The following is a 144,179-nucleotide window of genomic DNA, read 5'->3' as shown; positions in this document are numbered from 1 at the left end:
TAGGCAACACAGGAGTGGACAGTAGCCTGCCTTCTGTTTCCACCAAAGTGAAGAGCCTGCACTTCTCTGTTCAGTTTGCAGCCAAAGTTTTCTGCAAGATCAACATGTAGGACCATTTCATCCTCTCTCAGGCTTTCCTTTAATGCCCTGCACTCTTTGGCCTGGGGAAGCAAATTGAAGTGGTGTTTCGCAAGGCCATCAAGCTTGCGATTAAAATGTTCCAACAAATCAGTGAAAGTGCCATTCTGTGTCTCTTTGACAAAGTTCATAAAAGGTCCTTTGCTCTTCTGTGACAGGTTTTCTTACACACTGAGACCACATCACCATCTCTTCTGTCTGGGGATGTGAAACTTCCACTTCATCATAGTAGCATTTTGCACAGACTCGGTACATGCAGGCCTTGTTGTCTGGATTGCACACAATTGCGGACAACAGCTGAGAGACACTGGTTGCTTTCAGAAGACCTTTCTACTGCAGTTTTTCAGACAACAGTTTGACATTCTCATGTTCCATGCAGGCACATGTGTTCCTGTCAGACGTATTTTGGCTGAGTCACATAGAAAGGACAATATCTGACAAATCTGTAAGAGAGCCTGTGGGACCTTACAATTTCAGAATTAAATGAAAAATGGAGTTCAGCTAGAGGTTTAACGAGAATACGCCTCTGCTGTTTGTTTTTGTTCATTGCCACTGTGTCTTTTTTCCCTGACAGCAAGCGACTGTTCTCATCACGACAGAGGAACTCCACAACTTTCTCTTTCCTTTCTACAGCCAGTTTCTTTGCACCCCTGTTTCCTTCTGTTGTTACCCGGGTCATGGCGACACCGAGTTGGGCTTCCCTTCGGTCCCACCTCATTTCCAGTACAACCGGCTGCCATTCAGTTAGTCTTTAGCCCCTTGCACGTTCTCCAAATGCATGGAGACGACACTTCAACCGTAAACGCAAAAAAGGCATCAGAGTCCTTTTTTATCTGGACAATTTAATCATTTTGGCCCCCTCCCAGGAGAAGGCTGCGCTCCACGCTATGGAAGTAACTGTTAAGAGGAGACTGCGCAAATCAGGCCTTCATGGTCAAATAGCTGCTAGGAAACCACTGCTTAGGAGAGGCAACAAGCAGAAGAGATTTGTTTGGGCCAAGAAACACAAGGAATGGACAGACCAGTGGAAATCTGTGCTTTGGTCTGATGAATCCAAATTTGAGATCTTTGGTTCCAACCGCCGTGTCTTTGTGCGACGCGGAAAAGGTGAATGGATGGATTCTACATGCCTGGTTCCCACCGTGAAGCATGGAGGAGGTGTGATGGTGCTATGCTGGTGACACTATTGGGGATTTATTCAAAATTGAAGGCATACTGAACCAGCATGGCTACCACAGCATCCTGCAGCGACATGCCATCCCATCCGGTTTGCGTTTAGTTGGACCATCATTTATTTTTCAACAGGACAATGACCCCAAACACACCTCCAGGCTGTGTAAGGGCTATTTGACCAAGGAGGAGAGTGATGGAGTGCTGCGCCAGATGACCTGGCTTCCACAGTCACTGGACCTGAACCCAATCGAGATGGTTTGGGGTGAGCTGGATCGCAGAGTGAAGGCTGCCTCCGCACTCATTTTTGTTAGTCATTCGCGGCCGTTATTTTACTATGTATCAAACGTTTGTAGATCTTCGGCTGACAGGTTCATCCCCCCCTCTCGCCGAGGTAACGCAGTAATGCAAAGAGTAGCACTGATAGCTGTCTGCGCACATTGCATTCTCGGAGTGTCTTCCCTCCGGAGCGACTCAAACTCTGCTTGAACGGTATGTGGGCTAAATGTGGTGGGAGTTACTTTTTTAGGTTTATTTGGTAGAGATGCAACGATTGACCGGCCGGTGACCGGAATCGCCCGATTTTCACGTGACCGGCGACCTGCCGGTCAGTCTGACATATGCCGATTTTATGCCGGTCAAATTGACTCGGGCACCGCATGATTAACATCTCGCAACATCAGCGCACCTCTGCTCCATCAGCTGTTTATGAAATGTCATAAAGTCCGTGTTGGGCACCCTGACTTTGATGAATTTACTGTTTATCAGACCCCAGATGAGACAAGAAGCTAACGTTAGCGAATGCTGCGGTCCCTCTGTCGCCCTCGCTGCAAAAAAATTAAAAAATAAATAAAAAAGACGCTGTATTCCTCCGACACGTTGTATTAACGTTACTGTTTAAAACGCTTTCCAGGTTAATGGGGATGCATACCGCTCCAAACCAACATCAAAAACGTAGTAATCTTCCTTCAGCGTTTAGTTTTGTTGCTAAACTGTGTGTAAAATGAGTGGTGACGTTTATGTTTTCAGGTAACGTTACTGTTGATGTTCAAACAGACCTGCTTGTGTGTTTTGAGAAATATCTTTATACTGCAAGGCTATATTTATTTTATTTGTTTATATATATAAATTTTAGTTGATATTGGATGTGAAAAGAAGGAAATGGTTCTAACATTGCACTTTAGATGTGTGTGAATTTCCCACACCAGGAGTAATTTATATTGATCTATTTTATAGTGGATTATCTGTTCAAAAAATTTTCTATGAAAATGTAAAATGTTCTATTAAAGGGATGATAGAATGCAAAACCGATTTTACCCTGTCATAGTTGAATAATGACAGTTTGGTGGGTAAATAGGACATACATAGAAGCTCAAAATCCCATTGACAACCCTTTACTATGAAAATCTCGTATTTTGAAACTGCCGCTGAAAACGGGCGAATCTCAACAAAGCTGGAAGTTGACGTCAACATCCCAAGACCTGTACCTTTGTCACGTCCATGTGTGTATTAAGAGAACGGTCACGCCCCAACATTTACATAGGCTACACAACTGACCTGAGATCAGGTAGTCTTCTGAATCTAGGTCACGCAGATCTCTGCTATTCCATTACAAAATTCACTTCTAAAACTTTTTTATGGCAGCACCGGCCGCTGAACTCCGACACACAGTCTTACCAAATTTGCAATTAGCCATCAATTTTCATAAAACGGCCCATATTTTAGCTTTATATAGTTGATTTCTCACTTAAAAAAAGTCTCAGAAGTGAATTTAATAACAAAATAGCCGGACAAACAATGTATAAATTTGCAGTGTCTGTAATATGAGACCTGCTGTCGAGTCTCCCATGTGTTTCTATGTAGTTTGCTCAAACCAATCAGTTGAAGTGGATTTATTTGATCAAAACACAAAAACAAACCAAGGGAGTCCTGAGAGCTGCAGCAGGTAAAAAAACAATATATATATAGTCAATATAAGAATATAGTCAAAAGGAATCCAAAAGCTGTCACTGGGAGACACAACAGGAACCAACACAAACACACACAAAATGATCAGACACAAGACAAAGGGAGCACAGAGGCTAAATACAAGAGGTAATGAGCAAACAAGAAACAGGCGATACAACAGGTGAAACACATTAGGAGTAGCAGAGTAATCAACAAAGGCGGGAAAACACAGGAAGTAAAACTAGACAAGACAAGACAGAAAACCAGACTATCAAAATAAAACAGGAAACAGAAATAATCATCATAAAACAGGAATACACAACACAAACAGGAAAACCAAACATCCACACTCATCGGAAGAATCATCAACAGGAAAACAGAAACAAACAATCATCACAGAAATCTAACAATAAACAATCCATGGGAGATACAGGAAACAGAAACAGAAATATAAACAACCATAATAATCATCAAAAACAGGGAAACAGAAACATACAATCGTCATCCACAATCAAAACAGGAAAACAAAACACTCAACACCACAACAGCAAGGTCATCATTGGAGGAGATATGGGAGCAGATTCTCCAGGTCAGTAGTAGAAACACCTTCATTTTGAGTTGAAAACTATTTCCTGATAGCACTTTCACTTTTTCACTGTAGGTTGAATATGGGATCGGAGCGCCACTGTGTACTGCTACAGCTGAAATAGTTATTATGTGTACTGTGCTACATTGTTTTACTGCAATAAAATTGTGCACCGTTGTTTTGCATGCCATGAGTCTTGAAACCAGCACAGTCAGCGATATCCAACTTGTGCAGGTGTGTATATTACCAGAGATATTTAAACCACCACTACTTAGTAGTGCAAAGGCAATTGCACAGCATCCCTAACATAGTAATCTGACATGACATTGTATGACAGCACATTGGACTTAGGTTTTGCTCCAGCTATTTCATATTGTGTCCTCTTCCCTCAATCTACCCTGTTTTCTATCAACAGAGCAATGAGGTTGGAGGGAGTTACTACATAGAGAAGGAAGGTCTGAAGCGAAGTCTTGCTCTTCTGGAGCCAAGTGGTGTCACATTGGACTGCATAGTCACAGACCGCCAACTCCAGATTCAAAAATACCTGAGAGAAAAGGGCATCACACAGTACTATGACGTCTGGCATATTGATAAGGGTACGACCTGTTGCCTGAATTTGTAATTTACAGTTAGCTCCGACATGGAATTTAAATGTTACTCAGTAGTTTTTACTATTTTTTGTAATCCAAGGATTGTCGAACATCGACAAACTTGCCAAGGAAATGGACTGAGAGGTGGTAAAAAGGTGGCAACAGAGTATGAGGAACCATCACTACTGGACTGCATCATCATTTAAGACAGGCCCAGAGAAGGTGGCAAAGACTCGGTCATCAATCACATCCACAACATTCACACACAAGAAGACCCCCTTTTTACAAAGTGTGAGCACAGTGATGTCATCAGCAGAGATAAGAGGAGGTGGTTGAAGAAAGGTATACATTTATTATTATTTTGTACTGTCTGCATACTGTGTCCTTATTCAAATGACGACGCATGAAGGGATAACAAACCTGATCCTTCGACCAAGAAACCCCCAGCACCAGCTAACAAAACTTCTGTAGGCCAAATACCTGTAACGACTAAAACAGAAGAAATAGAAATTACATACTTAAACAGGTTACATGTTTTGATTTATGTATATAATTCAAACTGATGTATGTAAACATTTCGTTTAAACTTTGCTGTCTTCAGTGAGGGGAGCCAGAGCTCAGGTGGACCGACAACCTCAAAGACGGTAGTGCAAGAAGGAGCAACGGAAGAGGTACAGACTCCTTGTTAACAGAAAAGCCGGTCCTTGACAATAAATAAATTTTTTTATTGATCCAACTACAGGACCCCCAATCATATCACAAATATGACTAATAAAAATAATAGCAATGGGCATCACTCTAAGTAAAACTTTTAGCAGGTAACGTTAGCCTAAATATATATATATATATATATATATATATATATATATATATATATATATATATATACACACACACACACACACACACACACACACACACACACATTACATACAAACAACAAATTCTCATCTACAGTTCATCTCGATAAAGAGCTTTTTTCCTCTTTTCCCAAGCTTTCTCAAGATAATTAGCTAATTTATATGTTGGCTAATTTATATGTTTCATATGTGAACAGCCATTTCAGTCTTTGAGCATCATCCATATTTACCAAATCAATCTCTGATTTTAAAGTAAGTTAACAACATTTATGTTCTCCCTACTTTAAAAACAAGTAAAATTATCAGCAAATGCATATTCAGTTGAGTTAACTAGCACTCAGACTACTTATTTATGTGTCTTCCTATAATACATATATCCTGCCAGGTCCATCAATTTGTGTATCATCTTCGTGAAAGGATTATGGAAATATAATATATAAATGTTGTTCACCTTATCCAAATACCGCCAGGACCCCAAATGTTAGTGTCCTCAGGCTCAGTCCACATATCTGGCATCTATAGAAAGTAAAAACATTAATGTTCTCCCTCTATCCAAGGTTTAAGTTCAGCGCGGGCCGATCGCTTATCCTTTCTTTCAAGCGACTGTAGCTGTAAATCTTTTTCTTTGTCTTTACAGCCAGCAAGACATTTTTTTTCTTCTTTTTATTTATTTAAGCTAATGCTAGCAAGCTGAATAACTATCTTAAACTAATTAGCTTTACATTTGATAATGTGTTATTATATATTCATGGTGTGATCACATAACGGATAAGGATCACATTCTCTTAATATATCCAGGATCACATATATGTGTAACATTGATAAACAATTTAGAAAAATACTCTCAAGTGATTTCTACACTTTTTTATTAAATTAATGTTAACTCCATTTTTTTATTTACTTTAACTATTGTGACTAATTTAAGTAAGGTATATATAATACTTTACAGTTTCTAAAAGGATTTTCTGCATTGAGTGCTTTTACTTCAACTGATTACACTAAATATTTTACAGTTTTCCTGTCCATAATAAAAAAAAAGGAGGCGTCAGTGGGTCAGAAACCATGCATGGTCCATGCAGTACTTGATGTGTGCCACATGCTGAAACTGATCAGAAATACATTGGCTGATGGAAGTAATTTTCTAACTCCAACAGGAAAAATCAGTTGGAAATATCTCCAGGAGTTTAACAAACTTCAGGAGTCACAGGGACTGCAACTTGGAAACAAGTTGAAAATGGCCCACATACGGTGGGATTAACAGAAGATGAAGGTGAAGCTTGCAGCCCAGGTGTTCAGCAGCAGTGTGGCAGATGCTCTAGAGTATTGCAACACACAGCTCCATCTGCCGCAGTTCAGAGGATGTGAAGAGACGGTGGACTTCCTGAGAACTATTGATGCTGCCTTCGATGTCCTCGACAGCAGGAATCCTTTAGGGAAAGGATACAAAGCACTGCTGAGGACATCTAACGCGCTAAAGAAATCCTTCTGAAGGCACAAAAGTCTCTCCTGGAACTGAAAGATCAGACAACTGCAATGCTGGGAAACGAAAAACTTGTGTAATTGGTTTTGTTGCCAGTTGCAAAAGTGTATGGAATGTTTTCCAGGAAGCTGTGTGTAGGCCAAATTCCCAATGCCGTTACCTCCTTACTTACAAGCTGAGTCAAGATCATCTTGAACTGTTCTTTTCCTCTGTCAGAGCACGTGGTGGATTTAACAACAACTCAAAAATCAAGACAATCATTTGGGGTTATTTGTTGATATAAAAGCATAAACAGTGTCACAACACCCAGGATTTGTAAGTATAGCCATTCCTCTTGATATCATATAATCTAAAGAAAACAGAATGACATATGGTGATACCTCATAATAGCAGGGGAGACACTTTGTTTCTCTCACTATGACTCTAGAGTCGTACTCACTCGCCGTCACTCTCACTTCTCCCTCTCTCTATCACCCACTCCCCACACACACACACACATGCTGGCTCGACGCACACACCAGCGCACAAGTATAAACATCAGGCCACCTACATAGGCTACGGCAAAGGCTCTGTGTGGAGCCTGCGCACAACCATAAAACAAGACTAATGCAGCTTCACAGTTGAACAGCAAAAAAAATCTCCAACGTACTGTCCCGGTCGGGACCGGACAAGTGGGAGGCAGAGTGCACCGTGTGCAAAGCTGGCACATATGTTTCAGTGTCTTTATTATTTATCTTATTACATTGAAAAGGTATTAAGAGATATTTTGTTGAAGCTGGATTTTCTAACACAGAAAAGAGAGCTATTATTTTGTTACAGGTTGTTTGTTACAGATTTTATTTTATTTTATTACAGAAGTTATTTTTGCACCATTGAAGCATAATAAAGCATGTTCATTAACCTCTGACTAGCCTGTCTGGATTTGTCTCGAGGCTGGGCTGAGTGTCCTCTTTTTTGGAAATAAAAATATGGTCACCCTAATAAACATATACCATTCCGACACCCTGTTGGTTTGTACGCGATCCATCACACCTACACAGACCTAGTGCTAATACGGCACCGGTGCCTTAACGACCGTTATCTACCGGACCGAATAGCAACGCGGATTTCGGTGCCTTATTTAGGTGCCACTTATTATGCCTGCGCGTCTCTCTGATGCTCCGAAAACGGACGTTTGAGGGAACTGAAACATCGTCGCACGGGACGCTAGTTAACATTAGACTCGACAACAGGTAACGTTAGCCTACCATTAGCTAGCAGCTGGAGTAAACACGGTTAAAATGCTGACAGCTAAACGGTGTAAAAGTGTGTATTTCACTGGAGAGGATTGTAACAACAGATTGTAGCTGCCGTTGTCTGAAAAACACAGACTCAGCTTGAAATGAGTTATTGTTATAAGTTATTGTTATTACATTTTTAATAAATCATTTAATTTTGACCCTGTGGCCTTAGCAATTGTAGAATTATTTTGTTATTTATTATAAATAACCAAACTATTTATAGTTTATATACAATTATATTATAAATAACAAAACTATTGTATACTATATACAAATTATTTTGTTTTGTCACCTGTATTAGCTTTCACCTGTATTAGCTTCTCTGCATTGGCTTCCTGTAAAATCCAGGATTGAATTTAAAATCCTTCTCCTGACCTACAAAGCTCTAAATGGTCAAGCACTATCATATATAGAAGAGCTCCTAGTACCTTATTGTCCCACTAGAGCACTGCGCTCCCAGAATGCAGAGTTACTTGTGGTACCTAGAGTCTCTAAAAGTAGAATGGGGGGGGGCGCGCGGCCGGGGGGGGGGGGGGGGCCGGGGGGGAACCGACCCCCACTGGGGGGGGGGGGGGAGGGGAACGGCCACAAAAATAAAAAAATAAAAAAAAAAATTAAAAAAAAATAATATTTTTTTTTGGGTTGGGGGGGGCGGGCCCCCCCCCCCCCCCGCCCCCCTGCTTCTCTTCATAGTCGTTAGATTAATAATATAACAAAAGTAGAGGGAGGCAGGCCAGCACAGCCCGATCCGGCAGGGGAGAGTTTCAAGCCAGAACAGGCCACCTCTCCTTATGACCTGTCTCTCTTAGTTACACTGTTATAGTTCTAGACTGCCGGGGGACTTCCTTCCTTTGACACACTGAGCTGCTCTCTCCTCTCCCTTTCTATTACCATTTGTGTGCATCCCGTCCCAGAAATGCTTGTTATTAATCCTAGCTTCTGGGGAGTTTACTGCCCGGAGTCCTTATGTTTTTTCACCCAGTGTATTTCCTTGGAGAATGTTGGAGCCAAGATCTTGGTTGCAGCTGTCGCCGTGGTCCTGCTGCACTCCCTGCTAAGCTCTGCGGTGCCCTGCAATGTCATGGTGCGTCCTGCTGAACCCTCCTGCTTCCTGCTACATCCATCCATGCTCTGCTGGGCCACGCTACATCCTGTAACGCACTGCAGCGCACTGATATGACATGAACCACTACGACTACCATTTGAAGTCAGTGTTCCATTATTAATGTGACTATTACTGCCACTGTTCATCGCATCCCCAACCGGCACCGTCAGACAACGCCTACCAAGAGTCTGGGTCTGTCCGAGGTTTCTTCCCAAGAGGGAGTTTTTCCTCGCCACTGTCACTCGGCTTGCTCTTGAGGGAATTACTGTAATTGTTGGGGCTTTGTAAATTATAGAGTGTGGTCTAGACCTACTCTATCTGTAAAGTGTCTCGAGATAACTCGTGTTATGATTTGATACTATAAATAAAATTGAACTGAATTGAAAAAGTAAGAGTATTTTAAATTAAAAAGGTCGAAGAGGACTGGAAAGGAGAGCAGCAGGTCTGGATTCCATCCAACTGATAACAGCACCACGGATGAAGCAGAGGGAGTGGATAAAAACTGAGGGTTCTGGGTTAGCCGGCATTAGATGCTGGGAGACACTGTCTGTTTGCTAGGTTTTAGCAATAGGCTGTTTTGTCTTGAAGTAATCTGATCCTTGTGCACAAGTTTTTGTATTTTGCTATTATCATTCACTAAAACGTATTATACTTTTAACTGAACGAATCCTGAGTTTTATTGATCTACCAGACAACGAACACTTAAAGGCGTGGGTTATTGTGACCTGAAATTTGAAGTCAGTTTTTCTGGCCATTTGGGCCAGACCAGAATTTTGGTCTTCGGTCACATTTATTCCTTCACAATACACAAGCTGTTCTTTAATGTCGCCTTGTGCTCCTTTTTTTATTTTTTATTTAGATCAGCTTTTAATTGTTTTATATTTTTGAACATACAGAACCTTAATAGCATTTTTTCCCCCTTGCATTACTTTTACTTTTATACTTTAAGTAGTTTTGAAACCAGTACTTTTACACTTTTACTTGAGTAAAATGCTTGAGTTGATACTTCAACTTCTACAGAAGTCTTTTTAAACCCTAGAATCTATACTTCTACTTGAGTAATGAATTTGAATACTTTTGACAACTCTGCCTCTTCCTTACCACAACCATCCCGCTGTTGTTGGTGTGTCCCGCGTGTGACGGTTCCTTTCCCCGTTCTTTTCCTAACCACAACCGTCCCGTTGTAGCGTTTCATTTCCCCGTTGTTGCCCCTGCGCCTGGGGATGCGCCCGTGATCGCGTCCCACATGTGGCGGTCCATCCTGTTGTTGTGGCTGGCGTGTGGCGCCTCATTTCCCCGTTGTTGCGTCCCCCAGAGCAGGTTCGTGACCTGTACACGTTCAAATTTCGTGACGTGTACACGAAATAAACGTCAAAATCGTGACCTGTAAACGTATCAATAAATCAAAATAATGTGACTATTTCACGACCTGGCATGAGACCGGGTTGTGTATGCACAATACAATGAAATAATAAATGTTTGCAATTAATAACAAGTAGTTTTTAATGAATAACAAGTGTTTATCACATAAATCACCAGAGAATCCCAAGAAAGAGAGTCAGCCCTGGTGGTACTTAGTTTTGAGGTGATGAAGGGAGCCAGCATTTGCGAGGCAGCAGAGAGCCATGTGACTCTGTCTAGTTATGTAAAGAGAACAGCAGAGGCAGAGCCAGGGAGAATGATGGTTACCCCTCCAGGGTACTGGACCCCTAATAATCGGGTATTCACACCCGATCAGGAGGAAAAGCTGCAGGCCTATCTGAAAATGGCGGCTGCAATTTACTTAGGCCTGAGCCCCAGAGAGGTTAGTGGCAACATGGGTCTTCACACAGGCTACAGGCATTTAAAATGAATGAATAAATAGATAAATAGATTGGCTACAGGACAAGTTCATAAAGTTAATGAAAACATTTTCTGAACCCTTCAGGTACAAAAGTTAGCTTTTGAAATTAGGTACAGCTGCAAGTTCCCCCCCATCCTGGGGGGAGAAAAAGATGGCAGGGAAGGATTGGTTCGCCTCCTTCATGGAGCGGAGTGGGAACCTCTCCATCCAATAGGACCAATGTGGCAGCCTTTTTTACAAATCTAAAGATTGTCCTTGACCGCCACAGCTTCCAGGCCAAGGACATCTGGAACATGGATGAGACCGGTAAATTCATTTTAAAAAATTGAATAAATAAGTAATAATACATATATACATACACAAATTAAACTATACATATTTAGAAGTTCATCCATTAAAAAATTTCATTTCATTTTTGCAGGAGTTAAACTGTCCAGGTGCCGGACAGGACTGTGGCCGCCAAGGGGCAGCGGCAAGTCAGGGAATGCGCAGGGTGGAATTATCCCTACCTTTTTCATTGTCCCCAGGAAGCAATTCCAGCCACATTTCCTCAGGGAGGGTCCAGTCGGCATGCAATGGATCTGCGAGTGGCAGTGGATGGATGCAGGAGGAGGACTTCTTGTTGTACCTGGCCCAATTTGCCACTTTGGAGCCATTGACTACTGCAGGGAAAATGGAATTGTGTTATTGTCTTTCCCTCCCCACTGCACCCACTGTCTGCAGCCGATGGACCGTAACGTCTTTGGTCCATTGAAGACCTACATCAAATCGGCCGGAGACCAGTGGATGAGAGGCCACCCAGGGATAAACCTCTCCATTAATGACGTGCCATCCATTGTCGCAGTGGACTTACCTCTGGCGGCGCAGGTGTCAAATGTCACCTCAGGGTTTTCTGGAACCGGGATCTGGCCCTTTAACCCCGAGAAATTCAATGATGATGACTTTGCGCCTTCATATGTAACTGACCGTCCTCCTCCCCAGGCTCTTTCCCCACCAGGTGACCAGGTCCAAGAGGCTGAAAACACCAGTGCTACTCCAGGTAGGCATTGAAGTCTCTGACGATGCTGCCCAAGAATTCAGCCCGGAGATTGTCCGTCCTTTCCCCAAGGCTGGCCCTAGAAAGAATACGACGAGAAAAGAGAGAAAGAAGCAATTACAAGTAGAGTTCAGTTTTTGCCTTTCTTGCATTTTGAGTTTTAATAATTATAACCAAACTTAATGTCCAATTTAATTTTGCAGGGCAACTGCAATACTTAATAGACTCTCCGGTGAGGGCAGCTTTGGAGGAGGCAAAACAGCAGCGTCGACCTAAGCCTTCCTCCAAGGCAAAGGCACTGAAAAAAAGGCTCTTCTCGCCCCCCACCGCCACAGTTGCCCCTTGCACTGCCACTTGGCCCTCTGGCTGCAGTTGCCCCTGCCATCCTCTGCACCACTGCCGCTGACACCTGCCCATCTGTTAAGGTCACCCTTGCTGGGATGAGGAGTGCCTTGTGTGCTGTGAGCCCTTCAGTGCCTCCATGCCTGGATAAGTGTTGGTGCAGTGCCTTTTCTGCTACGGCTGAGCACACGAGGCCTGTACAGATGGAATGGGGAACTATGTTTGCCACAACTGTGATGAGGAGTAAAAGAGGAGGAATAATAATAAAATAATAGTAAATATAATTATGGTAAAATAGTAATAATAAAAAAGTAATTTAGTCATATTTTGCTTGTTCTTGTGGCTTTTCTATTTACATTTTCATGCATGACACACCTGGTCTTTTTTATCCTTAACAATCATCCAATATTTATCATACACTGTTCAACACTAGGGTATAAATTGGGCTACACAACTGTTTGTTGTCATGTAGCCAGCAGAAACTCAGTCACAATATATCGCTAACCTAAGCCATTCACAATCCATCATCATCCATCACCTTCCAGTGTTCAATCTTAAATTAATATTCTCTTTTGTCCACTATTGTAATGTGCTATTCATGTACAGTGGGGCAAAAAAGTATTTAGTCAGCCACCAATTGTGCAAGTTCTCCCACTTAAAAAGATGAGAGAGGCCTGTAATTTCCATCATAGGTACACTTCAACTATGAGAGACAAAATGAGAAAAGAAAATCCAGAAAATCACATTGTAGGATTTTTAATGAATTAATTGGTAAATTCCTCTGTAAAATAAGTATTTGGTCACCTACAAACAAGCAAGATTTCTGGCTCTCACAGACCTGTAACTTCTTCTTTAAGAGGCTCCTCTGTCCTACACTCGTTACCTGTATTAATGGCACCTGTTTGAACTTGTTATCAGTATAAAAGACACCTGTCCACAACCTCAAACAGTCACACTCCAAACTCTACTACGGCCAAGACCAAAGAGCTGTCAAAGGACACCAGAAAGAAAATTGTAGACCTGCACCAGGCTGGGAAGATTGAATCTACAATAGGTAAGCAGCTTGGTGTGAAGAAATCAACTGTGGGAGCAATTATTAGGAAATGGAAGACATACAAGATCACTGATAATCTCCCTCGATCTGGGGCTCCATGCAAGATCTCACCCTGTGGGGTCAAAATGATCACAAGAACGGTGAGCAAAAATCCCAGAACCACACTGGGGGACCTAGTGAATGACCTGCAGAAAGCTGGGACCAAAGTAACAAAGGCTACCATCAGTAACACACTTGCCCCAGGCAAGTAGCACAATGCCAGATGTGTCCCCCTGCTTAAGCCAGTACATGTCCAGGCCCGTCTGAAGAAGAGAGCATTTGGGTGATCCAGAAGAGGATTGGGAGAATGTCATATGGTCAGATGAAACCAAAATAGAACTTTTTGGTAAAAACTCATCTCGTCGTGTTTGGAGGAGAAAGAATGCTGAGTTGCATCCAAAGAACACCATACCTACTGTGAAGCATGGGGGTGGAAACATCATGCTTTGTGGCTGTTTTTCTGCAAAGGGACCAGGACGACTGATCTGTGTAAAGGAAAGAATGAATGGGGCCATGTATCATGAGATTTGGAGTGAAAACCTTCCATCAGCAAGGGCATTGAAGATGAAACGTGGCTGGGTCTTTCAGCATGACAATGATCCCAAACACACCGCACGGGCAACGAAGGAGTGGCTTCGTAAGAAGCATTTCAAGGTCCTGGAGTGGCCTAGCCAGTCTCCAGATCTCAACCCCATAGAAAATCTTTGGAGGGAGTTGAAAGTCTGTGTTGCCCAGCGACAGCCCCAAAACATCACTGCTCTAGAGGAGATCTGCATGGAGGAATGGGCCAAAATACCAGCAACAGTGTGCGAAAACCTTGTGAAGACTTACAGAAAATGTTTGACCTCTGTCATTGCCAACAAAGGGTGTATAACAAAGTATTGAGATGAACTTTTGTTATTGACCAAATACTTATTTTCCACCATAATTTGCAAATAAATTCATAAAAAATCCTACAATGTGATTTTCTGGATTTCTTTTCCTCATTTTGTCTCTCATAGTCGAAGTGTACCTATGAAAATTACAGGCCTCTCTCATCTTTTTAAGTGGGAGAACGTGCACAATTGGTGGCTGACTAAATACTTTTTTGCCCCACTGTATATGTGTAGGTTAATACAATATTAATATAATCCAAAGCTTTCAACTTTGGAGCCCTGGTGGAATTTGGCCTTCAGTTGCACCAGCATACGATGACTCCAAGTTTTGACAAAGTACTTTGCAAAAAAGGTTTTGACCATTTTTCCTATTTTATTATTTTTTTTATTTTTTTTTTTGCGCTTCGGCTTTTGTTCTGCAGTATCTGTCTTGTCCAAACTCTTGGCAATTCACTGAGCAATGTCTTTTGCAACAGTTGAAATCTCCAGAGAGCATTTAGATTTTAGTTGCTCATACTCTGCGTTTGGCAGTTCGTCCAGAAGAGGTTCAGTGATCCTATCTCTACTCTTATATTATCGAATTATCTGATCTAATCTTTTAAAATTTTTTTTTTTTTAATACACAAAGATTTTCATCTTGGCTGTGAACGACTTCAACATTCTGCAGGCATGACGAACCATAGCATTTAGTCTTTTCGAGGGAGTGACACGCAATGTGTGTGACCCTGCAGTGTGCTCAATAGTGGAAGAATTGCAAATATCTGCAACCTCTTTAGCAAGCAAGTTGGTCAATGATATTGAGCTGACACAGGGGACTTGGCTGTCAACGTTGAAAACCTTGCCAAAACTCTGGACAGAACATTCTCCTCAGAAAAGACTACATTTTGGCTCCTAGCTTTTAACAATGTTTGTGACAGTGGCCCTCATTTATCAACCAAACGTAGAAACCAGCGCAGATATGAGCGCAGAAATCATCTTACGACAGGCTTCATGTGGGATTCATGAAAAGTTCGTATCAGACCAATCAGAGCGTAGGAATGGTCGTACATTGATAAAAGCAGCGGCTGGAAACAACCGTAATTTAAATATCACACCCCAATATATTCTCGGTTTTGAGGCCTCGCCCCTACAATTTACGACATGGCGAGACGTAATCCGGCTGAGAAGTGGCACTTTTCAGAGTTGGAGACTGAAACCCTGATATCTCAGGTTCATTTGCACTAACGTGTTTACTTTTTGGCAGCCTGAAAACTTAAAGGCTGTAGAAAGAATGCAGAATGGAAAGAGATCACTGATGCGGTCAACAGTGTTGCTGTAGTAAATCAGACTCCAGCTGAAATTTATTTAATTTATACATGCTTGACATATGTATTCTATAGCCCTAATAGTAATATACAGGCTTCTATTGCAATCTCTTAGGCCTACATGTAGGTGTACCTAGATTTAAATAAACACACGGTAGCGGAGTTTATGCAGTGTCTTTTATTTTACTAGTGTTTTTTTTCATGAGTCAGAACGAGGCAACAGCTGTGAGGAAGAGTGCGTGTCCTCCGCCCCCCCGTGCTGGACCACCACCTCGACCCTGTCTCCTGACAGCAGAGGGGCTGGAAAAACAAGCCGAAATAACTCGGTCAATGGCAGAAATAAATCGTTCACTTGAAAGAGAAACAAAAACCTGAAGAATAAATAAAAATGTTGTGCATCGTCAGGTTTCCTGTATTGAATATCATTGCCAAACATAACACTATAGGCTACCTTTTTAAAAGTGAGGAATAATATCATGTCTCGTTCGTATAGCCCCCAGTTGGGGCTGTGCTGGACACTGCTCTCTGGGCATCGGGTTCCATCAGTACATTTATGGCACCGTGTTTTCCTGTGCGATGTTGTGCAGAACCCCACAGGCTAAAACAATGTTGCAGACCGGCGCATAGAGGTCTTCTAAAAGAGCCAGATCTGCCATTGCTGATAAGTGATCAACTGATGACTTCTCCTTCTCCTGTTAAACTGATTATATGCTGCATATATATATATATATATATATATATATATATATATATATATATATATATATATATATATTTTTTTTTTTTTCAGCTTCCATGGTCGATTTCGATGGTTGATTTCGATGGTTGATTATATATATAAAAAATATATAGTTGGCTTAGACTGTTTTCCTCGGGATGTAATGATGAAATCAATGCACAAATATAAAAAGGTTAACCTAAGCCAGGGGTCATCAACTATATTTTTCCAAGGGCCAGAATTTTTCTAAGCAGACACTCCGGGAGCCGGACTTTCAAATAAAGGAAATAAAATGAATTTATACCTAATACGCATATTCTTGTTTGATATTTAAACTTTCTTACTAAATTAATTCTATATTTTCACATGTAATAGTGTGAGCAAATTCCTAAAAAATATGGAAAATCCATAATGATAACTGTCTCTTGAACTAGAAAATCATCTCAGACTAGGAGACAATTCACTGAGCAGTGATGTTTAAATGGTCCGTTCATGCCACCAGCGAATATCAGGGACCGCCCCTGTGATTACGTTGTTTTTCCGACTGCCAGCGTTCATGTGCTTCAGTGATTGGGATGCGTGTTCTTCTTTTGTTATATTGGCATTTGGCTTAAAAACTTGTTGCATGACTGCCACCAACTGTTGGGTGTAGCCTAGAGTATCAGGTGTGTGAAAACACAGAGGCCACAATAACAAAGATTTGCTGCTGTTTTCTTAAGCGAGCATACAAACAGCACATCGACAGGTGTTTGTGTTATCTGCAGGACAACAAACGGGAAAGGACATGGATAAGTTGTTATTTTATACATAGGCCTATTTATGAATAATTTGAAACATGTTATGTCTGTGTATGTGTCTTGGCAGAGGCGTTTTCCACAATAAACAGTTTATTGTCATTGAAATAGTTTCAGTGAATGTTTCTGTACGTCAGTTGTCAACAACGCGTCACCAACTGGGAAACTCTGTTAGCAAAATCTAGCCCCAGTTACCCACCTCTGATTCCCACTTGAAGTGACGTGAACGATTTAATGATGAATCGACTGATAAGCAGGCTACGCATTCGTCCAGTATGCCTCATTTGCAATAAGACAGTGCTGTTGCAAATGAATTCAACTGGCATCATCATGAATAATGAAGAACGCGTCATTTTTGCGCATATTAAGTATCCACATTTATCTATTTTGGTCTTATAATACATCCATAGATTTACCCCTCCAGCAGAGAGGATGGTTAGTTTAGACAGCAGCTAAGTTTAAAAGAATTTGTCCAAAATTCAAGATTTGTGGCAAACTAAAATAAACAGTTAGACTACAAAATGACATCTTTCATCTTTTTTTTAGCTTGCGGTGTCCCGGCCAGCACATGACCAACCTTCAACGTTGAAATGTGGTAGAAATAACGTCAGTTGTTGTTTCAACCGTGAAACACCGTTAAAACAACGTCTAATGCTAAATGGTTGTAAAAAGGTCAAGAAAATACACATAAATCAACGTTGAAATTATGTAAGGTGAATCAACATAATGTATTCAACCACATTATAAATTCATTTTCATCCTTTTTTTATGATCAATTTTTTATTTGTTTTATATTTTTTGAACAAACAACATACAGAACAAACAAATACAATGGAACAGGAACTAAAAACCCTAGCCCACCCTCTGCGGTCTCGAGGAAAACAAACCAAAATACAAGATAACAAAACAAAAATCACACCTTGCCTAGTCACTTTCTTCTAATTCTTGTGGTGTTGAGGTCACCAGGACCGATACCTGTGCTGCTGCATTTCTCCATAGGTCGATAGTCGATGACTTGGCTTTGTTAATCCTTGCTGTAGAGAGCTTGAGCATAACTATGTCCAGGAAGTACACCAACCACTGTTTAATACAAAGCGAGTGGGGGGGAGCCAGCGCTGAACTATAATATTTTTGGTTGCGGTTGAGCCGGCTACCGAAATCTTCCTCTGTCTCCCAAGCAGGTGTAATTTAGAGTCATCATTAAGTAACAAAACAATCGGGTCAGTAGGGATTCGATATCCTATCATATCAGATATTATTGATGTTGTTCTATTCCAAAACTCCTGCACCTGTTCACACTCCCAGACCATGTGCAGAAAAGTTCCAGTTTGTTCAGGTTGACAGAACGTGCAATAGGGAGTGTCTCTTCTGGGGAGTCCAATATGTCCTATGGCATATGTTGAAGTGGATCTGCTGGTGATTTGGGTTCTTGGAACAGTGGGAAATGTTGTCCCAAACTGTCTCCCAATTAATTACGTTACACTCAGTGTTCCGCTCTGGCTCCCATTTCTTTACTATTGGGAGTTCTCCTACGGATACTTGCATCAGTTTAACATAAATCCTGGACACCAATCCTCTCACAGGCGAATCCACAAGCCATTTAATGATTGGGTGCGCCTTAAGACTGTTTCCCCATGGTACTCCATAACATTTTAAGGCTGATCTTAAAGAGGTGATAGAATGATTATATAGGGTATTTCACACTATTCCTTAAGGTCTCCTAATAGGGTATGTAACATTGGTTGGGCTGAAAATTGCCTGGTTGATATTTTATTGGCCCTTATGCATCCCTGTGTTTTGGCCCTATTTCTAACAAGAGCTTTTCTTCCAAATATGGTATGCTCATGAATATTTAGATGAGCTGCGCGCTGATTGGTTGAGCGAAACCCCATACACACACATTGGAGACGAGACAGTAGGTCTCATATTTCAGACACTGCAATGTTGCAAATTCACTTCTGAGACTTTTTTATGCGATAAATCAACTATATAAAGCTGAAAAATGGGCCATTTTACGAAAAATGTATGGCTAACTGCAAATTTGGTAAGACGTGTCGGACTTTAGGAGCTCCACACAGTCTGATGAGAAAGCGGCAGCCTGCTGGGCTCCATACCCAGGGCAAAGTCACCGTTTGTGGATTACTGCTCTGCGGAGCTGGGCGGCTGCCAGCATATGTATAATATATTTACAGTTTGAATTTCGTCACAGCACTTATATCACAACTACCCCAAGGTCTTACAAAGCCAGGGTCTTGTTAGAGATTGAGCCAAATTCGTTAAAGATCTTAAGAATTTTTGGAACAGAGTCCTCAAGAGAATGCAGGCCATTGGTTGAGACTATGGCTGTGGGATTTGCATTTAAAGTATGTACCATGTCAATGAATTTGACTCCCAAACCAAGCCTCTCCATTACTTGCCACAAGTAGATCCACTCTAGGCGGTCAAAAGCCTTTCCAGTGATAAAACTGCTGCCGTTGTTGGAAGGTTTCTGGCTTCTTCTATTACATGGAGTAATCTGCGTATATTGTCTGCAGCTTGACGCTTTGGTATAAAAGACAATTGGTCGGGGTGAACTAGTTTCTCAATAAAATGTTCTAAGCGGAGTTCCAACATTTTTTGAATAGAGCTTAATATCAGTCCCAATGAGGCTGATGGGCCTGTAATTTCAGCACTCCGTGGGATCATTGCCCTTTTTGTGTATAACCAAAATTAGTGCAGTGTTGGTTTGTTGATGAAAGGTGCCCCTCTCTATGGCCGAGGTTAAAGTTTGTAAAATTATAGGTCCTAGTATGTCAAAGTATTGTAGTAAAAGTTCTGATGGAATTCCATCCAAGTCCAGTGTTTTCCCTTTCTTAGCTGTTTGTAACGCTAACGTAATAGGTTGACCCAGTTCTTCTGCCTCCTCTGGGTCAAAAAGAGGTAGGTTTAGCTCTTTCAGGAACTTTTGGCACTGTGCCGGGTCCGGATTGCAGGATGATTCATACAACTTTCAGGGGTGTGATTCTTAAGAAAATGAGACTCTAGTAATGGCACTGATCAGGTATTGGTAAACATAATGACCGGGTCGCAAAATTACGAATCCCACTATGGCCACGCCAGGACCCACTTGGCCTGAACAAATCAGGTTTAGTTACCTTGGCCATTAGTAGTGATTGAAGGGCGGGTCTTGGCGTAGGAATCGTAATTTCACAGCCGGGAAAAAGAGCTCTACACAGCGAACAGATGTGCTGGGTGAGCCATCGGTGGGAAGCTAACAGAAGCTAGCTGGCGTAAACTGACAGCTGACCAGGTGTCTCAAAGCTACCAAGTGATCGGCGGAGACAGGGAGTACATGTACTTGAAAGAGTCCGGCAGTCGTGGCAGATGAAGGTCCAGTTGGGAGTTTGGATGGAGAGTCCACTTAAGTCCACTGTGGTCTGAAGGGATAATCCTCACTAGATCACTAGTTTGCGCTAATAGTTAGTCGGGAGGTTGACAGCTAACGTTGGCCAGCTGAAGCTAACAGTTGATCGACGGTGAGTAACGTAGCTACGCTACACAGGCTGGCAGCAGCACAGAGTCCAGAATTGATAAGTCACAGCAGAGGATAGAAAGGTGTTGAGAATGACCAACACCTAATCTAAAACAGGGTACTTAATTTACTAGAAAACACCAGCGTCCTCACATTCCAACATAAATTTTGTAGTGGTAAATAGCTACATGTTTCTGAGTATCCTCACGGTATATGGACTTTTAACCCTTGTGTTGTCCTCGGGTCAAATCTGACCCTTTTGAAAAAGTTTTTCATAACAGAAATATGGGTTTCAACCAAATTGCAGAAAATTAACATGGATGCATGGATATGTTTTATGGGTTCCATACAACGTGCAGGTAAAATTAATGATAACTTTCATTGAATTTTGGTTTGTTATATTCAATTTTATAGCATTTGAAAAAAAAAGTTTAAATGGTTTTAAACAGTATCCTGACTAAACTTTAACATACACCAGTCTGTGATCCACTCACCATCCTCTGATCTTAACTGTTAGTGAAAATAATTAATAATTTCTGCTTTTTTACCTAAAAAATTAGGTATAATGTCATATAAATTCGGTTTATTGACCATGAATAAAGAAAGCTTTATAACTGTTTTTGACAAAAACCTTAAAAAAAAAAAAAAAAAAAACAGTAAAACATATGATTTCATAAAAACATGTGAAATTGTATATATACAATACCTTGGCCACAATTTCTGTAGCTTCCTTTTCAACTAAAACAGTTGTCGCCGCGTCATGGGTGCGCCGTATATTTTCTTGCTTTTTTGTTCTATGCTAATCACACCTATGAACTTTGAATAAAAGGATTGGAAAGTGGAGGTGATATCTTTAGGATTTGTTGAGATACCTTGGTCTGTGCGGATGCTGTTGACAGCAGCTCTGGACTCACTTTGTTTAATTTCAGAGCTTGCAATTTGCTTTGTTTACAACCATTAAAATAGTAATTTTGCCTCACTCTGTGCATTATGAATTCAGCTCTCCTTCTTAGTGTAGTGAACCAGTGTGAGGTGTTGTGAACGCAACTCCAGTAGTCCAGCAAAACTCCTCCCTTAGCTCCTCCCCCTGCCCAGGTGCAGTATAAAAGCCCTCAACTGGCTCAGTTCAGCCTTTTGCTGGTCCTTGGTGGTGGTTGCCTGCTGAAGGTGCTGAGTAGGGTCCCCATTTTTGTTATGATTTAATGTTGTCCCCCCAACTAACGTGCCTTTTTGTGTTTTAGGTTCACCTGTTGCTGTTCTGCTTCACTTTGTTTTTGTTAGGTTTTTCTTTATTTATTAAGTTAGTTTACTTTGAATATATTTGTTATTTTGCTAGAGTATATGTTCTGAGATTGTTTAGTTATCAATGGGGTTGTTGGTTTTTGTTAATTTTTGATTCTTTGTTTCAGGAGTGTCTTTCTTTTGTTCTCTTGCTCTTTTGGTGTGGCCTGGGTGTCTTCAGGTGGGCGGCTAGGCACCGTGTCTAACTTCGATCCCGTTGCATGCAAGTAGGAGCTGGGACTCTGTTAGTGCATGTTTTGTTGTAGTGTTTGTAGTGTTGCCCCCCAGACTAGGGAGACTGGGTATCCTTTCAGTAGTCTGCCCCCACCGAAGCCCCAGCCCACTGATTGGAGTTTATTATATGTATTTCATTGCAGTTTTTAGTATTGTTAGTTTTTCTTTTAGATCATTTTTGTTAATAAAAATATTTGTTCTGTTTTACCTACTGTCTCTGCCTCATCTGTTTCAAACCTGTGTCTTTATTAGAATTTGGTTTTCATATCCTGGGGTGCAAGTCCCCAGGTGGCGTTGTCGGTCCCTAAGTTTCCTCCCCTTGTCATTAGTTTCCCCTCTCAGTATTTAAATATTCCACTCTCCACACTAGCAAATCATTTAGCTCTACTTGGTTTGTGTTCAAAAGAGTGTGTAAATTCAGAAAAACACGTCTTTAGAGACTGCTCTAATGATTTACAATGTTCTTCCAGCTCCACAATCCTTGCCTCTCTCTTTCTTCAAATTTACCGCAAAAGAAGCTGTGAAGTCTAATAAATCCTTTAGTGGCTTGCCAGATGTACTCTGGATCTGGAACTGAGCCAGTGTTGATTGGTATAAATTCTGCCAGTTTGGCTTTAAACTCTGTATCAAACACTGTTTTGGAGAAGGGAATTATTAAATTGCTATCTTCTAGAGCTTTCTCCTAACCTATCACAACAGAATGTGGTTATCGGTGCATTGTGATCAGACGGGACAATAGAGGTTCTATTGCTATTGTGTGGAACATTGTCTTAAAGGTCCAATATGTAATTCTGACAGTTAGTGTTTAAAAAAGTTACTGCAGTAAAAATTCAAAATACTGGAGAGAGTCGTCTCCCCCGCCCCCTCCTCCCTAGACTCAAAGTTCACGGAGGTTGCCAGGCTGAGACTGCAGCATCACAACAACGTTGCTAGACGATTGTCTCACATAGTCAGACATTACTTCACAGCACAGCGGAGTAGCTAACGTTAGATGCTGGCTATATTGACAGTCATAACAGCCTGTGCTCACGCAGAGCTCTGTACCCAACTGACACACAGTTTTTCGGCTTAGAATTACAGTAGGTACCAAAAACCCCACAACCTCGCCGTCCTCTCCACACACCAGACAGGCACACTTCCTCGGCTTAGAATTACAATAGGAACCGCTAAAAATACCACTACCTTGCCGACTGAACACACTTCATTGGCTTAGAATTACGGCAACAATCGCTAAACACGCTGCAAACTCACAGTCCTCTCTTCCCGATTTAGCCCTCTCGTGGCTTAAAAAATAACTCTCCATTGTCTGCTCTGGCCAGTGAGCTACACCTTGTAAACAGCCATGGGCTGCTTGCCTGGTCCCCTGTTAACATTAGCAGTTAGCAAGTGCCACGTTTATGTTTTTCCTTCATAAATAATCCAGCAATTTAGCTCGTTTGATCGGCCCGTTTAGCCCTCTGATGTTTATGAAAGGATTGAAAGCTCAGCCATCTTCAAAATTGAAACGCATACGTGTCTCGAGTACCCTACCAGATTTTGCTGACAAATCTGTAGCAAAGGTTGAACTGCCAGCTCTGATCAAGGTGTGACAAAAATCTAAAAAGTAAAATAAATCCCCTAACCCTCTGAGACCGCAGACCCCCTCCCCTATTTGTAAGATGCGTGACCACATCAAACACAGTCTTTTAAAATAATCTTTAAAAGAAAGAAAACACAGTTTGCACAAAACTACACCTCCTGTGTCCTTAAGTCACAAGTTAATTAAAACAGGTCTGGTGAATTTTTATGTTAAACATGAACAATATTATAAACCCCTTCAAACTATTTCTGGACTAAGCTTGGTGAAAAACCGACCAATCTAGTTGGAGCAATAAGCAGACTGAGTTGAACAGACCGTATCCCTCATGTTCCTTCAGTCTAGCTTAGCTGTTAACAAACAAACTGTAAACTGACCAGCCAGCATTTATCATGTATTTTCAGTCTGGTTAAGTGTCCCTTTAATGCTCGGCTTCAAAACTTACATACAGTATCCTTAGGATTACCATCCAGCATTTGTCACGTATTTTCAGCCTGGTTAAGTGTCCCTTTAAAGCTTAGTTACAAAACTTACATAGCGCATCCTCAGGATTCATCATGTTCCTTTTTTTTTTCAGCCCGATTAAGGGTCCTCAAAAATATAGACTGTAGACTGAGTAGCCAGCATTCATCATGACCTACAGTCCAGTTAGCTGTCTCTCCAACGGTTGGTTTCAAAACTAACACACAGCGTCCTCTAGCGTCACTGTGTCCACGTTCGGACACTTTTTGGCTAACGTTCTATCACAATATCTGTTCTAATACGAATATAAATTATATATTAATGTTTTCAGTTAATTTAATGGTGTTAAACTAAAGTGTAAGTTCTTACCTTTCTAACGGTATATTGTTTTAACAATTTACTTCGATCCTTTAATTTTGCCAACATAAGAGTTGGCTAAATTACGCTAACACCGCTGAATTAGCCGTACACTACCCTTGACATAACCGGACACCCATATCTCCTCGCTGTAAACAATGGGCGCTGCTGTTTTTTCGGAGGTATTAAGTCGCATCAATGCTGTCAAAACTTCCGGGATCATACTTCCGTCCTTCACAATAAAATTACACGCTTCAACAACTCTGAATTATGCAATAAAAGCTCCTTAATTTCCGTTTTGAGCCTATAGCACCAGCTGCTGGATGTTTTGTTAAACTACCAATTCTCATTCTCGATCACTTACAACTATTGCATGAAAATAAGCAATTATGAACATACATACACTATATATATATAAAATATATGCAATAAAATACTATTCTTACAAAAAGTGTGTAAGATTGATAGTAAAAAAACAAGTGTTTATGATTGTTCAAAAATGATATTTAATAACAATAAAAATAGACAAAACATTTAAAAAATAAATACAAATAAATTAAATGTCCGAGCACCAAAAACACCAAAATTCATTATTGTTCAGCTCATCCTCCTCCCAGCTGACACAAGTGGTGTGAAACCACTTGTGGCAGTTGTCAGACTGGACCCACGATACCAATCCCTCTGGAGGCTCTGGAGGTTTGGGTTCCCTGCACTTAGGGTTAGGGAAAAACCAGGGTTAGGGTTAAGGTGTTTTAAAGGGGCGAAGACCCACCAAGGTGACCCGTGGATGTAGACAGGGATAAATAAAGAATATATATTGGGAGGGAAGGGGTTAGGTTTGGGTTAAAATGCAGCGCCCAAGATGGGTGCTACGAGGGGCACAGGCACAAGGGCTATCTATTTCTTAAGACCTCTCGGTACTAGAGTACCCAATTTCTTGATCCAAATACGTTCAATTCTCTATCTGAGTTTGACTGTCCAATTGGAATTAGCCTCCAGAATTGTTGCTCTCAAATTGGTCCGATTGTGTTCCACAAAATGCTTAACCAGTGGGTTGTTTAGATTTTTCCGGTTGGTGACATTGTATCTGTGTCGAGTAAATCGAGTTAATAGGCTATTTCCCATCTCCCCTACATATTGCAGTGAGCACTTATGACATCTCATTAGGTAAATACAATTTTTGGTTTGAACATCCAAGTCTCCTTGTGTTTTGGACTGTCCTGTAGTTTCTGAAAAAACTGTCCAGTTTTCTAGTCTTGGGTGGGTTTAATGGTCTCAATTTAGACCTGACCAAGAGGTCCTGAAGGTTCTGGTTCCTCCTATATGCTGCAATGAGTCTATAGTCCTTAAGAAAAGTTTTACCTCCTGAGCAGACAAACTTGACATTCGCTTCTAAATACTGGACTACGATGGGGAGAATGGAATCCAGGCAAATGGGTTTGACTTCCTCAAATGTTTTGAAGGCCCCCCATAACATGGTGAATGTGTAGCCTCTATTCAGAAGGGAGGAGAAGAGGGTTTTAACAGCCACTTTGAAATCCTCTTGTCTGGTTCAGATTCTCTTAAACCGTAACAATTGAGACTTGACTAGGCCAGCAAATGTATGCTTTGGATGATAACTGGTCCTATACAGTAGCGAATGGCTATCTGTCTCCTTGAAAAATACTTTGATATCCAGCTTAAGTGTTTCTCCAAAATGTGGACCTTTAAAGGTGGTTGTGTCGAGAAAATCAATTGAGTCAGAATTAAGTGTGGCTGTAAGTTTAATAGAATCACTGTGTTGGTTTAGTTTATCTAGAAACTGGTAGAATTCCTCTTCTGTGTGTTCCCAAACACCCCAAATGTCATCAAGATATCAGTAGTAGTAAAGGGGTCGTTTTGGGCAGGAAGTCAATGCGGCCGTTTTCCACATACATTTGCATAGCTAGGAGCAAAAGTTCGACCAATGGCTGTTCCACGAACCTGCAAGTCAAATTGATCATCAAATTCAAAATCGTTCTTTGTGAGATTGATTTCCAGTAATTGCAGGATTTCTTTGTCTGGCCTCTTACTATTTGGGTATTTCTGGAAAATGTTTTTAATTGCTGTCAGTCCCTCTGGCGTACTAATATTAGTGTAAAGACTCGAAACATCCAATGAGAAAAGAAAAGCTGTGGCAGGAATTTCCAGGCTTTAAATTTTTTCCACAAAGTCATAAGTATCTTTTATGTAACTCTTGTGTAATGTGTCTGCAACCCTCTAACAAATAATCTGTCCTATCCACGATGACTACGGCACTGCTTTTGTCTGCTGGTTTCAATACAATGTCATTGTTATTGCTGACTTGCTCAAGTGCTTCGGATTCAAATTTTGACAGATTGGGTTTGGTCCAGCCTACCCTATAATGGTCTTGAAAGGTGTTCAAGTCTAGTTGAATCAGTTGTGAGACCTCAGGTGGCAACAGAGCCAGTGCAGGCGACCAAGTAGATTTGGGCATAAATGGTAATTTTGTAGTCTCAGGTTTATTCTGATAATATACTGCCAACTTCAAGTGTCTGTGATAATCCTGTATATCTGCTCTTAAAGTATCTCTGGTTTCCTTATGTGTCTGCTTCTGAATGGATGGAATGAATGTTAGTCACTTAACTTTGTTAAGTAGGTCAGTCTGTGCTGCAGTCAATGTAAATGATTTAGAAAGGTTAACCACTGTTTTTAACCCCGTAACCTCTGAGGTTTTTATGGGGACTGGTTGTTTAAATGGGCTAACCAGTGATCAAACATGTGTTCTGCAGTTAGTTTAGTCCAATGAACGTGATCCTCTTCTGTAGAGAAAATGGTCCTAGACAGTTGTGGAATGTGGCTGTCGTAGCACACAATGTAGTCGTTGATAGACCTCAACTTTTCCTGCTTTTGGTGTGTGAGCGAACGCGTATTAGTACCCGGGCTTTTGGGTAGGCAACCTTGGCCATGCGGACAGTTTTTTTTATCTGTGGGATTGTTATTCTTTCCACATCGTGAGCTTTGTTGTTAATGCCAAACGATATAATTACTTTTTCAACTTCAGACGATACGGGAGTGCGTGGCAGTAAGGCCTCGGCGTGTTTAAACGTAGCTCCCGGGTAACTTTCAATCTGAATGTGTGTCTATTTGTAGTTTGGAAATCTAGAAAGATTAGAGTCACATATGCACAACCACTTCTTGCGTGCTAATAAGGACCAATCATCCATCTTGTCACTAACAGATGGATGTCTAAAAGGCTAACACTCTATTGTTTGTATTGTGGGTGTGGCAAAAGTCAGTTTGCTCTGGACACGTGGTGCATTGAGAGGGCCCAGACTACCAATTGGTGTTGTACCCTCTGTGATGATTACTTCCTTGGGTGGTGTGAGGGCTCTCCTCTCAGGGGTTCCCCCATCTGAGATTGTGATTCTGAGAGGTGAGGAGGTCATCAGACCTTTTTTGAGGACACCAGGGGTCACAGATGCACTGGTCGGAGCCTGGAGTTCTCGAAGCCAGGCCACAACACGTTCCTTCAGGCTGTCCACATTAGGGACTGTGAGGCCGGAAGCGGTCCGGGGCGCAGAGGAGAGGGCTGGGGGCTGGAGAAGCTGAGGATGAGAAGGGGTAGGGGAGGAAGGGAGGATACGGGAGAGGAGTGAGAAGGAAGAGGAGGTGTGGGGAGGGGGTTGAAGGTGGTGAGGGCCCCCCTGGCTCGTCTCGGTTCTCTGCCCCCGTCAGTTTTGTCTGCTGCTCCTGGTCTCGAGAGGCTCGATGCATGTCCACTGTAACTTGTTGCACTCCAGAGGTAGGCGTCGGCCTCCTGTCATTCTGTTGTGGCCTGGGCTGGCATTGAGGTAACTGTAATATGGGCACTGGGGGTTCACATAGCCAGTGAAGCACTACGTGAGGAAACATTATTAAGGTGGTGTGCAGCCTTTATGATTCTATGTATCGTGTGTGTTCTGACAGTGAAATCAGGATCTTGTTTGTGTTGAGCTCCGTGTCTAGGCTGTTTGTGATTGTCAGCCGACCTGTTGTTGCTGTAATCAGTCCATTGTCATTTCTGGGGAGGACGCCTTTGCCAAGGTCGGCCTCGAGAGCGTGAGTTGCACTGCCAACTAGCTCCATAATTACCTCCACCTTGGCGGCGGCCTCCTCGGCCATTTCCCCCTTTGGAAGAGTTCCTTCAATTGTAGTTTGAACGTTGATTACCGGCCCTGTAGTTGTTGGAAGCCTGGTGTCGGGGGTTGTAGCCATTGGGCCTAGCCACCTCCGCGTAGCTAGCATGGTTGCGGTTATTGGTAGCTTGATTAGCATAGCCGTTAGCCGGTCTGTTATCATGACAGTCATATTCATAGTCATTAGCTTGCTTGCTAGCGGGGTATCGATAGCTGTTAGCTTGCCCGCTAGTGGAATAGTTAGCTTGATTAGCGTTGTTGTAAACGGGCCCACTGTTAGCAGGGTAGCTAGCTGGCTCATACCGTTCATAGGAGGGCCAACGGCGGCTATGGGTGTCGTCAAAGTCACGGTGGAGTAGCCTGCCTCGTCAGTACTTCATCGTTTGCCAGTCTGGGCCGTCTTCGTAGTTGTCGTCCATCTTGCTAGGCCCCGCAGTCAGTCTGGAAAGAAAACAATCAAACAACACTAAACTTGGTAAAACTAAAGATGACTAAAAAGTCCTCAAAACGTGATCATTGTGTTGTCAAGAATTTATTTTGAAATTTACAACGACGCGTTTCGACAAAACAGTGTCTTCATCAGGTCGTGTGACAACAAAAGATTACAAAGTATCTATCCACAGTAGTGTCTGAATGTTGAAAAAAAGCGGGTTCAGTGCTGAACACCTGAGAAACTTCATCATTGTTCATGTCGAAACGCATCGCTGATCTAAATAAATTATTGACAACATAACCATCACGTTTCAAGTAATTTTTTGTTACTCTTCTTCAGGTTGTATGACAACAGAAAATGACAGTACATTAATCCACAGTTGAGTCTGAAGGTCAGAAAATGAGCGGGTCCTATACGGAACACCGATCCTACTTCCTGTTTACATCACTTGAATATCTCAGCCAATCAGGGCACAGTATCATTGCAATGACAGTGCCACATTCAAAGAACCTGGGTTTTCGGAAAAATTGACCTCCTTTTCCTACAACAAGCACTTTACATTGTGGAGAAAATAAAATATATATGATTTTAATCCATGGGATACTAACGACACACCAGTGGTGCAAATTGCACTATATATATATATATATATATATATGCCTGTATTAAGTGATCTATATCCTAATCTGTGGTCCAAGCCCAGTGTGTATTTATAAAACAGGCCGTGGTTTGTGTGATAGTATTAAATGTTTCAAGCCACTGGTGTGTTCGTAGAACCAAGGAAGAAATGTACATATATAAGAAATGTATATATATATATATATATATATATATATATATATATATATATATATGTGTATATGTGTGTGTGTGTGTGTGTGTGTGTGTGTAACCATACACCCATACACACACCCATATATACATATATATAAATAAAATTATATGAAAATACATTTTTAAATTATGAATACAGAATGATATGTACAAAATAAACCGCAATGATCGTTGAGACATTATACACTAGGCACTACACAACCAAAAGGGAATCTATTTTATGAATTCAATAAAGCCCTGGAAAAATATTATGCACAAAACACTTTATAAATTAAATGAAAAGTATTTTAAACTCATGAAGCACACACAACCCATCAGTGTGGTAAATTGTACCTTATTTCAGTGTAGTTCATGTTATAATTTAATATCATACTTAATATGTTTGGATTTTGAGTTATTTCCGGTCAGTGGAGCTGTAACTCAGAAAATGGGCTCCTATTGAGGTAAAAAGGTTGAGGTTAGGCATGTGGTGATGAGCCCAGCCAGTAGTTTGAGTGGTTATGTTAAGTGTTATATCTGGTGTGTCTGTATAATCATGAGAAAAAAATAGACATCAAGGAATGTACAAAGAGGAAGTGGACTTAAAAACAAGTGGTGTATTTATACCCCATAAAACATAGACTTACCTTTCTGTGGATAATGTTTAAACCATCACATGTAAACAGTTTGAATACAAAACATTATCATTACATGCCATCCAATGTGTGGGCAGGAGATGAGGAGAATTAAAGACGCCTCTGTATGAGGGAGAAATTAAGTCCTAATGGCATAAAAATTGTTCATGTGTTTCCAGCTGATGAACAAAACTGAAAGCGCCTCTGTATGAGGGAAGAACCAATCTAGCTAGGACGAAGAGTTCATGTAATTCCAGCTGCTGAATAGTAACAAGTCTTATGTGTTAAGTCGTCCTAAGTGTTTAGTCCATGTCCAGAGTCCTTAGTGTGTTTTATTTTTTTATTTTTTTCATTTAACAGTTAAATGCAAATGTACTCATTTAAAGCCGTCAGCATGGAAAGAAAACATTCAATGCAGCAAAATCCATCCTAATGTGATAGGGAAGGCAAGAGACAGTCTAGCACTAGGACCCAGGCAAAGGGGCAGAGTCTATAAATAGGGGAGGTAAGCTCACCTTGATCTTTCTTGCTGCAGTCAGACACACCTGAGAGAGCAGCTGAGGCCAGCCTTTGTTTGGTGCTTGATTGGAATCTTCATGGTGGTGAGGGTCCAAAGCTTGGAGTGATTGTTTAAACACATCAGCTAAAGCACAGATTCCAGTCACCTGCCTGTCTTCAACTGGGGGAGGGGAATGTGCTTCTAATGGTGTAGACGCATATAGCCGACGGGCGACCGTTAACAGAAAACCCTGTCGATATGATCAGTCGCGTCCCCGAGGTCCAAAAAACTGCCACAGAACAGACCAAAAAGACGAGAGGAGACGAGACGTAATACATCTCTATAACAGCAGGCGGCGCTAATCTGTAATATTGCCCAAGAAATGAAAACCGGCAGCTGATTGGACGAACGCATCACATGGGTTTGTTTTCTCCGGAAATTCAGAGCCAGACTGTCATGGCGGCCATTCAGAATACGATCTCATATTGTACTAAAATAGTTCACTGAAACGTGTTTCTGAAAACATTTTAAGCGAGAAATAGGCCATGCAGTTGCTGAATCGGTCTTCATTTCAGCTCAACAAAGGTCAGTTTAAAAGATTTTCATCAGATTTTGAGAGACTGTAGTCACCTCATTCCGCTCGTCATTTCCAGGTGAGTCCCGACTGCCCTGCCGCCGACCGAACATGTCAGGTCGGCCAAAATGAACGCCGACAGCCCCCCAGACGGACAACAGCACGGGACACACCGAACAGATTTGAGTCACTGACCTCGCCAGACTGTCCCACGGCCGATAATTGGCCTGATGTGTCCCGGCCTTAAGTCAAGCAAGACGTAATTGGGAGAGCCAACCACTGTTTTTTCCCAATTATGTTAGTTTTATTGCGCTCCCACAAAGTCATTGAATGGGCCATATCTTGTGTTTCTAGCTGTATTAAAGGGGGGAACTGAAGGATGGAGTAACCATTTTGCATGGGTGTTTTGTGTAAGTTTGGGGCAACTTAGTGTGCTGTGCGTAGTTAAATGTAGTGTTGTTTTAGGGGGGTTTGATTTAATTTGGCTTGGTTATAATTTATTTTGGTGCTCAACTCTACATCAGTTTCCCTGGTGGTATGAGTGGTATGAATGGTGTTTTTTAACCAATTGTTTATAATCAAATTAAATGATCAATATATGAATTTGGGAATGTGCCAATATATAAGGTTGAGGTAGGGTGGTATGGGGTGGGTAACATCAGGCCCAGCCCAGGAAAATGCCGATGGGCTTGGTGGAGGTGGTGGGGAGGTCCCACGCCCGGACGGCATGACCCGTGACCAGTCAATGGCCATCGGGTCCAGAGGGTAAATGCCACTCTTCCTAAACCCAGCCACCAAAAGGCCCTGATCCTTCACCCTCTGGTATGAGTCCCTTAGGACCCTTGAAAACTCAGAAGGAGTGGTTCACTGCCGACAGATCTCCTGTAATACCAGAGAAATCTGCCTTCAAGGGTCAGAAGAAACTCTCATCCAGTGGCTGAAGGATGTGAGACGTATGTGGTGGCAGGCAAAGGAGAATGACCCACTCCCTCTGTGCCGCCCGGACAAGCTCTGGATCCAGGTGGGACATGTGGCCATCCATCAACAGCAGCAGTGGGTGCTCCTGGGTGGCGAACTTCAGGAAGTGCCCGACAAACCACTTCCTGAACAGCTCACAGTCGATGTACCCTGCCTGCGACTTCCCATAGAGGGAGTTGGGAACCCCTACTTTATTTTAGGGGCCCCCTGGATATCCCCCCTTGTAGGTAATAAATTGAGGGATATCCTCCCCAGCCGCGTTCAGCCAGGCCAGGACGGTGATGTGCTCCCTCGTTCCCTGGGCCTACCTGTATGCATGCTTGGTCCCCCGGGGCACGATGACATGCCGTCTGTTGGAGTCCAGCTGAAACCCTGTCTCGTCGCAGTTATAAATCTGATGGGGTTTCTCCTTCAACACATGCTCCTCTAGGGTCGTTGTGAGGAGCCTGAAATATTCCTCTATGGGCCCCCTCTTAGCACAGGATGCCCTCCCACGGTCAATGAAGTCTGGGGTCTGGGAAGTTAGGCGTTGTTTCTGCTGTTCCCTGAAGTTTATCCACCACGTCTGGCCAAGCGTGTTCCTCTGCGCATCCTTGTGCCGGAGGTTGTAGATGGCCAGAGCGTGGGCCAGGACCTGAGGCTTCGTCAGTGGAAACCCATGCAGAGCAGAGTACAAACTAGGGCTGGGCGATATGGCTGAAAACTGTATCACGATATAAGTGTTTGATATCGGTCGATATTGATGATTATTATTTTTTATGACCTATTTAAAATAAGGACCAGGAGAAAACTATATTAAATTTCAACATTTTTATTTTAAACTTAACCTTCCTCTGATTATAATCCCCTCAGTTATAAAAGCAGAAATGTCAACACAACCATGGAAAACACTCAAATAATTAAAAAGTAAACAGGTCTAAAATCACAATGAACACTTAACAATTATCTCTTAACATTAAGGTGTAAAATTAAAGGGATACTTCACCGATTTAGCATTCAGCTTTGTATCAGTAGAAACCCGATAGTATTTCTGAATGACCGTGCCTCCCTCCCTCATGTCCCCCTGAGACGAGAGATTTCTGAATTTGGGGCCTGGAAAAAATCTTCCGATGACGTAAAATGACGATTTTTGCGTCATTGGAAGATTTTTGGGCCAGAGGCAAAGGACTACAGACAGTAGTAGGATCTACTTCCGTATGTTTTCAACACGCCCACAGGGGGTTGGACTGCCGAGTCTGGCCGAGGTATTCGAATAAAAACGACTGTCAGCCATCTTGAATCTTCGCTAAACAGGCTCTCGGTTTTCAGCAGAAAACATTTACAACAATTATCTGCATTCAAACTACCGGAACGTGTTACCACCGGGATACATCGGTACAGATCGGAGAATATGGAGGAAAGAAGCGTTATTACAGACGCAATACTCGGCACACTACGTGAGCTTCGCCTGCACGGAGACCAGCGGTGTCGCTCAATGCCGCTAGCCGGCTAGGGGACATCCTCATCGGCTAGGTGGAAAGCTAACGCTAGCTGTCCACCTGTCCCATCCATCCTGCTTGCAAGTGTCTGCTCATTAAACAACAAGCTGGACTACATCCTCCTTCAACAAAACTCCCAACGTGAGTTCAGTGACTGCTGTATTTTTGTTGTGGAAAGATGCCTGAACAACAGTGTACCGGAACCATCCAGCTACCAGGCAGGACTGGTGTAGAAATAAAATCCAACTAGCTACTGCTAACTGCTGGTGGAGCTTGTGACTGTTAAATGCCGACCATTCGACATTCCACGCTAATTCACGCCTGTGTTTATACTCTGTGTTTAGCTACACCAATGCTAGTATGTGTTAGCTGAACTTTACGGATCCTGCTTGCAAGTGTCCGCTCATTTAGACCACAAACTGGACTACATCCAACTTCAACAACACTCCCAACGTGAGTTCAGAGACTGTTGTGTTTTTGTGTGGAAACATGCCTGAATAGTGTACCGGACTGTCCAGCTACCAGGCCTGCTAGCCCTCCGAGCTAGAGATGCTCTGTCGCCGGGTAAAAGAGGTGGGCTGTGTTAACACCGAGTGGTGCAGAAATGTGGTGATTTGTATCCATTTAACTGCTAACTGCTGGTGGAGTTTGTGACTGTTAAATGCCGACCATTCTACATTACACACTAATTCACGGCTGTGTTTATGCTCGGTGTTTACAGCCCACCAAGCGCTAATGCTAGTATGCGTTAGCTGAACTTTACGGAGCCTATAAAGTGTGTGTACTAAATGTAGCCTGTTTGGTATGTCGTTTTTATATAATGTCGTTTTTATATATGTTAAATGTGTAACACCACTTGAGTCACGATGAAACGTTGTTTCGTGTATATGGTTGAAATGACAATAAAACACGCTTGAGTTGAGTTGAATGCCTCTGTCGGTCTGTCCGGGTCTGTCAAGCGGTAGGCGTGGCTTGGGAGTGGACTCAAAGCAACGAAGCAGGTGCATTCTGGGATTTGGTGTTTTTCATCCATATAAGACCAAAACACATTTTCTGGCTTTTCTCAGCCTAGAAGGCACCCATTTCAATTTTTTTCACATTTCTACTACATAAGTGACCCAATTTAAAGATATATTCAGCTTTCCAGCGGTGAAATATTCCTTTAAAGAATAAGTAAGAAATGCTTAATAAAGTGTAATAAAATAGTGCAAAGTGTTAAATATAAGAAACCTGAAAAGAACTATTTTCTGCAAGTTTAATGCTAGGTTGGTCACCTGACTTCTCGAAAGTGCTCAGCATGTCTGCCTTCGTTATTTCTTTGTACCGTTTAGTAAGGCACTGATGCAGAGTACCTCTCCATTGGTCTGCTGCTTGTGCGGTTTTGCAGCTGCAGATGTTGGACGTTACTGGCGAATACGGCTGTGCTCTAAAGAGTGAGCACGGCTAAGGTGGTAAAACAAGTTTGTGGTATTACCAGTGTTTGTGGGGACGACAGTCTTGCATAATTTCCAGAAGACATTGGTCTGACTATGGTCAGACTTATAAAATCCCCCAAACTGCCATACTGACTTTTCCTGTTTTATCAACAATTTCCTTGCTCGCTGCAGCACTCACTTTCCACTTATCACTCCACGCCGCCGGTTTTGTTATTGAAGAACACGAGACAGCAAAGTGGCGCAACCGAACTTGATACTGTTACATGATTAGCTGTTAGAGTGTCACTCCCTACGTTGCTAGGTTACCAGAGAGTGAGTGCCTTTGTTCATGCAACCAAACTTGCTTTACAACCTCTGGTTTCTTCTGATGAAGAAAAACAAGTTATCGAACGATTTATCGGCCGCATTTTCTATTGATATTGATTACGTGTCTATCGCGAGACCTATTGTTATCGTTTTATCACCCAGCCCTAGTAAAAACAGTACTCCACCAGGGAGTCTTCGTCTGCATGGGTGAGGAGTGACCTCCGACAGATGGAAAAATCGGAGGCCACTCTTCCACTGACTCGGTCGCTAAGGCTGGATTTAGGGACCCCAAACCTCGTGGCTGCCTGCCGTAGAGAGAGCCCGCCTGCTTCCACCTCCTGCTTGGCCTGGTCCATGGCCGCTTGCGTCCACTTTCTGGTCTTCCTCTCCCTCTTCCTCATCTGCCTGACGTTGGGCATCTGCAAAAGCGCATACATTTTTCTTGTTAGAAATACATTAAAATTCAAACTTAGGTTAGGCATGTCATGTCTTAATAATAAGGTAAGATAAAATCTATAAATTGCCACATTACATAGACATAAAAATACTTACCTTCAACTAAAGTGGCAATTTCTATATCCACTTTTTCTTTGGGCATCCTGATGCTCCTGTAAAGGAAATACAATTCTCTAAATCTCTCTCTCTCTCTCTCTCTCTCACTCACACACACACACACACACAAGCTGTTTCTCAAGGTCAAGGATCCTTCTTTGGTAGGATCCTTCAGAGGCGAGGCCAGGCTCATCCTTAGCATTCGGAGAACACATACAATGGAACAGGCTACCAAGTGCACGTCATTGCGTCATTACGTCAGTGAAAAGGCCCGCCTTCGTCCCGCCTCCCGCGCTGCAATTAAACAGTGGACAGAAATGGATGTGCTGGTAATTTTTCTGCTGTACCGCATCTTTGCTGAGATGGAGCTAGAGTTGGTGAGGGAGCATCGGCGTCAGGCTGCCCATAGGAGGAGTTTAATTTGTCGCCAGCTCTGCCGTCAAAGACGTGGGATGGTAAGTGACATTAAAACATGAATAAAGGGTGAATAAGTAACGTTACACTAATAGCCTAACGTTAGCTCCTGATTTAGAAATTTTTAATTTTTTTTTTTTTACAACCGCTATTATGTTATGTCAATACATTTTAAACTCATGGGAGTTAACGTTATTTGTCATCACCGTATGGAGAAACATCTTAAATACCATAGTAGTGTATGCTTATACTACTATTACTTACTACTTATATATATATATATATATATATATATATATATATATATATATATATATATATATATATATTATTTATATATTTAACGTTACTATTAGTTTTGCTGTTTTACGGTAGTAATGTAACGTTAAGCTTTATCGAGTTGTTTCCAGGGTCTTCTGTATGCCTCTACCCACGGTGCACAGGGTGGTCCACAGGATAGTGGATGAGGTGGTGGTTGTTCTCCCCCATTTTGTCAACTTTCCCTGCACACAGGAGGAGCTCCAGGTGGTCGGGGATGGCTTTGCCCGGCTGGCTCATCACCGAGCATTTGACAAGGCAGCGGGGGCAGTAGATGGCTGCCACATTGGAATTCAATGTCCTGGCAGCCCTGATGATCACGACTACAATAACAGAAAACTCTTCCCGTCCGTGGTGCTCCAGGCAGTCTGTTACCATCAGGGTCGCTTTATGGACATCTTTGTGGGTTACCCAGGAAGCGTGCATGATGCACGCATCCTGAAGAATAGCCCCATCTACACTAGGGGGGCTTACCCTCCACCTGTGTATTTCCTCCTAGCTGATGGTGGCTACCCATGTCTAGAGGAACCCCTGGCCCTTATCACACCATATAAGAGGTCAGTGAGAGGCATGGCAGAGCAAAGGTTTAATTACCATCGTTCCAGAGGTCGCGCAATCATTGACTACGTTTACATGCAGCCAATAACCCGTTCAAAACCGGAATATTAGCAATAACCCAGTCGCGCACGGCCATGTAAACACCGGCAAAAACCTGAATATGCTACCTGGGTTACCCCTTTTCTAACCCGAAATTTTGGTCATGTAAACGCGTATCGGCATATCCCCATCAAAAGGAACATTGATTTGTTCTATTCGCAAGGAATCTTGGTCTTTTGAGTAAAGGAACTTCTTGTATGCGCCAGAAAACATAGTTATAATAATAATTATATACTATACTATATACCTGCGCGCAGTATACCGGAAGTAAACAAGAAGTAGAGGTAAACATGGCGAGACGCAGCACAGCACCACACTTTTGGAGCGAGGAGGAAACCAATTTCTTTATTAGTGTGGTGAAAACCATGAATATAATGTCTTTTGTTGACGGCAGAAAGTACAGAGATAGTGAGATTTATAAGAAGGTGACCGAAAAGTTATTGCGTCTTAAGGTTGTCCGTAGGCTACGTCCAGACGCTAACCGTGTGTCGCCGTTTACGTCGGGATATTGCCAATTGATTACAAATTCCATGTAGGAGTAACTCTCTCTGCTCACGCATGTAAACGGGTTATTCCGAATGTTTCAGAAACCCGAATAGTGACCTTAACCTGACCATAACCCGAAAATTGACAGCTTGTAAACGTAGTCATTGAGCATACCTTTGGAATGATGAAAACCCGCTTCAGGTGCATCTTTTTAGAAGCACTTGAAGTACATCCACTGGTTGTCCCTAAGGTAATAAATCACTGCAATATTTCTGTAGTGAATTTCATAATCCAATCATAGTATGCTACTCAAAACAACAGTTAACAACTGCTAAAGTCACACTACATCTTCTGTGTTCATGTTTTTTTATTATCTCAACAAAGTCTTCTTTTGCTCTGCCTTATGCACAGGTGGTGACGCCGTGTGTAATTTTACACATTTGTGTTGGTGTTGGGGATGAGCTGGAAGAGGCTGTGGAGGAGGACGACAACCAGCTACCTCTGGAGCGTGATGGTGGGGAGAGCCGGAGTGGAGTGTAGAAGATGACACGTCCAAGTACATAAAAGAAATTCTTTTGTTTCTATGACTATTAAGACATAACATACTTCAAAGTTACCAGCTAGCAATTATCCTTAAACTACTGTAACGCTGTAACCAACATATGAAGTCATTTAACAACACCATTGGTAAACACCCATATACAGTCAAGAAGGTACATTAAATTAACTTAATGTACTTTATTATGGTCAGTTCCATAATAAAGTGCATTACTAGTACATTAAGTACATTTAATTTACCTTATTGATACAATATTAAATATACTGCAACTGTTTTAGATACGGTAGATACAATTATCATATTACAGGACAGATTGGATTATAACTGGACTAACCTAAACTTTCTTCTTCTGTCTGTAGTCTTGAAGCAACAGCAGAAGCACCGGCAGCTGTAGCTGATGGGCGCTTGTTGTTGTTGGTCTTGTTGTATATAGTTGTAAATGTTTAAGTTGTAAATGTTTAAGTTGTTGTATATAGTTATAAATGTTTAAGTTGTTGTATATAGTTGTAGATATGAGAATGTTGTTTGAATTAATGTTTTGCTTCATGTATATAGTTGTCAATATTTAAATGTTTAAATAAATAATTTTTTGTAACCAAGATGAAATGAATGTTTTTTGTAGAGCTTGGAATACCTAATCACAAAACGTTGTAAATAAGGGTATTATAATTATAAGGGTAAGATATTGTTCAATACATTGTTCTAGGCTTCACATGCTAGTTATTTGTTACTTACCAAGTTGTTTCTACTGCAGTCTAAAGAACAATAAGGTTTTTAAAAATGGACATAGTAAGTTTATATTAAATAATTAAAAAAGGGGCAAAGACAAAACCAGTTCAATTTAATTTACTTTATTTTTAAATTTTTCCGCCAACCTCTCCAACAGTAAAAAAAAAACGATTTGACCTCTCTGGCCTCTGCTTGCCTCTTCTCATCTGCCTCCCTCTGATATTTGATGTCATCTTTGATGAGTTGGAGGAACGGATCCTCTCTCTCCCTTCTCCTCTTCTCTCCTCTGTTCCCTGCTCTCTCTCTGCTGCTGCATGTCACTCTTTCCTCCTCCTCCTCCTTCTCCTCCTCATCTCTCCCGTCCTCTACCTCGTGCACCTTGTGCGGTGCTTGGCCCTGGTTTCTCCTCTTGGATCGATGCAATAAGGCAGGGGGGCGAGACTGCCGCAGACTGCCCTAATGCCTTGTCCATGAGGGCAAACCAGGGCCAAGTTGCTGCTGTCGCCTTTCAATCTTCTGTCCCCTGACCTGTTGAAGGACACTTGCATTCCTACAACAGTGAAGATCAAAACGTTGTTGTGATGATGTATTACTACTATAGTACACAACACTGCATCTAAACTTACTGTCAGCTGGCCCAAGTCTCTCAGGTTTACATCCAAGGCTTACTTCAAAAATCACAAGTTACATTAAGATGTGCATAACAATTATGTCCATAATACCCCAAAGTACAATATCTACCACCTTGTACTTGGTTTTTAAATTGAACCATTTCTTCTTGGCCTGGGCGTGGGAGACCTTCCCTCCGATCCCCATCTTCTCCAAAATAAGTTTGTGAATGAGGGGGGGAATAAAAAGCAGATTACACAGCAGATGGTATAATGTTAACATAACATTAGTTTGTACAACCTATCTTAGTGATTTATAAAAGAAATGGCGGTGACGGCAACCAAGCTAACAACTGTTAGCTAAATGACAGGTCCAGTTCAGTTAGCTAGCTAGCGAGCTAGCCTACCGTTAGCTTGTGAGGTATCTAGCTAATTAAAAGGCATAAAAGTGACCGAAAACCAAATTCTGGTCCGGCCAAATGGCCAGACTCCAATTCTATGGTCACTATAACCCACACCTTTAAGTGTTCGTTGTCTGGTAGATCAATAAAACTCAGGATTCAAACTCAAGATTCGTCCAGTTAAAGTTAATAACAAGCTTTAGTGAATGATAATAGCAAAATACAATACTTGTGTACAAGGATCAGATCACTTCAAGACAAAACAGCCTATCGCTAAAATCTAGCAAACAGACATCTAACATCTAATGCCGGCTAACCCAGAACCCTCACTTTTTATCCACTTTCTCTGCTTCATCCGTGGTGCTGTTATCAGTTGGACGTAGTCCCGATCTTCTGGCTCCAGCCAGCTAACGATATGTAACACATTGTATAAAAACATGACCTCGACTTCTCATTCTCAGCTCATAAAGACAAGCTGCTATTGTTGAATTTGAACCTCTGTGTTTTTTAATCTCCTTCAAACTTACGGAGTTCTCCAAGAGTCAGGTCATTCCACTCTACTTTGTGTCACATATCACGTGCTTACAAAACCCTGACCTTGTTGCCTGTTCCCTTGATCAGAGAAGACCTTTTCATTTCAGGCATTATCTCACCCTCCTTTTGTAATGTCAAATCACTGTAAAACCAGATGGCCTCTCAAAATCCAGGGAAATGAGACAACAAGGTCAAAATCATGAACTCTACAAAACTGTTAGCTTACTCTCACAAATATATTCTAACATTATCAATAGCAATTTGTACTGGCATTTAAACGTAAAACTTTATTTTTATGTACTACCATTTTAACAAATGTGCGGTAACGTTAAACACTAAAGATACTTACATTTAAAAGCATATTGCCCCCGTCACTCCGGCTCCGCTTCGTGTTTTTTTTTAACGAGCTGCGCATAGGATTGTGGGTGATGTGGGAGCGCGAAGGATACACATATGCATCCTTTGCCGTCTATGGGAAATTCTCCAGACGACGGACTCAGTCCTTGGAGGAATTCGGAGGATCCTCGACATTGGAACAGTCCTTCAACGGACGTCGATGACGTAGCATCCTCGAAATTCCGGCATCGAAGGATCCTTCCTTGACATTGAGAAACACCTAGAGAGAGAGAGAGACACACACACACACACACACACACACACACACACACACACACAGCCTACCTTGTTTTATATAGGGGCGGGGGAAAAAATCGATACAGCATAGTATCGCAATACTTTCCGTGGCAATACAGTATCGACACACAGACGCCAAGTATCGATCTTTTATTATATATGTGTTGGTCAGTTTGTCTGCTTGACAATCTCATTTTGCAGCAATAAAACTGAAGTGAGATGAACAAACTGAGAAATGTATCTTTTTAGATAAAACAGATGTTGACAAAGTTTTCTTTTGGGGACATAATTTGAAATTGGGAAATATTTGAAGTTGGAAAAAAGGTAATAAATTGCAATATATCGCAGAATATTGCAATATCTTTAAAATCCCAATAATATTGTATCGTGACACAAGTATCGTGAGGATATCGTATCGTGAGGCCTCTGGGGATTCCCACCCCTAGTTTTATACTGTTCTTTTTTCTCTTCTTTCTCTTTTCTGCTTCTGTCTTTTATTCCTTATTTTTACCTGCTTCTTTTCTCTCTTTTTCTGACTCACTTTCTTTTATCTTTTCAGCCAAGCACATAAACCACATAAGAGTAGCTAAGTTACAAACGTTGAGAGCCAAAAAACATTCAATGTTTGTCAACCTAGCTAGCTAATATATGCATTATATTGGAGGTTAATCTATTACGTTATAACCACGTTTAACAATTGCAAGAGCCACTACTGGCTTTTAACACAATATCCCCTCTCTCTCACACATGCAGTTAGATAGCTAATACATGAATAAACTTGATGTTACTGGGCTTACGAACAAGCGTACTGCCTAGACAGAGTCGTGTTAAAGCTAGCAAAAAAATGCACACTCATGCTAACGCTAAATCATATCAGCAGTATAGTAAAAATATAAACTTTTTAGAGTGAAAGATCGTCGCCCGAGCATTATTACTACTTTACCTCATCCAAGTCACTTTCATATACTAAATAAACATGTAAATGTCCGTATACATATACGAAAATTCATACATAGATTGTTTGATGGGTATAAATCAATTAAACTTACATTTTGGGCGATGATCGCAAATTGAAAGTACAGCGAAAAGACCGGAAAGTGCGTCACGTCGGAAGTGTCTGGATATGGCCAATAGCAGCGAGTGGTGTCCGAACGTGAACACAGTGACACTAGTAAAACTCGCTACAGTGGCCCAAATACCCGTTAGTCCACAGGTGCTGAGTCCTCCAGTCGCGGCCCCCTGCATCGAGTCAAAGTCCCACGGTCACTCTCTGGTTGCTTGCTGCGGGGGATGATCCATGCATGTAGCGCATCCTCCTCTTCCTCCAATTCCAGCCAGAAAATACCCGGTTCCGCAGCCGGAGCAAAGGTAAACCCTGTCCTCCCGCGGGTCTTTCCCAGGGCAACGCGGCAAATGAACACGTCTGAGTTGCATTCAGCATGTGGTGCCAGCTCATGTTGTATCCCTTTGGGCATCTGAAGCCGCTGGATCTTGAGTGGGACACAGTCAGATTGGTCCGACTCACATACCATGCTTTCCTGCATCTCAGGTTCTTCCCCGATGTGTTGCTTCAAGGCATTCATTTCGGCCAGCACTCCCTTCACTGCACTGTAGATCACTGATTTAAGCACATCTAGCTGCTTCTCCAAGACCCGTTCGATTAATTCCTCCATATTAGAGAACGTGTTCACATTAGCCACCGCTCCATTAGCCGCAGACATGTTAGCAAACTTCTCCAAATGAGTAGACAGCCCAGATGACAACGAGACCCGCTATTTCGTGCCTGCAGGCATTTCACCGAGTCACCGTGACAACAGACAAAACGATTTGGCGTCGAAGAAAAAGTAATGGACCTGGTTATTTAATAAAATGAGGTGAGTGTAGGAGCTCAGTTTATTGCAACCATTGCGGCCGCCGGTCACGTGCTTCTCTAATTTTCTTCCTTTTAAAATATAATCAAAAAACATTATTCATTTATGTGAATTGTATGTAAATTGTATACTATGTTGATTATAGACCAATTCAAATATCTGAATGAAAATGTAGAAATGATAATGATAATAATGAACAACGATAATTTTATTGAGAACAAATCAATTTGCCCTTTTTTTCTGTAGCCATTAGTATTTCAGACCTGTCGAGGTAACTCGCACGCGAGCAATGATTTCACGGTATGTGAGTTCGCGAAAGGTGCAGCAGTTAAGAGGTTATGCTCTTTTAAACAGAAATTAGAGAATATTGGGAAATGAGTGGGATGATTATTATTTGTAATAAGTGGCGATTTTAGTTAAAATCCAGTAGTTGGCGTTAAAGGTCCAATATGTAATATATTTACTGTAATAAATCCAAAAATGACCCCAATGCGTCATCAGATATTAAGTTGAAATACTATCTTTTCTGACAACAATGCTAATGCCAGTATTTTCTCCTTTTGGAATGTCTGTTCTGTGACAAAATTTCTGTTTATGTTTTGGCCTGTGTGTTGTTATCAACTGCCCAGTTTGTCAGCCAGGACAGGTTGCCAGATATACCTGTAAAAATTTAACCCAGCGCGCTACAGCTGTAAGGTTAGTACAGCCATGAAAGCAGCAAACGAACAGGATCAACGGAGATAGATTCTACCCGACAAAAAAAAACGGCATGTTTCTAACAATTGCATGACCAGAGACGTAACAAACCCGTCTGGGTAAATATTGGAGATGTATTTGAAAGACGGAGACAGCTTAGAGCCCAAAGGGACGCTGAGTTGGCTAATTTCCTCCTGAACAGGTATGCATTAGCTTCAAGCTAATTTATCACAGCTACTAGGGATGGGCATTTTATGTCATTTCAACATTCATGTAGCTACTCACATTGAATTATATAGCTAGAGTACAGTTGGTTACTCGCAAAAACAATTGAGACAGAGCGAGTGAAGTGATCCCGACTGGTCCTGGCTAACGCCGGCATGCTAACCCTGCTAACTGCTAACGTTACCGGAGGACCAGGCAAGCGGTAATTTTTTACTGTTTACAACGTGTAGCCTGTTCAGTGGCCGTAGCCCACAACGGTGAGTTATTTGAAGCCAAGAGAGGGGGGCTGTAAATCGAGAAGAGAGGACCTTGAGTTTGCAGTGTGTTTTGTGATTGTTGCCGTAATTCTAAGCCAATAAAGTATGTTCAGTCGGGTGGAAAAGGACGGCAAGGTAGTGGTATTTTTACTGGTTCCTATCGTAATTCTAAGCCAAGGAAGTGTGTCTGTCTGGCGTGTGGAGAGGACGGCCATGTTGTGGGATTTTTAGCTTTTTCTACGGTAATTCTAAGCCGAAAAAGTGTGTCTGTCAGTTGGGTACAGAGCCCCACATGGGCTTTTATGACTGTCAATATAGCCAACATCTAACGTTAGCTACTCCGCTGTGCTGTGGAATAATGTCTGGCTATGTGAGACAAGCGTCTAGCAACATTGTTGTGGATGCTGTGGTCTCCGCCTGGCAACAAAAGTGAACTTTGAGTCTGGGGAGGAGGGGGTGGGGGAGACGACTCTCTCCAGTATTTTGAATTTGTACTGCAGTAACTATTTTAAACACTAGCTATCAGTATTACATATTGCACCTTTAATATAACTTAGTTTTACGGATTGTGCTTAGATAAGATATTGGTGCACATTTACATTGGTTAAACTTATTGGGAATTTAGCTTATTCACCGTAACCCCCAGAGTAAGACAAGTCGATACATACCCTTCTCATCTCCATGTGTGCTGTAACGCTGTCTGACGGCTCCAGCATTAGCTTAGCCCAGCACAGATCTGCAGGTAACTGGTTCCAACTAGCCTACTGCTCCGAAATTGTGACAAAAGTGACAAAATAACGCCAACATGTTCCTATTTACATGTTGTGATTTGTAGAGTCACAGCGTGTACAAAAAACAACGTAACATGAGACACAGCCATCTTCTAACAGTAAACAAACCGGGAACTATATTCTCAGACAGGCTTGCTGCGAGCATATCACTCCGCCCAAGTACTATATTCTTCCGCCTAAGTTTACTAAACAGTAAACTGATTATTTAGGTCCCTTATGTTGTAAGGTGCAAGTTAAGACAGCAACGTTATTGTCAATATTTTGGCACAATACAGATTTACTTCACTGTGTGATTTAAATTGTTTTTTATGTTAACTCCAGAGAGTCTAGCAACCACTTTGTGAAAGCTAATGGGGATCCAAATGAATTACTGTGTTTAACACTGCTAAACATGCTGATAAAGGATTATTCTGATTAGACATTTTGTTCTTGTCTGGAAAATGTTTCTGCTGGGAAGTGTTAAAGTGCAGCAGAGTTCAATCAATCAATCAAAATTTATTTGTATAGCGCTTTACAACAACCAGCAGGTATCCAAAGTGCTTCACATCAGAAACTAAGAATAGAACAACATATCTTGCAATAAGAAGAATGAAACGTAGAAAACAGGAAAATCATAAAAGGTTACATAGAAACAGGAAGAGGAAATTGTCACACCACTACTAAGTATTATAAGCCATTCTAAACAGGTAGGTTTTGAGTTTAGACCTGAAAAGAGTAACATCTGTAGTTGTGCGAATATTCAATTCAATTCTCAAATCAAATCATAACAGAGTTATCTCGAGACACTTTACAGATAGAGTAGGTCTAGACCACACTCTGTAAATTCCAAAACCCCAACAATTACAGTAATTCCCTCAAGAGCAAGCATAAGCAGTGGCTATTGCGACAGTGGCAAGGAAAAACTCCCTTTTAGGAAGAAACCTCGGCAGACCCAGACTCTTGGTAGGCGGTGTCTGACGGGGCCGGTTGGGGGTGTGATGAACAGTGGCAAATAATAGTCACATTAAAGATAATGGAACAGTGACTTCGAAGGTCATCGTGGAAGTTCATGTCATAGCAGGGCACATCGTGTCATACTGAGTAGTGCAGTCTCCTATACCGGATCCTGACTACTCTGTGCATATGAACATCACAGCAGGGCGTTGCGGGATGTAACGTGGCGCTGCAGAGCATGGGTGGATGCGGCGGATGCAGCAGGATGCAGCCGGGAATTGCAGAAGAAGAAACATAAGGAAGTTCGGAGGTGCGTTGGTCCCATCACAATAACTTCACTTTTGTTTGAGTTTAACATGAGGAAATTGTGGGTCATCCAGGATTTTATATCTTTAATACACGCTTGAAGTTTAGCTAACTGACCACTTTCGTCTGGCTTAATTGACAGATATAATTGGGTGTCGTCTGCGTAACAGTGAAAGTTAATTGAGTGTTTCCTAATAATATTACCTAGAGGAAGCATATATAAGGAAAATAGAATTGGTCCAAGCACTGAGCCTTGAGGAACGCCATGGCTAACTTTAGCGTGCTTGGAGGGTTTATCGTTAATGTTAACAAATTGGGATCGCTCAGAGAAATAGGACTTAAACAGCTTAGTGCAATTCCTTTAATGCCAACTAAGTGTTCCAGTCTCTGTAACAGGATGGTATGGTCAATAGTGTCAAATGCAGCACTAAGATCTAGTAAAACAAGAATGGAGACAAGTCCTTTGTCTGCAGCAGTTAGAAGGTCGTTAGTAATTTTCACTAGTGCCGTCTCTGTAGTACGATTCTTTCTAAATCCTGATTGAAAGTCATCAAATAAACTATTGCTATGTAGAAAATCACATAACTGATTAGCAACTACCTTCTCAAGGATCTTGGATAGAAAGGGAAGGTTAGATATAGGTCTATAGTTTGCTAAGACCTCAGGATCGAGGGTGTTTTTTTTCAGAAGAGGTTTTATCACAGCTATTTTAAATGACTGCGGTACATAACCTGTTAATAAGGACATATTGATCATATCTAGTAATGAAGTGTTAACCACGGGTAATGCTTCTTTGAGTAGTCTCGTTGGGATGGGGTCTAAGAGACAGGTAGATGGCTTAGCTGAGGATATCTTTAACATTAATTGTTGAAGGTCTATAGGATAAAAGTATATGTCGGGAATAGTTGTTCTGTCTAGCGATCCTGTGTTTAAAGGTGAACTGTTAGAAGTTGAGGGCAAAAGGTGATAGATTTTATCTGTAATTGTTATTTTATTATTAAAGAAGCTCATGAAGTCATCACTACTCAGAGCTAGAGGAATAGATGGCTCAGTAGAGCTGTGACTATCTGTCAGCCTGGCTACAGTGCTAATATCAGGGGGTAACTTATTCCAGAGTCTCGGGGCAGCAACCGCAAAAGCCTGATCGTTTGTACCTTGACCTTGGGACTTCTAAAACCAGTTGGTTAGAAGACCACAAAGACTGGCTCTGCTCACGCAGGGTTAAAATCTCGGATAAGTACTCTGGGGCCAGGCCATTAAGGGCCTTAAAAACAAACAATAAGATCTTAAAATCTATTCTAAAACGCACAGGGAGCCAATGTAGGGTGTGAAGAACAGGAGTGATATGTGCATGTCTAGATGTATTTGTTAAAAACCAAGCAGCAGCATTTTGCACAAGTTGAAGGTGTGAGATGGAGGTTTGATTCAAACCAACATAGAGAGCATTACAGTAATCCAACCTTGAACTAATAAAAGCATGGATCGCCTTTTCTAGATCATGCCTGTTAAGGAATGGCTTAACTTTAGCTAGGAAAAAAAAAGCTCATTCTCACAACATTGCTGATTTGCTTGTCAAATTTCATGTTGCATTCAAAAGTAACCCCCAAATTTCTGACAGCTGGCTTAAAGTATGAAGCCAGTGCTCCCAAAATCAAAGGTCAATGGGCCAAGAATTGAACCCTGGGGTACCCCACAAGAAAGAGGAGCAGTTGATGAGGAGCAGTCACCAATCATGACAGAGAAGCTCCTATTCGCCAAATAGGAGCTAAACCATTGAAGTGCCAAGCCTCGGATGCCTACGCACTGATCAAGGCGAGAGAGGAGGACTGCATGGTCTACCGTATCAAACGCTGCTGTGAGGTCCAATAGCACTAAAACAGTAGGATTCCCGGAATCTACAGACAGGGCAATATTGTTGTGCACTCTAAGCAGTGCAGACTCAGTGCTATGACGTGATCTGAAACCAGACTGAAATTTTTCAAGCACAGAGTTCATTTGCAAAAAGGTTTGTAACTGTATAAAAACAACTTTTTCCAAAACCTTTGAAAAAAAGGCAGATGAGAGACTGGTCTAAAATTGGACAACACTGTAGGGTCAAGATGAGGCTTCTTAAGTAGGGGCCTGACCACAGCATGTTTAAAGGCAGCTGGGACAGAACCTAAACTAAGACAAGAATAAAAAAAAAAAGTTGAATATCTTAAAGTGATGGTTCGGAGTAATTCACCCTATGGTCCTTTACACCATGACCTCGAGCCAAACACACCCCCAGAAGCTTTTTTCACCTGGGTCTAACATTGGGAGAGTTAGCGTAGAGTAGCGTAGAGTAGCGTAGAGTAGCGTTATCAGCTGAATAGCTTAGCGCAGGGGCTAACGGACCCACGTTTGTATCTCGTAAATTACCCCACTAATAATGCCCGAAATGATACCAAACGTCTACAAGTAGTACAAATGTTATGTTATGCTCTCATAAACGATGGATTGGAAAGTTTGTAAGTACACCAGAAGTTTATGTAAATAACACTTGCCTGCTGGCTTCTGCTCTCTGCTGTTGTTGCTGCTGTAAGACGAGTGCTTAGGGCCGTCTACAAATTACAACACCGAAAAGAGATGCAACAAAAATATTTATTACTTTTTTTTTTAAAGTAAGTGCTGTAGTATAACTAGCAGTAGACAAGTAATAATTGAGGTAAGTTTGGAGACATTACCTTATTTAATCATTGAATTAATAAATATTTTTGTTGTAACTCTTTTCGGTGTAGTAATTTGTAGACGGCCCTAAGCACTCGTCTAACTGCAGGTAGCAGCAGCAGCAGCAACAGGGAGCTGAAGAGAGCAGGCAAGTGTTCCTAAACTTCTAGTGTACTTACAAACTTTCCAATCCATTGTTTTATGAGAGCATAACCTATTTGTACTACTTGTAGACGTTTGGTATCATTTCGGGCATTATTAGTGGGGTAACTTACAAGATACAAACGTGGGTCCGTTAGCCCCTGCGCTAAGCTATTCAGCTGATAACGCTACTCTAGCTAACTCTCCCATTGTTAGACCCAGGTGAAAAAAGCTTCTGGGAGGGTGTTTGGCTCGAGGTCATGGTGCAAAGGACCCTAGGGTGAATTACTCCGAACCATCACTTTAAATATTTAATATTGTTACTGACTGTTCATTATCTCCTTCTATGTCTCTCCCTCTTTCTGTATCACATCCTTTGTTGCAGCACTTTCTCAGCAGCATTTTCTGAATACCAGAGGTGCTTCAGTTTACAGTCAGACTACTGGAAGGTGAGTTTGCTGGCGATACACTACTCTTTCTGACTTTTTAAACTGCTGTTCGAGTAGTCTGCTGTTTGTTCCACATGGTCCTTATTCGAACACAGAGTGAGAACTAAAGGCTAGGTTAGCAATGACTAGCTCCGGTTAGCGGTTAGCTCCTGTTAACTCCAAATATAGATCACCTCAAGCGGAACACACTGCCTCAGAGAGGGTGAAACACAAGACTGATAAATGACCTTCGGGGTGCTTTCACAGCGGTGTAAAATACAAGGCGATTAAAAATGTACAACCTACTAAATTGTATCTAGAAAAGATGTAGAAGTAAAATCTGTTTGTGCAAGTTGCGCTATAGTGTAGTATTTTGATGCATAGTCTTTTATCTTATCTTTGGCCGACAGCCAGGAACTAGTGGCGACGAAGGCCAACTGTGGCGTTGGCCCACATTAGCCAAGTACCAAGTACCACGTACTTTCTGCACCTGCATGAGGGGAAATAATTCTCCATACCAGCAGGTGGCGGTAATCTATTCGTCATTCAAAAAGGAAACCGGATAAAAACATTTCTATGACGTGGCTCTCTCGGGCTATCATCTGTTCTCTCTGTAAAGAAGTCTCCCTGCGGTGGAAGCTGAGGGACCGTGCGGTTGCCAGCTTGCTAATTCAACGCACCCAACATGCCTTCATCCTACAATGATTACAGAAAATTAACAAAATTGTCACTCACCTGGCATTAGCAATGTGCTTTGTTACGATGTGGCATGTGGAAATAGAATTTCCCTAAAATAAATTAATGTGGAAATAAATTAAAGTGCAATGTATACACATACAGTATGTACTACCTTAAAAAATGGAGGAGACAAAATGCTGAATTGCATGCGGTGGCTTTGTCGAAAAGTGACTCAGAGCAGGAACAGCCTTCTTTTACTGCTGGAGCTGGCCTGAGTGCAACCAGCAACAGCATTCAGACAGAAGATGTGGATGATGCAGGGTTACAGACATTGAGAATATTGCGTTTGACCAGGCTTGCCAGCAGTGTGACAGCTACAGTGAAAGTGATGGTACAGAAAGTGGTTCCTTCTCCGACGAATCAAGCGATCTACCAAGCAATTTAACTAAATGGGTTTTTACAAATAAAGCACCACGCACATCTGTTGACGAGCTACTCTCTATGTTGCGAAAACATGGACATCGGATCCCTAAAGATGCAAGAACACTATTAGGAACTCCTCGCCAAGTCAAAACGCGTGAACAATATTGGCCAATATTTGTATTTTAAAAATATGTGCACAGTATCCAGATGGGTTCTCCCAAGAAAATAATGTACTTTTAGATTTTAACATTGATGGTTTGCCATTGTTTAAGTCATCAAATGATCAGATCTGGCCAATTCTTTGCTGTGTTACAAAGTTTGAGCCATTTATTGTAGCCATATTTTGTGGCACTGCAAAACCCAATTCTTTGAATGATTTCATGTATGACTTTCTTGAATAACTTAAAGATGCAGTAGGTAAGACTTATAAAACTAACTTTCTGTCATATTTGTTGAAACTGACCCTATGTTTGAGTAGAACTACGTTAGGCAGGTAATTAAAAAAAAATCCAGCTCCTCTGGCACCACCTAAAGCCTGTAGTGTGATTTGCAAAAATCCACCACTTCAAGCAGATCCTCCAAGCAGAGCCAGGGGGGGGTGTCTAACTGCGTGTCAATCACTGCTCATGCACACGGATTCACAGGGACACAGTGCACACTACAGCAAGCGATGCACTATTGAAGGGCGCTATGTGAGCCACAGGGTTGTGCTCAATTACCAATCACAAGAGATTTACTCAAGAACAGAAGAGGAATTCAGAAGGCAATTGGTGCGAAGAGTCGCACCAACTTAGACGCTCCCCTCTAGTTGATGCTGGCTTGCAGTGCATACAACTATTTGCATTAGACTACATGCATCTGGTCTGCCTAGGAGTGGTTAGACGCTTACTGACCTTCCTCAAAGGGGGTCCAAGAGAGTGTAAACTGTCTTAGAGACAAATTGGTGAAATATCATCCAAACTGGTTTCTCTCAATGGGAAATTACCAAGAGAATTTGCCAGACAACCACGGAGTCTTGCAGATCTGGACAGATGGAAAACAACTGAATTCCAACAGTTCTTACTGTACACCGGACCAATTGCTCTTGCCTGAGAGCTTCTACAACCACTTCCTGACACTGACTGTTGCCATGTCCATACTGTTGGACTCTGAGGATAACAAGAAATGCATATACAGCCTATGCTGAGGGGTTACTGATGAATTTTTATAAAATTAAGCTCTACAGCCCCATCTTCCCTTCGTACAATGTCCACTCTCTTACCCACTTAGCAGAAGATGTTAGGAATTTTGGCACTTCCTTAAATTACATTTCTGCATTTCCGTTCGAGAACCATTTGCACAAACTGAAGAAAAGTGTCAGGAATTTCCCATTTCCCAACTCTCTAAAAGGATTGCTGAAATGGACAATGCCAAAAGTTCGCATTACACCACCACCATACAGGACATTTGTGTCCACCACAAAGGACTCCTGTTTTCTTGTTGGAGATTGCTATGCTTATGTGAAGGAAAAGAGGGCAGATGCAATGTGTGTGTGATGTGTACCACCTTGACAGTTTAGAGAGTTTCTTCGACAGTCCATGTAACTCACTGAGCAGAAGGACTTGAGGAAGAAATCTGTCTGTCTTCCATATGGAAATGGATTTGTTCTAATACCAATGCTTCATGGCAGTGAAAGGCTGTAAGAGTCTACTTGCCAGTGATGTGAACCCGGAAATGTTGAGTACCCTAAAGTTTTATGTTATTTATATTAATACAATTTGGAAACCATTAAATACCTTAATTACCTGTCACACAGCCGGAGGAGGAGCCACACTAAGTACCTGTCACACATCCGGAGGAACAGCCTGGAGGTGGAGGCAGGGTCGCCCCACTGTGGAGGTGATTATACTCTATATATGTGTATATACATATACCAACATTAATCACTATTTGAAATTCTTAACCACATTCTAATAGTAGCCTACATATGTTATTACTGCAATGACATATTTTACCAGTATTCTGTTAGCTGTTGAAATTATCCACACATTTGCCATGTAATTGAAATCCACTATTAGTAAATATCGACCGATAATGATCGACTGTCAATCAATCGGGGATCCCCTATTCAAAACTGAAAATTCCGCATTATTCCACAAAAGAGCAATATTAATTGATAGTAGCCTTCACATTGTATTTCTGTTTTTATTTCCTTCTGTTGTATAGTCGAAGAAACAAAATGTGGGTTAGAGCAGTATGGAAAGAAGGCAACATTGAAATGGAGGAAGTCATACCATCCTGTTGGATTAGGAATGGTTGTGTGGATTGGCCGAATCATTTAATGACGCCTCAAGACTGTTTCCCCATGGCACTCCATAACATTTTAGGGCTGATCTTAAGCGAAGATCAAAGAAGAAGGATGTCCTGCGGACCTCAAAACTAGCTCTCAGGTCTTCAAAACTCAACATACCTTTCTCATTGAATAGCTGGAGCTAAAGTATAAATACCTCTGTCACTCCACTGGTTACAAGCTAAGGGTTTCTTACCAGACATTAAGTGTGTACTGTGCCATATTGGGGTATTCAAATGTCACTTATTGGGGTAGCGTAGTTGCTCCTCCACCTGTTTAAAGTTGGTCAATGTGTTGGTGATAATAGGGCCATAGGCTAGCATACACTTTTTTGGACACACACCTGCAAAGACAAGGTCTTGCAGCAGTGTTTCCCACACATAGACTAATGTGTGGCGGTGCGCCGCACAATCAACACCGGCCGGCGCACATTGCGTTTCGTTATTCTTTTAAAAAAATACATTTTTATACGCTATTTAAAACACGTTCAGCTGCATTTCCTTTCTCTGCTCTCATCTGTCTCTCTGTCACTTGTGTCTCACTTACATACACACACACACACACAGCCACTCCCACCGTGCACACAGCATCTGTCTCCATAAAGGAGAGAAGACAGCTGGCAAAATTCACAAGTTCACAAAAGGTTGGTATCTATCTCGTGAACACCTTTACACAATCACACATTAAAAAGTGCTATAAAAATTTTTATATTCTACAGCGTATTGTTACGATAATAAGTCGTACAACAAAATATCATCTGCAAGTCATGATGAGCTGCTATTGGATTTAATCTGGACATTACCGATTTTATTTTGCCTTATTAGTCTAGATAGAAATAGGGGTCCGGTTTTTTTATGCCACCTGATTTTTCTAAATCCTTAAAGTGTCTATTTTCAAAATCTGCCAGGTATCAAGCTGAATAATGTCCCAAAGGCTTCATTTTTAACCCTGTACTGCACCCAACTGGAACCGGTTCCTTGTGTTTCCAACTCTGAAACTTTGTAAGCTCTTCAGTGTTCAACTTGGATTTTGCTTTGTCACAGAAAATGGACTTATTGGGAAACAAGAAGGAACACCTTCTTGGAGCTCCTTCAGATTAAATTGACAGAGATTTGACATGGCGTAGAGAGTCCTTTTTCAATGATGATGATTCACCAAATGTAGAAGCCTTTGACACTTGTAAACAATCTATTTTCCCTGTAAAGCTTTTATAGCAGTTTTGGTGATAGCCAATTGTATCCAAAGACAAGTCCTCTAATGTTAATGGAACCTGCTCACAAATATCCATCATGCAGTATGGTGAACTGGCTGCTTCACAGAGTCTTATATCTCGGATACTTTGTAGATATGATAGTATCTCGCTTGGCCCCCTCCTTTCATGCGTTGAGCATGGTAAAATTACCATAGTCAGAAAGAGTTGAGACATGTAAAATACATGTTAGGGAACGAATCCTCTTTGGAGGCACTTCAGCTGTGTTATATTTTCCCCATGGTAAGTATGTACTGTATGAAGTATTGAGCCTGAAAATAAAACAAAAACTTTAGCTAGCTACCAACTAAGCTACCAACACTGCTAGTCAAGAATACAGATTTGATTTCCAAAAGCCTGTGATTATAGTAAAAACTGTTGAAAAATGTGTTAGTTATGACTACAACGGTATATCTTAATTATAGTTTAAAATACTTACTGAAATCTGTAGTTTTTTTATTTTTTTTTTATTAATTTGCTTTGTTTTGTTTACTTCAAAAGTAAAGCTATTTTCAATTTCTTCAGGTTCAGGATAGGTGCAGTAAAAGGTTAAAATAAACCCCATTTCAAGCTGCTATTAGTATAATAAAAATGTTGTCAAATGAGCTTTTTTTTTGCTGTTTTTGACCATAGATGGTCAAGATGTTGTAAAATATAACAAATAACAATTTTCCTGGGTCAGAATTGTATAGAAAAATGTGTCCATTTGTCTCTGTAAGTTGTTCACATCAAAGGTTATGCCACTTTATATCATATCATATATCATAGATTTTTCAGGTCTGGTGCAAAGGGTTAAAAATAAAGCATTTTGGACATTTTCATTTTCACATATTTCAGCTTGATACCCAATTTAATCGTAAAATAGATGCTTGAATGATAAAGAAATAACAGGTAGATTCTGGCAGGGTTAGGGTTCTGGCAGATTCTGAAAATAGACACTTTAAGGATTTTAAAAAAATCAGGTGGCATAAAAACAGCCGGGGGATGCACGTGGACCCCTATTTCCATCTAGACTATATGGCTTGAGCTAACGGTTCAAGAGAGACTGCAAACAGCATGGGGGAAAGCGGGCATCCTTGTTGCGAGCCCCGCTCGATGGGAAATGGCTCAGAATGCAAGCCATTGGTTGAGACTATGTTCATGGGAATCTCATATAAAGTACGCACCATGTCAATGAATTTGGCCCCCAAACCAAGCCTCTCCATTACTTGCCACAAGTAGTTCCACTCTAGGCAGTTGAAAGCCTTTTCCGTGTCCACTGATAACACTGCTGCCATTGTTGGAAGGTTTTTGGCTTCTTCTATTACATGAAATAGTCTGCGTACATTGTTTGCAGCATGACGCTTTGGTTTAAAACCTGATTGGTCGGGGTGGACTAGCTTCTCAATAAAGTGCTCTAGGTGGAGAGCCAAGACTTTGGAATAAAGCTTAATATCAGTCCCGATGAGGCTGATTGGCCTAAAATTTGAGCAATCCGTAAAATCTTCTCTATGGCTGAGGTTATAGCTTGTAAGATGGTAGGTCCTAATATGTCAAAATACTGTAGAAGAAGTTCTGATGGAATTCCATCCAACCCTGGTGTTTTCCCTTTTTAACTGTTTTTAATGCTGATTTATGTTCCTCTAATGTTATGCGTTGACCCAGTTATTCTGCCTTCTCTGCTTCAAGAAGAGGCAGATTTAGTTCTTTTAGGAACTCCGGGCACTGTGTCGGATCTGAGTTGCAGGAGGACTCATACAACTTTGAATAGAAGGATTGATAAGTGGAGCTGATATCCTTAGGATTTGTTGAGATACCTCGGTCTGTGCGGATGCTGTTGATAGTAGCTCTGGATTCGCTTTGTTTTAATTTCAGAGCAAGGAATTTGCTTGGTTTACAGCCATTAAAATAATAATTTTGCCTCACTCTTAGCAGATCATTTAGCTCTGTTTGACTTGTGATTAGAAGAGTATGTGTAGATTTAGAAAAACATGTCTTAAAGTGATGGTTCGGAGTAATTTACCCTGGTCCTTTGCACCATGACCTCGAGCCAAACACCCCCCCAGAAGCTTTTTTAACCTGGGTCGAACATTGGGAGACTTAGCGTAGAGTAGCAGAGTAGGCAGGTCGCTGAATAGTTAGCGCGAGAGTAGATGGTTCGTAACTTTAATTAATTATGACGCCGAAATGATACCAAAGGTCTACACTAGTATATATATAGGTTATGCACTATAAAACGATGGATTGAAGTTTGTAGAATACCAGAAGGTTATGTAAATAACACTTGCCTGCTGGCTTCTGCTCTCTGCTGTTGTTGTTGCTGTGTAAGACGAGTGCTTAGGGCATCTACAAATTACAACACCGAAAGAGATGCAACAAAAATATTTTTTTATTTAACTTATTTTTTAAAGTAAGTGCTGTAGTATAACTAGCAGGAGACAAGTAATAATTGAGGTAAGTTTGGAGACATTACCTTATTTAATCATTAAATTAATAAATATTTTTGTTGCATCTCTTTTCGGTGTTGTAATTTGTAGATGTCCCTAAGCACTCTTACTGCCCGGTAGTAACAGCAGCAGCAGCAGCAGCAGAGAGCAGAAGCCAGCAGGCAAGTGTTATTTACATACACTTCTAGTGTACTTACAAATTTTACAATCCATCGTTTTATGAGTGCATAACCTTTGTATTACTGTAGACGTTTGGTATCATTTCGGGCATTATTAGTGGGGTAATGTTAAGAGACACTTCGGATCCATTAGCCTCTGCGCTAAGCTATTCAGTTGATAACGCTACGCTACGCTAACGCTCCCAATGTTCGACCCAGGTGAAAAAAGCTTCTGGTGGGGTGTTTGGCTCGAGATCATGGTGCAAAGGACCCTAGGGTGAAATTACTCCGAACCATCACTTTAAGAGACTGCTCTAGAGATTTACAGCGTTCTTCCAACTCCGCAATCCTTGCCTGTCTTTTCCTCTTCAAGTTGACCGCAAAGGAAGATGTGAAATCTCTAATACATCCTTTAGTTGCCTGCCAGGTAAGTGCAGGGTCAGAAACTGAGTCGGTGTTGATTGATGTAAACTCAGCCAGTCTGGCTCTAAATTCTGCATCAAAGGCTGTGTTCTGGAGAAGGGAGTTATTAAATTGCCACCTCCTAGATCTTTCTCCTAACATATCACAACGGAATGTGTGATGATGACAATGATACATCGATGACGTGTGAAAATAAATGTAAACGTAATGTAGTTATCAGCGCATTGTGATCAGACAGAATTCTGGTTCTATTGCTATCGTGTGGAACATTGCCTTAAGCTCACTGGAGCACAAAATATGATCAATGCAGGAGTGGGTGAGGTGACATGTGGAAAAAAGGTGTAATCCTTGCTAGTAGGCTTGTGCATCCTCCATATATCTGTAAGATAGTGAGATTCCATAACTGCTTTAAACATGTCTGATATATGTTTTTGGGCTTTGTTGTGATTGACCCCCGATTTAAATCTAGTACTGCATTCATATCTCCCCCTATAATTAGTGAATATTCATTGAGAGAAAGCAATTCATTGGTTAGGTGCGGGAAAAAGCTTTCATCATATGTAGACTGTGCATATACCAAAACAAAGGCTATTTTCCTACTCCTTATCGTGGTACATATATAAGATATCCTGCCTGATAGGTCTTTACTATACTATTTTTGTCTACGGTGAGTGTGCATTTCTGCAACACAATGGAGCCCTTGGTTTTGGTGTCGTCACTAGATGAGGCAGCAACCTATTATCGTAAATGTGACTCTTGTATAAGCGCCATATCTATGTTCTTCCTTCTTAAATAGTCCAGGAATTTAGCTTGTTTGTATTTATTTTGTAGACGATATACATCTCTTTTACGTAAATGTGACTCTTGTATAAGCGCCACATCTATGATCTTCCTTCTTAAATAGTCCAGGAATTTAGCTCGTTTGATCGGCCCATTTAGCCCCCTGATGTTAACTGAAAGGATTGAAAGCTCAGCCATCTTCAAAATGTACACGTGTACATTTAGATCTAAGCAAAGTGTGGTAAAAACATAAAATAAAATAAATCCCCTAACCCTCTGAGACCGCAGACCCCCTCCCCTGTCTTTTAAGATACGTGGCCACAACAAACCCAGCTCACCCACAACTCCAGCTCAAACCTCCAAACACACCAGCCTAGTAGGAGTAATAAACATAGATTATAAGCTGAATAGTCCGCATTCATCATGCCTAATTAGCCTAATTAAATGTTCCTTTAAAGCTTGGCTCCAAAACCTACATACATTGCTCTCGAGTCAAACTTGTACAGTACTCCAGATAGCACTAGTCCATAGCCGCTGAGTGCGCCAGCCCCGGTCCCTCCGCCGGCTCCAGCATCAGACGAGGAGTTCCCCCGCTGTCCTCTGGCCCCGACAACGGCACCCGGTCCAGCCATGGAATGGCCCGTGTGGATGTCGCGCCATCCTCCCTGTCCAGCTCCCGACAGAAAACGTCTGCATCCTTGGCTGTAGTGAAGGTGAGCACTCTCCTTCTGTGAGTTACTCTCAGTGTGGCCGGATAAGGAAGTTTGAGACGCCTTTACCATGTAGCTTGGGCTGTGCGCCTATAAATTATTGGTGCTGCTGGACAGTGAATGCACTGTAGTCAGGCTTAAAGCATAATGTTGCTTCAGAATCACGAATCTGACCTTTCTGCTGTACTTGTCTCACCCCATGAAGGATTGCTTGGCGGTCCTGATATCTCAAACACCAGAGTACGTGTCATTGTACCCTTGCCGTAGATTCTGTGTGCTTTGTCAATCTCGATGATAGGCCTGTTTTGTAAGGACGAGATCCACACCGGTAACTGATTTTGCAGGAACCCAACTGGGTCATCTTTTTCGCTGCCCTCTTTTAGTCCAGTGATGTGTACATTGTTGCGTAGTGATCTGTCCTCCATTTTGGCTAGCTTAAACTCAAATTTCTTCTGGTCATTAACACAGGCTTTCACAGTGTTTCTCATCTGTCTGTTGTCTCCCTGCAAAGTGGTGAAAGACTACAGGTTCATTAAATTATGAATTCACTGTAATGGTCAGGAAAAAGGACCTCTGTGTCAGGCACAGACCCTTTAATTGTGAAGCAGATTTTGCTTTCTTTGGAGCTGGCACTGCTTCCGGGGAAGAGAAAAATTTGGACTTGGCTGCTTGGGCTGCCTAGCCTGGCTCCGCCCTCCTATGTACTTCCGCTCAATTTTCATTTTCCTTCAGTACTCCGTCTGGGTTTGCAGTATATTCTTGGGTTTTCTCCGGCCAAATATTTGGCGTTCCAATCAGCGAACAGAGGGAGTAGCTGAAAACGATGCCGTTGAGGTTGTGACGTGCGCTAGTTTGAGTTGTAGTACCGTAATGGATGCGGAGAAAGATACGGTCCGTTGTAGCAACGCTGCAGAATATCCAGAAGTTAAAGCCTGAGCAAGAACAATCTTTGCTGAGTTGTGTTGGTTGCCATGATGTTGTGGCCCTCCTCCCCAAGGGGTTCGGGAAAAGTTTGATTTTCCAGCTCGCTCCGTCAGTGGTGAAGGAGTTGGCTAAGGCTAACGCTAGCGATGCTAATGCTAAATATAAGCCGATAGTGTTGTTGTTGGTCTCCCCTCTTGTTGCATGACATAAGTCACGACCAAACGTTAGCGATTGGTTATGGCAGATCCAGAGTGGCTCTGGGCAGATCCAATAGTTTTAAACTTCAACAGAGTACCCGCCTTTGAGGAAGTTAATGCTTGTCAATGGAGAGTGGCCAGATAGAGAGTCTAGTAGGACCAGGCTAGGGGCAGACTTTGTCCCACTCCTCTTTGCCAAACCCTCTTGAGATAGGTTGATGTCTTCTTTTATGGGTTCAAATAGTACCTCATCAGACAAGTTATGGCACGTAATGTGCTCTCTGTATCGGCACTGTAAAGAGGCATACATTTTTCTAACAAACATTACTGGCCTCAGTCCCCTATTCTTATTTAAAATGTACTGTTTTACTATGCTAAACCATCGCCCAACATGGCTGTTTGGTCTCCCTGGTTTTGGCGGACCCAAAAGAGTCATCCTTCTTGTCTGTGAAATTCTTTTATTAGGATAACCCCTTGAGATGTGCCATCTCGTTTTCGAGGGGGTCCTGAACAAAATACAACAATAAACACTACAGACATACAAACATAATAAACAAAACACACACAAAAAAAAATTAAAATAAAAAAAACCACACACAGAGCCTACAATTACAATATAATAAATAACAGGGAATAATGATACATCAACATATAGCCAAACGTTACTGTTGGAAAAGTGAAATTAAGTGGTTCAATAAGAAAAGAAAAGTGAAGAATGAGATACAACTGGAGAGAATTAAAGTCTACATGTACAGTTAGTATGAAAATGAATTGCCAAGGCATGTTTGAACAGTCTGAAAGTTGAAATGGAGCGAATATTTACTGGTAAGTTATTCCAATCAGAAGGTGCTTTAAACATAAAAGCATTTTTTGATCTAGACTTAGAAACATGAGGTACTGAAAAGAAAGAACGTAAAGGCTGTACAGTATGTCTTAAATGATGAGTGGAGGAAAAAGGAACCAAAAACTGTTTTAGATAAATAGGATAATTGAAATGAACACACTTAAAGACAAAGTGCAACCAATGAATCTGTCTTCTTATAAATGGTGTGGGCAAGTCAAGAAGTTCATACATTATACAGTGATGAGTTGTAAATGCACAGTTAAGAATAAATCTACACAATCTATTATACACTCTAGTAAGAGGAGTAAGAGAGAAATTAGAAGCAATGCAGTACACTGAATCAGCATAATCCATTATTGGCAATATAAGTTGAAGGGCAATTCTTTTTCTGACCTTAAATGGAAAACAGTTTCTTGAACGGAAAAGAAGACTAAGACTATAATTCAATTTATGTACAATATGATTAATATGATAATTAAAAGAAAGTTCAGAGTCAAAGTATAAGCCCAGGTATTTAATATGGTCAACTTTCTGCAATGTAATGCCATCAAGACAAGAAATATGAAATAAATGTGATTTGTATTTAAGTTTAATGTTCTGTCGAGTGCCAAAAATCATAGTATGTGTTTTGGTTTTATTGAGAAGTAACTTATTAACTGCAAGCCAGTTTTGTAAGTTATTAAAATCAGACTGTAAATCTGTTTCAATCTGTACTAAACTTGTATGTGAAGTGTATATAACCGTATCATCAGCATAAAGCTGAACAGAACACTTACAGATAGAAGGAAGATCATTAATAAATATGGAAAAAAGATGTGGACCAAGTATTGGTCCTTGAGGCACACCACACTGCTGAGTTAGAGTGTCAGATTTGATTCCATTAATAACAACACATTGTTTTCTATTGTGAAGGTATGAGTTAAACCAAAGTAACGCAGTGCGTGAAAGGCCAATAGCGTAAAGTTTATCTAGAAGAATGTAATGACTGACCAAATCAAAAGCCTTTGTCAAATCAATGAAAATAGCACCAGTTAGTTCCAAATTGTCTGAGGCGTTAAGAATATTGTTGGTTAGTTTTAGCAGTGCAGTAGTTGTAGAGTGATTAGAACGAAAACCAGACTGAAAAGGTGAAAGGATATTGTTTTCATTAAGATAACATGACAATTGATTATAAATTAATTTTTCGAACACTTTAACAACAGAGCTGATAATAGAAATTGGTCTATAGTTGTTCAAATCTAGTACCTCGCCTCCTTTATGTAAAGGAATAATACGTGAACATTTCCAGATATTGGGTAATTCATAGGTAGACAAAGACATATTAAAAAGATCACATAAAGGATACATAAGTACATGAGATGATAATTTTAAGAATCTAGCTTCGATACCATCCAACCCAGAACCAGTACTCATTTTAAGATCATTAATAACATTCTGTACCTCAACAGGTGTGATAAGCCTAAAAGAAAATATACTGTTAATAGTCAGTGATTTATTAGGTTGTAAATTACCGCAAATAGATGATTCAGGAAATATAGAAGAGACTGATGAAAAGTGAGTATTAAAGGCTCGGGCCATTAAAAGAGGTTCTTGTAAGATTTCATTATTAACTTTAATTTGCTTAGGTACAGATTTAACAGATGCATTAGTTATTGATTTTATCTTGGACCAAAATTGTTTAGGATTTTTGAAGTCTTCCATAAAAGATTATTTATAATAGTTAGATTTGGCATTTCTAGTCATAGTTTTACTTAAATTTCGTAACCTCCTATAATCATCCCAATCAGCAGGGTTCTTAGACTTATGAAATATGGCCCAGGCAGCATCTCTCTGCCTGAAAAGTCTAATTAAATCAGCACTTATCCAGGGAAGGTGCCTACCTTTTACTTTAATAGTTTTCAGAGGAGCATGTTTATCAATAACTGTATTCAATTCAGAAAATAAAAAATCCCACGCATCTTGAACATTTGGAATTAACTGATACCTATCCCAGTTGATTGAAATTATATCATTAATAAAATAATCTAAATTTAGTTTATTGTATTGTCTAATATTAATTAGTTTAGGAGGTAATTTAAGCAGTTTAATTTTCCATATACAGTACACAATTGCATGATCGCTAAAACAGTCAGACATAATTCCTGATTTTAGGAATCTATTTGGATGAGAGACTAGTATCCAATCAAGCAGAGACTGACACGTTGGTGTAACACGGGTAGGTTCACTGATTAACTGGGTTAAATTCAGATTTCCAAAACTGTTCTTATCTTTAGCAGCAGATTTATCAAGCCAATTTTTGTTAAAATCACCTAATAGTATAATTTCGTTTATGAATTTAATAGAATTAATAGTAGAAATCATGTAATTTATAGATTCAGCAGGTGCAGATGGAGGTCGATATATATTTCCAATAGTTATATACTTATTCGCATGCAGAGTTACTTTTACAAAAATGCACTCAAAATGCAGAGGTTCAATATCTGGAATAATTAACTCTGAGACCAAATTAGAAGACACATATGTAGATACACCGCCTCCTCTTGCACCTCTATCAACCCTATATAAAACATAATCAGCAAGTTCAATTTCGTTGTTAGATATTTTGTTAGTAAGCCAGGTTTCAGACAAAGTAACAATAGCAGGTTTATACTGTTCTACCCATGCTCTAAGCATGTCAATTTTAGGTAGAAGACTTCTTATGTTTAAATGAATTATTTTCAGACCTTTATCACCATCCAGTTTGATATTTAAAGTTTAAGAAAATAAAAACAATGATCAAACATAATGAAACAGAAAAGGTCAAAGGAAGTAATTTGTAGGACTAGAAATTACTAAAAAAACAATAACAATAAAACACACAAAAAACAACAAAATATTTAACAAATTCATACACACAAAGACAAGACAAAACAAAACAACAAGAAACAAAACCAAGACTAGCCTTTTAACCCTGGTCACCATGCCCAGGTTTTTGGTGAGTAAAACAAAGAAATAAGAAAAAGAGAAAGAAAAAAGAAAGAAATCACTTCTGATCTTGGCCAGCTTCAAAGAAAAAATATTAAGGTGGCTCAAAGACCGAACATGAGTTGAGATATTAAAGAAGAATACTTGATTTTAATAATAAAAGGTAATCTATAACTTCATATAGGAAAATAAATACAAAAGTAGAAAATGCATATTTTTATGTAATACTTATTAGTTTAATCAAATTAAGACAACCAAAAAGAAAAGAAAATCCTTAATCCTTAAAAGAAATAACAAAATATGACTCCCAAATACAGGAGAAAATACATAATACAGTCAGTATGACTTTTTACGACACTATACTTCCGTTTTTCGGTAGTTAGACAGTTTACGGCAAATACTATCGTATCCACTTCATATATTAACTTAAATTAACAGCCAAGATACCAAAGAAAACGTTTTAAATACAACTGCATTAAGTTAGTAATCATAATTAGTTCATAATAAAATAAAATGAAATGGCTGCGAAAACAACATAACAAAATAAGGAAAAAAAAAAAAAAAAAGAAGCAAACAATATAGGAAAAAAAAAAGAAGAAAGTTTACTGAGCTACCTAACCAGAGGAGTCCATAGGTGCTATGAAGGCAGCCTCAGCCGCTTTGTGATCGGTGAATAGTTGCTTTTCTCCTTCAACCACAACACTCAGAGTGCAGGGATAACAAAGAGAATATTCATGACCCAACTCCCGAAGCCTCCGTTTAACTGTGACGAAGGCTTTACGTTTCCTCGTCAAGTCAGCGCTATAGTCCGGATAAATGAAGATGCGGCTGCCATCAAGAGTCAAATCTTTTTTTTCACGAAGCTAGGCGAAGAATCTTTAATTTATCCTGGAAATCGCAGCAACTTAATCAGGATAGGCCTAGGATTGGAACTCCCGTGTAGCGGACTCTTGGACAAAAAGTGCGCGTGTGTGCCCTCTCGGATAGCCGGCGGTATGGGAAAGTCATCTTTACCAAGGAGTTGAGGAATCAGACCAGCCATAAATTCCAGATTGTTGCGGCCTTCTGCGGCCTCTGGTATCCCGAGAAAGCGGAGATTTGCAGATCTGCTCCGATTTTCCAGATCCTCAACCTTATCAGCCAGGTATTTGTTATCAGTTTCGAGTTGTTTGACTCGGGTAGAGAGATCGGTCATATTGTCCTCGTTTACTCGCGAACGTTGTTAAAGCAGCGACACATGATCCCCCAATGTGGATAGGATCTCTCCATACCATTCAGTGTGCCAAAAATCGGATCAACTTTAGTGTCGAAATAAGTCATTAGATCCTGTTTAACCTGATGAATGGTATCGTGCAGAGACTTCATTTGGATAGTATCCATTGTTTGGTCAATAGTTGATGATTTGATTTCTTTAAAGATAACACAAGTAAATATGTCCATTCATCAAGCAAATCACGTGCCTTGTTAAGTTAGTCACACTATTTTGTTAAATGTAACTAATATTAAGCCAAGCATAGCCACAAAATTAAAATGACAAAAGCAAGCAGACCATCTTGGAGAGATTTTAGCATATCTCTTCAAATTTCCCAGCAACAGTCCACTCCAGAGGTGGAATATCCCTAAATAATGTTCAAGAAGAACTTCAATTATTGCTGGGCAGTGATACGGATTCTCCACTGAGGTCTCGCAATCAGCATCGCTTTCTGCCAGTTGTTCTTGAACCTCTTCGAACTCCTTCAGAAATTCGTCCGAGAAGGGAGATCTCTGAATAATTCTTTTCCCATTTCTTCTGTCCTCATCCCTTGGCTCTTTGGCCATGTCTTCCTCGTCCTCTTCTTCCAAATCAGCATTGTTGCCTTCTTTTATTGACTTCTGCAAGGCCTTCAGGTTTTCCTTGACCGGGCTGGAATTATGTTTGCCAGTCAGCACTATATAGAAGGACCGAAAGAACTCCAGTGCAGTTACCATTGTTGTTGTGTTTTGCAACCTTGCAAAGGCAAAAGTAGCAAAATCCTTTAATCCTTGGTCAGATGTTTTTATTTATTTATTTATTTTTTTTAATTAGCTGTCTGACAGTCTTCTGGCTATGTGCAGCACATATGTGGAGAACAGTGTTTCGCATTTCTCTCCAGTTCTTCTGATTCCTGCAAATAGAGAAAGCACTGTCAAGGTAGCTGACAATACGTTCTTTGTTAAAGGCCATCATAACACTCTGGAGAAGAGTCCAGCTGTAGTCTGTTTCTATTTGGTGCACCCTCAATTTGGACAAACTGCATCAACCAAAAGGTTATTGGTGGAATAGAATGCTCATTTGTCAGCATTTCGCACACTGGCAGTGGGGGTGCATTTTCACCACCAGGTAGAGACAGAGCATAGTAGAGGACTTTTTTATTCTGACCTGGTACCTTACAACAAACACTCCCTGTGGCATCAAGGTGTAATGTCAGAGGGGCCTTTTCTTCTTAAGAATGTTAACTCCAGTCTCCGTGTACATATGGATTGCAAATGGATCAACTTTGTTGAATGTTGAATGTATCCTGGCATATTATGAAATCTGACATCGCTTTCTTTCATGATGTTTTGTGAGATACATTTCCATAAACATATCATCATCACGTGCTGGCTTCTGAAAGAGAGTACAGCAGGGATTCTTCTTTCGAAAACTATTATACAACACGTGGGTCCATGGTTGCCTTAATTTGCAACCACATTTTTTCGCTGTCACTGGCAACCTCCTTCACTCAGGCTTTCCTTCATCTTCATCATTCCTGGTCAAGTCTTCAGAAGATTGTCTGTCTCCTTCAGCATCACTCAGAAATGATGCATGTCTTTCATCTTCATCATTCCTGGTCAAGGCTTCAGAAGTTTGTCTGTCTCCTTCTTCAACTGATAAATTATCTTCATTCACCAAATCTCTGACATTATTACGATTATTTTTCCAAATAACCCACAGTCAATGACGGTTGCTTTTAAGGTCTTCACCAAAAATTCTAACCATATGTCAGATGAGTAGCATATCCCTTTCTGTAATGTTCACATCCTTCATTGACCTTACTACTGCCTCAATTCAAGCAGCCACTGTCCATAAATCTTTTCTTGTGCTTCTGGTTCCTTTTTTGAACCTCCCCTTCTCATTCCAATTGCCTGCCTCTTAACCTAAAGAAGGGGACAAAATATAGAATAATTTGTCAAAAAAGGTAAGAATAAACTCTTATGCCTGTGTTACATAGTTACAGATTACAAGTTACAGATATAATGACTGGAACGGTTATAATGGCTGATTAATTACCTGTGTTATTTCCTGCATTCCCTATTTGCTGTATACATATTGAAATAAATAGATTTGGCTAAATATTCATGTGTTTATGAACTATCTTGTTCTTTACTGCCAGGATGAGTCAGTTACATTTGTTCCTGTTTTGAAGGATTAACACAATACTAGATACAGTACAAGTGATATTTCTGTTGAAATAATTACAGTATTTATAGCAATAATATAATAGCAATAAGATTGACACTATTGAATTTTCTACCAATAGAAATCCATTAAAAATAGGCTGAGCAAGATTTTTCAAAATAAGCAGGTGTAGTATGACCATAGGGAGACTTTACATGTTTAAAGTGATTTCCGAGGCGCTAGATACAAAAAGAGTGAAGCTAATGAATTTTTCCACAATGATAATGAATAAAAAATAGGCTGAGCCAGCTTTTCAATAATTATTGGGTGTAGTATGTTGATAGGGAGGCCCTAGATGTGTGGAGGGATTTTCGAAGCACTAGGCTCAATAAGAGTGAAACTTTTGAACTTTTTTTCCTATAAAATATATTATAAATAGGCTGAGCCAGCTTTTCCATAATTAACAGTAGTAGTATGTTGATAGGGAGACCCTAGATATGTGGAGTGAATTTGAAAGTGTTAGATTCAATAACAGTGAAGCTATTGAAATTTATCTTTGTATCCACTTTCGGTTTTGCACTTTGTAGACGGTCCCTAGACGCTCGGCTTAAAGGAACACACCAACTTATTGGGAATTTAGCTTATTCACCGTAAACCCCAGAGTAAGACAAGTCGATACATACCCTTCTCATCTCCATGCGTGCTGTAACGCTGTCTGACGGCTCCAGCATTAGCTTAGCCCAGCACAGATCCTGCAGGTAACTAGTTCCAACTAGCCTACTGCTCCGAATTGTGACAAAAGTGACAAAATAACGCCAACATGTTCCTATTTACATGTTGTGATTTGTAGAGTCACAGCGTGTACAAAAAACAACGTAACATGAGACAGCCATCTTCTATCCGTTAACAAACCGGGAACTATATTCACTTATTCCGAGCAGTAGGATTACTGGAACCATTCACCTGCCTGTTCTGTGATGGGCTGATCAGAGATGTCCGCTGGAGACGTCTGACAGCTTTACAGCATGCACGGAGATGAGAAGGGTATGTATCGACTTGTCTAACTCTGGGGGTTACGGTGAATAAGCTAAATGGCCAATAAGTCGGCGTGTTCCTTTAAAGCCGAACGCTCACAGGGATGCATTTTATTCATCCACATATGTAGATGGTTCTTTCGGATGAAAACCGTGTTGTAGCTTGTTGTCTACCTTACTACAGTTAGATAGAGCTGCTGTGTGTGTTAAAATCCACTAAGTAGACAAGGAGAGGACTTAAAAGTTTAACAAGTATTTATTTAAGTAAAATCATAAGAGCATAAACGTTTACACAGGTCCGAGTTGAACAGGCACACGGACTTCTCTCATTAGACTGAATTTTCTGGCTTATACATGAATTCATATATCAGTCTCTAAGAGCATTTTGATTTGTTTGTTAAAAGTTGGAGGAGTACCGTGGTTTAGACTTCGCCTCCCCTGGTTGGTGCACAGACTGGTCCCAGTCTTTTGGCACATGCCCTCTTCATCAGTTGTTAGGCAGACTTTAGCTATGCTGATGGTCAGAAAGAACAATGCGCCACTGTTGTCCGTCACAGATTGAGAAGTAACTTACTTTCATGGTCAAACTGGTATTAACTTCGTTGCTGCACTCTTGATGCTTTCTGACCACCGTCATACAATGCTGCTTTCTGCACGTACAACAGTATCCTTTTCTCATTTTGCATGACTAAGCTGTCACAGTGCTCTTCCACTAAACACACTAAACACACAATACTATTCAACTATAATTTGTATCCTCATACAGCACAGCCAGCTTGACTGATTATTTTTATTTCTTACAGATCCCCCTTTTCACACCTCAGGTGTGAATACTACTAAGTTTAGGATTATATGGCCCTTAAACTGGTAAACAATTGGCCGCACTAGGGGAAGAAGAAGCAAGGTTAATATAGCATAGCATTACATTGGTGATTCACTTCCTTCATTGTCTGAATCAGTCTCATCACCATCCTCCATCCCCAACAGGGGCATGGAGTACGCTGGAGGAGCATCTTTTTGTGGATCTTTTTTGGTCAGAGCCACATCAATCCATCTGTTCACCAGAGTGCGACAACAAGGGATGCAACAGCATCCACAACACACCAATATGCCCAGAAACACTGCCACGGACATAAGCATGGAGAGCACATTGCTTTGTATTTGCCAAAAACGTCCTCCAGCCAACTGGTGATGGGGTTTTCAGCCACACCCGAGTTCTCTGCTAGTTCATTGGCTAGAGAGGTCAACCCCTCCAAGGCTCTAGTGATGCTACCATCTGGGGCAGTATTATTGGGAATAAATGTACAACAAGCATCTCCAAACATGTGGCACACACCCCCTTTTTCTGCCAACAACATGTCTAGTGCCATACGGTTAAACCTCGGCTGTGTGACATTGGGAGCGAACAAAGATGTGTTGTAGGTGTACATACAAAACTTCTTAGGTAGGTGTCCCACATTCATGGTAGAGCTGTTGGATTGTGTGATGCAAGTATAGTTACCAGGGTAGGCGACCACTCCTGGAGGCGGTTGTATGGCACGCACTCTGGGATACAGGAGAGACAGTGTCCTGCAGACATCACTTTCCATGGTCACATCACTGTAAAGACTTAACATACAATTATAACCAATAGGGTCGTCCACCGGTGAGAGTGGGAATGGTACTGTCCCCAAATTAGGTCTTGCTTTAGCACAGATAACACAGTCAGACATTTTATGGTGTTTCCAGTTTCCATCTCCAACCTTTCCTCAATCGTAAAGTCCTCTAGGTTCAAATATTTTACTAATGGCCCTTTAGAGTCTTTCAGGACACCCATACCTGTGTTCATTGCGTCAACCTGGACAGTAATGGATGTGGACAGTGTACTATTACTCCATGGGTCTGTGACTTGAATGATGAACTGTCCTAATGGATCTTTCCCTTCAGCATACAATCCCATAACATAAGTCCCTGTATCCTCTGGTTTTGGATCCTTCAACGTCACATATATAGTATTACATTTCCGTTCCTGGCATCGTCCTTCCTGCTTTCTACCGACACATTTCAGGTCCCTACGTGTTATCGTAAGGTGCATTGTATCACATGGTTCACATCCCACATTTCCCCAATCTGAGACTGTGTTAGCTATGGCACACTTCCAACTGCCACACCACTTGTCTGAGTTGGTCGTGACGCATATGTATATGACTTCCTCTCTCCTGTCTTTGGTGGTGCATGCCACTATGTCGCATAGGGCGACAATAGGGCTGTGCCTATGTTTCCCCTAATAAATGACAATGTGATCTGTCCCTTTGTTCTAGTCACCTGAACCTCCCTTCTTCCTCTGTCATATTTGGTATCTATGAATCAAAATAACAACATAACGAGTATGGCTGTAGATATTAGCATACCTATCCAGACCTTCCATGTGCATCCATAGTAGTATTTTGGTCTAGGTTCACTCCCTTGGCCTGATTGCCTAAGTTTGAACGGGAGTGGCATTGTTGATCAAATCAGTTCTAACTTCCCTCAAATCACGGGAAGGTGTAGGTGCTGGGGCACAATGTGTCAGGTGGTGCCAAGCAGCTCCTGCCTTGCCTTTTACTTGGACAGAGTGTGAGGTAACCTCCCTCACTTCGTACGGTCCAAGCCACCTGGGGTCGGTCCACTTTCTTTTGTGGACTTTCACTCGCACCCAGTCACCTACCTTGACACTGCTCCGGGGCTCCTCTTCTCCCGGGGTCTGTGCTCTGGCGACCTGTTCAGATAAAACTGAAGAAAGACTGGTCAATGCCTTCATGTAGTCATCATATTCTTGTTTACACACATCCAGGGATGGCATATGACCTCCATCCCTGGGTGGGCCTGGCATTTTTCTTCCAGTCAGTAACTCATGAGGAGATAAGTGTGTGTCGGATCCTGGGGAACTGCGCATAGACATAAGAGCTAACGGCAGTGCTTCTACCCATGTTAGTTTTGTACCTTCACACACTTTAGCGATTTTTCTTTTCAGTGTCTGGTTGGCCCTCTCCACTAATCCCTGTGATTGTGGATGATAAACTGACCCATATCTGTGTCTGATCCCTAATGCCTCTTCTACTTTCTGTAGATGTTTTTTAGCAAAATGAGATCCATTGTCTGATCTGATTGTGCGTAGTACGCCATATCTGGGTACTAGTTAATTTTTCAGCCATTTTACAACTGTCTGTGCTGTTTCATCTTTACTTGGTATCGCTTCAACCCATTTTGGGAATCTGTCTACCATTACAAGGAGATACCTTTTTCCCCCTACTCTGTTCTCTGGCCCCATATCTGTGAAATCTATGGTGATGTCTTGAAAGGGGGCTGTAGGCACAGGGAATTTTCCTGCTGGTGCCTTGAATGGTTTCTTGTTACTGTGTTTGTTGCATGTGTCACATTCTTCCACACAGTTGGTGATGATGTCTGACATCCATGGGTGCCACCATAGTTCTTTCATGTTTGTCAGGGTTCTTCTGGTTCCCTCATGGGTGGGGCCGTGCATGGTTGGGAACAATAGTCGACATAGCTTTGCCGGAGCCACTATGTGTCCAGTGTGTGACCTCCAAATGCCGTCTTTATCCTTGCATGCTCCTTTTCTCTGCCATTCTGAATGTTCATATGGTCCAGCCTCTTCTTGGATGTCTTTTATGTTTTCTTTGGTTAGTTCTGTTGGTCCTCCCTCTGGTTGCAGTGTCATTTGTCTGGGAGTGTACCCTCCAACTTCTTTGGCTCTTTGGTCTGCTGCTTCATTTCCTTTTGCCACTCTTGTGTCTGCTTTGTCATGTCCTTTGCACTTAATTATTGCCACTGCTGCTGGCGCTTTTACTGCTTCCAGTAGGGTTACCAGTTGATCCTTGTGCTTGACAGGAGTCTTGCTGGTGGTCAGGAAATTCCTCTTCTGCCATTGTGGTCCATCTATATGCACCGCTCCATGTGCGTATGCTGAGTCTGTGTAGATATTGACCCTTTTCCCTTTTGACCACTGCAGTGATTTTGTGAGTGCCAATATTTCAGCCATTTGTGCTGATGCAGGTTGTGGTATTATTCCTGAGTCCACTTCGGTGTGTGTACCGTCTGCGTGTTGTTCCATCACCGCATAAGCAGCCACATTTCCATTTTCTCCTTTGTAGCAGCATCCATCTGTGTACAGCCAATGTTGTGCATCTGGCAGAGGTTCATTTTTCAGGTCTGGCCTGAGTTTCAGTTCTTGTGCTGCCACTTCTTCACAGCTGTGGGGTTTTCCGTGTCCCATTTTGTCTGCCAAATTGATGGCTGAGGTTACAAAAGTGATGTGGGGTTGGCTCAGCTCCTTCTGTATTTTCAGTTTTTGTTCAGTACTGAACGTGAATGCATTGCTCTGCAGGAATGCGGTCACTCCGTGGTCCGTGTGGATCTGCAATGGGTGATGCATGACCAGGTGGGTAGTTTTTTGGACAGCTTTCGATAGTGCCGCCAGATGTTGAGCACAGGATGTTTGTCCTTGTTCAATAGTGTCCAATTTTGAGCTGTGGTAGGTTAGCACTAACCTGTCTCCCGCTTTTTTCTGGAAAAGAGCGGCATGAACATGTCCATTCTTGACAGAAACATCAAGATGAAATGGAATGGTGTAGTCAGGTGCAGCCAATATGGTGGCCTGGGAGAGTGCTTCCTTAGTGAGGGAGAAGGCAGTTTCAGCTTCAGGAGACCATTGGAGGAGAGCATTTAGGTTTCTGTTTCCAGCTTCAGCCACTAGGTCTCTGAGTGGTTGGATGATGAGGGTGTAATCAGGGATATAGTTTCTGCTGTATCCCGTCAAACCAAGGAAAGACCACATGTCCTGCACTGTTTCTGGACGAGGATGCTGGAGAATGGATTCTCGATGTTGGCTGGATAGGGTTTGACCTGTGGCAGAGACTTCTCTTCCCAGGAAGGCAACCTTCCTTCTGCAACACTGGACTTTTTCCTTCTTGACCTTATAACCTTTGGATGCAAGAAATGACAGGATGGTTCCTGTAGCTTGCAGGCAGAGCTCAGCGGAGGGTGCACCAAGGAGAATGTCATCCACATATTGGAGCAGGATGACGTCTTCTGACAGAGAGAGTTGGGTTAGGTGCTCTCTGAGCACGTCATTGAATATGCCAGGAGAGTCTCTGTAGCCTTGGGGCATTCTGGTGTAGGTGTATTGGGTGCCACAGAAGGTCAAAGAAAATATGTGTTGAGAGTCATGGTGGAGTGGGATGCAGAAGAAGGCATTGGCCAGGTCAATGACAGTGAAAAAACTGTGCGAATGATGTATGTTCTGTAGAGCCAAGTATGGGTCTGGAACAGGCCGAACATCTGGCACCGTGGCTTGGTTGATGGGTCTGATGTCCTGCACCATTCTCCATCCTTTTCCAGGTCCTTTTGTCACAGGAAACAGAGGTGTGTTCCAGTCACTCCAGGTGGGGACTAGAACTCCAGAGTCCAAGAGCCCAGTGATAGAAGGAGAGATGCCCTCAGTTTGGTCTTGGGAGAGTCTGTATTGTGGTTTCCAGATGACCTCACTGGGTTCTTTCAATGTGATAGGAATGGACGAGGTATCTACCAGCCCCACATCATGCGGACCAGTTGTCCATAGGGCAACAGGAACAGTGGCCAGTAGTCTGTCTGTGTCAGGATGATCTGTCATCTCCCGGCCATGGTGTCTTGCTAGTTCTTTCCTTTCAGGATGAGTTGTTTCTGTGGTAGGGGTGGAAATACACAACATATCTTCTTCTTTAGCCTTCCATATCCGTGGCAACGAGGTTTCCTCCCACGTTAATGTCAGGGTTCTTTTGACCATTGGTCCCAATGATCTGGCTTCATAGGCGTATCCTATGGCTAGGGTGATATGTGGAGCCGAGTCAGTACCTAGTTGATACCACGGTTGGATGTGTTCAGTAAGGTCAACTGCAGCTGCAACTCCTTCTTTGCCAATGAACATGGAAGTGGTGGAGATGGTGGGAGTGAGGAGTGCCATGTTTGCCTCCCAATCGTCATCGTAGCAATCATCTGGATTGATTGTGTAGTTGTGAGTGCAATGGAGGTCATCCAATGGTCCTTTGTATGGATGTAGTGTGGAGATCCATTTTCTCCATTGCATAAACTGGTACTGTATAGCAGGTGTTTGTGGGAGAGTGCCATCTAGTCTGAGCCAATAGACTGTGGTGATAGGTTCCTCCGGTGGCAATGGGGCTGGGGCCATATGGAGAATTCTGCAGGCTGGAGTGAGAGGGGGAGGTGTGGAGGCGACATGCACACCCTCTTCATTGCAGTAGATGGTGATGCCAAGCTTGCAGAGGAGATCTCTTCCCAGTAAATTGACTGGACATTCTGGTGCATACAAGAACTGATGAGTGGTGCAATTAGTTCTCCAAGTGACAGGGACAGGCGTGGTATAGAATTGTTTCTGTGGCGTTCCCGAGACTCCAACCACCACAGTGCTGTCATATGATAAGGGAAGCTGAGTTGTGATACAGGAATATGTAGCCCCAGAGTCAGTCAACATTAAGTGTTTCCTTCCATTGACGGTGCATTCAACGAGTGGCTCTTTTAGGGGTGAATATTAGGGCTTTGACTTTTGCCCAAAAATCATATTCGAAGTTCGTTTGTTTATTAATATTAATATTCGAATATATTTGAATATTTATAAAAAATATTTTTACCATTAAATGCCTTCAGTAAGACCTATATTGGTATCAAACTTACGTTGTATATGTTCTGTCCACCAGAGGGCAGTGTATGTATGTCAATGGGCAGGCAATTATGTTTTCAGAAGAAAAACACACCACACACAATTTTTTTTTATTATAAGTCAGACCGTGGTTTAAACACAAACAGTATGCTTTCGACAGGTTTTATCCACTGTTATCAAAAATAAATAAAAATAAGACCGTCAGGCTAAGTAGGCCTTATTTGGTAGACCTATTCAAAACAAGCACATCCTACCAGCCATTATGGCCCATTAACAGATTGTTTCGCTCACATATTCTAACAGCCAGCCATTACTGACACATTGTTTCGCGATCTGACAGCAATTACCAAGAACAAGGCACTTTGAGATGTAAATCGAACACTCTGGATGCATTCCCCTCCCCAATCCCCATCAATCATGTAGATTAGAACACTTCCAGATGCAGGGCTATATCCCCAACAATCAAAACATGTAGCCTAGGCTAAATTAGAACTCGCCATTATGGGCTATCTGGCTGGCTGCAGTTTATCTGGCTGCAGACTTTTTTAGGTTGTTCGCCAAAAAGACAAGGTGATTCACATTTTCTGGCTCTAGAGAAGAGCGTTGCTTTGTGACTATGTTCCCCGCGGTGGAAAACACTCGTTCCGCCCTCACGGATGTCCCGCATATTGCCAGGTAGCCGCGTGCCAGCTGGGCGAGATGGGGGTACTTGGGGCTTCTCTCCTTCCACCAGGACAGCGGGTTGACACGGGTGGGGGCTCACTGTCGTAGGCCATCATCTCTCTTTGGAGCACATCTTCATTCGGTCTGACTTAAAATAAATTTGTTTTTGTTAATGTGTTGTTTAGGCTACGTTTTTTTTATGATCAATTTTTTATTATTTTTATATTTTAACATACAACATACAGAACAAACGAATGCACTCGAAAGGCTAAGTTTTATAATGCACTTTTTATATTTCCAGTGTAGGGCTATATAGCGAGTTTGAGTTGTTATGAAATGCACTCGATAATTTAAACGTTTTTGTATTATTTATTATTGATAATATCATCATTATTACCTCCTGTCAAGTTTTGGCAGTACACATCCCCAAAGAAGTCCCCCATCGTGCTAAGAGCATTCTTTTCCTTGTGCTGCTGTAGCTCCATAGTCGTGGCGTTCTTATCTTGGCCTTCCTCTTCGCCTGTCTCCTCGCTGAGCTCTGCAAGCTCCCTCTGAACCTTATCTCTCACTGCCTGCCGCGACTCTTGGTCCAAATGAACCAGCCGGTGAAAACGCGGGTCGAGGTAGCTGGCTGTGTTCAGTAGCAAGAATGCAATAGCATTTTGATTTGTTTGTTAAAAGTTGGAGGAGTACCGTGGTTTAGACTTCGCCTCCCCTGGTTGGTGCACAGACTGGTCCCAGTCTTTTGGCACATGCCCTCTTCATCAGTTGTTAGGCAGACTTTAGCTATGCTGATTGATGGTCAGAGAGAACAATGCGCCGCTGTTGCCTGTCACAGGTTGAGGAGTAACTTATTTTCATGGTCAAACTGATATCAAACTGATATTAACTTCATTGCTGCACTCTTGTTGCTCTCTGACCACCGTCATACAGTGCTGCTTTCTGCACATACAACAGTATCCTTTTCTCATTTTGCCTGACTAAGCTGTCACAGTGCTCTTCCACTAAACACACAATACTATTCAACTAGAATTTGTATCCTCATAAAGCATAGCCAGCTTGACTGATTATTTTTATTTCTTACATCAGAAATGTAGAGAATTACAAAATTGCGTCTGGGCTCCAATTATTCAATACTTCAATGATATTCTCTCCCTCGTCCACCTAGTTACGCCCCACTCCACCCCCCACTAGAGCACAGCAGCCAGACCTAAAGACAGAATGAGAATGGACGACGTGTTGGAAGTCAAATATCCAAAAACATTCAGCGTTCACCGAGAGCTGAAACACTTGTCAATATCCAGCACAGACTTGAATCAAGATTGCAGTGTCTATAATTAAAGTAAGTAAGTTTGGTGATTTTAACTTAATAATTATCCAGCATCGACATGACTGCTACTATTCACAGACTGCGTGTTTAAATCTCATAGTATTTCCCCTGAAGTAAATTACGTTTGCATCCTACAGGTTCTAAGTCTGGCAAGCCATACACCCATCCCCTCACATATTCAGCCTTCACTCCATGGCTTGGTGAGGCTGTCAGAATTAATGATCTTGTCCCAAAGACTGAGATTCTGAAAGGGTTGTCTCCAAAGGACCAAGCAACAACTTCAGGGACTGCCTCTGCCATAGATGAAGACACCATATTACGAGTACTGGATTCCAGACCAGTGAGTAAATAGCATTCTTTTTATTTAGGCTACAAGTACATGTTTAAGAAAATACTTGTGGAATGTATGTAATGCAGGCCCAACAGCATCGATTCAGTAGTTCTCAAACCTTTTCTGCCTGGCTCCTATTTTGAAGGTTATCAAACCCACAACCTTTTTAATGTTGATAATTCAACATTTCCAGTTTTCTTGTAAATGGTGTGATTATACTGTATATGTTTATGCAAGGTTAGGTTTATCTGTTTTGTTGGTACTTTGCATATTCAGATTGAACTCATTGCGTTTAAGCAACAGGTCACCAACGTGCAAATTTCATCAAAAATGTTTTTATTCATGTAAAACAAACTGTGACTGTCCCCCTATGTACAGGAAATGCCTAGCCAGTAGGCTACTTTTATAAACGGCAGTTTAAAAAACTGTGTTTTTAGTAACTGTTTAGTAACTGTTCTCAAAAATCATAGACTCCGTAATTGTCCTTGATTAATCTGTGGTAAGTGGTGCAAATAAGCAGAACACCATATTATTTTTAGAGATTACAAATGCACAAATTATAATTCACGAATCCAAATTGTCTTTTCTTTATCCCAAACTGATGCATTCAGCTGAACTGGTATGTGAAGACGATTTTGCAGGAGATGCATCCTGGGATATTTTGTGTGATGGTGATTTTGCAGCTGAAGAAACAGGTGATGCCCCATGTAATATTATGAGTGCAGGACACTGTAGGCTTGGATTATTATTAAATACAGTTAACACCTATGTGTTTCGGTTTTCATGTTTTTATTATTATAATTATTGTTATTCTTAATGGATACTCGGTTACCTTCAGTTGCCAATAGAAAGTTGTATTTTTCTTGTTGTACAACATTTTTCACGTGTTTCAGAAGATCATCCTTGGTGCAGTTTTGACTGTATTGGGGTTCCACATCTGGAACATATGGGTGGTAGATCGGGCGTCTTAGACACACAGGTAGAGGTTTACACTTGGGCTGGGGTGACACCTACAACGTTCCCCAAAAATTCCAAATAAATTATATGCAGTGTATTGATACTGTAGGAAAAGATGCGACCGATTCTACTCTGGCTCAAAAGGCCAGAGTCTTTTTGACTCCACCGGTCACTTCTCAAAGTTTCCCCTTTAATTATTGTGTTCGTTGAAAGGCAGACCAGGAAATGAATACTCAGGATTCTTTCAGTAAAACTATAACAATCTTTAGTAAAATGATATTTCATATGCATATGGATCAGCCGCTCCTTCAAGACTTTCTCACCCTAGCCACCAACAATGTCTCTCCGGGTCTGACACCGGACCTTCCTTTTCCCTATTCTTTTATTCATCTTCAGGTCCCTCCTCTTGCCATTGCGTCTGGGCCGCCAATCAGTTGGATATTACTCAGACTTTCTGTCTCCGAGAAGATAGCGAAGTTACGCGCTATCCTTCTTCTCTCGTGGCCTAAAGATTGTCTGTTACTTTAAGATATTTCATTAGTTGCATTCCGTTCCAAATGTTTATCAAACAAATCAGGAGCACTTTTGCTCCACTAAATTTGAACACATCTTATCTTACACATGCCAGACAGGAGGAGACAGCGAGGCCATCCCAGGCTACAGGACATTCTTATTCTAAACCCAATATATTTCTACAATACTTAGCTTCTCATGTATGTCAACCCTTCCACAATGGATGAACTATAAGTTGCTTTACATAATTTAATGTATACTACTGTACAACTTTTATAGTATGTCCTCTTGTCTTGCAGGTTGATGGTGTGCTGGATAGCACCAAACCACCTGACAAGGTGGTGGGTGTTCTGGGGGGACGCAACGTAACTAGATGAGATTTCAAGACTCTCGGATTTCCGGAACTGTTGGAGTTCACAGTATGGATTGCTTACAGAATGGATTTTTACACTGAACTCAGTTGACATTAATCTTTAATTCTATCTGTTTTTGTAGATTGCCAATTGTTGCCTGCAGCTCATTTGAGAAATTGCCAGGGACAAGGTCTGCAAAACTATTTAGATATTGCACATTGAGTTGGAAATGTTTTCCCTTTGGTTTTCTGTTAATACATTGTGTTTCAATAACTTTCCAGGGAAAGGACGTGTATGCCGAGGATGCCTTTGTGGTGTCAACTTGGCATGCCCTCTTCAGGAAGACGCGATGCAGAGTCTCCCTGTAAGTGCCCATTTTCCCTGTATAGCGCTGCCCTGGATAGCTATGTATGTATACAATTAATTTGTGTTTAACTCACACCAGTCTTTGTCGCCAACAAGGACAGGATTATATTTGTTTTGAATTTGCACAACTCTACAAATGCTAAGGCATCTTTTGATTCAGGCATATTAATAATTGTCACCGAGCTGAGAGTAATGCGCTAAAATACAGACTTGTATAGACCTTTTTCTTCTTTTCTCAATCACCTACAGCATGACGCAGGATCCAAAGATTTCTCCTCCTTTTCCCTGTGTGGAAACCGGGGCAGTGGTTCTTAAGTGTAAGTCTATAAATTCAGCATTACAAATATAAATTGAAGTAGAGCCAACTATGCAGAAAAGATATGTGACTTGCCATCGGCCCTCCTATACACCATGTAAGGCAGTGGTTCTCGAAGTGTGGGGTGGGTGGGGCCCCACTACTGGGGAATAGAGACATGACAGGTGGGGCGCGATGAACAGGAGGAAATACTTTTTTTGTGCTTATATTCAAAACAAAATAGCCACACACAAACATAGGAGTCATAAACAGATTAAAATAACATCTGATCCAGCAGACCGAGACGGGAAGTGGAACCAAAATGCAAATTATTTTAACATTACCATTTTGCTGGGTGTATGGGGTCAGGTAGTGCTTGAAAAAGAAAAGGTTCCAAGCTAATAGGAATACTTGAAATTGATGGTGGTGGTCAATATTCATGAAAAAGGACAAGTTTGTGAAGGGCAATACAGATTTTGATAATGAACAACTACAAACGTTACACACTGGGGCTTTAATGTTACATGTGTTGTAAACTATCATCCTCACTGTAGAAGATTTTAGTGTTAGATGTGTGATCTTGTAAATATACATTAAGCTGAGAGCGTTAGCAGTAATGTTACAGTACGGTAATGTATGTAATGTTATTACATATTAACGGTGCTGTTTCTGTTCTGATCAGACTTATATAATCGTTAGGGACAGACAAGGCCACGAGGTCCCTGATTCAGTGGTGGATGCTGAACGCCTGCAGCTTTATCGTGAAGCGGAATGCTGCCCTGCATTGTGTACGAGTACGTTAATGTATATCATATCTTGCTATCGTTATATATTATACTGTGGACCTATATTTTACATTGCTAGCTATATACAAATTGCATTTTCATTAGGGCGTACGTTGAAAGTCAAGGGGTGCAGGCAAGAGTTACCCCCATTGTCTTAAAAAAGAAATGGGAAAATCTAAAGCAAAAAAACAAGGTTGGTTAACTGTCAGAATCATTGTGAGTTAATCAGCCCTAAGGATGTGAACATTTAATTTTAGTTGATGATTGATCTTAAATTGGAGTGTTTTCTGTTGTCTGCTGTCCTTCCTCCGTAGGATCTGAAGTGACCCGGAACTGGGGTCAGAGGGGGGTGAGGCAACCACTGCGTCCTGGAAATGGTATCCTTTGATGAATGACGCAATTGGTGACAGGCCGTCGGCAACGCTGCCTGTCCTCATTGCCTCATCATGCCAGGACGTGGCGGTTGTGGAACCCCCCTCGTTGGTGACCCCAGAAAGAGACCTAGCCACGGCTTCCGCGGCATCCACTCCAAAACGGAGGCGGGTGGATGTTGCGGAGGCCATGAAAGAGTTACAAGAGAAGGAGCTGTTTTACGAACAGGAGATTATGAAGATGGAGGCGAAGGCAAGAGAGAGAGAGGAAGCCAGAGATGAGAGAGAGAAGAGTCGGCACCGCAAGGCTGTGCAGAGGGACGAACGCCATTTTAAGGAGATGAGAGGAGAGACAATGAGATGAGGGAGAGGAGAGGAGAGGCGAGACAGGGAGGTAGGCATGAGGGAGGAGTGCTTCCTATCGGTTATTATCATCAGTTATTCCTATTAATAAATTAAAAAAACTATCTGATCTGTCTGCTATTAAAGGAATACGCCACCATTTGTTGAAATAGGGTTATTCACCGTACCCTCTATATTTATATAGGTGGGCAAATGCATTTTTGTCTCAGTGCATGCATTGTCTCAGTCCGGCAATGCCGCAGTTAGCTTAGCGTAGTGAATGGAATCCTTTGTTGCCGGTTAGCATGTTGTGAGTAAAAGTGAGCCAACAACAACAAAAAACAACCTAATTACTTCTTGTGGCCTGCATATTCACAATGAGTACAAATAGTAATGCAGATTAAGACTAGACAATTTCCTAGGCAGATATTAATTTGGGACTATATTTGGTGGAAGCACAGCCGAAGCACTGCTACTTTGGCGCAGAGATATCACACAGCAACTATGTGTGAGTACAGGTCTATTATGGATCGATCTATCCTGTAAAATAACCAAGAGTCATGTTTACAATAATCACTTACTCTGTGGACAGCTGTTTTTATTTGCTCCATTTGGCGTTTTTCCCAGTTGACTTTATCGCACCGAAAAAAAAGTCGAGGACTGCAGGATGGATGTATGGACAGAATCATCTGTAGCTGTGACACAACTGCGGGCACGCTCATCTTGATCTGACACGTTGAGCCTGGTCATCAATGGCAGTACCTTGTCCCACTCGCCAAAGCACAGACACCCTATTTCAGTGTGAGCCGCAAGGTCTGCGGTACATTGCCGTTGCAAATACCCCATTGAGTAAAAGGGCCAAAACTGGTCTACATTGATATAGCACCCCCTAATGGCCGATCTTCGCCACATTTGGTACAGAGCCTCAGAGCGGCATGCCGAATGAGCATCACAAGTTTCGTGTCGATAGTAATTACTACGGCAGAGAAACTGCGAACACAAATGTCCCATTTGCATGCATTGAGTTATTGGCCAAAACACATAATCGTTGATTATAGCGCCCCCTAATGGCCGATCTTCGCCAAATGTGGTACAGAGCAATCTCAAGTTTTTTGCTGATAGCATTTAATTTGGCTGAGATATAATAAAGTTTGTGTTTCGTAGCTAGCTACGAAATTTAGTTTGGTGGTAAATTGTGCATAGTTTAACGTAGAAAAATTCTTTTGATAACTTTTAGTCAGGTTTATCTGGAGATGCTACGTAGCAGGTTTTGTGCAGATCGGTCGCACGGCCTAGGAAGAGCTCGAAAAAGTTGGTTTTACACATGCGCGATATTGCGAAAAAACTTCTTCGCGGAAATGGCCGTGGCCTATATCATCAGATTCAGCTTGATTCAAGGAACACGTGGATGTAAGGTTTTCTAATGTGTGATGTGTAATGTGGGAATTATGTACTGTAATGACCAGAAAGACACTGATGGCTAAACTTCAAAGTGAATAAGTGAACATGAAAGACAAACTTAAAACAAAATTACAACAAGTGCAGTCAGTCTGCACAACTGCTGATATATGGACAGCTTTTTTTGGATGACATGCCACTGGATCGAAGAAGTGGAGCTGGAGAGGAAATCGGCAGCTCTTGCCTGTGTCAGAATTAAAGGCAGACACACATTTGATGTCATTGCTGCACACCACATACAACATTGAACATAAAGTAACAGCAACAGTGACAGACAATGGTAGCAATTTTGTAAAAGCCTTCAAAGAATTCTCTGCAAATGAAGATGATGATGATGATGATGATGAAGTCACTTTTGAAGATGTTAACACCATTCTCTCAGAGGAAACAGATGATGAACATGTACACCTTTTTCTTCCGCCACATCAAAGGTGTGCTTCAAAGGGACAAGCAAGACCCTTGACTGCCTTAATGAGTTTCCAAAGGGGAGGAGGCTGTTTCTTAAATATAACACCATCTTAACCCTCGAGTGCACCTGTTGAACGGCTCTTCAGTCATGGCGGCAACATCTTGACCCCCCCGAGGAACCGCTTGACAGATGAACATTTTGAAAAAGTGCTCCTGTTGCAATACAACAGAAAACTTGTTTCTGTGGCCTTTGATTAATGTGCTTTGAAAAATTAATTGTGTTGAGGAAATAATTTATTAAAAAAAATGCTAATATATTGAAAAAAGAACATGTTCACTTTTTGGACTGTTCTAAGATATGTTTACACTTATTTTGAGATTTTGAAAGATATGTTGTGGATATGTTATGAGAAATGTTCAGAGAGAGAAATATGAGATAAGATAGAAAAATGTTTTGGGAATGTTTTTAGTTTTAAACATTCAATATGATGTGAGATAGAGTTAAACAGATTGATAGGATATGTACTAAGAAACAGATATGTTCAGAGTAAAGAAAGTACTTAGTAATAAATATAACGTTTTTAGTTAATAATGTTAGTTCACAGAAATGCTTTAATGAGAGCAAAAAGATTTCTTAGATGTAATAAAATAATAAAGAGAAAAATAAAATGAGAATTCATTGATCAATTCTGTGGCCGTGTCTTTTACTTAAGGTGCATATTTATTGAAGTGATCTAAGAGTAAACCTAAAGTAATCAGATTACGTTACATGTTTTGGGTAATCCAACTGATTATGTTACTGATTACAAAAATTGCCATGTAATTTGTAGTCAGTAATGGAATACATTTCAAAGTAATCTGACCCAACCCTGGTGGTATCTTAGACTGCGGTTAGATTTTTGTAGTATGTAGTTCGGGACTACAAATACTAAAATCTATCTGCTTGTTCAGGTACACATTCAGCCAGCTGGAACAGAAGAACACACCAGAATAGGCCTGTTTAGTAAGCTGTATGTGAAGGCCACATTCCTACGCTTATAAAATGCAATTCAATGTGGAAGTAATCTAAGTATTCAGAATATGTTACTCAGATTGAGTAACGTAACGGAATACGTTACAAATTACATTTTTGGGCATGTATTATGTATTCTGTAACTGAATACGTTTTGAAAGTATCCTCCCAACACTGATAGTACATGTGGCTAAAACTGTTGCCCATATACTCTAGCTGCCCGTTTCAGGCAAGCCAACATGGGCTTAGCAGATAACGGTGGTACTGCACCCCATGGCCCAGAAAGACTTTTCACATAGACATTGCATGGCGAAAGAAACGTCTATATTTAAGCGGATAATTTGTTTCGGGATATATAAACCTACCAGCCCGAACACTGAAGGGGTTCTTGTTTAAAACGTTACGTTTTTAACATTTTTAACATTCACTAGAAGCGAATCTAGAATTATTAAATTTGAAATGATGAACGCCGCACAATGGACGAAACGGGCGAACGGAGGACCCACCGGGACTCCGCGCCATCACATGACTGTTCTCCGAGCTCATGTAGCTAGCTGTAATAATGGATATAGCTAATGGTTGTAATTCACCATGTGTTCTATTAATACGTCCATGCTATTATCTTATGAAGTTATGATACATCCGAGGGATGTATGTATGTTGTAAAGCCTGTTACGTGGATGTAACGTCATTAGCGTTTCCCAATCTGGCGGGGCTATCGGCTAGCTAGCTAGTTGCTAACATCAGGGTTAGCTAGCATGGCTGTATTAAGATCATGCCTACATAACGTTACTACAAACATAGTGATTACATCGCCTTGGTTCTCTCTTATGATACATCCGAGGGCTGTATGCTGTAAAGCTTGTAACGTGGATGAGAGATGAAGCCATGGATGAGCTCTGTTCACCATACTGCAGGCTAACTGCTAGCGCTAGCTAGTAGCTAGCTAGTAGCACGACATAATGATTAAATCTCCTTGGTTGTCTAGCTAAATACATCTATCGTTTATTTAGCTAAGCATGTAAACAATCGGTAACAACGAAAACACAATTTTTAACGTGAATATTTTAGACAATGAAAACGGCGAGTTCATGAGTTCGCCACTTGTAAGAGCCACGAGAGATAAGCTCATGAACAAGCATGTTGCTACCGGTTGCTACGACAACACAAACAAATTGTTGCTAGTGCGCGTGTCCATCGTGACGTCATGGGCCAAGAATGCGGAAGAGCCGAGCTCCATGTTGTCTTAATGCGCTTTTGAGCACTCTCATTGGAACGTACGGGGCTTCCCGCAGAACACTGTATCCAGTTATCTTAATACATCCATGGTTTCAGGCTGGTGTGACATCACTAAGTCACAGACAAGCACTTGACACAGAGCACTGGAAGTTAGACTGTGTATTTTGACGTTTCTTACCAAAAAATTATTTCAGTCATTTCAAGATTGGTTGAAATTATCCTTCAAACCTTTCTCATACGTTTTCCCATCTTTTGTATAGCATTGCAACTTCAAAGAGGGAACTATTACATACATTGTCTCCTTGCCGGAGCAACCACAGCATTGCTTCCAAATCATCCAAAATTGGAGGTACAAGGTTTTTTGTATTGCTCTTTAAAATGAGATAATGAAAATTCAGCAGAGATCTCCTTCACAATTATTTTCTCTAATCTTTCATCTTATTTGCTGCTAGCAGAAGCTGCCAAAGGCCCTGGAAGTTGATGAACAGGGACCATGACTTACAAAATGACTCGGTGTCATGTGGAGTGTTCTCAATAATGGTACAGTTTGGTCATTTTCTGCATAATGTTTCTGTTTTCTTTTGAACATGTAGATATTTTTAGTTTTCACTTTAACTAGAGCAATTTTGAATGAAAGTTGCAGATCAAATATTAATGGATCCTGGACATGAACACAGTGCTACCTTCAGCACATGAGATAAATGAGCACCATAATCTTCTCTTGTAATATAGTCTCCTCGCAATATTGTTTTTCCCACTATGGCCACGCCAAGACCCGCCCTTCAATAGCATTCCCACACTACTATTGGCCAGGCGTCCATGCTTACATGTACAGGTCCGATCCCCTGACCAATCCCCTAACCCTAACCTTAACCACTCAAGGTGAAATGCCTAACCCCAACCAATCAAGCTGCTTCGTAGGTCGGGTCTTGGTGTGGCCATAGTGGGATTCGTAATTTTGCGTCCTCCTCTGCTACTCTTTCTTCAATGCCTAACAAATCTATCTCTTTCTCTCCCTGACCCTGTCTTTCTGCTTTAGCAGCACTGGTTGAAGCCTGAAAATATTGTAAACAAATTAATAACATAACTAATTACACTGGTCGGACTGTTCAGCTCTGTTTCAGACTGATAACTCCGGTTCAGGCTGGTCCTCACTCCTCAACACGTGCCTTTTTCAGTCGCAGAAAATACTTTTCATCATCTGGATTGAAGCAGCAAACATTCAGTGTAAGAGTAAAAAAATGACATAACATTATTTATAATAAGTTTATTTGATTCACAGCTGCTGCATATAGTGTTTTGACCTCGACAACCCAATTGCATTTTACCTTTCTAAAGCAGGTGCAATCGCTTGTTCGCTCAGAGTCGGGTCTCCAACATCAACATTGTATTCAGAATATAAAATATTTTTATAGCACTTGTGTGATTGTGTAAAGGTGTTCACGAGATACCAACCTTTCGTGAACTTGTGAATTTCACCAGCCGTCTTCTCTCGTTTTCATGGAGACAGACGCTGTGTGCACGGAGGGGAGGGGCTGTGTGTGTGTGTGTGTGTGTGTGTGTGTGTGTGTGTGTGTGTGTGTGTGTGTGTGTGTGTGTGTGTTTGTGTGTGTGTAGCCTATGTGAGAGACACGCGTGAGTGACAGAGAGACGGAGGAGAGCAGGGAAAGGAAATGCAGCTGAACGAATATGCTGTGTGTTTTAAATAGCATTTATATTTTTCTTTATTAATAACGAAACGCAATATGTGGCGGCCGGTGTTGATTGTGTGGCGCATCGCCACAAATTAGTCTATGTGTGGGAAACACTGCACTTTTTAACGCTATATAAAACACCCCCGGTCTGACACGGGGCGACCCCCCCGCGCCACAAATTGCTTTCTAATCTGTGGGAAACACTGTGTAGGAAAGTACAGAGATCTTTCTTTTGAAACTGTTTGTTCCCTGAATGCTGTTCTCTGATTTGTCTTAAATACAGTAGATGGTGGCCTTGGACAGGAATCTGTAGAGTCTGCAGAGGGTGAACAAGGTAGGAAGATACTGTATTTATAGTCATTATAGTTTTGGGCATGAAATGAGGTCACATTAAAATAAAAACAATATTTCTTTACTTCTACATTATTATTCGAAGTGGAGAGTATTCTCCGATTACCTGACGGGGACAAGGCCAAAAGGTAACTTTGTATGTCATTACCATCAATATTTCATACATACATTACATAATTATTCCTAAGGAATTAATAGTTCCAAACAATAACTGTGCACAGGTCTACACATTGTCCTGTTGGGTCTGAGTCAAATTTTGCACTATTTCGGCAGGATGTGAAGGCATTGAAATTGGTTCTGGTTACGCACAATACAAATACATTCCCAGAAATAACTATTGTGCATGACATTGGGCAGTGATTTTTCAATTTTGTACCTTGAGTACCACTTCATAAAATATTAGGCTTTTCCAGTTCCACCATCTTACACTTTACAGCAGTATGGCATGCAATAGGGCTGGAACTGCAACCTCACTGTGATGTCCAATCATAAGAATGAATAAGACAAATAGCAAAAACAAGTTGTAGGCTCACTTCCGGTATGACCACGAGCTAGTAGGTCACGCCTAACCCTGCTCCTCTATAATTTTGGATAAATCCTGATATAAAGTACAGAACTGCCCCTGAAAAGTGTAGGCAACCTTTGGTCTTCAAGCGGCGATGCCAAATCTGGGAAAATCGAGCAGAGATAGAGGGAAAACATTGGCTTTGGGGCGCACAACATGGAGCATAAAGCTAGCAAAGAGGCTAACGCTAGCACAGAGACCCCCGAGCAGGGCAGTAGCGTGCTCACTGGAGCTAAAGAAGAGATACTGGCGGCAATAAACAGCCTGAAATCAGAGTTTTCAACCAGACTCGATGGGATTCTGACTGTCGTTAAAGAAACAAAAAGAGTTGACTGACTGACTGCACAGAAAGAGTTACACAAGCAGAGGTGCATATATCAACCGTGAAGGATGAACACACTGAGCTACAAGAGACGGTTAAAGCACTGCAGAAGAGAAACAAAGCTCTGGAGGATGAATTTGTCGACATGGAGACAAGGTCGCGCCTGAATAACTTGAGGATTTGGGGAGCATTTAATTTGCTCGTGAAAGGTATGGAGCTAACGAATGAAGAGGAGGGTTGAATGCTGACTAATGTAAACCTCGTAATGTGAGCTAAAACTGTAATACAATGAGACTACCTTAAATTTAATTGATAAAGCAGTCATTTGATATATACATTTTGGAATGATTATATGAAATGCCTATGAGAGGATTTTTTTTTTACTTATGTTTGCTGTTCATGTTTGTCTATTAAATTTTTGTTTTTATCACGTGACACAATGTAGACTTGAGTGGTCAAAGTACAATGTGCACACGTGTTTAATTGTGAAAAATGTGAAACATACCTGTAAAACATATTTTTCAAAAAATAGTGTTTTACAGGTTTTATTTTATTTTATAAGTGATTATTGCATCATTGACCTATTCACTGAGAATTTGCCACCAACAGGGAGGCACATAGATTATTGACCCTGATATACATATTTTTGGTTGCAGAAAACAGTGAGATAGGAGGTTGGGTAAACATATTTGTTTATAGAAGCTATCTCATCGTGTCATGTCTCTGTAAGATATTAGCCCACTTGAATGAAGAGGAAGATTCAGGGAGAATCCGCCTTGCCTTTGTCTTACTGAGAGGTCTTGAATCAACAGGACTTTTCTCTTCCCCAAGTAACATTAGGCTGTAATTATGAAATTTTCATAGATCTTATCAACTAGGCGGGCTCATCAAATGGCATTATCAAGGCATTTTCACATGTAAATCAATGTACAGCAATACCCCTACCGCTGTTTGTGTATATGTCAATAACATTTGTTTTCAACACTTTTGCAGGCAGACACTAACAAAGATCAAGACTGCGATGGAGGCCAACTGGTCCAATTACAACATCACTACGCATGGCATTGGGCCAGAAATGTTGAAGGGTCCTTTTGCTCTAATTGATGCGTGCCTGGCCGAAGCAGAGAACCTCCACTGCTTTCAGGAGTAAAAGTGTCTAGCGTGTCAATAAAGCATGTCAATAAACCTGAAGTCACCTCTGATGGATTGTAGTCCAGTCATTTTAATCCAAAATAGGGGTCAACCTAGAACAAATTGCAACAGAAGCAAACCCAACAGATTTTGTATCCTCATTAAGGAAAAAAAGCCCCCAAGAATCCCATTAGGGGAAAGTTTCGAAAAAGACCCAAATATAGCCTATTCATACGCCTATTCCTTCGTTTTCGCACGTGAATAGGGTAAAAATGTTAACCTTTAGATATCACCATGAAAATTACTGAGTTGATTACTTACATTAAGACAAACAAAACAATTATTTTTTAAATTGTTTGTTAACATGGGCAAACGGTGCATAATCTAATTTCGTATGTGCGAATTTGCATAAATACCACAACAGATCTAAGCATTGTGTATAGCCAGGTGAAAATGACTTGTTGAATCTTGTTGACATATAACAGTAAAAGACTTAATATTCAGGTCTGAATGGAACCCATTTAGGCTACCCATCTACCCAGAATCTCATTTTCATTCTCGTCACAGGCCATCTGCATTGAGTTTGTGCAGCTCACCAATCGTACCGCAGCTCAACACACATCCAAATGTTCCCAATAAATTGTAGTTGATCAACAGGTTATGTTTTATTAATGTAGGTTGAATAATCCATGTAGGAGAAACAAAAGGAAATATTTCTTACCTGAGTGACAGTTTAGTGACAGTTGATTGACAATTGAGTGGACCTTGAATGAATGACTGAATCTCTGCTGAATGGTGACATTTGTTTGCCTCTATAGTCTTTTACTCTTGAGGATACAAAATCAGTTGAGCTTGCTTCTGTTGCAATTTGTCCTAGTTTTACCCCCATTTTGGCTTAAAATGACTGGACTATTAAACTAAAGGCCAGATTGTTGAGCATTTGTTACATTGTCATGTCTTTTTGCTTACTGATCTTAACCAAGGCATTGTCGCCTGTTTCTTCCTCACTGCCAAATAATCCTGTTATTTCCTTCCAACTGTCACCAATATCTTCTTCATCCTCCTCTTCTTCCACTTCTGACCCCACATCTTTAAAACAAAGTCAAATGCATAAATCTCCAAACATCTATGCAGCGGTGAGAGGGATTGAAATTATACTACGGATATTGATTTTTTTTTAAATAAATATTTGAAGTTTTGTTGTTGTTTGAAATTCAATGTATTATATTGGCAAATTAAAAAACTAATCCAATACAATATCAACTGATTATGCGTTATGAAACCGAAATTGCGACACTCAGGTCCACGAACCTGTGTCACGGTGTGAGAAGGCAGAATTGCGACCTACCCCTTCCAACTCCCAGAGTTATCCTTCCCGTCGAGATCCAATCCAATTTTACCTGTAAGCGTCCTCGAATTACGTGTCATTCGACTATCTTTCCAATCACGTGAGACCTGCCTGCAAAAGTTCTTGGCGATTTGCATAGTCAGCTATCAACATGGGTGTGCATCATGATTATGAAAATGATCGTGCCATTTAGTGCTGTCAAACTTAATGTGTTTAATTATTTCTGTTAGGTTAATTTGAAACATTAAACGCGTTAGAAATAAATTGCGGGTTGACCACGATTTCACTTCGTTATATGAGGTATATTAGGGGTTGTAGTGAGCTCACTTTTGCTGCTAGGATGAAGACTATGGTATTGAATTAAACGGGAAAACATCAGGCATGCATTGGTACCACTCTAAACGTGCTAACAAACCGGGGAGGGAGCTAAATAATTCACCAAATGTAACCAAAAGTTTAACCCAAAAAATCTGTCTGTCTTCCATCAGAGTGCAGTTTTTCCTTGTCTTTTATATTTGCATTTACTATTGTAGAACTGGCAAAGACCTGGTGGTTTTGATATGACCTAGTCATTTTCATCATTTCACAGCCTTAATATGAATCAAAAGTGTAATATGACATTGAAAAAATATTAAATAGGTTTTTCAATGCTAATTCTTTAACACAAAGCAACATATATTATATCAATAATAGCTAATAACCTCATCACAATTTTTTGTCACGGCCCAAGTCAGATAATCACAACCTGGAACAAGTTTTTGCTTACCACACTCAGCAAAAAGCCTAAACACCTGTCTCTACAGACAGTGTTTAGTTGTAAAGTTGGTACCAACCGCAAATGGCTAATAAATACACCCCCAATTATCATCATTGGTTTTGAGATGTTACTTGCTGTGAATACCTTGTCTGATAGGCTACAGTATTGTGGTGTGGAACGATGTGACAGTTATCGAGGCATAGTATCGCTTTTTCTTTTAAAGCCAACCCCCCCTCTCCCCCCCGATAACCCTCGCCCTCTAAGCCCTCTTCTGCCGTACAGCCGTTACAGATACTGTCAGCGGGGCGGATTGTTAAGCCTATATTAGAGGAGTTGTTTCAGATACTTCCCTATATTTAATACTGTAGGTATTAAAATATTATAAGTTCAAATATTATAAATATTGTATTATAACTATTAATAGGTTTAAAGGAATTAATGGAAATACTTCTCTATGGTTCTTAGATTATTTCTAAAGAGACGCACACACCCTGTATTTATAAATATTATGTTCAAAATTATAAACAGGTTCAAGAAGAATTAGTTGAAATACTTTCCTATGATTTTTAGATTATTTTTAGAGAGACACACACACCCCCGCACTGGCGGGATCTCGCTACAGTGGAAACCCGATGACGAGACAAGAAGCTTTCGATTGACAACCTAGATGTCCCCCGTATGTGAAATACACAGCACACAGAAGATCTTTATAACCAAACAATTACAATTGATTACTCACACTCGAACAGCCACTTCTGCCTTGGTCACAGAGGTTTCCGCTCGGCTGGAGGATCAAAGGTCTGCTTGTCAGGTCGGTCCCCGGGGTTGCGGCAAACCGCACGGGCTAAAGAGGAGGCCACCACTTCTCCTTTGGAGGGGTCCCCGGGTCACTCAGGCAAATGGCAAAAGGAAGAAAAGGGAAAAAGGAAAGAGTCTTCTAAAAGAGCAAAAAAGACTCACAAGGCCTTTTGGGTCACCTTGCTCAAGACGAACACAGGTGGTTTTATTATTTTTTATAAAAAAGCAAAAGTTAACAAGCAAACAAAATTAATGAAAAATGAACAGAGTTCAGTCACTCAAAAATTACTCTAAGACAGAGTCTTGGTCAAAAACAGAAAACGAACCCAAGGGATCGAGCGAGCGCGGGCGAGAGCTCCTTTTTTTTCTTGGTCCCCCAGGGAGGTGCCTCTCAGCCCTTTTCCTGGCCATCCAGGGAGGTACTGAACCCCTGTGCTGAGAGCACTAGGAGTCTGGTGCTGCTCAAAAAAAGAGGCACTTTGACTTGCAAAGCTTCTCTTTTTATACACAATTCATCCCCCTCCCTTCATAGATGCAGCTTGGGGGTGATCAACCACTTTATATGACCTTACATGGTAATACAGTCTTAAAGCAAGAATCAGGTTGGATATACGTAAAACCATCTCATATGACGATATTTCCTTTATACATATGCATGTTGCTATCTAACATAGAATCTAACTGCTCACTTCAACTGCATTGATCAATAGGTCAGAGCAGTAACCTTTTTCACCTTTTGTATGCATCAAGAGCCTAACCCCTCATGTATACAGGGCCCCAACAGCACTTCCTCTTTCCAGCTGTGCAGGTTCAGATAGACAGTTGCACAAAGCTACTTGTGCATCTGAGGCCTCTTGCAGACACTTCCTCTTCACGACTGCAGGGTCAAATAGGCAGCTTTACACAGTAACTCACACTAAAATGTCTCTAAGCATGTTTATAGTAATATCAGTAACACAAAAACTTAGCATGATCATATTTCTAAAGGCACATCAGTACTCACACACCAAAATCAAAGGCAGTATTATAGTTTCAAGAGCAAAAAATATATTTTAGCTGTTTTTGGGTTAACTCATGTCAAAAGCAGAAGCACAGTCTCCACTGTTCTTGAGCTGATACATTTCAAAAGCAGAAGTATAGTTTTAGCTGTCTTTTGGATTAATACAAATACATTTCAAAAGGCAAAAATATTTCAAAAAGCAGGAATATAGTTTTTAATTGTTTTTTGGATTTTCACATACTCTCGTTCAACAGTGGCATAGTATCAGGACTTCCTGGCTAGTCGCACAAAGCTAGGGGCGAATGGCCGGATGATGGGCCTATTTGGGAGAAAGTCCAGGGCTGATTTTTAGCCCCAGTCCATCCCTGACGTGAGGAAATATGGCAACTAACCCAGAGATTGCGGACCTTCCCAATACATTTAAGTCAGCAGTATGGCAACATTTCCCCAAGTGACTGGCAACACGTCTAACATGCAGATGCATATCCTACGGCACCATGCCGAAATCAATTTAGCTGGAGCAAAGAAAACAACCTAACAGCAGCAGTCTACAATGCCTAGTTTATTCCAAGCAAAGTTTCCAGCCAATTCAGATCGAGCACAAAAAATAACTAATTCAATTGGAATTTTTATGGCCCTGGATATGCGCCGCTTTTTGGTTTTTGAAAACGAGGGGTTCAAGTATTTACTTAGTGTGCTCAAGCCCCATTATGCATTACCAAGCCGGGTGCATTTCTCTCAAAATGTGCTACCAAAACTTGGTGGAGGAAGAGTTGAGTACTGCTGAATCCATCGCAGTCACCACCGATGGATGGACATCCCGTGCCACAGACAGCTATATGACCATAACCGCACACTATATTACAGGAAATTGGCAAATAGCAAACCCCGTCCTCCAAACGCGCGGTGTATGAGAGCCATACAAGCGACCATTTATCGGGAATACTTAAAGAGGCTGTGATAGATTGGAAGATCAGCAGATCAAACGTCCACGTTCACGTGACAACAGACAACGCCAGAAATATTGCCAATGCTGTCGAAGCGGCCAGATTTTCATTGCATATACGATGCTTTGCTCACACTGTTAATCTGGCTGCGCTGAGAGGGATGGGCGTTCACCAGATGTCCCGACTCCTTGGCAGAGTGAGGAAAGTGGTCACGTTTTTCCACCGCAGCATAACAGCTGCAGTGGTATATGATATTGTTATTCCAGATCTACAATTTACAAGGGCTACAGCGGTGAGCTACCAGACCCATCAACCCTCAACCCACTACCTGCCTATGCTGACATGGAACCAGACTCTCTTCCCCTTATCTGCAGAATGAACATCACATCTGACAAACCACTCCTGGACATTTTTGGCAAGGTACAAACTGGCAGTATCCTGTCATATAACACCCACCACCTCCACCTGACAGTGTTGTCATCCATGAGGATGCACCACCGTTCCCAAAAGTGCCACTGGACGGTTACCATTTACAACCAACAGACTGTTCATACAAGATCATGACGGACCTAGAAAAGCTGCACCTCAGTTCTCTGTCTGTGACTTTGTCACAGTCACACCTGATTGAGGAAGCAACCAGATGCCAAAGTGCAACACACAAGGAAGGACACACATTTCTGGGAGGTAAGCCACATTAGAGGTACAAGCACAGCAGAAAAACTGGCAGAAAGAATTATCTGGGACAAGACAAACACCACTAAAGAAAAGGGAGCTGGAAATGGAAGCAGGTGCATTGAAGGGTTATGCAGTTCTAAAAAATCTTAATCTGACAAAGTGTGGGCTAGTCTTATTTACATTTATTTTATATGTAATAATAAGTAATGAAATACAAAACATAATATGGAGTACCAAAACAGTAAAAAATATTCTGAATGTGTGGATAGCAACATTTAATGAAATCATCAGTCACCCAAAACGATGTCTGTAATAATGGTGTCAAAATTTTAATTTCCACCAACAACATTTCGTTACAACTGCCAGAAATTGGTGCAATTGCAAGTGTATTATTGTCATTATGGCTTCACTGCTCCTCTATAATGTAAATATTTTCATTTTTATTTAGTATGCCATCACTGCTGTATGTTTGGAGTATTTGAATAACCACTATTAAAAGTCTGTACTTTATTTTTCAGAATATGCCATCATTTGTACAGTATTATAATCCTGTGATATGTATCTTAATCTACTTGCTGATGTTTTATGTATTTACCATTAGGGCAAGAGGAGGCTGAAGGACACTGCTGTGCCTACCATTTTCAACTGTCCACCACATTTGTGTCCAAAGGAAGGAAGGAACAGCACCACACGGACCAAGTTTGTAAGTATGACTATGGAGGTAAGAAAAATTTGGTCTCTAAATCTGGCTCTTTATGTTCTTCATCCAGCTGTCTTGCTCAGCCTCATGGGGTGCCTGGATCCTCTGATTTGTGTTCTATGTTGGATAATGAGGCCATCACTGACAATTTAGATAATGGTTGTATTCTTTTTTCTGATCATAACAATGTCATTGTGATGCCAGAGACTGCTGAGGAGACCAATGCCATTGACATGGCCCTTCATGAGGACATCGGTATGATAGATGTCCATGCTGAGGTTGAGGTTGCTGATGATGACATAACTGAGTGTACCACAAGCGGAGACTCACAAACAATTATGCTTAATCACGACTACCACCGCAAACCACAACAACAAATTTCAAGCATAGATCACAATTACATTGTTTCAGAGTCTCCAAGAACACTTAAGCGTAAAGTAAATGCAGTACAGGATCAGCTTGGTGTAGCTCGCAAAAAGCTTAGGTTGGGATCTCAGCAAATAGGACGAATGAAATCGTTAAGTCTTGTCCTTGAAATATCTGACAAAGATTCTTCAGAAAAAGTTGATGATCTCCAATGAATGTGCTGCTCTTCTGGACTCTATAAATTGTGTACCTAGACATTCTAAATAGAATTCAAAAGAAGTCTAAGTCAGCAACATCTTCTGAAGAACTAAAATAGTTTGCGAGTACACTACACTTCTACTCTCCAAGGGCATATGATTTTGTCAGAGAAAAGTTCAATTTTGTTTTGCAGAAACTATTCGCAGATGGTACAACAGCGTCTCAGCAGATCCTGGATTTACCGTTGCATCTTTTACCGCTCTCAAAAGTCATGTCTCTGAAAACCGTAAAGAGGGAAAGGAAGTTATCTGCTCTTTAATGATGGACGAAATGTACATTCACCAGCAAATTGAGTTTGGAGGGGATGAAATCCATGGCTATGTTGACATTGGTACTGGCGAAATAGAAAACACCGTACCCACACAGGCATTGGTCATCATGGTTGTAGCAATCCATGGGTCTTCGAAGATCCCCATTGCATACTTCCTCATCAGCAGCATGACTGGAGCAAAGAGGGCAAACATAATTCGGGAGATCCTTCGTCGCCTACATGCCATCGGAGTTTAGGCTGTGTCACTGACGTGATGGACCATCGCAAAACTTCTACATGATCCAAGAGCTTGGTGCCAACCTTGACATACACAACATGAGACCTCATTTTCACCATCCAGAGGCTCAAATACAAAAGGTTCACATGCTCTTGGATCCATTTCACGTTAATACTCTTGAGAAACTCATTTTTTACAGCTGGAGTGTTGGAGACGGAGGATGGGAAACAGATCAGATGACAGTACATTGAAGAACTCAACAAACTTCAAGAAAAGGAGAGTCTGCATCTTGACAACAAGCTGGAAATGGCACACATCAATTGGCGACAACAGAAAATGAAGGTCCACCTCGCAGCTCAACTGTTGTGGCTGATGTACTGGAGTACTATGAGCAAAAGCTGAATTATCCCCAGTTCAGAGGATGTGTGGCTACAGTTCAGTTCTTGCGAACAGTTGATGCAGCTTTTGACGTCCTTAATAGCCGCAATCCATTTTGGGAAAGGACTTAAAGCACCAATCAAGCCTTCAACAAAAGGTAGTGCCAAGGCTATTTTGGAGAAAGCAGAGTCATGTCTTTGTGCGCTCAAGGTTATAAACAAGAACAACAACTTGGTCTACATGCTTGCCACTCAGAAGAAGACTCCAATCTGTGGCTTCATTGCTTGTGGTAGAAGTGTGCTCAACGTCTACGAAGATCTTGTGGAGAGACCAAGTGCACCATGCAGATACCTTCTGATATACAAGCTTAGTCAGGATCACCTGGAGCTTTTCTTCTCGGCAGTCAGGGCACGTGGTGGTTTTAACAACAATCCCAATGCAAGGCAATTTTGTGGAGCATACAAGTTCCTTCTTGTAAGGCACCAAGTGAAGAAGGGCACAGGCAATTGTCTTCTTCGTGACAACACAGAGATCCTTGACTCTACACCTGGAAATGTCAACATTGCACGCAGGGTGGATGTGGCGCCTATGAAGAAGAAATCCTGACTGACCTCGCAGATAACTTCTCAGAGTAGAAGGAGGCAGTCATTAGCTACATCACAGGCTTCATCGTGAAGAAAATGAAGCAGAAGGTTACCTGCATGCCTTGTTCACTGGCACTGACATCCGACTCTGCACATCCTTTTCTGGAGTGGAAGATTAGAGGTGGCCTACACAAACCATCTGCCGGCATTATTGCTGTTTGCTAGGGCACAGAGAAGTGCTTTCAGAGGCTGTTAAAAACCAATGGGGGAGAGGCTCCACAAGGACAGGGAACAACAATGTGAATTGTCAGTCAAGTCCTTGCTGATTGTTTGGGGAAAAACCTATTCCCAAATTTGTACAACCACGTGTTTGATATGTGTGTTGAAGCAAACCATGTCTATGTTCTAACCAGGATGGTGTCTGCCTGGTATTGTAAAGGAGAAGAAGAAGGCAGACCGAAAAAATCAAAGAAAATTATTATCAGTAACTTTTCTGAATCCAAATTAATCACTATTCACATCGACATAAAAAGGCATCCTGTGGCAGAGGACATTATTAATATTGTAAAATGTTAGTAGCACCAAGCATCAATAAGCAAATAATGACATAGGGGAAATACAGACGGAAGTTTGTGCGTGTCTGTATCCTTTTATATGTTGTATTGTCTGTATGTATGTATGTATGCATACATATGCACTGCACTCTCATTATTGTTGGCCAGATAAAAAAAAATTCATGGACTAACAATCAAACCCCCGGTTTAGGCACTGTTGAAATTTTGTATTAGAGCCTGCATCTACGAGGTCTAAGTATTCAGAATTTCAACACTAAAGCCAGTACCTGCCCAGCTGATGTACATTCAGCTGTTGAGTATAATTTTTGAGGATGGTCTGGTTATTGCTGAACTTCAAAGCATTCTGTTTACTTAGAGCCTGCACATGGGGCCTAAGTATCAGATGCTTTACTTTGCCTACTTCCAATAACATAGTTCAATTGTTCAATAAATCCACCTATATGTTAAAGGTTTTTGTACATTTTTGTAATTGTATATATTTAGAAGTATTTTCATTTACTTATTCCTTTTGTTTTTTGAGAGCATACTGTACATAAATTAGGGCTGCACAATATATCGTTTATCGTCATATGAACTTGAACTTGCAATAAACATCGCAAGAGGCTGCGACACATCGCGAATAACACTGAGGTTTTTTGGGTTAGTTGAAAGATATTGCTAGATAACTACACTTTAAAATGTAAATGTTATTTCTTTTTTAGTGCTGCTTATTATATTCAATTCAATGTTCCATCCATCCATCCATCTTCGTCCGCTTATCCGGTGTCGGGTCGCGGGGGGAGCAGCTCCAGCAGGGGACCCCAAACTTCCCTTTCCCGAGAAACATTAACCAGCTCCGACTGGGGGATCCCGAGGCGTTCCCAGGCCAGGTTGGAGATATAATCCCTCCACCTAGTCCTGGGTCTTCCCCGAGGCCTCCTCCCAGCTGGACGTGCCTGGAACACCTCCCTAGGGAGGCCCCAGGGGGGATCCTTACCAGATGCCCGAACCACCTCAACTGGCTCCTTTCGGCGCGCAAAGGAGCAGCGGCTCTACTCCGAGGCTCCTCACGGATGACTGAGCTTCTCACCCTATCTCTAAAGGGAGACGCCAGCCACCCTTCTGAGGAAACCCATTTTGGCCGCTTGTACCCTGGATCTCGTTCTTTCGGTCATGACCCAGCCTTCATGACCATAGGTGAGGGTAGGAACGAAAACTGACCGGTAGATCGAGAGCTTTGCCTTCTGGCTCAGCTCTCTTTCGTCTAACGGTGCGATAGATGGAATGTAATACCGCACCCGCTCGCCGATTCTCCGACCAATCTCCCGCTCCATTGTCCCCTCACTCGCGAACAAAACCCCAAGGTACTTGAACTCCTTCACTTGGGGTAAGGACTCATTCCCTACCTGGAGAAGGCATTCCATCGGTTTCCTGCTGAGAACCATGGCCTCCGATTTAGAGGTGCTGATCCTCATCCCAACCGCTTCACACTCGGCTGCGAACCGATCCAGTGAGTGCTGAAGGTCGCAGGCCGATGATGCCATCACGGCCACGTCATCTGCAAAAAGCAGCGATGAGATCCCCAGCCCACCGAACTGCAACCCCTCCCCACCCCGACTACGCCTCGATATCCTGTCCATAAATATTACAAACAGGATTGGTGACAAAGCGCAGCCCTGGCGGAGGCCAACCCTCACCTGAAACGAGTCCGACTTACTGCAGAGAACCCGGACACAGCTCTCACTTTGGTCGTACAGAGATTGGATGGCCCTGAGTAGAGACCCCCTCACCCCATACTCCCGCAGCACCTCCCACAGTATCTCCCGGGGGACCCGGTCATACGCCTTCTCCAAATCCACAAAACACATGTAGACCGGTTGGGCATACTCCCAGGCCCCCTCCAGGATCCTTGCAGAGTGAAGAGCTGGTCCGTTGTTCCAACGACCAGGACGGAATCCGCATTGTTCCTCCTCAACCTGAGGTTCGACTATCGGCCAAACCCTCCTTTCCAGCACCTTGGAGTAGACTTTACCAGGGGAGGCTGAGAGTGTGATAGCCTTTACCAATTGGCACACACCCTCTGGTCCCCTCTTTTAAAAAGGGGAACCACCACCCCAGTCTGCCACTCCTTTGGCACTGTTCCAGACTTCCACGCAATGTTGAAGAGACGTGTCAACCAGGACAGCCCCTCCACACCCAGAGCCTTGAGCATTTCTGGACGGATCTCATCAATCCCCGGGGCTTTGCCACTGTGGAGTTGTTTGACTACATCAGTGACTTCCGCCGGGAAATCGACGACAATCCCCGTCATCCTCCAGCTCTGCCTCTAACATAGAGGGCGTATAGTCGGATTCAGGAGTTCCTCAAAATGCTCCTTCCACTGCCCTATTACCTCCTCAGTTGAGGTCAACAGTGTCCCATCCTTACTGTACACAGCTTGGATGGTTTCCCTTCCCCTCCTGAGGTGGCGAACAGTTTTCCAGAAGCACCTTGGTGCCGACCGAAGAGTCCTTCTCCATGTCTTCTCCAAACTTCTCCCACACCCGCTGCTTTGCCTCTTTCACGGCAGAGGCTGCAGCTCTTCGGGCCCGCTCGGTACCCTGCAACTGCCTCCGGAGTCCTCTGGGATAACATATCCCGGAAAAGACTCCTTCTTCAGTCGGACGGCTTCCCTGACCACCGGTGTCCACCACGGTGTTCGTGGGTTACCGCCCCTTGAGGCACCTAAGACCCTAAGACCACAGCTCCTCGCCGCAGCTTCAGCAATGGAAACTTTGAACATTGTCCACTCGGGTTCAATGCCCCCAGCCTCCACAGGGATGCGGAAAAGGAAGCTCCGCCGGAGGTGCGGGAGTTGAAAGTCTGTTGGACAGGGGCCTCCTCCAGACGCGTTCCCCAAATTACCCGCACGCACTACGTTTGGGCTTACCAGGTCTGTCCAGAGTCTTCCCCCACCCCCTGACCCAACTCACCACCAGATGGTGATCGGTTGACAGCTCTGCCCCTCTCTTCACCCGAGTGTCCAAAACATACGGCCTCAGATCAGATGAAACGATTATAAAATCGATCATTGACCTTCGGCCTAGGGTGCTCTGGTACCAGGAGTACGGTTCCAGAACCGAGACTGTGCGTAGAGGTAAGCCCCACCAGATCTAACCGGTAGCGCTCCACCTCCCGCACCAGTTCCGGCTCCTTCCCCCACAGAGAGGTGACGTTCCACGTCCCCAGAGCCAGCGTCTGCTGCCCGGGTCTGGTCCGTCGAGGCCCCTGACCTTCACTGCCACCCATGTGGCAGCGCACCCGACCCCAGCGGTTCCTCCCACAGGTGGTGGGCCTTTAATATTTTTGGTCAATAGATGAATATTTATGAAACAATAAATGGATTATAATAAAAAAATAATTGTCAAAGGCACAAAAAAAGTTTTGTTCTTCAAAATGTTTAAGCAAAATTCAATAAAAGTTTTTTACAAAATTACAATGTTATCTGTCCCATTCATTAATATGTCCCGGTTTTTTGCGTATTTTTGTTAATGTAATATTGTGTGCGCTCTTCTTTATTTATTATGTGTAAATATATGTATGTTTTGGTTTCTATGTATTTTTAGTCTTTTTGTTTTTGTTTTATGCATTTCATTGTCTAGTTAAAGCGTAACTCTTGCCAGAATGCATCCTAGGGTATTTTTGTGAATGTACGTGAGTCAAACTTTAGTTTAAAAGCATAATTAGGACTGAATCGCCACTTTTAAGATTCACCGTATTCTCGTTTTTGGGTCAAATGGCCTTTTGAATGGGAGAGCTAGGGGCACTCTCATGCTAGTCTCAAAATAGCTATTTTCGAAATACTAAGAAGGCTCGACACAACATGAAACTTTGCTTCAAGTATCACCAGGAGCTCTACACCTTAACGCAAGCATTGACAACATTCTTTGTGTACATAGATTTACTAAAAAGAAAGTTTTTGAGCAACTCACCGCAGCTGTTGTTGTTTCCGGCCACTACCACCTCGGCAGTCAAAACGAGTCGATATCCGAATGCGAATGAATGGACTCCATATGAGGCTCCTTTTTCAACTACAAGGTCAATATTGTTTTTCAATAACGACAAAACGACTCATCCGTGCATTTGTATGGAACTACGTTTTAGGAGCTTTCCGTCTTTACTCTCTGCGGCTGCGGCCGGAAACAACAACAGCTGCGGTGAGTTGCTCAAAAACTTTCTTTTTAGTAAATCTGTGTACAAAAACAATGTTGTCAAATCTTGCGTTAAGGTGTAGAGCCCCTGGTGATACTTGAAGCAAAGTTTCATGTTGTATCGAGCCTTCTTAGTATTTCGAAAATGCTATTTTGAGACTAGCGTGAGAGTGGCCCTAGCACTCCCATTCAAAAGGCCATTTGACCCAAAACGGAATACTGAAGTGAATCTTAAAAGTGATCGATCGTATGCCCAACATAAATTAACCCTTAGGTGCTGTTGGGGATGTTTTCAGCCACTAAGGGGTAATTTTGAGTCTAAATTTGGCCATAACTTTTTCCGTGTTACAGCAAATGGAATGATTTTCACTGACAAATCTTATTTTAACACATATTTTAGGAAAATGCTTTGAAAATTTTCCAAAACCCAACAGTACACTGTGGAAATTCACCACCCTTTCGTTATGTTCGTGGCTGAAAACAGCCACTACTTTAAACTGCTGTAAAAATGTATCAGATAAATATTTTTTTCAAATTTTTTTGCATACATCTATTAATCAACCTCAGTCCTGATCAAAACTACTAAATTTTCTAAAAAAAAATCTGGATTTTAACTCTTTAATTGCCAATTTCATAAATGATGTCACTGATTTGGGCAAAAAAAACACACAAAATTACTGTTTTTCAATATAAAATGTGATTGTGGACTGGATTTTTTTTTACCTTTTATCACAGTCTTGGACATGTCAAAGATGAGAAACAACATTGGTTTTGATGCATTGTTAGTTTTTGTGCAGGATTAGATTTTAACTTTTTCACCCTCATTTACTGTTCGTGGCTGTTTTTGCCCCATCGACTTCCATTATAACCACATTTTTTGATTGCAAAGCCATGACACCATATAATCATGCATTTTTGATTGTTAGTGGTTTCCCCTGTTGGGAAGAGGTACAATTAGTAACTTGTACTGTTGATAACCAGGTGGCACCATTAACCCTTTAGATATGTCTGTGCAAAAAAAAACTATCTACTCAGCATCTGAATCAGATTTATGAACAATTTATTATGAACCAAAATGCAACAACAACTTCAAATAAACTGAACAATGGTTCAAGAGTTGAGGATGGATGAAGAACTAAACAATTAAACGAACCACAAACTGTGTGTGTGTGTGTGTGTGTGTGTGTTTTCAATCTTTCCAGCAGGACTTGCAGCATATCACTTGGTGCTCTTTGCAAGTGTGCCCACCACAACGGATGCAAGTGCTGACTGTTCTTCTTCTTTTTTTGTCCTGTGCACCACTTGCATGTTCCCCTCTTCCCTTCTGAGCTCCTGGTGCCTGCTGGTGTCTGTGGATCTGTGTCTGGAGGGACAGCTGCAGAAGACTGAATCTCTCTCACTAGTGAAGCAGCAACTGGTGCACGAGGGAGGTGCTCTCTCCTCAGTATTGCTGCAGAGACCAGAGAATTTCCCAGCTCTTCTAGGAAAAGCCTTCTCCGAAACAGCTTCGCCTGGTTCCAGGAGGGATCCACAGCTGTGAAGATGACATATGCATTATATGCCGAGACGTCCATTATATTGAAAAACAACGTCTGTGGCCACCGATTGGTCCTCCTTCTGCAGCTGTAGGTGCCGACAACCTAAAAAAATAAAAGAACAAGAAAAGAATAAGTACAGATTTCATAAGTATTTTTGAAGCTGCACATGACAATAAGAATAATCATGCAAACATTGTCAAAACACAAACAGTATCTCCTAAATTTATCCCTACCAAGCACATGAATTCAAGTAACAAATCATGTAGTAACAAATGTGTAATGGCACAAACCTTGTCTAGATTGTCGACACCTCCCTTGCAGCGGTTGTAATCTGCGATTATCTCTGGCTTCTTTTTTGGTCCCTCTGTCACCATTGCTTCGCGGTGCCTTGTACTGATGAGGATCACATTCCTCCCCCGTTTCGGAATGTAACTCACAGTCGTGGTGTTCTTCGTGAAGGCGAAGACGGTGGAGAGGGCAGGTCGTCCTTTAGCCTGCACCAGGTTGGGTGGCAGCTCTGGTTTATTTTTCCTGATCATCCCGACCAAGGCTATTTTCTTCCGCAGAAGCTCCTGAGCAAGTGAGTAGGAGGTAAAAAAGTTGTCACAGGTGACAGTGACGCCCTGGAGTCCTTCTGTCATCTCCATGACAACACACTTTCCCTGACCCACCTCTGCAGCATTACCTGTCTTACCCAGGTAAATGTCACACCTCCAGGCATAGGATGTGCCAACATCAGCAGTCACCCAAATTTTTTGCCCGTATTTTGCTGGTTTTTTCGGCATGTATTGCGGAAAGCTGCATCTCCCTTTGAATGGCACAAGCTGCTCATCCACTGTGACATCTTTGCCAGGGTTGAAGAGGAGGGGAAGGCGATGCGTCCACATTTCCCACAGGGATCTGATCGGGGCAAGCTTATCCTCTCTATGCCGAGCTGGTCTCTGCAGCTTGTCATCAAAACGCAGAGCTCTGCTGATTTCATGGACTCTTGAGAGGGACATGGTGGCTCTAAAAATCACACGACCACTGCGATCATCCCACAGGCAACGTGCGGACTCCCCTCTGGACCTGTAGACGCCGGCCAAAATCAGTAGCCTCATGTAGGCATGGAGATCTGTGGAGTCCATCCCGGTCCAGTTTCTCATTGTGCGGCGTCCATGGAGGTTGGTCATGCTGACAATGAGGTCAATCATCTCCTCTGTAAAAAACAGATTGAACACAGAATCAATGTTCTGGACCCTTGCAATGGCATAGTGCGTCGGCCCTGGAGTCACACCTCTGGCGCGGCTGAAAGAAAGGAGTTGTCTCCGCGTTGGTAGAAAACCACACTTCGCCGTTTCTTCCAATCCACCCAGATCCAGGATCCTCCGAATCCTCCTCGCCTTCAGTGGAAGCTAGAGAGGATGATGAGGGTGGCACATCCAAATCAGGATCGGACTCTCCTGAGTCTGTGGTGTCAGAGGGAGACGACGATACATCAGGATCGGACTCTCCTGAGTCTGTGGTGTCAGAGGGAGACGACGATACATCAGGATCGGACTCTCCTGAGTCTGTGGTGTCAGAGGGAGACAACGATACATCCTCCAGCTCGCTGGAGGAATCAGGCTGCATAATCACATCTAAAACTTCACTGCGAGTCAAGCCCTTTCTCATGTTGCTTGCTGCTCTTTTCACCATCAAATGACCAGCAGGCTTGCATGCAAGTGTTGAAATCCACTTGCTTTGTTTTTGTTTAGTCTGCATTTCTCACCATCAAAAGGCAGCAGATGCATAAATACACTTACTTTGTTTTAGTTTACTCAATGTAGTACTGAGAGCTGAGGGGCATGTTTTGATTTTCTCAGGTCACATCAAGGTGAGTTCCCACACTCTCACTCTCTCTCTCACACACACAGACACACACTCACACACACTTTAATATGCTATTATACTCCATATAGCTCCATGTACAATCCAGAATCTAAGCTTTTTTTTTTTGCATAGGCCTATCTAAATGGTTAATGGTGCCACCTGGTTATCAACAGTAAAAATTACACATTTTACCTCTTCCCAACAGGGAAAACCACCAACAATCAAAAATGCATGATTATATGGTGTCATGGCTTTGCAATCAAAAAATGTGGTTATAATGGAAGTCAATGGGGCAAAAACAGCCACGAACAGTTTAAATCTAATCCTGCACAAAAACTAACAATGCATCAAAACCAATGTTGTTTCTAATCTTTGACATGTCCAAGACTGTGATAAAAGGTAAAAAACAAATCCAGTCCACAATCACATTTTATATGGAAAATCAGTAATTTTGTGTTTTTTTTCCCCAAATCTGTGACATCATTTATGAATTTGGCAATTAAAGAGTTAGTTTTAAAGAAACAGTTTTTTTTTAATAGTAGTTTTGATCAGGACTGAGGTTGATTAATAGATTTATGCAAAAAAATTTGAAATTTTTTTTTATCTGATACATTTTTACAGCAGTTGGCTGTTTTCAGCCACGACCATAACGAAAGGGTAGTGAATTTGAACAATCCACAAGGGTTAAACTAAAGTTTGACTCACGTACATTCACAAAAATACCCTAGGATGCATTTTGGCGAGAGTTACGCTTAAAGAGATCTTCAACAGGGCATACGCAACCCCTAGGGAGTCCTTAGAGTTACTGCTGTTACTTGCTCCGTTTCTCTTTCAGCAAAGGGGTCCTTGACTTAAACAATGTTGAAGACTCCTGGGGCCTCATTTATAAAACTCTGCGTAGATTCTATTCTGAAAGATTTTGTGCGCCAAAAAGTCTGAATTTTCGTAGGCAAAAACCAAATTCTGATTTATAACACCATGTGGTGCACACCTGTATGCACTGTTCTCGTTATAAATACGGTCGTGCATGAGCACGAACAAAAAAAACACGATTCAGTGATTGTGAGATCCAGGTGCTCCTAACAGAGGTAGAACATCGAAAGAAAATCCTGTTTGGAGGCCTTAAAGAAGGTATTTCAAACCGAACGAAAAAAATAGAGTGGCAAAACGTAAAACCGATGCTGTCAATAAAGTTAGTTCAGCTCCAAGAACCATTGACGAAATAAAAAAGAAACAGTATGACTTGAAGCTGGACGCAAAGAAGCGCATCTTGGCCTACAAACAAAGTGCAGCCGCCACAGGAATTGGTTCGGGTTTGCTGGCACCGTCTGCTTCAGATGAGAGAATCGCTGGTATTATTGGAGAGGTTGTATTGTCAGATGGCGGAGGAGATCCAGACGCTGAAAAAAAGACACCTCTGAGAATAAGAGGTTTTTTAAAAAGCAGGAAGACCTGATGTCTGTGAAGGACACTCTGGTCTATCATTTGGAGGAGATTCAGAGCCTGAAGAAAGACGCCTCTGAGAGAGAGAAGTCTTTTGTTAAAGAGTTTGAGGACCTGAAAGAAGAACAGACCTCAACCAAACAGGACCCTCCGAACTGAACTTGCCAAGCTGGAAGAAGAAAAGGATAAGACCAGGGAGCAGAACAAGGACTCCCCCCATCATTTACTGGATGTTAAGCTGCTGAAAGAGATCGATGACTGAGGAAAATCTTGAGGAGAAAAAAAAAAGAAAAATCAGACACCACATCGGTTTGAAGAAAAGGAAGGAGGAGGAGAAGCTGGAGATGAAGATATAATCCACCAGAGTCTCATACAGACACTGACATTCAAACTTCTCTGGACTTGACTCTAATCTGCGATTAGAAATCAAACCTTTGCATTATGGTCTTCTTGTATTCATTTGTTTTAATGAAAACATTTTCCTGAGGAGGAGCGTGACACCGATGCAGGTAAGTTTTGTTTTTGTTTATTTGTTTTGTTTTTCTTATGAAGTCGATGGATTTAAAAAGGAACCCCGACTAGTATGACATGTTGGCCTTATAAGATTAACGTGGGCATCAGCTATAAAAAGGTGGTACCAAAACACTCCAAATGTTTTGTTTTTTGTTAAAAAATGCAGAAAATCTGTTCCATCGTAGGCCGCCATGGTTATTTACGTCTCAATGCATTCTGGGGTAGTGACGTGTAATGGTTGTACCCCAACATACCGGCTATTGACAGTACAGTAACAGCGAGATGAACACGTCTGCTGTTCAGCCTTTTCAGTTTGACCGTAGGCTTAAAGGACAAACCTATGTTTAATAACGGATGTGTACCCACTCTGTCGTTCTCTGGGACATGTTTTCATGCTAATTGATTGTGTTTGGAGCTTCAACGAAGCTAGCGCGGACCACTGGTTAACCTAGCTTACAATGCTAGCTAGTATTTGGGGCACAGGGAAAGTAAAAACAAATCGCTATTTATACCACTAAAAAGGCTCAAAATATCACCAAACTTCAACGGTAGCATAATGAGGATCCCTAAATGTTAACCGAAGCATTGAGAACTTTGTAAGTGTACAGACAGTTTACGAGAGAGAGAGCTATGTCGCAACAGAGCCTCGTACTTTGGGAAACCAGTCATGACTTACAGCTGGCGATCCCAACTTAAAATCAAAAGCAATTTGCACAATATATCTGAAATAATCTCACCGATGTAAACATAACTTGTTTAGCTAGCTAGTTTAATTACTCAGTGGATAACTGTCCATCTTGTCCCTCCAGTCTGGGTCGCCGTCTACAATTTATTTTCCGGACTTGGAAAAAAGTGTCCCTGTTCATCAGAGAGGGGAAATCTTCAGACTGTACAAAACACTGCGTCTCTTGGGTGTTGCGACGCAACAGGTCCCACTCCGTGCAACACAGACACTCCTGTTCGGTGGCCATAGCTTCACAATGTCCGCAGGTACACCACCAGTTTCCCGAAGTACGAGGCTGTGTTGCAGCATTGACTACCGGTAGCTCTCTCTCTCTCTCTCTCTCTCTCGTAGCCCTTTCATGGAGCTCCCGCAGCTCTTCGTTCAATAAACAAAGTTCTCAATGCTTCGGTTAACATGTAGGGACCCTCATTATGCTACCGTTGAAGTTTGGTGATATTTTGAGCCTATTTAGTGGTATAAATAGCGATTTGTTTTTACTTTCCCTGTTCCCTGCTAGCGTTGTAAGCTAGGTTAACCAGTGGTCCGCGCTAGCTTCGTTGAAGCTCCAAACACAATCAATTAGCATGAAAACATGTCCCAAAGAACGACAGAGTCGGTACACATCCGTTATTAACCCATAGGTTCGTCCTTTAAGCCTACGGTCAAACTGAAAAGGCTGAACGGCAGACGTGTTCATCTCGCTGTTACTGTACTGTCAATAGCCGGTACGTTGGGGTACAACCATTACACGTCACTACCCCAGAATGCATTGAGACGTAAATAACCATGGTGGCCTACGATGGAACAGATTTTCTGCATTTTTTAACAAAAAACAAAACATTTGGAGTGTTTTTGTACCACATGTCATACTAGTCGGGGTACCTTTTAAGAATAAAGCCAACACCACAAATCACAACAGTCTATCTTAATCATTTTCTTTTATTTGTGACAGAAATTTGTGAAGAGGATATGAATGAACTAAGGAGATTGCGCCTCACACGCAGGCGGCCTGCAAGCAGGGACATCCCACCATCTGCATCAAGCACAAGCGGCTCCAACCCCCTTGCGCCAGGCTCCTCCAACGACCTCTCCACATCTGCGAGTAGGGGCTCCATTGCTCCAGGTCCCGCCAGCGACAACCTCTCCATACACACACAGCCCATCAGCGTCGACCACTCTACTCCGCCAAACACCAGTCGCGGCCCAAGTGAGGCATGCGACTGGTGTCCTCACTGATGCTGTGCTACAATCACAGAGAGAAATCATTTCATCAATTAATAATTTCACCACAGAAGTGCGTAATATCAGCAATGTATTAACTGACATTTGTAATGCAATAAAAGAATTGAAAAAGTAATTGTTGTCTTACATTTCATAAATGTTGCATCACTTATTTGCGCAATATAACTGCTGTATGGCCTGGTCCTAGTTCATGCCTTTCGCTTCTGGGCCTTCTTCAATTGGCATTAACACAGGTGGAGGGACTCCATTACGTTGTGCCATGTTGTGCAATACACCACAGGCCCTAATCATCCCACAGACCTTTTCAGGCGCATATAATAGGACTCCCCCAGACCTATCCAGGGACCTCCAGCGTGATTTTAAATGCTCGATGGTGCGCTCCACCACCGACCGAGCGCTCTTGTGTAGAGCGTTGAAGCGGTTTTGGGCCACGGTTTGTGGGTTGGGGAAGGGAGTGAGCAGCCAGTTCCTTAGCGGATACCCTGCGTCTCCTGCGTGAAAATTGTGTTGTAAATTATTATTAGAAAGCCACCCCAGACAAAGGTTAAGATTTTTTTTTTAAAGGGGTGATAGAATGCAAAACCGATTTTACCCTGTCATAGTTGAATAACGACAGTTCGGTGGGTAAATAGGACATACATAGAAGCTCAAAGTCCCACTGACACCCCTTTACTATGAAAATTTCATATTTTGAAACTGCCGCTGAAAACGGGCGAATCCCCAACAAAGCTGGAAGTTGACGTCAACCTCCCAAAACCGGAACCTTTGTCAGCTCATGGGTGTATTAAGAGAACGGTCACCCCCAACATTTACATAGGCTACACAACTGACCTGAGATCAGGTAGTCTTCCGAATCTAGGTCGCGCATATCTCTGCTATTCCATTACAAAATTCACTTCTGAAACTTTTTATCGGCCCGAAATCAACTATGTAAGGCTCAAATATGGGCCATATTACGAAAATGGATGGCTAATTGCAAATTTTGTCCAACTGTGTGTCGGAATTCAGCTGCCGGTGCTGCCTGTGTTGCGCCTCGCCGCCCGACCTGCCTTCCTTCACACACCCCGCCTGCTCTGAGGTACTTGGAGCTCCGTCACGATTGGCAGCCCACAGCACTCCATACCCGCGCAAAGTCACCGGTTTTTGGATAATGGACTACTAAACGCTGGTGCTCTGACAGAGCTCCAGGGCTTGCAGCCCCCTCTTCCTGCTAGCTAAATGCCCGGTGTGTATGTGAGTGAGAGCACGGTCAGCGAGCTTGTTACGCCGCAATCTGTTACCACAGGTTCCAGTTAATCTTTTAATGTGTGTAATTATAATGTGTTGAGTTATTTAAACAAACTATTGGGGAAATAAACGCCGCTTGTCCCGCCAAGTCTCATTGATAGAGCCTGCGGCTGGATGTAGCTCTATCAATGAGAGCGCTAGCCCTCCTCTTAGAATTCCTCTGGAATTCACAAATATTCATTAACTTGAAATCGGACACCGTTGTTAGCTTTATAAAACCTTTAGGGAGATGTTGTATAAGTGAGCTGGACGAAATTCAAACTGTAAATATACTCAAATTAAGGCGAAAGGAAGCTAACTATCCGTGATTTGTAGCTAGGATTGAAGGGACAGTCACAGTAACGAAACACCTAGTCTTCACAAATATTCATTAACTTGAAATCGGACACCGTCGTTAGCTTTATAAGACATATAGTTAGATTTTGTGTTATAGTGGCGTGACGAAATTCAAACTGTAAATATAATCGAATTAAGGCGAAAAGGAAGCTAACTATCCGTGGTTTGTAGCTACACATAGCTAGGATTGAAGGTACAGTCGCAGCTAACGAAACACCTAGTTTTCACAAATATTCATTAAATTGAAATCGGACACCGTTGTTAGGTTTATAAGACATATAGTTAGATGTTGTGTAAGTGGCGTGACGAAATTCAAACTGTAAATATAATCGAATTAAGGCGAAAAGGAAGCTAACTATCCGTGGTTTGTAGCTACACATAGCTAGGATTGAAGGGACAGTCGCAGCTAACGAAACACTTTGTCTTCACAAATATTCATTAACTTGAAATCGGACACCGTTGTTAGCTTTATAAGACCTTTAATTAGTTTTTGTATAAGGGCGTGCACATGTGTGTAACATGTGGTAACAGATTGCTGGTGTAACAAGCTCGCTGACGGCGCTCTCACTCTCACACAACGGGCCATTTAGCTAGCAGGAAGAGAGGAGTTGAAGGCCCTGGAGCTCTGTCAGGGCAGCGGTGTTGGTAGTCCCTGCTGTGGGCTGCAGCCGTGACCGAGCTCCAAGTACCTCATAGCAGGCCGGGGTCTGTGAAGGAAGGCAGGCCGGGCGGTGAGGCAGGCCGGGCGGTGAGGCAGCACCGGCGGCTGAACTCCGACACAGTCTTACCAAATTTGCAATTAGCCATCAATTTTCGTAAAACGGCCCATATTTGAGCTTTATATAGTTGATTTCTCGCTTAAAAAAGATTCAGAAGCGATTTTAATAACGAAATAGCCCGATAAACAATGTATAACTTTGCAGTGTCTGAAATATGAGAGTCTCCCATGTGTTTCTATGTAGTTTGCTCAAACCAATCAGCGCGTAGCTCATTCTGAATATTCATGAGCATACCATATTTGGAAGAAAAGCTCTTGTTCCAAATAGAGCCATATTCACAGGGTAGTTAAGGGCCTAATAAAATATCATTCGGGCAATTTTCAGCCCAACCAATGTTACATACCCCATTAGGAGACCTTAAGGAACAGTGTAAAATACCCTATATAATCATTCTATCACCCCTTTAAACGCACATATATAGGCTTACCCAAAAGCCAACCGTCCTGTCTCCCTACACTGCTTTGTCTCAATATGAAAGAGTCGTGTGTTGAGCCAGGCCAACGAGCCACAACATTTAACAATATCATGTCTGCATCACATATGATTTGCACGTTAATTAAATGATATTGCTTTCGATTAACGAAAGCATACTTGTTCTCAGATGGTGCTTTTATTGCAACATGTGTGCAGTCTATCGCTCCTATTACATTTGGGAAACCGGACATTACTGCAAATTGCGTTTTAATCTGGTCCTGCTCAACAACAGCATAGGGAAATGTTATATAGCGAGGGGTCATTTGAATCAAACCTTCCAATACAGCTGGTATAAACGTGCTGATTGATAGCTGTGATATGCCAGATTGATCCGCCAGTTCGCGCTGGAACGTCCCAGTAGCCAAAAAAACAATCGTGGTCAACACCTGCAAATGTACAGGTATGGGTCTGTTCCGACGGGTGGGTCTTTCTAAAGCCAGTCCCAATTCAGCACAGATTTCCAAGAGCATTAAACAGCTTAAAGGAATACGCCACTGTTGGTTGAAATAGGGTTATTCACCATCTCCTCTATATTTATATACGTGGGCAAACGCATTTTTGTCTCAGTGCATGCATTGTCTTAGTCCGGCGGCCGCTGCTCGTCCAGTAACCCAAAAACGGTGACTTTGCACTGGCCGTAGAGCCCTGTGGAGTTCAGTCAGGGCGGCAGCATTTGGTAGTCCAGTAACCCAGAAAGGGTGACTTTGCGGCGGTCGTGGAGCTGCTGATATCTCTGTGCCCAATTAGCAGTGCTTCGGCTGTAGCTTACTTCCACCAAATATAGTCTCAAGTCAGTATCTGCCTAGGAAATCATCTAGTCTTAATCTGCATTGCTATTTTTACTCATTGTGAATACGCAGGCCACAAAAAGTAATTAGGTTTTGTTTTTGTTGGGTCACTTTAACTCACGACATGCTAACGGCAACAAAGGATTCCATTCATTACGCTAAGCTAGCAGTGGCGCCGCCGAACTAAGACAATGCATGCACTAAGACAAAAATGTGTTTGCCCACCTATATAAATATAGAGGAGACGGTGAATAACCCTAGTTCAACAAACGGTGGCGTCTTCCTTTAAAAGCCATTCATCATCATGGGCCAGAAAATCGCTGTGGTCCCGAAAAACGCGCTCACGAAGCATACCTCTTGCCAAATCTGCCATGCTGTTGATTGCACTGCATGAAAAGTGGGATTTTCTTCCCCGTGAACGCCCGCAAATCTCCCTAATGTTCGGCAGTTTACGACAATTTACAGCCTGTGAATGTTGCATTCGTCTGTGCCACATATTGATGGAAACGAACCATGACGTACGTGGAGAGCTCCTGCGGAGGTGCGAATGGCTCTAATTAGCATATGAATAGCAGCAACCATTATTATTATTATATTTTATATTTATTCATATTCATATGATATGCTATGTTGTATATTATATGATATTATATGTAATATGTCATTGTTATCCTAAGGAAAATTATTTGCAAGGACCATGCAGTTTATTCAAAGAAAGAGCTTTATAAGCACAAACACACAACTATGTACAATAAAGCGTAGAAGATCTGCCCACACAACAAATGGCCAAGCTCACAAGAAGCCCAAAATCCTAGAGCACCGTGAAGCGTCTGTCTGCTGCGGCCGCCTTGGAGCTGTAGGTAACTGGCGGCATTCTGTCTGAATTCGATCCATTTTGCAGATGTCTGTGGTGCGTTGTCCTCTACTTCGGAATCGCCTCTAATCTCGACTACAGCTTGGGACAGAGCTCGTGAGCTCCTGGCTGCAAAAGGAGGTCCCACAATCCATCCAGACACCCTGCCAACGATGCTGTCTTCCTCACTGCGTATAGACACAACACATCTATTAATGCACCTGAAAAATAGTCCCATTGACCAAAGACGGATCTAATCTAATAAGTCTTACCCTCTTTCTTCTCGATTGACTGTGTACTAAAAAATGGACCAAGCTGTAACACTGAGAGAAGGACTTGCTAACATTGGTAAGGATATAAGAGAACTCAAACAGCAACTCCACACAACATATGCTTAATGTCTGGTAACAAACCTTTTGTTTATAACCAGTGGAGTGACAGAGGTATTTATACTCTAGAGCAGTTATTCAATGATGAAGGTATGTTAAGTTTTGAAGACCTGAGAGCTAGCTTTGAGGTCCCTAGGACATCTTTCTTCCTTTATCTTTGCTTAAGATCAGCCCTTAAATGTTATGGAGTACCATGGGGGAACAGTCTTGAGATGCACCCTATCATTAAAAGACTTGTTGATTCTCCTGTGAGAGGATTAGCGTCCAGGATTTCTGCTAAACTGATCTAACTAACTAAGTATCCGTAGGAGAACTCCCAGTAGTAAAGAAATGGGAGCGAGAGCTGAGCTTAAGTTAAGCTTGAGGGGAACGTAATTAATTGGGAGACAGTTTGGGACAATATTCCCCAATATTCCCCACTGTTTATTCTATAGATACCTTCAACTAAGGGACTATTTCAAAAAGGAGATCGAGGTAGATTCTTCCAAGGAGGTGAACGGTGTCATCCAAATCATAATAAAAGCATATCAAGAAAGTAATATAAGAATAATTTCTGCATTGTATAAAGGTTTGAATACTAATGACAAACATTCAAATAAATGTATTAAGATGAAATGGGAAAAAGAACTCAATGTACAAATTCCAGAGGAAGATTGGCATGATATGTGGAGGACTCATCACTTGTCCACCAATTCACGAACTTGGAAGGAATTCTCATGGAAGAATCTAATTTGTTTCTTCATAACACCAATAGTGTAAAGTAAGCAGCTGCACAAACATCAGAAATGTTGGCGGGAATGTGGGTCTTATGATGTTGACCATTCTCATGTTTTTTGGAATTGTCAGAAAATAACTATTTTGGGAAATGGTTTATGAGGTATTAAAGCAAATACTAGGTATTATATTAATAAAGTATTTTGGTGCTCTAGTATTTTGGTGCTCTATGTAAATTTCAAAAAGAGAATATTATTGCGAGTGATATGTATTTAATCAAAGTACTACTAGTAACAAGCAAGAAAGCTATCACCAGACAGTGGTGCAAGGAAACACCACCAACAAAATATCAGTGGCTAACTTGAAGAGATATACGTAATGGAGAAACTGACACACAAACTGAGACTTCAGGAAGCAAAATTCGACAGTAAATGGGAAAAATGTAATCTTTACAAGAATCAAAATGAAGACATTGGATTGGAACAATAACTAATGATGTTTTTATTTTCTCTTATTTCTCTTGCCAACTTCTATTTATAAACGTGGTATAGTGTTGTTACAACTGGCATGTCACTGTGAAAAAACTGTCAATAAAGATCTAAATGAAAAAACAAGAAGGAGAAAACAGTAACAGTTACTTAAACACAATGGTGTCATTATCAGCATCATGCAGTCTAAATCTGGACTTCAGCTGATGGTTTTCCAGAATTTATTTGCTCTGCAGAAGGCAATATCAAAATGGTCTGCGGAACCTCCGTTATTTACATTACACAGAAACAGCGCGAAAAGAAAGAGTTAAACAAAGCACCGTTAAAACTTGTATTTAACCGTAAAAACGGCACAAAAAAGCTAGTTAATATCGTATTAACTTTGAGACAATAAATATTGAAGGGTCACAACACAATTTTCAAAGAAAACAATAAAATAGCGCAGCAGCATTTTACATGCAACCTACCTCAGCAATACAAGACGGTGTTGTGAGGAGGAGACAGAAGCTATGGCAACTTAGGAGGGACAATAACAACAACAACATAGCAATATGATAAATTAAACTCAATAAAATACAATTCACAAATACCCAACAAATCATTAAATGATTAAAATTAAATTAAATATAAATTGGAAATTAGAATTAATAAAGTGCTACAACCAGCTATTAAAAAGCAGTTTATAGTTGTTAATGTTGTGTCAAAAGGTACTGCATTCAAACATGTTATTGCGCAAGTTTCCTGGGTTCATCCCCATCCGGACAGACATTTTTATGGAACGCCAATAGAAGTTTGGAGCTTGCAGGGAACAGACACGTCATACCCAGCATAATTTCTGCCTGTTAAGCGCATTGCTGGCAGATGTGTGGTTAACCAACCCAGTCTCACGGTAGTTCGTGAAATGGTCACGTTATTTAATCTATTGATTCGTGTTCACGGGACGTTTTTGTCGTGTTTTTCGTGGTGGTCAGCACAAAAATGTAAACTAATGTATTTAAATGGGAAGCATATGTCGTGGTCACAGCACGACTACGGTAGCGAGTGGTATGAAATGCCGAAAATCTGCGTAAGGAGGTTGGTTGGGGTAGTGGATGGGTCAAACCAGTGGTGTAGTCTATTTTTTTGTAGTGAGTATACTGTGATTTTCCCCTCCCAGCCTCATAATCGCCTGTCCCAGAGCGACGCACTGTGATGTTTCCGAATACGAACTGTACACGGACAATAGACGTTTCAGTATTGATAGCGTTTATTTAAAGCAGGACATCACACAAATGAGCAATTTAATCGACACCCCTACACTGCCACACAAAACCATGACTAATAATTAGCATCATCATACAAGTTTTGTATCTATTAGCAATAACATCTGCTGAACAGGGCCTAAATTTACTCAAAAGTATTTAATAAACTGTTTACAATCATCATCACCGTGGCTAACAAATGCATAAAAAGCAGACGAAAGGAGATAAAAGCTCCACTCTTTATTTTAGTTAATTATCTGACCATTGATAACTAACATTACCATATAGTAATTTAATTGTGTAAAGTAATGCACATTTAAGATTTAAGAATTTACTCTAATTTGCATAGTCACTGACCCTATGAATTTCCATTGCTTATATCAGCTTTGCATGTGTGTGCTGATATTTACCTAACTTTCTGTCCCTCCACTCTAACCAAGGATGCCTGTTTTTAAACTCCCTAGCCTGACTTTCAGTCCACAATGCTGGCCACGAGTTCTCACTTCTCACCATCTCTCCCATCATCTCAAACAAGGAAAGAAGACAATGTACATTGTCTTCTGTTTACTGCTGTACTCAGACACAGGCACACAGACACACAGACACACACACAACACACACACGTGATATCATATAAGCTACTGTCACTTACCAGGTAACAGTAACATTGCGGTAGAATTTCCGGGCTGGTTTTTTGTAACGGTAATGTTAACGATCGGGTCATCATGATCTGTGGCAGCTGCAGTGTCACCCGATGCGGCAGGAGCTTCAGGGACGGACTTATGAAAACACTGAAGTAGTGTTATTTGGGTCTGTTTACGTTTCATATCTCGTTACTTTAAAACGTTGTTCAAACTCTACCAGTTGCAAGAAAGGAAAGACCACACAAAGAATGACAATGACAAACAACTTGTTGTTGCTTAGTAACTTTAAAAGTGACGTCGCTTCGGATCCAGGGTACAGCCACGGAAGCCCCAAAGGTCCAAATGTCAGTGCTTCACATTACAGACGGGGTGAATTTATGAATGAAAGTGAGAACGTTCTGTCACAACGATGTTGTTATGTATCATCGCGCTTTTCTAAGTGGGTATACGGCGTATACCTGCGTGTCACGTAGACTACACCACTAGGTCAAATAATTCAGGACTTTCACCCTGGAGGCCGGGGATTGCGTCCTGCGTGTGGCGTTTTGTTTCCCCGTTAACCATCCCGTTATTGTCGCGCGTTCCCTGCGGCCGTCTCCCAGCGTGTGAGGTGTCCTTTCCCTGTTGTTTTTTTCCTTAACCCAACCTCCGCCATCCCGTTATTGTCGTGCGTTCCCGGGGGCCGTGTCCTGGCGTGTGAGGCGTCCTCCCCCGGGGTGTGACGTTTGCTTTCCTCGTTAATCTCCGTATATAGACCATTTCGTGCTGGCCACCACGAAAAAAACGAGAAAAACTTCCCCGTGAACACTAATCAATAGATTAAAAATAACGTGACCATTTCACGAACTGCCATTAGACCGTGTTGGATTAACACATCCACTGTGCATTTAAGCAAGACCAAAGAAAAGGTCACTGTAGTCATGCCACTATGCACAGTGGTTGAGCTCTAGGAGACTGTGATGTTGTTTGCATGGAATGCACATTTTACCCTTGTGGCAAAGCCTGATAAAAACTAATTGTTGAAATAAATTGTTTTGTGTATCTTTTTTACATAACATTGGCTATTGCTAATGACATACACAGTAATTAATCTAGCATACTTTCATTAAATAAATCAATTCAAGCAAAACAAATGTAAGAGTCTATAATTAGGCTATACTTAGCCTGATCTATTTATTCCAGAGATTTTCTTAAAATGAACTTAATACCTTTTAGAAAAATGTCACATGGGGTAAAACTCCCCCAGAATTAGGGGGGTCATGGGGGGACAACTGCCAAGCAAGGCCCATGCGTCAATTTTTGACAATTCACGGCAGTTTTCTGTGTTGCCTGTAAACTGCCGTGTGCAGTCGTAAACCTGAACTTCCACGACAATCTACAGTGCCGCTTACTGACAAAAATCCCACTTTTCATGCAGTGTCTTTTGCAGAGACGTGTCTCTGTCCTTTACTCTCGGTCTAACCACCCAAAAGTTGGAAAAGATCCTCTTGGAGAATTGTGAGTAAAATGAAAAATAAAATGAGTCAGGAAATTCTTTTAGGAACTTCTCATGAAGACGTTGCATAGATTCATTCAAGAAGCGTTTCTGCATTTTAGTTTTATTGCTTGTCGAGTTTCTTTTTTTCCTGTTGTGGCTCATTTTCATCCCGTGAGAGGAAGTTTATGATTTTCTCCTCTGTGGTGGTGCTACTTTTGTTTAATTGCAAACCTCGATTATACTTTAAGGCAGGGATTCCCAAAGTGCGGTACGTGCACCCCCAGGGGTACGCGAGCTGCCACCAGGGGGTGTGCGAGAGGAAAAATTTAATGGCAGACTGTTTTTTTAAGTGGGATTTTTCCATACAATAAAAAAACATGAACAGTAAACATTTCCTTTGTAATCGCTTTTATTTTAAATAAAAAAACTATAATTTATTAGTTTTTGATAGAAACGTAGACAGCTGCTGTCTTCCTCTACACACTGCTCTTATGTTATGCACTGCAGCCGCTAGGCTATATGCGTGCCAACTCGTTTCATTCATTCCATATATATATTATAAATATGCTTAACTGGCTGAAATCAGGGAAACTGTCAAGTGGGACGTCTTATGATAAAGTTGTTAGTCACGAAGGAGGAGAGGGACCAACAGAGAGTGAGGATTTGGAGGTGACAGAGACGGAGAGAATAGAGAAAGAAAATGAGCGGGACTAAGAAGATGCGCCGGAGGAAACCGAAGAGGAGGGAAGGAGATGGCAAAAAAAGAGGTGATGAGGGTGAACACCAGACGGGGAAAAAAAAGAAGGAAATATGACAATTATCTGGGTCTGGGCTTCACTTGGATCGGCGATACAGATTGCCCGAAGCCTCAGTGTGTGTTGTGCAGTGAAGATCCAGCAAACAGCTGTCTGAAGCCGTCTTATCTCCGTCGTCAGCTGCACACGAAACATGGCAATTTAAGTCAAAAGCCCCTTACATTTTTTTAAAGCAAAGTTGGAGGAGTTGCAGAAAAGCCCAAAAAAAAATGCTGTTTCATTCATGCGTTGGGTCTACAAAAGACGCATTACGGGCTTCATATCTGCTCAGTTACAGAGTAGGGAGAAAGGGGCTGCTGCACACAATTGCCGAAGACGTGTTTGCCAGCGGCCAAAGAGATGGTGGAGTGTATGATTGCAGAGAAAGAGGTAAAAAAGTTGGACATGATTCCTGTGTCCAATCACACTGTGTCGCGCTGCATTGATGCCATGTCTGAAGACATCCTGGCTACACTAGTCAGCCGTGTGAAGAAAAGTGAGTTTTACTCTCTGCAAGTAGACAAGTCTACAGATGTTGCAAATCATGCCAATCTTCTTCTGTATGTCCGTTACCTTTTTGAAGGAATGGTACAAGATTTTTTGTTCTGTCGGCCCCTTGCTACCCGAACAACAGGACAGTTCCACCAGAGTTCCACTGGGGGTGATCGCGGTCCAGTGCAAAATGAATGGGACTCTATGGAGCTAGACGGCTAAATTTGTCTCTTTCGCCTGATTGTTGTTGAGAAACCTCAGATTTGATTGTAGTTTTTGCAAGTTCAACATGGGTTATAGGTCGAAAGTTGAATGAACGAGTACTTATGTCCTTTTGATTTCTTACAGGGTGAGTTGTTGTTGCCCATAACATGCTAGCATTCTGCTAATGAATGCTGATTGGTCAGTGAAGGACTACTGAAGACTGTCCATTGACGATGTTTCTTGGCCCAGGCAAGCCTCTTTTTCTTATTCTGACGTCTTAGCAATGGTTTTCTTGCTGCAACTCAACTTATCAAACCTGCAGTTCGAAGTCTTCTCTTTACAGTTGAAAGTGAGACTTGCTTATTATGACCACTATTAAGCTGTGCTTGAAGCTGTTGTCCTGTGAGCCGCCTATCACGCAAGCTGTTGACTCTCAGAAACTTGTCTTCTGATTCTGTTGAGGCTTTGGGTCTGCCAGACCTCTTCCTGTCAGAGTTTCCCCCAGTTTCTAAGTGCCTTTTGATAGTGAAAAATACTGTACTCACGGACACCTTGACTTTCTTCGCAATTTCTCTGTAGGAAAGACCAACATTCTTAAGTGTTAGGATGATCTGTCTCTCTTCCATTGTTAATTGCCTTTTCCCCGCCATTTTTATAGCAACACACTACTTTCTGCAGTACAATACTGTTCAAATAATGCTCACGAGGGTATGATACCACATTGTGTTCCAACAATACTTTTATACAAACAGAGGGGGTTGTAAGTAATCCAGAAAGTTGGAACACCAGTGGGAATTGGTAGCACCAACTTTCAAAGCTTGATCAACCTCCATTGCTGCAGAACAGCTTTACGTTGTCTACCCATTTCTTGTTCCCTGAAAAAGGCCTTTTTGTAAAACACTGAAATGTACATTATTTTTTGGTTTTGGGTAACCTTACTTTTTTTTTTCAGTTCACCACTTACCTTTGTACCATTCATTGGACTTGAACTGCTAAAATTTCAATAAAAAACTAAACAAATTGGGGTGTTCTAAAACTTTTGACCGGTAGTGTATATTAACCGGTTACATGCTGCCAGTCTGACGTGCCGCCACTCCGACATGCTTCTATTCAGACGTGCCACTATTCCGACATGCTGCTATTCCCTAACCCTAACCTCTAACCCTAATGGAAACAAAAATTGTCGGAGTGGGACGTTTGAAAACAATGGAAGTGCCGCCACTCCGACAATTTGACGTCAATGTGAGTGGGGGTATGTCGGAATGGATGGCGGAACCCATATTAACCACAGACAAATCTCTGAAAAACTTTGCTCTATCTCTCCTCACTTTCTTCCTACCCCTGGATGTAGATCTTTCCACTATGGGGGGAGTGTCTGGGGGTGGTGTAGTGGCCAACACAGCGTTTGCGGTGGCAATACGTTTCACTGATTAATCTTCCACTGTTTTCTTTTTCTTTTCTTCTCCAGCCTGGAGACCTCTAAGATTGGTTTCACTATTCCGCTTTCTTTTTTCCTGCAATATCTTTCTCTGTCCTTTTCGAGTTTCTGTTGATATTTAACTAGATCGGCTTTTATTCTGTCCCTGTATTCCTGTGACTTCTTGGCCATCGACTTTGGCATCTTAAATATAAGCATAGATTAATAAAATAAATAAATATAGAGTGTACTGGAATGGTGATATATAAAGTTCTCAGTCCAAAATCACAAATATGTCATGAGAACATGCAAATAGCGCACAAAAACAGCATATATATCCTGTCCAAAGCTACGCCTGTAATTTCTCAGAGGTGGAAATGACGGAGGTGGAAATTACATTTTAGCAGTTTTTCTGCAATATTAGCACACATTCATGTCAGGGTTGGCTACTTTTGGACTTAGCATATTTTTTACTCGTAATAAACATAAATACATTATTTTCATATTTGTTGTACATAATTCAACCGAACTACAGCTAAGGTGGAAATGACGCTGAATGAAAATACTTGGTATAAAAGCTTGAGTTACCTTGATTTATTTTCTTGTCCTGAAGAGCACATGTGCCCGAAGTTTCACCTTCAACTAATACTTCCTTTTCACTATTATTTCCATGGTTACCTAGTAAATAAAATATTTAAGGTGGATCTATTAAGGTGGATTTTGTTGAGGGAGGTGGAAATGATGGAAAACCTGGGGACAGACTTATATTATTCAAAAAATTGTGATATACATACGGAATTTCGATGGCATGATATTATTTTATTTGTTAAAATTATTATTATTATTTGTTTATTTTAATTTAAAAATATGTTTAAATCAATCCTTTAGTATCATTTTTTAACATTCAAAGAGGGCCAGTCTGGGTTGGGGACAAGCATAACACTGTAAAATCTGCTAATAAACAGGGTTGCAAAAGCATTTTTAAAAGAAAACGGGCAAGATTTGGTGGTTACTAGGATGTTGGAGCATGAACTTCATAATGACAATGTATTTGTGCATTTGTTTGTTTATTTATTTACAAAAAAAGGCCAAGGACACATGTTAATTCATTAGATAATTAATTGCGGAGCTGGCAAAGTGACGTTGTATAGAGCTTGGGCGACGACATCATGGAACAGTGCATTGTTGGTATCATTTTTTGCGATAACACAAAGGCTTCAAAATATTACCCTTGATTTCCACCAACTGCGGAACGTCTTTGGATCGGCTCCGCTCTGTGTCCGCTCCGTGCTCCGCCGTCCTCCAATACAATAATGTCCGGATTTGTTGCGGAATGGCTTTGGCCATGACTGACAGCTGAAGTCACGAGGACCTACTAGATGTCACGAATTCACGTATGATTGCGCGATATAAGGGACTGTTCGTTATTTATTTAAGGGGCCACTGGAGGAGTTCTGGGACCTTTAGTCAAAATAGACCTGACCATTCAGCAAAGCACACTGGGTAATTCAACACTGGTTGCTATGGACTCATCACTAGGTCACTGTCAATCACTCAGTCATTGTATATTTTAACATAGGTAAAGCTGCCAAAGCTGAACATTATCCAAAACTCCATTTCTCAGACGAGCGTCAATTTGGGAGCTTGCATGCTACCACTCCTTCCTTCTCAAATCCCTTGAAAAGGGAAAAAGTCGTTTGCACAATTTCACAAATAATCACCTGGACCGAAAGGATATACTTCCCGTCTCATGCCTTCCCGGCTGCCGGCTGGCGCTATCTGCGGCGCGAGTTTCGGCTTTTCAAAATAAAAGCTTGCGTCTGGTCAGCTATGTTTTCATACGGTGTTTTGGATGTTTTTTAACTAAACAGTACGGCAATCATGCTAATAAATAACATAATTTTTTCAGCATACAACAGTTACAACACAATTGAGCTAGCAAAGCAGTTTTGTGTTTACATGTGCAAGCGGGATTTATTCAGTTTGGGAAATCCCACGGTCTCTAAGCTACAGGTCTGGCTGACTAAATAGGGAGGGACCCATCTGCTAGCGATAGGGGCCGAGACTGAGAGAGCTACATGGAGCTACATGGATAAATATGCACCAAACAAGCCACTTTGAAATTTTGCTCTTCTCATGAATACAAAAGTTGGGAGACCCTCCCCCATAGACAAAAAAAAATTGGATGACCCTCTCATCAACAAAGAATAAAAACACATGACCCTCCCCTATTTTCCTCCGGTGGTGCATTCCATAAATACCGAACGGTCCCTAACAGGATGTAGTTTCTATAAACAGAACCACAAAACCAACAACAGTTTGTTTCCATTCCGACTTCAGGACTGTCTACGCCCATTATGACGTTTTCAAGGTGTAGTGCAGGGAAATATGATCCGCTGTGAGCACGGTGTATTTTATTTTTAAAATGCATCTGACGTTTTATTTTGCTTTTGTTCTCGACCTCCTGTCCCACACTATCTGCCCTGTGCTGAATTGCTGCGGAGCTCTCCGGCATCCGGCAAAAATAGAAGCTCTGCGTATCTGCTCCGGAGGGCTGGGGATCGCCGGAGCTCGGACGGTGTCGGAACGCAGCCGTTCTGCAGTCAGTGAAAATACACATATTGACTTTAATGGAAACCTATTGACTCCGCAGTTGGTGGAAATTGGGGGTTAGTGGATAGAAAGAGTTATGGACAGGGACAAAAAAAAGTTGGCTATACCATATACTGACAAATTTAATAATGAAGCCAAACAACGCTACTTAAAAAAAAATTAAGGACATAGGCGGAATCGATCCCTATGAACGTAGAGTATGGTGTAGTAATTATGAAAGTTTAGCAAGCCTGATATTTTCTCATACCTGGTCTGTGGATTGGGCGCTTACACCTCCGATCAATTTAAAAACTTCAAGTCACTGGAGGTTCACCTGCAGTTCACAAATGGATGGGTGCAAGATCTGCAGATCTTCAAAGTAAATGCGGAGAAAACGATCATTCGCACTTAAATAACGTTAACGTTAACCAAGCACCAGTGGTGACATACACACACTTGTCAGATTCTTTGAGCTATGAAGCACAATAGCTTGTCTATGCGGGTTTGTTACACTTCAGGAGTAATTACTCACCTATCATACGTGCAATAATCCACTGTTTTCGTCCGGTAGGTCTGTAATACTGTATAATATTGACAAACATTCACTTCAGACACAACCCACCGTTCACCAAAACAAGACGCCTCACTTCCTATTTTGGTACGCTACTGTTTTGATATTGTTTCAGTTGTGACCTCGACCTCGCCTGATTGGTGGACTGTGGCCGGTGAACTAATTTAAAGTGATATTTGAATAACTAACCTAGTGGAATATCAACGTAGCAAATTATTATTGCAAATGTCTGTATTTATTTGGACAGAAAAAAAGCTTTTGTCTCACACAACACACAATAGTGCTCAAATATTTCAGTCTGATCCATGTGCATGTAAGACAGCCATGGCTCACTGAGGTCTCTTCATTGTAGCTTGAATGTTGTTCCTGAGTTTGTAAATGGCTTTGGATAAAAGCATCTGCTAAATGAATAAATTTAAAAGAGGGCAGCAGTTGTGTCATCACGCCATCCATCCTTGCAGTGACGCTTGTGTGCTGTCATTGTGCAACATCTGGAGGAGACATTCCCTCTCACACTTATCATATGCGCTGCGTCAATTCTTTTTTAGGTAATTCACTCCCAGCAGCTGAATGAACCTCCACTTCAGCCATGGATTATCCTTAGCTCCTGTGGCAAGGTCGATAATGGCCATTGCACATGCATGGCTGGCATTGCTGAGTCTTGCACCCATGTCGGGGCTTTGCTTTTCAAAATCGAGGCAGCAGTGAGGATACAGGGGACCAAGACTATTACAGATGTTCCAGCGTGCTGGATGATGCCCTCTAATGTGGACATGGTTCGAGTGGAGGTGGCCCACAAAATTGATTTCTCCTCCGGTGCTGCTCAACGGAAAGAACTGGACCGGCGCATCAGTGGAGAAAAAGGCAGGCCAGATATTCGTACGCGTGCTGGTAGCATGAGTTCATGTGAACACAACCCCACACTTTCTGACCGGTCACCTCTTTTGAGCATTTTGCACACACAGCAAGGCTGTTTGTCTGACAGGGATTGAGGACTACTATCAACATTATACAGACCCTGTCCCCCCTTGCAGATTGCCAAAGTCCTTGCTGCGGCTTCATGATACAGGTAAGTATGGATGTGAGTTGTTTCTCCTCCAGCAGCACTGTGAGGGCCTTGCAGACATGACTGCAGTAAATGAGACACAGGCAGCTCTGGTGGAAGCCGAAACAAAACGCCAATACCTATCACCGGCCTGGTACGCCATGAGAGCAGGTAGGATAACCGCATCAAACATCCATGCCATTGTGTCCACCAGTGTTTCCAAACCTGCTACCTCTACTGTGAGGAAGGTCTGCTACCCAAATAAATCAGCCACCACAGCTGCCACCAGATGGGGGATAGAACATGTCACTATTACGGCACCGCAGCATGGAAACTTGAAGTTGGAGCAATGTGGGTTCATATTAAATCCATCCTTTCCAGAAGTTGGGGCTTCACCTGATGTGGTCTTCCACTGCACTTGTTGTGGAAAAGGTTTTCTAGAAGTCAAGTGCACGTTCAAGCACTGCAACACCCACATCCTACAAGCCTGCGCGGATGACATGAATTTCTACCTCCAGGTGACTGATGGTAAAATTAGCTTGAAGAAGACACATCAATACTACAGCCAAGTGCAAACACAAATCTTTGTGACTGAGTCAAAGTTCTGTGACTTTGTAGTGGGGACTGTGATGGACTGTGTTGTAGTTAGAATTTTACCTGATGCAGGCTTTTGGAGCATGTGTTTAGCTAAAGCATGGTAGTTTTTTCTTAAAGTGTCTCTGCCGGCATTTATGGTAAGAGGCCTTTTCCCGGAAGTGGAAGCTGTTTGGATATTGCTTCACAAGTGGGCCCATACCACATTCCCGGCTTCAGTCATTGCTGCTTGAGGGAATTTGTGACCTGAGGAAGGCTGGAATGGAGTGCATAGTCTTCATCTGTGACTAGGGTGCTGGTAATTGTGCAATGCTTGCTCGCCTTGGGGTGACAAAGGAGCAGCCATACTTTGAGGTTGATAATATCGAAGTGTTTTGCCTGTGGGATCCACTTCATTTGATAAAAAACATACGCACAACCGCGGCTTTGCATTGGATGGAGATGAAATCACCTGGGCTGTTCTGGAAGATCTATATGCTTACGACAACAGACAGGAGATCCGATTGTGTTGCTGTCAGTGATGCCAGTAACGTGTTATTCTAATCTGACCACTTTTTTCAGTAACGAGTAATCTAAGTCGTTATTATTTCCAAACCAGTAATCAGATTAAAGTTACTTATCCAAATCACTGTGCATTACTATTTTTGTCATTTTCCTTAGTAAAAATATACATTTTATTATTATTTTATATTACTTCTTGCGTCTCGGGGAGTGAAGTCACGTATGCAACAAGTGACGTTTTCATCATGAGGACGTTTTCAGCAAGTGCACATGTAATACATACCACGCAGCGACATAAACGTAAATGGAGGGAGGAGAGAGATGCGCGTTTTCTAGCTGGAAATACAGTCACTATTTTCAGTTTGTGTCAGCTGAAGATGGCAATATTAAAGCTGCAGTAGGTTAGATTGTGAAGATCCAGGACTTTGCCAACAAATTTGAACATCGACAACTTCTCAGTCCCTCCTCCCTTTCTGCTGCAGCCCGAACCGTCTCCTAAGCCCCTCCCACACAACGGAGTTTGACAGAACTGCCGGCATGTCAGACAACATGTTCAATAACTAAACACCAACACGTTAATTTTACTCACCAACAGTAAAACGATGCTAACTAGCAGGCTACCGTTAGCCATTTCAGCATCATATCAGACCGACCACTGTGCTAATGTTACTATCATCCTCACCAACGTAGCTTTGTGGACTTTTGACTACTAATAACCAAGTGAAAGATAAATCATTCATGGTAATTATGTTACCTGTTGAGAGGAAATGTGGCTACATCTGCATCGTTCTTCAGATCTTTAAAATCCTGCAGCCACGCCACCTCTGAAAAGCCACTCCATTATTCATGGAGTTTTGGAAAACCTTTCTGCAGCTCATGCGGGGGAGGGGAGAACGCTATGCGTGTGCCTGAGCAGTGATTGACAGGCAGATAGACCACCCCTGTGGCCCTGATTGGAGTAAATCAACCGGGAACGGTGGAATTTTGCCAATGGCACTACAGGCTGTAGGAGGTGCCAGAGGAGCTGTCTTTTTTTTTTTTACATAATTCATGTAGTTCTACTGGAACGTAGGGTCAGTTTCAGAAAATATGACAGAAAGTTAGTTTTATAAGACTTACCTACTGCATCTTTAAGGTTCGTTGTACACTCTGTGCTGATGGCGACAAAGTGCTATCTAGCTACAAAAACACTACGTCAAATTTGAAGAAACATTTGGAGTCGCAGCACTGCACAGTCAAACTTACAGAGCAAGTCCCACCAGGTGGTACGAAAGCAGAGAGCAGGAGGTCCCCCACCACCCAAACAACAAAAGCTGGACTTTGGTGCAAAACTAGTAATTGGGGGAGAGTTGAAGAAGTTGGTCAGGCAGTATGTTGTAGAGGAAATGCTGGACTTAAACACGGTTGACTCACCCTTGTTTCGTGGCATAATAAACAAAATCCCTACTAATGTCAATGCCGAGCTGCCTCACAGAACAGCTTTTTCTTCTTACATGGAGCAGGAGTATGCAATGATGGAGAGAAATCTGAAGGCCGCACTGAATGAGGTCAACTCTGTGTTGACTACTGCGGATATTTGGACTGCTAACAACAGAAGTTATATGGGAGTAACGCTCCATTGGATCAGTAGATCTACATTAGAGCGCAACAAGGCTGCATTGGCATGTAGGAGAATTCGCGGTAGACACACATATGATTATGTTATGGGTGCAGAAATCGATAACATTCACTCTTCATATGGACTACTCAAAGTAGTTGGGTCATTTTATGAAAACGTGTCATTTTGCAATATAAATATCTTATTATCAAAGTACTGTTTTTAAAATTTTGAAGCACCTATTTGGATAAAGCTGATTCTTACCTCTCAAAGCTTGAAAATGTTGAGGAGTATACTTTTTTCCCATGGGTGAATATAGGCCTACTGATTTACGTAATGTGATATCTCAGCATCTTTTAAGAGCAAGTTATGAAAAAGTAATAATAACACAATTATTTGAGTGGGACATATTTCCATTTTACTTAACATAAAAATTAGGTTATTTTACATTTCTTTTAATAATTTGTATTATATTACCGAATTATAGAAGTAATGGGGTTGACAACAGCATCCCCATTTGGAAGACAGATTTATTTTGGAGACAGGTTTCAGTGGTTTTAGAATTGAAGATTATAGAAATAAATTATGATACTGCAGACAGGAATGATTTATTTCATTTATTTGTTTCACAATAAAATCATTTATTGAATATGTTTGGCCTTAAAAGGCTAAAAAGCATAAACAAAACCCATAAAAACAATAAATAAAACCCTCATATGCTATCCACTGGGCTCTTCAAATGGGACTACTGGGAAACTGTCATGAACAACAGCAGAGCAATCTGGCCTGCGAACTCACTAGATTCACTGCAGTCTACTCAAGAAGTTCAGACCAGATATCTTTTCTGATTTCCATATGACGTGTTGTCACATTTTGAGGCGCAGGAATCAATCTGATGATGTCGTCAAACATGTACCAGATACTGTCATCGTGAATCGGCCAGAAAAATCTGTTCTTGCCAGCATGGCTCATACATTTGACTTGGACATATCCTTCATCTTTTGCCATGATTATTCCTGGGTATAGCTCATTGTCATATTTTATGACACACCATTCTCCTATGTTATCATTGTTCCAGTCAATCTATGGGGTCCCTTGAGTTCTATCAGGTGCTCATCTGACCTGGATGGTTGAAGGATGGTTGATTCTTCAAGAGGGTTGAGGTTAGAGTTTCCAGGTTGAAGTTCCTCAGCCTGATTCATTTGGGTGCCCACTGACAGGGAGGGAAGACAAAGTGGTGAGTGTTGAAACATTCACAGATCAAGTTCTTCAATGTGACACACAGACAGCTGACATTATTATGACATCATTAGTGACCACCTGGTGTATTTGCATTGTCCCTGGGACTGGTGGGATGTTTGCTGGCATGCAAGAGTATGCATCCTCAATTCTCTCAGCTTCCACATAAAAGAGCTTCACTGTGGTGCCAGTTGTCAGTAGAGCTCTATAGTGTGTGGCGGGATCAGGGATATCACGCCCTTGGCTCACAAGCTGATCTGTCTTTTTAGCACCCCCCCCACACACAGTCAGGAGCTCCCTTTCCATGACTCACTTCGAAAGAATTCCAGGTACTATTTTTAAAGCCTCTCTTGCACAATTCAGTACAGAGCAGGAAGAAATTACCGGGGGTGGTCACAATAAACCTGTCGAGGAGAGCCTGAGTCAGCCCCTATAGGACAGCCTGGGTCAGCCCCTGGAGGACAGCATTAGTCAGCCCGTGGAGGACAGCATGAGTCAGCCCCTGGAGGACAGCCTGATTCAGCGCCTGGAGGACAGCCTGAGTCAGCCCGCACAGGAGAGCCTGCCCATAGAGGCCAGTCGACGTACATGCATCAATGTTCTAGGTACTCTGCATCAATTCTTGATGAAAAGGTCCTGTGGATGGAAACTGACTTCCCTGACAGAACCATTTTTAACATCTTTGTTGGCTATGTATTGCAATTCAAGGAGTCTATTGTGTACTATGCTGGATGGAAGGTAGAATGTCTGTCAATTGATGACCAGATCCTGATGACTCTGATGAAGCTTCGTCATAATTACACTAACCTGCATCTTGGTCAGCTTTTCCAATGTAGCTCATCCTGCGTGACTAATGTAGTACTGACTTTCATCTATGTTCTACATGAACTTTGGTTCAAAGACATCATGACCACTGTGCCAAGTCGGGAGAAAAACCAGTCGAGCCTACCATTGTTTTCCAGATGTTCCGTAACTGCAGGATGGTGATAGACTGCACTGACGTTGAAATTGCTACTCCAGCCTCAATGGACCTTCAAAAACACACCTACTCGTCATACAGAGGCATGGATTCATTCAAGATCCTGCTAGGTGTGGCACCAAACGCTGTCATTACATACTGCAGCAGATTGTATCCTGGGTCAGTCTCTGACAAGGCCATTGTGGCTAAGAGTGGCATCCTCGAAGTCTTCAAGTCAGGTGATCACGTCCTTGCTGACAAAGGCTTTCTGATTCAAGACCTTTTGCCAGAAGGAGTCAGCTTGAACATTCCACCATTCTTGCACCATGGCAAGTTAACCAAGAGTGAAGTGAAACTCACGAAAGACATTGCATGGACAAGAATTCATGTCGAGAGGGCAAATGCCCGTTTGAAAGAATATAAAATCCTGCGCTTCGTTCCTCACTCCTTAGGATGCCATGGTACATAGTACAGCTCTGCTTTGGTGAATCTCCCAAATACCTTGATAAAGGAAGTTGCAGTGAATTTGGATGAGTGACTTTTTTTTCCTTTGGAGCTGGGCCCACTGGAGAGCCACCATCCTCCAACTGTGGGTTGAGTGTCAGGCCGATACTGACTTATATTCTTCTATGTTCTACACAACTCATTCACCGATGTTCTGATTGGAGGCTACTGGGCTCAACGCTCCTCTCCACCTCCTGCTGTCCCATGGCTCCTGTTCACCACTTCCTCCTCCTGTCCACCTACATATCCAAAATGGGCAAAGTGAGTATAATCACATAAGTATTGTTAAATGTCTTTATGAATAATCTCTTAAGTAATTTCATATATAAAATGCATCTGATGCAATTTCTTAAATGCTTTTAAATGCATCTTAAATGCTTGCCCATTTGTGAATGTCTTTCAGAAATGCTGTGAACTCATCATGCTGCAGGCTCCTCCATCTCCTCCTGCTCTTTTTCTGAGGACTCGTTTGTTCTCCGGTGCTGGGTCCGCACAGGCGAGCCTGCCAACGGAGGCCAGTCCACTGAACAAGACCACCACATTGAAACTGTAATTGCTGCCTCACACATGGAGGAATGGACACCGGGGTGCAGCGACTCTCCCTCAGACACACACACACACACACACACACACGGAGGAATTGACGCTGGGGTGCAGCACCTTACATCATAATAGATGGCCTACATAGTAAGAAAGTACGCTAACACTTTATAATAATGGTACATGAATTATCATGAATACATGCATGAAAAAGCATGAATCGGCAGTACGAAGACTGAAAAACTCAAAGGTAATGCACAAACTGACGGGCTAAACACAGGCAGAGCAAACTGACACACGCAGGAACAAACACCAGAGGATACAAAATGATCTGACAACACACCAAGGGAAACACAGAGGCTAAATACATGAGGTAGGGAGCAAACAAGGAACAGGTGGTAACATCAGGTGAAACACATTAGGAGAGACAGGGTAATCAAAAAGGGCGGGAAAACACAGAAAGTAGAACCAGACGAGTGTCAGTACCCGATCCGTTCCACCTGCACAATCCGTTCTGCGCATGTGCAAGATGACACGTATGCCATGACGTAGGCGCAGATGATAATGCTGCGTTCATGCCACCTCAAAATAACAGGCACCGCCCCACTGGTTACGTTGTTTCTGCAGCTAGATTCAGTCTAAAATAACGTTAAGTCAAACTTAATGGGAAAAGCAGGCTACAGCTAAATTAAGACATTACAGTAATAACAATAAAGACAAGTATTGAGTGATTGTATTTTAAATGAGCACAAGTAAAGTAGAACTGACGTAACAGCTGTTATATATGTTAACGTTTATTTTCAAGTTTTATTTTGAGGGTCTTTTAAAGTTTACATGCTGTCTCAGCTAGCGGTTAGCCGAATTAGCTGTTAGCTAAACTAACGTTAGCTTAACTGTGGAGGCTAACGGCAGACCGCTGCAATCAGCTAGCGGTTAGCCAAATTAACCGTTAGCTAAACTAACGTTAGCTTCCCAGTGGAGGCTAACGGAAGACTGCTATAATCACCTAGCGGTCCGCCGAATTAGCTATTAGCTAACTAACGTTAGCTGGAGGTTAGCGTGTGAACATCTTGCGCATGCGCAGAACGGATCGTGCAGGTGGAAGCGGTGCCGTTATTCCAAGGTGGTGGTGGAATGAACGCAGCATTATCATCTGCGCCTACGTCATGGCATACGTGTCATCTTGCACATGCGCAGAACGGATTGTGCAGGTGGAACGGATCGGGTACTGACAACGAGACAAGACAGAAAACCAGACTTTCACAATAAAACAGGAAACAAACCAGAATACACCATACAAACAAGACAGAACAAAATACAAAGCAGAACGCCAAACCATAACAGTTTGTGGCCCTTCAAATAAAGTGCTAACCTGGTACATCTTTAAAGGAATATTTCACCGCTGGAAAGCTGAATATATCTTTAAATTGGGTCACTTATGTAGTAGAAATGTGAAAAAAAAATTGAAATTTGTGCCTTCTAGGCCGAGAAAAGCCAGAAAATGTGTTTTGGTCTTATATGGATGAAAAACACCAAATCCCAGAATGCACCTGCTTCGTTGCTTTGAGTCCACTCCCAAGCCACGCCTACCACTTGACAGACCGACAGAGGCATTCAACTCAAGCGTGTTTTATTGTCATTTCAACCATATACACGAAACAACGTTTCATCGTGATTCAAGTGGTGTTACACATTTAATATAAAAACGACATTATATAAAAACGACATACGAAACGGGCTACATTTAGTACACACACTTTATAGGCTCCGTCAAGTTCAGCTAACACATACTAGCATTAGCGCTTGGTGGGCTGTAAACACCGAGCATAAACACAGCCGTGAATTAGCGTGCAATGTAGAATGGTCGGCATTTAACAGTCACAAACTCCACAAGCAGTTAGCAGTTTAATGGATACAAATCACCACGTTTCTGCACCACTTCGTGTTAACACAGCCCACCTCTTTTACCCGGCGACAGAGCATCTCTAGCTCGGAGGGCTAGCAGGCCTGGTAGCTGGACAGTCCGGTACACTATTCAGGCATGTTTCCACAACAACAAAAACACAGCAGTCTCTGAACTCACGTTGGGAGTTTCGTTGAAGTTTGATGTAGTCCAGTTTGTGGTCTAAATGAGCGGACACTTGCAAGCAGGATCCGTAAAGTTCAGCTAACGCATACTAGCATGGTGTAGCTAAACACAGAGTATAAACACAGCCGTGAATTAGCGTGGAATGTCGAATGGTCGACATTTAACAGTCACAAGCTCCACCAGCAGTTAGCAGTAGCTAGTTGGATTTTATTTCTACACCAGTCCGTTTAACACAGCCCACCTCCACGGGCCGGCGAGAGCAGCCTGGTAGCTGGATAGTCCCGGTGCCGGTACACTGTTGTTCAGGCATGTTTCCACAAAAACAAAAACACAGCAGTCACTGAACTCACGTTGGGAGTTTCGTTGAAGGAGGATGTAGTCCAGCTTGTTGTTTAAAGTATGAGTGTCATTTCACATAGAATTATTTTCACCCTGGGTCGAACATTTAGGAGAGTTAGCGAGTAGCGTTAGTCGCTGAATAGTTTAGGCAGACTAATGATCCGGTGTCTCTTAACATTACCCCACTAATGCCCGAAATGATACCAAAGGTCTACACTAGTATATATAGGTTATGCACTCATAAAACGATGGATTGTAAAGTTTGTAAGTACACCAGAAGGTTATGTAAATAACACTTGCCTGCTGGCTTCTGCTCTCTGCTGCTGTTGTTGCTGCTGTAAGACGAGTGCTTAGGGACATCTACAAATTACAACACCGAAAAGAGAGACATTACCTTATTTAATCATTAAATTAATAAATATTTTTGTTGCATCTCTTTTCGGTGTTGTAATTTGTAGATGTCCCTAAGCACTCTTACTGCCCGGTAGTAACAGCAGCAGTAGCAGCAGAGGGCAGAAGCCAGCAGGCAAGTGTTATTTACATAAACTTCTGGTGTACTTACAAACTTTACAATCCATCGTTTTATGAGCGCATAACCTATTTGTACTACTGTAGACCTTTGGTATCATTTCGGGCATTATTAGTGGGGTAATGTTAAGAGACACTTCGGATCCATTAGCCTCTGCGCTAAGCTATTCAGCTGATAACGCTACGCTACGCTAACGCTCCCAATGTTCGACCCAGGTGAAAAAAGCTTCTGGGGGGGTGTTTGGCTCGAGATCATGGTGCAAAGGACCCTAGGGTGAAATTACTCCGAACCATCACTTTAATGAGCAGACACTTGCAATCAGGATGGATGGGACAGGTGGACAGCTAGCGTTAGCTTTCCACCTAGCCGATGAGGATGTCCCGTAGCCGGCTAGCGGCATTGAGCGACACCGCTGGTCTCCGTACAGGCGAAGCTCACGTAGTGTGCCGAGTATTGCGTCTGTAATAACGTTTCCTACATATTCATCCCGGTGGTACACACGTCCGGTAGTTTGAATGCAGATAATTGTTGTAAAAGTTTTCTGCTGAAAACCGAAAGCCTGTTTAGCGAAGGTTCAAGATGGCTGACAGTCGTTTTCATTCGGAATACCCAAGGGGGTAAGCTTCGCTTCAGAACTCGAACCTCCGATGGCGCCATTTTGTTGCTACAAAGGTATCACCTCCTGTTAGCATTCCACTGACCGCCATTTTTTTTTTACGTCACTTGACAGCGAATAACTTTACATCTGAAGCCTTTAAAGACTCTATTTGTCCATTGTTTATTTCTAAAGAAACACGACAACGTATAAAAGGCTCCATTACCTTGTACCTCACGTTATGGCTCCGTAGCAGACGTCTCTGTAAAAATAGACTAATGATTGTGTCATAACCACGCGACTTACTGTCACACAGTAGAGGAATTACCGTACAGTACAGGAGAAGCTCGCAGGCAGTTTCGACTTCCATTAGCTGTTTAGGTTTAATTGCTAATGTTAACTAGCATGTTAGTTAGCAATAATTAGCCTGTGCTTATGTTATCTCCTTACATATACCTACACTCTCCGTCTCTTTAAGATTGGGAATGATTGAGATTTCTCTTGGCACAGCTACCAGAAGACTTCCAACTTTCAGACACGTTGCTCACGTCACATTTACGTTGTCTCCGTCAGTTGGAGGCTGCGCAGTAAAGCAAGGGATCACCGGAAAAGTGCTTCTAATAGCCTTCACTGGTCTCCGTCCAGAGACACGGGATCTGTTGGTCCATTATATATATGTCAATGGGAATACCTCGGCCAGACTCGGCAGTCCAACCCCCTGTGGGCGTGTTGAAAACATACGGAAGTAGATCCTAATACTGGCTGTAGTCCTTGCCACTGGCCCAAAAATCTTCCGATGACGCAAAAATCGTCATTTTACGTCATCGGAAGATTTTTTCCAGGCCCCAAATGCAGAGATCTCTCGTCTCAGGGGGACATGAGGGAGGGAAGCACGGTCATTCAGAAATACTATCGGGTTTCTACTGATACAAAGCTGAATGCTAAATCGGTGAAGTATCCCTTTAACATTGATAAATCAGATATGATTAATGGTGCCATAAAATTGAAATGTATTAAGAATTAAAGGAGTGGGTTTGCAAAATTATACTAAGGTCACTAGATTTACACAAAATACAGTATACTGCAGGTGCACTTTTATAGTTGCTTTATTCACAACATAAGACACTTAAACAGTAATGCCTGAGAACAATGCTCACCCAAGTAGAATATTTATGAATTTGACTTTTTACTAACTTCTTAGTGTCTGTAGACCTGAAAAGTCTTGACAAAAAATTAAAAAACAGATACATGATCTGTAAGTGCAAAGTGCAAATGTTTACAAATAGTACACATTCAAAAACAGCTTCAAGATCCAACTTAAATCCTACAAAAGAAAACAGAAATACACAATTTTCAAGTATGCAAAATTAAGTTGTAGGCCTATGATGTCCAATAACATGACAATCAACAAGTTGACCCTTTTATTTCTTGTAAATGTCCAGCAAGGATCCAGCTTCTTTCTTTTTTTTTTTTAGAATTTCTGAAGCTGTAGGCTCCTGCTCACAAAAGCCCTTACATGTTTCAGCAAAGGCTGTCCTTTCTTTTAAAAGTAGACCTCAATGTCTTGTACAGCTCGTAGTTGATAGCTGCAAGTTCAGCAATTGGCAGAGCTGTATAGTAACGAAGTAGAACTACTTCACTACTCTACTTAAGTACTAAAAGGCTGTATCTGTACTGGAGTATTATTTTTTTTCTCCTACTTCCACTTTTACTTGAGTACATATTTTCGATGAATGAAATACTTTTACTCCGATACATTTTTTTATGTGCTGCATAGTTACTTGTTACTGTAGTGAATTCCTCATGCTACGGACACTGTGTAGGTTACAGTGAGTGTACGTTAGTTACGTGCGCTAATTACGTTTATTTACGTAAGAAATCCTTGAGATTGCTTCGTGTTTCTTTTCATTAGGGTTGCCCGTTCAGAAGTCAGAGACGATGTAAGTCTGTACTCTTTCTATTTAGCCATTGTTGCAGCAGATGAAGCTATTCCTGAGTTGTTTCAGTCTGCAGTGAGTACTGAATGTTAACCGTTTTACCCTGTGATGTGAAGCTGCTAGTTTATCTGTATGTTGCTAGCTTGCTAACTTCCCTGTACATCACACGTTACTAGCTAGTGTGTGATACGTTTTTGGGGGCTTTAATTGTTACTGTGCTGGAGAGGATGTTCATTTTACTTGCACAGTGTGATAATTGTACATTTTATTTCAGTATTTGTTAATATTTGTTATTTTTAATATATTTAATATTTGTTAATTCCTTTGGCTACAGCCTTAGGCTAAACATTTGACATAATATAAACAATATGATATTTAAACTTTTGACTGCTTTCTTTAATAACTAAATAACACAATACTTGTACTTATACTTTCAGTACTTGAGTAGTAGATTTTAAAATAAAGTACTTGCAATACTTAAGTACAACATTTTTTGAATACTTTAGTACTTCTACTTAAGTGTGTTGTGCTTAAAGAGCACTTCTACTCAAGTCACTTTTTTGATAGAGCACTTGTACTTTTACTCAAGTATGGGTCTCTAGTACTTTATACACGTCTGGTCATGTAGATATAGATAGTTATGCATTTGTAAGGATTCAACACATTGCATAACACAACAACTTGAGCAAGGCATCTGTCAGCTTTGATGGAAATAGCTTTCACCTGCTGCATCTCTCTTAAAAATGTGTGCCCTCTGCAGTTGTGGGACTTTTGTGATACTACTAGGGAGGAATTTGTTTAGGGAAGTTATAACATGTTCGTGCTAACAGAGTGGTTCTTTTTGTTTTGTCAGCATTGGTCAACGTGCTCAGGCGACCTCATTTTAACTTGCAGTCCATAAACAGACTGAGAAATATGTCACTTAAGTATTTGAACAACTCGGTATATACCTCAAATTTTTTTTGTTTTGAGCTTGGACTTGGACTTTTTGGGCTTCTTGTCCTCAGATGATGCTGTGTCGGCTTCAGAATCAGAGGGCTCATTAGATGATGAAAGGTCAGTTTCATCTGAGTCATCTTTCTTCCGTACAGATTGTTTCTTTACATGTGAGATCTTAACTGCTGTCTCAGCTCTCCTGTCATTTTTGAGCATAAGAGCTGTGCAAAACAAATAAAGTGATTTAACAGCAGATGTTTCATCACAATCAACATACATGTACATTTATGAGTTTGTAATCTCCTCAAATCATCTTTACCTTCTTTAAGTCTCTCCCAGAGGAAATTTCTCTCCTCAGTAAGCATGTCAATCCATTCTTTTAAGGTGGCAATCTCACCGTTTTGCCTTTCAATGGTTTGCCTAGCCTCCTGCAGAAGTGTCTGTGGAGTAGAGTATTCTGGAACAGATGGAGGCCTCATAATGAAATACTATTACATTTTAAACTTTTGACAATCTCCCTCTTCTTAGCCAATAGCAAAATGGCAGATAATTAAAGCTGCATAAAACTAAAATTATAAAACTGAAAATATAAATTCCATCTTTAATGTTTCACTGAATGTACCTGGCTATGAAACACATGCCACATACCGTTTTCTTTTGCCTTTTCTTTTGCAGAGGTTCCTGGATGGTCATGCGGAGGTAATGGACATTTTCAATGAAAGATATAAATAACAAATTTAGAGAGATAATACCTTCGCTACAGATAATGTCAATGTTCTTTTTTGGCCAGTAATGTATGTTTATGTCTAAGTAGCAGTCAGGTCAAGGGCTAATTTTGTATCAGGAGATAAGAACCTCTTCAGAAATGTAGTATTTGTAGTAAGCTTTATAAAAACCACATAAAATACAACATACGATGCTGAAAAAAGTCAACATAATTCAACAATTTCAGTGAGGGCTGAGTAAAATTAACCTTACAATAGCTTATATACAGCACTGACAATGTAATAAAGCAGACACCCCGTTTTTAGCAGTAAATTTCTTTTGCTGATTTTTTTTTTGTGTGACTAAATGCAGCACTAAAATATTGATAAGTATGTCAGGATAAAAAAAAAAAGGGTATAGGTTACCAACAGTACATGTAGACAGTCGTAACCACCTGTGTTTTGAAAATCCCCAGAGAGGATCTCTTTTGGCAGCAAGGTTTGGGCATCTTTTTTATCTCCATCATGAACAACAAACTTTAGTTTCACTATTCAGTTCCAGTGTTTTAAGAGAACAATAAACAATCTTTATAACAACAATACTACATTATAACACCAATACATCCAAAACAATGTAGGATACCTTTTTCATGCATCTTGGCATTTGCAGTTTTTTTCTGTGCCTTATCTTGTGGAGGCTGTTGCACAGACAGGTCTGGGTGGAAGATTACACAAGACAAAACAGAAGAGAATAACTTAAAAGCATAATTTTTTTTAGTGTCACTATCAATGTCACATCACTTATTACTGCTTATTGTTTTTTTAGGAGGGGGTTATGGGAGTAACGTTATCATTTCACTGTGCAGAGGCCCAGAAGGATGACATGAAGATACACATTTTAACCTGATACTTCAGCTAAAGCCTGGTTCAGATGGCAGGATAATTTTAGCCCCGATTCACCCCCCCGACAATCTTAAGGATGCTCTGATTATCGTAAAATAATCTGATCAGATATTCCTGCCGTGTGTGGTGTGTTAAGACTGCTCTCGTCTGCTCGGAAGGACGTCGGGACCGCTCCGATCTCAAATCGGGGATATCCAACATGTTGGACTTTTTTGGCCCGATTTCTCCTTGTGTGTGGTGTCCCCCGGCATACAATAAAGTCGATGGGCATAACTACATCCACAACTGCAGTCCACCAGAGTACATGTAAACGAATATATGAACGTTTATTTCAACGGTAATTAATCTGTGTAGTACGTAACGACTCCCCTCCATATCATGATGTAGCTGAGTATAGTCCATGCTCGCGTTGTCTCCACTTCTTTGACCATCGCCTTTTCTTTTGATAACGTTTTTTTTCAGTTAAAAACAAACTACAAACTATCGCCACTGCATCCGCCATGATTGTTTACTCTGAAGTCGCGTTTGATCTCGAGGGATTTTGCGAGATTTCCCGTCTGACCTGGGAATGCTCGGCAGTCAAATCGGTTCGTGTGTGATGTGTTGATTTTGCCGTGTGCTGCGCACCACACACTGTACGACCAAAACTGTTAGACCCGTGATTTTTTTATCGCCGTGTGTGGGGTCTCTCAGGATTGGAAAATCGTCCGACAATTTTAAAATCGTCCCGTGTGAACCAGGCTTAAGTCAATGATGAATGTAAGTTATATTTAAGCACCTTTAAGTGCACATTTTTTAGAAGTAACGTTAACGTTATTCCAGAACAGTATGCTAACCATTTTTTACATTAGCTAATGTTGTGTAATGTGAGTGTAACATTACAAAACAATGATATAAACTAAACCTAAATAGTTACAAAGCTGGTGTACAGTGATAACGTTATCCATTGTAAAAGAGAATAAATAATAAGCTTTTATAGCTAATGCTGACCTTTACCAGTAAGTTGGAATAACCAATACAGAAAACTAGCACACAGTTGACCTGGCTAACGTTAGCTTGTTCTTGCTAGCTAGTTAGCAAACGTCCCTGTAATTTTGTAACGTTCTGAATTTTATAACATACATTTACATCACCAATTTTGCAAGATCAATATTTTCTTATGTTACATACTAATAATATTGTTCATGTCATACTGAGGTTTCTGACACTTTCTCTTGCCTCTTCGCAGAGCTAAGGATTCCATGCTTAGGTTGTTTTAAGATCTTCCACGCTCCTCTTCCTCTTCCTCCTCCCCCTCCTCTCCACTGTCCTCGGTAACATTATCTGGTGCTAACTGCAGAACTCTGGACGTTTTTCTCATTCCGAGGCAAAGTCCCAAGTGGAGCTCTGGAGGTACTTGGATTTCCAACTTGTTGTCCCAGGATGATACCACTGTCAGAGAACACGGCGCTCCAAATAGTTTAATATCATTAACCCATTTAAGCCCAAATTTTTCACAGACATGCAAATATGCAAATCATGTGTTATCAGCCACCCTTTGAAATAATCAAGAATTATAAAAAAAAAAACCCGAAGGAAAGTAGATGAAAAAGTGTGTTTTATCACCGGTCACAATTGTGACCGGTGGGATAATATGCGTATTCTCAATTAAACGTTGCTCAAATTGTTTTTTTATTAAAATAAGGGTATTCTGACAGCAATCACTGAAACAGAATACAAAATACTTACTAAATCAAGAACTTGGGACTTTCCACACTGATACAGTATGAACACTGAGACATTTTGTATTCATTTGAATACAACTTGCAACAGCATTACATGTAGCATAACATGTATTGACACATTTATTTTTAACTAAAATAAAACATTTTAAATTGTACTTGTGCAATATTGTAATGTTGGCATAACATTTTAGTGCAACATTAACTAGAAAATGTACATTACAGTCATGTACTTCATTCACATTGAACATAAAAACTTGAGGAACGATGTACTAGGGGTGGGGGAAAAAATCGATACAGCATAGTATCGCGATATTTTTCGTGGCAATACTGTATTGATACACAGACGCCAAGTATCGATCTTTTATGATATATGTGTTGGTCTGTTTGTCTGCTTGACAATCACATTTTGCACCAATAAAACTGAAGTGAGATGAACAAACAGAGAAATGGATCTTTTTAGATACAACAGATGTTGACAAAATTTTCCTTTGGGGGACATCATTTGAAATTGGGAAAAATCTGAAGTTGGAAAAAAGGTAATACATTGCAATATATCGCAGAATATTGCAATATATTTTAAATCGCAATAATATTGTATCGTGACGTAAGTATCGGGATGGTATCGTGAGGCCTCTGGTGATTCCCACCCCTACAATGTACCCTCTTGAGTATACCATCAAGAAGAGTCCTCATTTATCGTTGACGGATACATCCATTGTATCAGGACAGCCCCGTTTGACATATTCAGCAGCATTTGGGCTGTATACTTTGTATTCAGGAAAGCTAACAGTGGTCGGCCTCTTTGATCGTTTGAACACCCATGGCCCTTCTGGCTGGCCCCTCTGGTGGCTAGAAGACCCGCTAGAAGGTTCGTCAGACCCACGATTTTGGCAGTTAGAGGACCTTAAGGTTTTATTGGACTTGCTTCTCTGGCGGTTAGAAGACCTTGAAGGTTCCTCAGACTGGCCATTCTTGCATTCAGAGGACCTTGGAGTGTCTTTAGACTTATTTCTCTGGCGGCTAGGATATCTTGGAGATTTCTCAGAATGGCCAGTCAGTTGGTGTGAGGACGTTGGAGGCTCTTCAGTCTTATTTCTTTGGTGGCTAGAAGAGCTTGACTCTTCAACAGTAGACGCTGGTGAAGAAGAGATTGGCTCTTCTGGTTGCCTGGTGCACTTTATAGAAGCCCTGTACTCTCCATGTTCTGTGGTGACACGTGGTAAGGGAAGGCTGGTTGGGGAGGGTGGGGGGCTCATACTCATACTCAGTTTTGTTCCGGTCATCATCTGTCTCCAACAGTTCAGCATGTGCATTTAAAATCCTGGCTGGCAAATGGCCCATCTCCCCTCATAGGCCATATCTGACCCATCACTATCACAATCACTTATAATGGCATCTTTCTCATTTTGAGGTATGATTGCAATGTTGCATGCCTTGTCCGGGGCGCCCACCTAGATCCAACATGTCAAGGACTTCACTTAAAGTAAATCTAAAATAAAGAAAAAATGTAGGTAAGATACGACAAGACTTTTTGTTTGTATAGAAGTATGTTTGCATCTAGATACAACATTCTATCCCACCGGTCACTATTGTGACCGTTAACATATTTACTCATTCTGCAAACACACCAAACACATTTGAATAATTACAAATGTATATATCATAACTAGACAACTTAAAGAGCATGTGTACAAAAAATCTTTTTCCTATGTTTATTTTA

At 41.6% G+C, this 144,179-nt stretch overlaps 1 protein-coding gene and 2 long non-coding RNA genes across 4 annotated transcripts; 2 read left to right on the top strand and 1 right to left on the bottom strand.

Annotated features, from left to right (window-relative positions):
- Positions 1–50,074: 50,074 nt before the first annotated feature.
- Positions 50,075–86,916, top strand: LOC120555851. Of its 2 annotated transcripts, XR_005638764.1 has the most exons (14): positions 50,075–50,139; positions 53,015–53,097; positions 77,177–77,350; positions 77,476–77,678; positions 78,281–78,364; positions 78,563–78,648; positions 79,439–79,682; positions 79,774–79,856; positions 80,108–80,175; positions 80,836–80,947; positions 81,253–81,703; positions 86,029–86,117; positions 86,224–86,308; positions 86,882–86,916. It is a non-coding gene; the product is annotated as an uncharacterized LOC120555851 (long non-coding RNA). The 2 variants fall into 2 exon arrangements; XR_005638765.1 differs by lacking the exon at positions 78,563–78,648.
- Positions 86,917–87,739: 823 nt separating this feature from the next.
- Positions 87,740–89,888, top strand: LOC120555853. The gene is made up of 3 exons (XR_005638767.1): positions 87,740–87,796; positions 87,899–87,941; positions 89,694–89,888. It is a non-coding gene; the product is annotated as an uncharacterized LOC120555853 (long non-coding RNA).
- An 8,310-nt stretch (positions 89,889–98,198) lies between these two features.
- Positions 98,199–106,065, bottom strand: LOC120555922 (piggyBac transposable element-derived protein 3-like). Its single transcript, XM_039795115.1, has 4 exons — positions 105,764–106,065; positions 104,703–105,699; positions 103,979–104,514; positions 98,199–98,292 (listed from the first exon to the last, which is right to left on the bottom strand). Exons 1-4 carry the CDS (start codon positions 106,063–106,065, stop codon positions 98,199–98,201), a joined length of 1,929 nt encoding a protein of 642 aa, XP_039651049.1.
- Positions 106,066–144,179: the final 38,114 nt, after the last annotated feature.

This window comes from Perca fluviatilis, chromosome 3 (genome assembly GCF_010015445.1).
Source record: "Perca fluviatilis chromosome 3, GENO_Pfluv_1.0, whole genome shotgun sequence".
Lineage (NCBI taxonomy): Eukaryota > Metazoa > Chordata > Actinopteri > Perciformes > Percidae > Perca > Perca fluviatilis.
Note: the sequence above shows the minus strand (reverse complement) of the source record. Positions and strands in the feature narration are given on the sequence as shown.

Excerpts from the sequence above, each read along its gene's own strand:
- LOC120555922 (XM_039795115.1), bottom strand. The coding sequence starts at position 106,065 with ATGAGAAAGGGCTTGACTCGCAGTGAAGTTTTAGATGTGATTATGCAG. Across the intron at positions 105,700-105,763 it reads TCGGAGGATCCTGGATCTGG|CCGCGCCAGAGGTGTGACTC; the intron begins GTGGATTGGAAG and ends CCTTTCTTTCAG. Across the intron at positions 98,293-103,978 it reads TCCTCAACTCTTGAACCATT|AAAAGGATGTGCAGAGTCGG; the intron begins GTTCAGTTTATT and ends CTTCCACTCCAG.